Source organism: Oncorhynchus tshawytscha, linkage group LG20, assembly GCF_018296145.1.
Source record: "Oncorhynchus tshawytscha isolate Ot180627B linkage group LG20, Otsh_v2.0, whole genome shotgun sequence".
NCBI classification, from domain to species: domain Eukaryota; kingdom Metazoa; phylum Chordata; class Actinopteri; order Salmoniformes; family Salmonidae; genus Oncorhynchus; species Oncorhynchus tshawytscha.
Window position 1 is genome coordinate 8,779,000 of NC_056448.1, and position 141,842 is coordinate 8,920,841.

Consider the following 141,842-nt stretch of genomic DNA (forward strand, 5'->3'; position numbering starts at 1 on the left):
GAAACGAAACACAGCCCTTATTTTAAGTGTTTCTAAAATCCCCTATGGGAAAAATGAATGGTGGAAAACTATTGGAACCAATACCCTGTTTGACTGCTAGGTTTTATGGGTATTATGACTCAAACTGTGGTACTCTATAAAGCCAGGCTAGCTGGTGGCTTGCTTTGCATTTAAGCCTGTGAGACAAAAGGGTGGCTGCAATGATTTACATTTTTATCGTACATGTTTTTAGCTCCTAATGGTTTTAATTGCTCATATTATTTGTATTGTCATGTGTACATATGAGACACAGCAATTATATGTGTTTTAACAAGTTATATTATATGACGTTTGTATTTGACTGTTGAATACTAACCGCTAACTAGCTCAGCACTAGCCTGCCCAATTCGCCCTAACTATTTGTAGCTCCTGTGGTAGCTAGTCTATGTGTTTTTGTTACATGAATATGTATACCTCTTCTATAATTTGTTTTACTAGTAGCCTGTATGAAGAGAGAATTGGTTATATCTGGAGTACTTCTCCTATCTTATCCGGTGTCCTGTGTGAATTTAAGTATGCTCTCTCTAATTCTCTCTTTCTCTCTTTCTTTCTCTCTCTAGGAGGACCTGAGCCCTAGGACCATGCCTCAGGACTACCTGGCATGATTACTCCTTGCTGTCACCAGTCCACCTGGCCGTGCTGCTGCTCCAGGTTCAACTGTTCTGCCTGCGGCTATGGAACCCTGACCTGTTCACCGGACGTGCTTCCTGTCCCAGACCTGCTGTTTTCAACTCTCTAGAGACAGCAGGAGCGGTAGAGATACTCTTAATGATCGGCTATGAAAAGCCAACTGACATTTACTCCTGAGGTGCTGACTTGCTGCACCCTCGACAACTACTGTGATTATTTTTATTTGACCATGCTGGTCATTTAGGAACATTTGGCCATGTTCTGTTATATTCTCCACCCGGCACAGCAAGAAGAGGACTGGCCACCCCTCATAGCCTGATTCCTCTCTAGGTTTCTTCCTAGGTTTTGGCCTTTCTAGGGAGTTTTTCCTAGCCACCGTGCTTCTACACCTGCCTTGCTTGCTGTTTGGGGTTTTAGGCTGGGTTTTTGGACAGCACTTTGAGATATCAGCTGATGTAAGAAGGGCTATATAAATCAATTTGATTTGATTTGAATGCATTGTTGTAGCCTATGTACTACAAGGGTGTTATTTTGGTGGTTTGTTACACCACCACCACTGGCATGGAAATGGTTATATTTGTCTTGCAAACTTGCTCCCACCATTATGAAATGTAATGTTGTTCATTATTCTCCTTTACTTATCAACCCAGAAATGGATCAGGGGGGAAGCTGTTGTCTTCTAACCTGCACAGTTTAAACACAAGATTTAAATAATATTACATACAAAATATTTCATTCAATTGATAAATTGATAAATCTCTATTAGGCTCAATGTTATTAAACTGAAGCGGAAAGACTTACATTCATTAAACTGGTGCTTATTTTGTCTCCCGCAGGTTACGCGGGGACTGGGATAACGGGCACCTAAAGGGATTCTACTCGGACAACCCCCATCCAGGAATCTGCAGCCCATTTTTGCATGACTGTGGACGGGTTCTTTGATTTACAATCTCTCTATCTCACCCACACTATCATAATACCAATGGATATGTAGTACAGGATATGAATGGGTGTAATAGCTGAAAACCAATGTAGGGATGTGGACTACTACTTGACAACTATCGACCCATATCAAAATTGTCTGTACTATCTTAGGTACTGGAGTCCTTAGTTAGTAGGAAGCTGAAGGCCTACCTCCAAGAAAACAACATCTTAAATGGAATGCAATCAGGTTTTAGGTCTGGCCACAGCATTGTTTCAGCATCATTGAAGGTTTTAAATGACATCAACTGTGCTCTTGACAAGAAGTTACTGTGTATGTCTGTCTTTATTGATTTGTCGAAGGCATTTGACACCGTGAAACATGCTGTGTTAGTGCATAGGTTAAAATATTGTCGAATTTTCTGGTCATGGTCTAGATTGGTTTATAAATTACCTATCAAATTGTACACAATGTGTAATAGCGGATTGTTGTAAATCTGAGTACAAAGAGTTGTGCTCAGGTGTTCCACAAGGTTCTATTTTGGGCCCACTGTTGTTCATTTTGTATATCAACAACATTGGGGATCATATTGAAACAGCGGATGTTCCTTTTTATGCAGATGATACTATTCTTTATTCAATTGGTAGTAGTTTATCTTTAGCTTTTGAAAATACCCAAAGAGCACTTAACATCATACAATAGAATCTGTATAATTTAAATCTGGTTCTGAATTCGGGTAAAACAAAATGCATGATCTTTTCAAATGCCAGGCATGTTACTAATCATGTCATTGCTACATTGGCTGGACATACTATAGAGCAAGTTAAAGTGTACAAATATTTGGGTTTCACTGTGCAAGTGGAAAACTTGATAAGGAAGCTCAAGCTGAGAATAGGTTTTTATTACCGGCATAAGGCTTGTTTTTCTTTGGAGGCCAGGAAGGAGCTGGTATGATGTACATTACTGGCGGTTTTAGATTTTAGTTATGTTATATATATGCAGGCCTCAACCACTACCCTGAGAGCACTTGATTCAGTATATAATGTGGCCCTCAGATTCAGTCAGAGCAGGAAACTCATTGCTTTTTCTGCTCTTCCAAGACCACGCCTGACTGCAGCAGGTTCAGGATATGCAGGCTGAGCTGATACTCATCTTGCAGGATCTCAACGACTATAATCGGTGGTTCTCAGGCCAGCCCAGATCTCTCCTGGATCGACTGCGGTACGTCCCCACGCTGCTGTGCCACGCCTTCGGGGAGATGTTCTCCATGGGGGGCCAACTACTGGATGTCCTGTACCCATATTTGTGTCTGGTCTACCTGGCCTCTTCGCTGGACTTCTTGCTTAAGGCCCTGTTCGGCCTGCAAAGCGTCTTTGACGACTGCTTTGTCATCTTGCTTCTCTTCATCATGTACCACAAAGTGGTGACTCAGAGACTGGCAGGTTGACAGCCTCTGGACAGGAGTATGAAATAAATCCCATACCTCTTTATATCATGTCAGGTCAAAGACACTGTGATGATCAGTTCTCTTTATCTATTACTTTGGACTTCCATGGGGCCCTGATAAAAGTCCCTTGGTGTACAATGGAGTGACAGGTAGCCCAGTGGTTAGAGCATTGGACTAGTTAAATAAAGGTTTAAAAAAATAAAAATAGTGGAGACTATGGCTGGACCTGGAAAAGGTACACATAAGCAGATTAAAATTGTTAAGGGGGGGAAAGAATATATATTTTAAAAAATATAGCTATTTTTTTAAGGGCACTGGAAAAATATACAAATAAATGTACATTTCATTTCCCCGACACGAGCAAAGTGGTCTTTAGCCATAGTTTGGATTATACAGAAGTTGGATTCTAAATTGAAATTGCATATTGTGGCAGACCAAGGGGTTTGGTCAAGACGTTTACACAGATCAGACACGGACAGAGTTGGATTAGCTCGGATTCAAGGATGTTTATTTAAATAACAAACAAAATGAAAATAATAGGTCTCCTGGAGGAGACCCTCTCCGGGATAACGTCTTCTGGGCTCCGGGTTTTGCTGTATCCTGTGGGGAACAAAACTGAGCTCCCTTCGTTATCCCTGGGACTGAGCACAACTTAACAGGAGTAACCTCTCTTCCCCCAGTCCCTTCACCCGGTGTGCTGCCCTTCTGGCAACTTTATGGGACTCGTCCAGCTGGTGAGAAATCAGCCCCTTGATTACTCAACAACCACAATCAGCCCCAATTAGTCCTGGCCCGAGAGCCGTCGAGACCTGGCAAGTCCAGCAGAGGGAGCCATCTCCTCGTGATGTAGACTCCGTCTGTCACCAGGCCTCGACGAGTCTCCTCCTGGTGGCTGACCTGCTTGCTGTTACGCCACAATATTTATCGGATTACATAAACAAGCACACGCACACCGGTTTATTTTTATTTTTTAAACAGTAATAATAATGGTGAAGGTGCATTACTGTAAGATAGAAGAATTCTGATATCATGTCATTGTTTTTAGCACTACCCACAGAGTTCTTTAAACTACGGCACGCAACGTGGTTTAATGTGCCAGTAAATCAGCACAATCTACTTTTTAGTTTTTCCAAATTTCCGACATCTTGGAGCTAGATTTGGGATCATGTATACTGTGCTAATACCGATACAAAAACAGAGTAATGGAGAGTATTATGTATTGAACGTGGTAGTAAAAAATACCCAGAAAAACAAATTATGTTTTGGATGAACAAATTCATACTAATTACCAAAAACAAGAACACTAACCAAATCCACACTACTACCTTGAATTTCAAATAAAAGTAACAAACTGTACTATTCAGATCTCTCCACAGGTTTTGATTTTTTATTAGTTTGACTAATGCAATTTACGACTTGCGCTATAAACGCAACAAAGTCCACCTTCTTCACTATTAATGGGTCAGGATCCTTCTCCTGCATGGCATCCACTACCATCTCCTCTCTACTCACTCCTTCTGCTATTTTCACTGCCTCCACATACAGCGCATTTGGAAAGTATTCAGACCCCTAGACTTTTTCCACATTTTGTTACGTTACAGCCATTTTCTAAAATGGATTAAACACATTTTTCCTGATCAATCTAAACACAATACCCCATACTGACAAAGTGAGACATTTTTTGAAAATGTATTAAAAATAAAAACAGAAATACCTTATTTACATAAGTATTCAGACCCTTTGATATGAGACTTGAAATTGAGCTCAGGTGTCTCCTGTTTCCATTGATCATCCTTGAGATGTTTCTTCAACTTGATTGGAGCCCACCTGTGGTAAATTCTATTGATTGGACATGATTAGGAAAGGCGCACACCAGTCTATATAAGGTCCCACAGTTGACGGTGCATGTCAGAGCAAATAATAAGCCATGAGGTCTAAGGAATTGTCCGTAAAGCTCTGAGACAGGATTTTGTTGAGGCACAGATCTGGGGAAGGGTACCAAAACATTTCTACATAATTGAAGGTCCCCAAGAACACAGTGGCCCCCATCATTCTTAAATAGAAGAAGTTTGGAACCACCAAGACTCTTCCTATAGCTTGCCACCTGGCCAAACAGGGCAATCGGGGGAGAAGGGCCTTGCTCAGGGAGGTGACCAAGAACCTGATTGTCACTCTGACAGCGCTCCAGAGTTCCTCTGTGGAGATGGGAGAACCTTCCAGAAGGACAACCATCTCTGCAGCACTCCACCAATCAGGCCTTTGTGGTAGAGTGGCCAGACGGAAGACACTCCTCAGTAAAAGGCACATGACAGCCCACTTGGAGTTTGCCAAAAGGAACCTAAAGGACTCTCTGGTCTGATGAAACCAGGATTGACCTCTTTAGTATGAATACCAATTGTCACATTTAGAGGAAACCTGGCACCCTTCCTACGGTGAAGCATGGTGGTGTCAGCATCATGCTGTGGGGATGTTTTTCAGCAGCAGGGACTGGGAGACTGGTCAGGATCGAGACAAAGATGAATGGAGCAAAGTCCCGAGAGATCCTTGATGAAAACGTGCTCCAGAGCGCTCAGGACCCTAAACTGTGGTGAAGGTTCACCTTCCAACAGGACAACAACCTTAAGCATGCAGCCAAGACAACGCAGGAGTGGCTTCAGGACATTCAGTCTCTGAATGTCTTTGAGTGGCCCAGCCAGAGCCTGGACTTGAACCCGATCGAGCATCTCTGGAGAGACCAGAAAATAGGAAGTACACGTGCTAAGGCCTGTTCAACGCTGGTCTGCCCAATCGGAATCCATGCTTCAAGATTGTATTGATCACGCGAACTGGGATATGTTCTGGGTAGCCTCTGAGAATAACCACTGCATTTAACCATGGCAATGTGACTGGGAATATGACCGAAAACAAACAGTGTAGTTATTCCCTCCGTAAGGCAATCAAACAGGCAAAACGTCAGTACAGAGACAAAGTGGAGTCGCAATTCAACAGCTCAGACACAAGACGTATGTGACAGGGTCTACAGACAATCACGGACTACGAAAGGGAAAAGCAGTCACATCGTGGATCCCGGACAAGCTAAACACCTTCTTCGTCCACTTTGAGGATAACACAGTGCCTACCTTCTACCTTACATGCCACCCTAGACCCCCTTCAACTTGCTTACCGCCCAAATAGATCCACAGATGATGCAATCGCCATCGCACTGCACACTGCCCTATCCCATCTGGACAAGAAGAATACCTATGTAAGAAAGCTGTTCATTGACTATAGCTCAGCATTCAACACCATAGTGCCCTCAAGCTCATCATTAAGTTTGGGGCCCTGGGTTGAGACCCAGGGCCCCCTGTGCAACTGGGTCCTGGACTTCCTGACGGGTCCCCTCCAGGTGGTGAAGGTAGGAAACAACACCTCCACTTTGCTGATGGCCATCATAGCGCTTGATGATTTTTGCGACTGCACTTGAAGAAACATTCAAAGTTCTTGAAATTTTCCGGATTGATTGCCCTTCATGTCTTAAAGAAATGATGGACTGTCATTTCTCTTTGCTTATTTGAGCTGTTCTTTCCATAATATGGACTTGGTCTTTTATCAAATAGGGCTATCTTCTGTATACCACCCCTACCTATCACAACACAACTGATTGGCTCAAACGCATTAAGAAGGAAATAAATTCCACAAATTAACTTTTAACAAGGCACACCTGTTCATTTAAATGCATTCCAGATGACTACCTCATGAAGCTGGTTGAGAGATTGCCAAGAGTGTTCACAGCTGTCACTAAGGCAAAGGGTGGCTACATTATAGCTGTGCCACGAGAGACTCTGGGTTCGCGCCCAGGCTCTGTCGCAGCCGGCCGTTTTTTTGACTCTATGTGTTTCTGAAGAAAGTTGACATGAAACATTCTGGGGATGACAATGTTTATTGACAGGGCATATTTGAATAAAAGGCAACAAGCTGTATCAAAACAACGAGACATTCATCATATCTGAAATTCTTCCAATAGAAATCTACCAACAGGTGTGAAGGGGGTCCATGAAGTTTGTATACGATGACACATCTGCCCATGTTCAGATAACAATACTGTATTATTATTTCCCTTTATGTGTAAATTATGTTGTAGATGTTGCCACCAGCAGACAAGATATACTTTCTCTGGACTATTAATCCTTTTTGTCACAATAATCGTTGCTCTATTTTTGCACCTTAATTTTGTCTCTTGCATTCTAAAATAAATTATTTAACAGTTCTTCGGTCATAAGAATAGTGTCAATGTTCTCATAGTCAGGCTGAAGCATCATGTCTGATTGACAGAGTCAGAACTACTCCTCAGGATCCAAAAGCTCCCTCGTCCACACTGACCATTTTGCTTCTCACAAACCTTCTTACAGCCATAGCACAGAGTTTGGCAAACTATTCTCCATGTTTGAACCCAATATTCCACGACAACATTGTAATTTGCATCTAAATTTGAGTGTTGTTCGTCTTGTCTTGTCACACTTGGTTCCAACATGGCGCCCATTCAAATGTTATATATCAAACACAGTTTACTTTTGCTTCATATGTACACCACTTGGCTAGTCCTGAAGGCACCATAAAATGCCGAAAAACAAAAAAGCAGCAGCAAGCAGCATCTGGTTAAATTAATTCAAAACAAAAATACTCCACAATACATCCATTTCCATAAGAAATTGTAAAACTATAACTTTATGTGCTTAATTCACCATTTGAAAAATATAAAACCTCTAACTTGGGCATTTTATTCTAAAAAGGCTGCCCAAACTTCTAACAACAGTATGTATTTGGCAGAGCATGTTGTTGGGGAAGCAAAATAGTTGTATTGAGAATAGAGTTACCAACCATCTAGTTTGATCATGCAGTCAAGGAATAGGCAGGATGTTCCAGGTGTGCAATTCAAAAATCCAAACTCAACACCCAGTAACACGTATTGTTTTACGTACAATGCCAATCTGTTATAAATAAAAACGCCACCATACTGCATGTTCACACACCTTTTAGCCAGTGCTGGTGAGAGGGGCCTAGCCACAGCGCCCCCTAGCTGCCTCTGAGGACATGACTGGTCTAGCTCAAGGTCAAGGGGGTATGAAGATTTATCAGCGTCTGCTACATCTGGGTCCGTATTCCGTTTCTTTACTGGACATAACTCTCCTCCTCCCTCTCTAAAACATGTGACTCGTGATTCTCTTTCTGTTGTTTCTCACGTGGTTCCTCCATCTCGCTCTCCTCTCAACCATACTTTATGTACTTTCCACAAGCCTTACCAAGCCTGACTCTGTCTCTCTCTTACACCTACTGTCTCTGTCAGTTCTAACATAAAGGGAACCGCTCTGTGCATCTGTCAATTCTCCTGGGTTTCACTTTTGGATAAATAAAGGCTTTAGGGAGGTTTTTTCTTCTTCCAGGAGTCAAACGGAATCTGTTCCCCTTCACCTTCAACTCTCTCTGTCTTGTCACTTAGAAGCAGCAATGTCATAAAATCACTATACTGCAGCAGGCACAGTAATGTTGCTGGAATAGTGGAGGCAGCTCCTGTTTTCTTTGCGAATTGCGGCAACTCTCCGTGGTTCTAAATCAATAGTTGTTTAGTGGTTCGAAACTGTCAGAAAACATGAACTTACTTGACCATGCTATAGGTCATATAACGGTTTGTTATGTGTAATATGCTTTGTGGACTTCACTGGACAGAGGTTGCTCTCCGGTTTTGTGATGAAACGAAGGTGTGGTTGAATTTATTCTGCCACTGTGTCTTCTTATTGTCTCGGCCTTTAGGCCTATATATCACGGTCGCAAGGCACATGAAAAAAGGGTATAGAGCAAACAACGCAATTATCACAATGCATAGGTTGTAGTATGGGGGAAAATCTGTCTTGGCTTCTGCAGTGACTTTACCCATGCAGCGTTACTGCACACTAACCACTGAATTACTCTATCACTTGGAGCTGATGTGCTGTGAAGTAAGCTGATCATTACGATGCTTTTAGGGACTGTTCAAAATGTATTTGCACCCCCCCCCCCCAGAAAATGTACTCAAAAAGAATGATTACCACCATAAATAACAATAACTGTAGCAACCCTGTGTTTATAGACATGGATATCGACTTGACCACTTCAGCATGTTTTGTGGCACAGTCGATGCCACGCAGGGCTATGGCCAGAAGGTTGAGGGTTCACAAGCTCACTCTTCTCCCTGCCTGACTCATTACACTACGATCAGAGGCGGCTGCAGACAATGATCAGCTAGGGGGAAATCCGATTTTCAACATTTTGATGTTATATTCCTAATTATATATGCAACAAATGTTAGACTAACACGTTTCTTTGCCAATGTACCACACACAACCAATAAGCAACAAATAACTGCATACCGATTGCCGAATTTGAGTGTTTCATCATGGATTGCGTTTTCAACACCAAAATCAAATAGAGTATGTAAACCTTGACAAACTGAAAATACACCCCTTCCTACTCAGTGTCGATCGCTTGGCTTGACAATCTCCGAATGTCATGAAACTTGTTGTGGTTTTGTAACAGATCGAATGTCCGTTGCAGTTTGGATGCTGGAATTATATTAGAGCGGAGTGGATGAACATGCGCAGGTAGCCTACAGGAGACTTTTGAAGTAAACTAATCCAATTAAAACATTGTTGACTGGTTGTGGTTATGCCACATATAAAAGGTAATACGTTTTAAAAGTTGAAATGACAAATATTTAGCCTATAATGAAGCGTTAGGTTCGAGGAATAGCCGATCAGATCGGAAAGGAGGCAGAACGCGCTTTAAGCTTTCCCGAATAAGTGGGCCTGCTGGGAGAATGATGATCCGCAACAGACAGCGCATCAGTATCAGAAGTAAAAACACAGCCAGACTGTCCTTGTACTGTGCCTTTGTAGACCTTAAAATCATTGCATTGTGGTGTTTTGGTAGGATCATGTATTGTCCCCAAGGCCATACACATGTAATTAACTGAATAATGGATTAATTTGATGCGAGACAGCGAATAAAAATATATTCATAATAAAAATTACAAATAAAGTTGTATTCATTAATACAATTTTTTTTTGTACAAGACCTAGCGGCCTCACCAAGAGATTTTAGCCTCTTTGTATTCCCAATTTTGACACGAATGTAGTAGCAAACAACAGGACAAGGAAGTGAAATCCGGTCACTGGCGTCAAAGGCAAACACCCTATGCATATCGTGCCAATAGGGTTAACCCACCTGGTATTAATTGTATCATGGCTCATACAGCGAGGATTGTGACAGTATAATGGGTTTGGAATGACAGTCACAGGGACCAGGGTTTGAGTCCCAGTCAGGGTACCCCCCTAATCCACTATATTGGTTTCAGGTGTTGGAGAACACCATTGAAAGCATGTCCCAGCTAAATGGCAGAGTATGCAAAACAAATGTGCACCCGATTGATACCAATCTTCATGATATCATTCTGCCCAGGTAGGCCTACTTTTGCAGTCAACATTTAATTGGAAGGTTTGCGGGGGAAACGTTGTAAATGACTGTTTCAGCATGCACCGCGGATTTTCTAGTCTTCCCATTAGAAGTGTGTAATTCAGGCTGACTACTAGCATCTATTGAGTTGCAACGTCCCATAAATTGAATGTCCAAATCAACTTAAAGTATCAACAAAGAGTTTTGCATCGACACAATTCGAAAGGATGGTTACAGCTAAATTGTTTCCTTTTACTATTTGCGATTCTCAAATTATTATTTTGATTCCCATGATTCGATTCACCACAATTTAACCCCAACTACTATTGTACAATTTTTTATTTAACCTTTATTTAACCAGGTAGGCCAGTTGAGAACAAGTTCTCATTTCCAACTGCGACCTGGCGAAGCACATCGTTCAGTTCGTAAAAAATAATCATTTAAAAGAATCGATTCATTTGAATGAAATCCATCACTATTTTATTAAACGTTTGACTATTTTTAGAACTGTGAAGAGGGGAATCAGTTATATAGTAGATCAAATGTGTTTGGCCTAAACAAGATGAATAGGAGAGCTTTTTTGAGCTGCATATATCATGTCTTGATTGTTCTTTCCTGCGCAATGATGACCCTGGCCTCTCTACTGCCTATCAGCTATTCGTTTTTGTTCTTGTGGATTTATATTGAAAATCGGTGCAGATTTGAATGATATTATGTGGTATGATTGCTAGTTAACTTATTGCAGATCCACTATTGTCACTATGTATAGAGGGATAGAGTTGACTGTATAGTAATCATGCAGAAAAGTGTAGTGCATAAGGGAAGTACCAAAACACCTTGATAGGGGAGGTGCAAGCAAACAGATGAGGAAATGTGACTATATGTAAGACATTATATAGTAAAACCTGCTAAATGGGGAATGTAAACCAGGGAAAAAATACACCACCCTCCCCTGTGCCCAATAAAAAAAATCAGACAACCCTCCCCAAAGCAAAAAAATATGTTTGACAACCCTCCCCTATTTTGGACCAACTCCCCACCCCAGTAAATTTCGAACTGTCCCTTAAGTGCTGCTGCAGCTCACATGGTGGGCATGGACGGGGCATTACAGTGAGATGGTTCTGAGTGACCTCATCATAAAGCGCTGTCCAATTACGACGTCACATTCTACTGGTAAGACGTTGCACGCATCAACCAATGGTTGCGTGCCACGTCATTGACTATTTCATCGCCTGACAGATTGCTAGAACATGTGATGTGGTTAGCTGATACTTAAAATACCTATCCATGCGTTGTAAGATCTGGCAGGCGTCAACAATGCCCGGTCAGAGGAACGTGCCCTATATGTGCTGCAAAGCCTCCTGGGCCTGTTCGGTGTACACCTCATCCTTTCCCGCCCACGAGCTGAAGCTGTCTTCAAACTGTGCATTCCGCTGGGAGTTCCGCCTCTTGTCGCGAGAGAAGAAGCTAAACCTGAGAGAGAAGAGGAAGCGAGGATGGAAAAGTACAGAGAAAAGAGAGACAAAAAAGTGGACTTCACTACCCAGCGTCATTGTTGCCGTATGTCCTCCAGACATATTCTTTAGTCTCTCATGACTTTAGAGTTATGTGGGTATAACTGTTAAAATACAGAGACCTGAGATGCATTTCTACACAGTGAGTTCTGAGATGAGACAAAGTGCATCATGGTTAGAGTTATATACACAAAGCAACAGAAGCAGAGGAAAAGCAAAAAAATCTGTTAACGGGACAGGAAGTGAATACACACCCTATTCTGACTGGCTGATTTGATCATTCAAATCATCTTTCCATTGGACAGTGATTTAGATAGCCCCACAGTCAGCCAATCAGAATATAAACATCTACAACGGATGAGAGGGTCCATGCAGGTGCGATAACCAGGGCCCAGAGTTTTTATTGGTCAGATCACAAAGTCAGGAATAACTCCTGGCCCCACCAATACGACATACAGGGGAAGAAGGTGTTAGCTAAGACAGTGAGTGACACAGAGGCCAACCAATAACGGGGGGTCGTACAAGGGATATGAGATGTCTGATTGGCTGTAAAGTGGGGTCATCTGAAATCAACCCAGCTGCCACCATCGGCATTATGGCTGTGAAGATCCTGTCACACAGAGGTACGCGCACGCACGCACGCACACACGCACGCACGCACGCACGCACGCACACACACACACACACACACACACACACACACACACACACACACACACACACACACACACACACACACACACACACACACACACACAGAAAGACAAGCAGAGATAGAGAGAGAGGGAGAGGGAAGAGAGGGACCACATCAAACACAGCTCATTTGATGTATTTCCTTCCGCTGTGAGTTACGTTGCTACACACAGTTTCGTGTAGATCAGAATCCAGCGTATCTGCGGGTGTGTGGTACGTACAGGCGTTTGATTCCTGACTCGGGCTGTGCGTTGGATCGGGGCCGCGCCCTCAGTTGTTCGGGAGAAGGGGAAGGAGTAGGGGGGCCGGTCTCGTCCTCCGCCTCTTCACTGGAGAGAGAGAGGAAGAACAGTCATCACTCCACCATCATCATTGTCAATATTGTTGACTCCAATACTGTTAACTTTTAACTTCTTAAATTTAACCTGACAACTTGTGTTAATCTCATCTGATTAAAAAAAAACATGTTCTGTTTGTATGGTGAAAATAAATAGGGCTGCCTTTTGTAGTAGGCGATCTCCTCCTGCAGCATGAACACTTTGGCCTTGAGCTCGTTTCTCTCGTGCAGAACGTCTCTCAGCTCCTGCAGTGTGAACCGGGGCCTGTTGGGATCCTTCTGGTCCAGGCCTCCCCCCTCCTCATCACATAGCGCCTCCTAGTGAGGTACAGCCACATTACACCGTGGGACGAAGGAAGAAAGGAAAGGAAGGAATAGAGGACAGGCAGGAAGGAGGGATACCTTGGTAAAGTGTTGGAACAGAGCAGGTGTGTCCTCATCACACATCGCCTCCTAGTGGCACAGGAAGAGAACTGTAGGTCAGACACTGGGCCCTGTTCCAATACTTAAGAAATGCACCCTTCTCTCCTCCCTTCCTTAATTCCCTACAGCCAGAAGTGCACCTCAGGTTGAGATACTTCAGACTAATTCACTGCATGCAACCAACAGAGGTCAGTCATGCAGAAATCAGTCTTAAGCCACTCTGTAGCAAATGGCGAGTGAAAAAAGAGGCATTAAGGACAGTCATGCTATAATCGTTACAGGCTGAGCTTGTGTTCCGAGGTCCCGTTGCTACAAACTACATACTCTGCTATTGCGTGTGTTGCAGGGACTAGTCCATGTGCTGTTACAGGGGCGTCAGAGCAGTCTATGTTTAGAGGTGACAGCTGCTGTGGTACGGTCTGCCCCAGTGGGTGTAGGGACAGTGGGTTCTCACATGCACACACAGTCTGACATAGTTGGCACAGGGATACAAGACTCACACATGCTTTGTGCCGTCAAAATCAACAGTTAGGGTGCACACACTGGGGTAGTAGAACTGCAGGCAGGAGCACACACACACACTCCCACATACACACTGTGCACGTTTATAACACACCCCGACACACACGCCGACTGTGCGCATACTCCAACACATACCGTATGCGTACACAAAACCTCACTCTTCCTCTCAAACACACACCCATGTGGTAAAGTTAGGGAAAAGGGTTCACTGACTCAAGGTTGGCTGAATCAAAAACACAGTCCTTGAAATGCAATCAAACTTCACAATCCCACACGCGTACAGGTGAATGAGGCAGCATCTCAACTCTGTGCTCTAGCGATAGCAGCGTCAATACGACACTGTTTAAGGGGACAGTGTGTGGTGCAAAGGTTAGAGGTCACGGCAAACACACCATTCTGGGGGCGGCTAGCTAGCTAGCTCAACGGTGTTACCCATAGCAACACTGCCTCTTCCTCTACATCCTCATCATCGTCATCCAGGGACGGGAGGCGCGGGGCCGGATCGTACCCCCCCAACATCAGCTCAGGGTGGTAGTGTCTGTCTGGTTCTGGCCAGCCCACACCCTGAGCCCCCACCTCTGAGGAGCAGGGGCTACCAGGCTGTGAGGGGGAGATATTTGTTGTATTGTACCTTTATCGAGGGTTAGTCATTGTAAAAGAAAAGTGACAACATAAATGGTACTGCAGAGTACTGTGGGTGATATGTGTTCCACTTTCTGTATGAGGTCTGTGAAAAATCTGTTTTTCATTCGGCTACCAGTAAACCAGTTTGGTGTGCATGTGACTACAAAGGTCATTGCCAGGTCACTTTTAGCTGTCCTGAATTGTCTGGCTGCCTTTCTGTCTCTGTCTACATGTCTCTGGCTTGCATGCTGGTTGGCTGGCTAGCTGGCTGTGGAGGGGTAGATAGGGGGGGCTATTTCTGTCCTGCCCCCCTTCCCTCCACCTCCACCTCCCACCCCTCATATGATAGCCAGGTCATGTTTTCCAAGGAGGCAGAGACTACGGCTCTACAGGCGATAATACAGAAAAGATAATACTCATCCACCGGCTGCCAGGGTGATAATGAAGCACATAGGGCTGCTGGGGGCAAGTCTCCCTGTAATAACTGTGTAGTTACCTGTGCTGGTGAGCCTTAACTGTGTAGCTGCCAGTGTGGCTGGCTGGTTCTACCAACCTGAGCAGGTGTTGTTATTACCTGTGCAGGGGAGGGGGCTGGGGAGGTGTTGTTATTAACTGTGCGGGGGAGGGGGCTGGGGAGATGTTATTACCTGTGCGGGGGAGGGGGCTGGGGAGGTGTTGTTACCTGTGCGGGGGAGGGAGGCTGGGGAGATGTTATTACCTGTGCGGGGGAGGGGGCTGGGGAGGTGTTGTTATTACCTGTGCGGCGGAGGGGGCTGGGGAGGTGTTGTTATTACCTGTGCGGCAGAGGGGGCTGGGGAGGTGTTGTTATTACCTGTGCGGCGGAGGGGGCTGGGGAGGTGTTGTTATTACCTGTGTGGTGGAGGGGGCTGGGGAGGTGTTGTTATTACCTGTGCGGGGGAGGGGGCTGGGGAGGTGTTGTTATTACCTGTGCGGGGGAGGGGGCTGGGGAGATGTTATTACCTGTGCGGCGGAGGGGGCTGGGGAGGTGTTGTTATTACCTGTGCGGGGGAGGGGGCCGGGGAGATGTTATTACCTGTGCGGGGGAGGGGGCTAGGGAGGTGTAGTTACCTGTGCGGGGGAGGGAGGCTGGGGAGATGTTATTACCTGTGCGGCGGAGGGGGCTGGGGAGATGCTATTACCTGTGCGGGGGAGGGGGCTGGGGAGATGTTATTACCTGTGCGGGGGAGGGGGCTGGGGAGGTGTTGTTACCTGTGCAGGGGAGGGAGGCTGGGGAGATGTTATTACCTGTGCGGCGGAGGGGGGCTGGGGAGATGTTATTACCTGTGCGGGGGAGGGGGGCTGGGGAGGAGGCTCCTCTAAACCCTGAGGCGTGTCTCCTTGCAGGCGCTCCCTTAAACGTGTCACTTCCTGCCGAAGTGCTCCCATTTCCTGTACCCGTGCCTGAGCTCCCGCCTCCAGTTCCACCTTAAGATACAAATATAATAATATACTGAACAAAAATATAAAGGCAACATGTAAAGTGTTGGTTCCATGTTAAATGAGCTGAAATAAAAGATACCAGAAATTTTCCAGATGCACAAAAAGCTTATTTCTCTCTCAAATTTTGTGCACAAAATCCACCTGACTGGTGTGACTAGGGTGGGCGTTCTATGTTCTTTTTTCTATGTTTTTGTATTTCTTTGTTTTTGGCCGGTTATGCTGTCTGTCGTTGTCTCTAATTGAGAACCATACTTAGGTAGCTCTTGCCCACATGGGTTTTGTGGGTAGTTATTTTCTGTTTAGTGTGTGTTGCACCTGACGGAGCAGTTTCGGTTGTGCCTGTTGTTACTTTGTTATTTAGTGTTCAGTTATATTTATAAAATGCCGAACACGTACCACGCTTCACCTTGGTCCTCACCTTCTTCCACCAACGGCCGTTACACCTATGCTCTCCCAGACCCACCCATGGCTGCGCCCCTTCCCAGTTATGTGAAATCCATAGATTAGGGCCTAACTTGCTGACTAGACCGGACAAGCGCGCGCGTCCGCCATCGCTCACATGTTGATTTTCTCCATCCACATCAGGACACAAAGATTGAAATATCAAAACAAACTCTGAACCAACTATATACATTTGGGGAAAGGTCGAAGCACATGAAACATTCAAGGCAATTTAGCTAGATAGCTTGCTGTTGCTAGGTTATTTGTCCTAGGATATAAACATTGGGTTGTTATTTTACCTGAATTGCACAAGGTCCTCTACTCTGACAATTAATCCACAGATAAAAGGGTAAAAGTTAGTTTCTAGTAATCTCTCCTCCTTCAGTCTTCTTCTTCGGACTTTATATGGCGGTTGGCAACCAACTTTAAGGTGCATTACCACCACCAACTGGACTGGAGTGTGCACCTCAGTTCATCTTTCAATCACCCACGTGGGTATATGCTCCTAAAAACCAATAAGGAAATGGGAGAGGAGGGACTTGCAGCTCGTCAAGCATCAAAAATATAACCAAGTTCTATTTTAGCGCCTGGCTACGCAGACGCTCATTGACGCGGGCGAGCACGTTATTTCAGTTGACTGATTTCCTTATTTGAACTTGTTGAAATTGTTGAACTTATATTCTTGTTCAGTATACATTGTTGAAGTACTTCTGAACTATTTTGTTTTTCAAATACTGTGGGTAATAAAATATGTATTACACATCCTAAGGCGCCGAACCTTCTGCTCGATGAGGGCTTTCCCCTGAGCTTCCACCACGGAGATCTTGTGGCGCAGGTCATGGTTGATCTTCATCAGACGAGACTGCTGCTGCTGGAGCTAGAGATATTGAGGGATGGAGGGGAAGGGAGGTGCGGGGAGGGAGATGGACGGATGGGTGGAAGTAAAGAGGGGGGTAGAAACAAGAAGTGATGGTGGTAGAGTGAGTCGGAGAGAGAGTAGGGGACAGGCGGAATAGAGAGGAACGTGGGGCCCAGAGAGGGAAGAAGTACAGGGGGATGTGACAGAGGGAAACAGAGGGTCAGGTCATTGATCCATCAAATCAATAAACTTTAATAAATAAACAAATCCCCCCATAGCCTACAAGCAGTCCCTGACCCCTAACCAAGTCTCCCCTTGACACTGATCTAAGGTCAGTTTTGTGTTCTACCTCCTAATGGTTAAGGTTGGGATTGGGGAAGGGTCAGCTGATCTTAGGTCTGTGCAAAGGGACATGTTCTACCCCAAGCAAGCACCCATCCTGCTGCCCTTACTGCCTCAACATCCTCGTTCTTGAGCGTGAGCTCGCGGTCTTTGGCTCGGATCTCGTCTCTCTGCTTGTCCACCACCTCCTTCAGCTTCTTCATCACCTGGCGCTCCCGCTCCGACATACCTGGCAACGCAGCAGAGAAAACATGGCAGAGCAGAGAGGGTTAACTCAGTATGGATGAACAATATAAATACCTGGCAGCCAAGACACAGGAGAAAGGATCCAGCTTAGAACAACATGAATACTCTGTGTGAGTATGTGTATTATTTGTACACCTTTTGTACTGCACTAGAGAATAAATCAAGTGATTATGAGCACAGCAACCGAGTTCCTGTCTGTAAGCCCGACTAGCTAGGTTTAAAATAGCAAACAGTCACACATACGTACTTGATATCTCTGACACAGAAACGGCGTACCCGTGGCTGACGCACAGCCCTGAATATCAGCAATGGAGGAAGCCAGACTTTAAAACCTCAGGCAGGACTGAGCTGGTGGAGAGGGGACTTAGTGGGGACTTATGTGTGCGTGATGTGTGATTATGTAGTGTGTGTCTGTGTGTGTGTGTCTAGCATAGGGATGGGCATGAGTAATCGACTCAAGTACTCGAACGAACGTCAAAACTTAATCTTTAACCAAAGATCTACTTTTTTCAAATACTGTAAAGGTATTTGGTGGAATGTGCTTTGTGGCTGCCCGAATGGGCAAGTGAAATGTATCCTCCCAAAAATGTTGTCTTGAAGACAACGTTAATTTGCTTTGACAAAGCAAATAAGTTTTTGTCCTGAACAGAAAGTGTTATGTCTGGGGCAAATCCAATAAAAAAATCCAATAATTTCAGGATAATAAAAGAAACGGAATGGAGCTAAGCACAGGCAAAATCCTATAGGAAAGCCTGGTTCAGTCTGCTTTCCACCAGACACCGGGAGATGAATTCACCTTTCAGCAATACAACAACCTAAAACACAACGCCAAATCTACACTGGAGTTGCTTACTAAGAAAACAGTGAATGTTCCTAAGTGGCCGGGTTACAGTCTTGACTTAAATCTGCTTGAAAATCTGTGGCTAGACCTAAAAATGGTTGTCTAGCAATGATCAACAACCAATTTGACAGAGCTTGAAGAATTTTGAAAAGAATTAAGGGTAAATGTTGCACAATCCAGGTGTGGAAAGCTCTTCCAGGCTTACCCAGAAAGACTCACAGCTGTAATCGCTGCCAAAGGTGATTCTAACATGCATTTACTCAGGGGGTTGAATACTTATCTAATCAAGATACAGTACATTAGTGTTTTATTTTTCATGATTTATTTTTCCTTCCACTTTGACAATACAGAGTTGTAACACAGCAAAATTTGGAAAAAGCCAAGGAATGCGCATCACTATGGCTGACCCTGAAAAACACATTTCACTGCACCTATCCGGTGTATGTGTCAATAAAACATCACAATCATCAGCACTTTGCACTGGCAACTTTTTTTCATTCGGAAAAAGATTTTGTTATATTTAATTATGTTATATTACATCATGTTTTGTTTTAATACTATAAAATAGGTGTGTCTTGACTGTGATAAGGGCTTGGGAAATAAGTGGCTTGTCTGCTAAATTAACAAAACAAGGTTTTGCCATTGCACAGTCATCGGCTTCTACAAGCAAGTGCCACTGCTGAGTTTCCTACCTTTATAAAGACTGTTTATTTATTTTTAACCTTTATTTAACTAGGCAAGTCAGTTAAGAACTTAAGAACCAATTCTTATTTTCAATTACGGCTTAGGAACAGTGGGCTAACTGCCTTGTTCAGGGGCAGAACGACAGATTTTTACCTTGTCAGCTCTGGGATTCGATCTTGCAACCTTTCGGTTACTAGTACACCACTTTCACCACTGGGCTACGCTGCCACTGTGTTCCACAATATAGGCTAATATAACCAGTTGATATTATGGGTTCAATAAATTAATCTTAAATGGTTTGCTTTGCCAACATTATCAAAAATGAAATACCCAAATATGTCATTTACATAAGTATTCACACCCGAGTCAATACTTTGTAGATGCACCTTTGTGAGCAATTACAACTGTGAGGTTTTCTGGGTAAGACTCTAAGAGCTTTCCACACCTGAATTGTGTAACATTTACCCATTATTCTTCTCAAATGTCTTCAAGCTCTGTTAAACTGGTTGTTGATCATTGCTAGACATCTATTTTCAGATCTTGCCATATATTTTCAAGTATATTTAAGTGAAAACTGTAATCCGGCCATTCAGGAACATTCACTGTCTTCTTGGTAAGCAACTTGAGTGTAGATTTGGCCTTGTGTTTTAGGTTATTGTTCTGTTGAAAGGTGAATACATCTCCCAGTGTCTTGTGAGAATCAGACTGAACCAGGTTTTCCTCCAGGATTTTGCCTGTGCATTTTTGCCTCCATTCCATTTATTTTTTTATCCTGAAAAACTCCTCAATCCTTAACGATTACAAGCATACCCATAACATGATGCAGCCACCACTGTGCTTGAACATATGGAGAGTGGTACTCAGTAATGTGTTGTGTTTGCCCCAAACATAACACTTTGTATGCAGGGCAACATTTTTGCAGTATTACTTTAGTGCCTTGTTGCAAACAGGCTGCATGTTTTGGGATATGTTTATTCTGTACAGGCTTCCTTCTGTTCACTCTGTCAATTAGCTAAGTATTGTGGAGTAACTACAATGTTGTTGATCCATCCTCAGTTTTCTCTTATCACAGCCATTAAACTCTGTAACTGTTTTAAAGTCACCATTGGCCTCATGGTGAAATCCCCGAGCGGTTTCCTTCCTCTCTGGCAAATGATTTAGGAAGGATGCCTGTATCTTTGTAGTGACTGAGTGTATTGATGCTAGAGGTCGACCGATTCTGATTTTTCAACGCAGATACCGATTATTGGAGGACCAAAATTAATTTTTTTTTTTACATTTGATTTGTAATAATGACAATTACAACAATACTGAATGAACACTTATTTAACTTAATATAATACATAAATAAAATCAATTTAGCCTCAAATAAATAATGAAACATGTTCAATTTGGTTTAAAAAATGCAAAAACAAAGTGTTGGAGAAGAAAGTAAAAGTGCAATATTTGCCACGTAAGAAAGTTAACGTTTAAGTTCCTTGCTCAGAACATGAGAACATATGAAAGCTGGTGGTTCCTTTTAACATGAGTCTTCAATATTCCCAGGTAAGAAGTTGTAGGTTGTAGTTATTATATGAATTACAGTACTATTTCTTTCTATACCATTTGTATTTCATGAACCTTTGACTATTGGATGTTCTTATAGGCACTTTAGTATTGCCAGTGTAACAGTATAGATTCCGTCCCTCTCCTCGCTCCTCCCTGGGCTCGAACCAGGAACACAACGACAACAGCCACCCTCGAAGCAGCGTTACCCATGCAGAGCAAGGGAAACAACCACCCCAAGGCTCAGAGCGAGTGAAGTTTGAAACGCTATTAGCGCGCGCTAACTAGCCAGCCATTTATCTTCGGTTACACCAGCCTCATCTCGTTGAGTTGATATGCTTGAAGTCATAAACAGCGCAATGCTTGACGCACAACGAAGAGCTGCTGGCAAAACACACAAAAGTGCTGTTTGAATGAATGTTTACGCGCCTGCTTCTGCCTACCTCCGGTCAATCAGATACTTAGATACGTGTATGCTCAGTCAGATTATACGCAACGCATGACACGCTAGATAATATCTAGTAATATCATCAACCATGTGTAGATAAATAGTGATTATGATATGATTGATTGATTGTTTTTTATAAGATAAGCTTAATACTAGCTAGCAATTTACCTTGGCTTACTGCATTCGCGTAACAGGCAGTCTCCTTTTGGAGTGCAACGAGAGAGAGGCAGGTCGTTATTGCGTTGGATTAGTTAACTGTAAATTTGCGAGATTGGTTCCCCAGAGCTGACAAGGTGAAAATCTGTCGTTCTGCCCCTGGTCGAGGCAGTTAACCCACCGTTCCTAGGCCGTCATTGAAAATAAGAATATGTTCTTAACTGACTTGCCTAGTTAAATAAAGATTAAATAAAGGTGTAAAAAAAAACATTTTAAAAAGGCTAAATCGGTGTCCAAAAATACCGATTTCCGATTGTTATGAAAACTTGAAATTGGCCCTAATTAATCGGCCATTCCGATTAATCAGTTGACCTCTAATTGATACACCATCCAAAGTGTAGTTAATATACCATGCTCAAAGGGATGTCTGTTTTTTGGGGGGACCCATCTACCAATAGGCCCTTCTTTGCGAATCATTGGAAAACCACACTGGTCTTTGTGGTTGAATCTGTGTCTGATATTCACTGCTCGACTGAGGGACCTTACAGATAATTGTATGTGTGGGGTACAGCGATGAGGTAGTTACTCAAAAATCATGTTAAACACTATTCTTGCACACAGAGTGAGCCCATACAACTTAATACGTAACATGTTAGGCACATTTTTGCTCCTGAATTGATTTAGGCTTGCCATAACAAACGGTTTGAATACTTATTGACTCAAGACATTTCAGCTTTTCACTTGTAATAAACATTTTATGAATTTGTTTAAAAAAAAATGAAAAACATAATTCCACTTTGACATTATGGGGTATTGTATGTAGGCCAGTGACATAAAAAAAATCTCAATTTAATTAATTTTAAATTCAGGTTGTTACACAACAAAATATTGAAAATGTCAAGGGGTGTGAATACTTTCTGAAGGCAATGTAAGTATATGGGGCAATTTAGCATTTAGGATTGGTTATCGGTAATGGCTATGATAAATGAGACATTGTTTCGCACTGTTGGCATACAGATAAATGCGCAAATATTTTATTTTCTGGTGCAGGCCTTTTTTTTTTAAACATGACAGTCCTAAACAGTCAAAAATTTCAAATGTCTATCCCTAGTCTAGCAGGTGTACGAAACACTGAGGGTGGTCTGTCTCTGTGCTCATTCTCATGTGTGTCTGTGTGCAGGGGGACTGTAGCCCCTCTGTGACATCACGACAGAGCCACTCATGCAGTGATGAGCCTGGCTCAGCCTCAAACACAGAGAAGGCCTCCTTTGTGTGTGTGTGTGTGTGTGTGTGTGTGTGTGTGTGTGTGTGTGTGTGTGTGTGTGTGTGTGTGTGTGAGAGAGTGTGAGCAAGCAACAGAGAGAGAGAGAGAGAGAGAGTGTATACAGTGTATATGTATGTGTAACCAACATTCTTCAAAAGAGATAATTAAGTAATATTGTCATTGTGTGCATGTATGGGTTTAGACTGTAGGGTGTAGAGTAAAGGGTTTAGGATTCAGGGTTTAGTACCTTCGTGCCTCTGCAGGTCCTCTTCACTCATGGGGTCTTTGATGGACATGTTTGTAAGGAGTGTTTTGTTCTCTTCCTGAAGCTGAGCGATCTGAGACAACAGGTCCTGGGCCTCCCCTCTCCATACATCCTCTACCAGCTCCAGCTCCTACGCACACACACGCACGCACACACACACACACACACACACACACACACACACACACACACACACACACACACACACACACACACACACACACACACACACACACACACACACACACACACACACACACACACACACACACACACACACAGAGTTAACGAACACACACTCCATACATCTTGTCTGCACGCACACACTCCAAACACAGACTCCTCTCCTCTCCATTCATGCCTGCTCACAGCCCCACCACAAACACATCCTTAAAATATGGTGTTTCCACCATATTACTTTAACCAATTCAGCCCTCTCTGATCAATGGTTTGAAAGCACACAAAGGAAAAGAAGCCATTTGGGCTAATATTAGGACGTGGCCACAGACATACCACTGAGCCATGATTTGTTTGAGTAATCACACTCAGAAAAAAGGGTTCCAAAAGGGTTCTTCGGCTGTCCCCATAGGAGAACCCTTTTTGGTTCCAGGTAGAACCCTTTGGGTTCCATGTAGACACCTTTCCACAGAACCAAAAAGGGTTCTTCAAAGGGTTATCCTATATAGGGACAGCCGAATAACCCTTTTAGGTTCTAGATAGCACCTTTTTCCCTACAACATGTGCATTGGTAGGCTATACAAAAGGCATCCGTTTTGTTGTCAACCTGAACTTTTACAGTGGCTTTCTCCTGTCTGTCAATGAATGTCTTCATTCTCGTGACGTTTAAAGATAGTTGGTCTCATAGACTATACTCTGGCTTTACTGTCAGCTTTACTGTTGTTTGCATAGCCTACACACTAAAATCAAATGGTTCTATATAGTTCCAAATAAGGGTTAATTGGCTTATAACCATAGCAGAACCCTTTTTGCTGCTATATGGAACCTTTGAAGGTTCTATAAAGAACTATGCTCATAAGGTTCTAAATGGAATCTGTATGGTGCTGTAAAGAACCCCCAGCCGTTCCAGAGCTAGCACACCTGATTCAACTTGTTAATTAACACAATAATAGCATCAAAGGCATTTTTACAATTTAACATGGCTATTAACCAAGAATGAAAAACCCTGGATGGTTCTATAAGGATCCTTTGAGATTTAGAGGTCCTAAGGTCCTATAAAGAACCATTACAAAAACCTCTATATAGCACCAATATAGGGTTCCGCTATGCTTACAACCCTTTTTGGGGCTATATTGAACCCTTATAAATGGTTCTTTAAAGAACCTTTATGGAGAATGGTTCTATAAAGAATCTTTCTAAATCTCAAAGGATCCTTGTAGAACCATCCAGGGTTTTTCATTCTTGGTTAATAGCCATGTTAAATTGTAAAAATGCCTTTGATGCTATTATTGTGTTAATTAACAAGTTGAATCAGGTGTGCTAGCTCTGGAACGGCTGGGGGTCCCTGAGGAATGAATTGAGAACTACTGACTTATTTGTCAACCGTTCTTAATTGACACAAGGCCATATGTGAGTCTTTCACAAGATACTGTCACTGGCCATGGTCACATATACACCCTATATACAGCAGTATGTGGACACCCCTTCAAATGAGTGGATTCGGCTATTCCAATCACACGCGTTGCTGACAGGTGTATAAAATCGAACGCACAGCAGTGCAATCTCCATAGGAAAACATTGGCAGTAGAATGGCCTTACTGAAGAGCTCAGTAACTTTCAAAGTTATAGGATGCCACCTTTCCAACAAGTCAGTTCATGAAATGTATGCCCTGCTAGAGCTGCCCCGGTCAACTGTAAGTGCTGTTATTGTGAAGTGGAAACGTCTAGGAGTAACAACGCCTCAGCCGCAAAGTCGTAGGCCACATGAGCTCACAGATGGGAACCCCCCGAGTGCTGAAGCGCTTAGTTAGTTTCACACATCCCCATGTGCTACAATCGCGTAACACAACAGATTAGATCAAGTGGAATGACACTCTCGTGCACAAAATGATTAATTATCAATTTTAATTATCAATAAAAGAGGAAATAACCCTTTTTTTGAACTGCTAAGAACCATTGAAGGGCTCAACAGGTTATTTGGGTTAGTATGGTTCCACATAGAACTATCACCCTTCCCAAAGAACGCTTAAGGAACCCACATTTTTCTCTGGCCTACTTAACCTTCTACTGAACATTTCCAAAGCATTTATTTGAAGTTTAAGTTTAAACATATCATCCTAAGCATTTCCAGGGGCCATAACTCTACCTACATGTACATGTTACCTCAACTAACAGGTGCCCCCGCACATCGACTCTGTACTGGTACCCCCCTGTATATAGTCTCGCTATTGTTATTTTACTGCTGCTCTTTAATTATTTGTTACTTTTATTTCTTATTGTTATCTGTATTTTTGTAAACTGCATTGTTGGTTAGGGGCTCGTAAGTAAGCATTGTGCTAATACAATTTGATTTGATGTAATAAACATGGCTCTCTTGCCTAAGTAACATTCATGTCCTGACACACTTTATTTGAGTCAGGAGACACATCTCAGTCAACCAATGACAGGCCAGTTTAACTCCCACCATGTCACTGTCATGAGACCAGCAACGACATTTTTATTTTTAGTGCACCTACTCTGACTGTCGCAGAGGGACATGATTAGGGTAGAGAGATATGCTTTCGTGTAAACGCGTTATAGACCTGCTATGCACAGTAATGCACTAGTCAAGTGAACACTTGTGTTGTGGCCCTATATATTTTGTAAGAGCATATTTCTATCCCCAAAACATCCTAAGTGATTTTCTGCGACATAGCAGCGATACAAAGAGGTAGGCCTAATTGAAACAATATCCTCAGTCAATGAAGTGTCATTCACGTCAGAGACCAATTTTATTTGGGCATATCAGTTAGATTTTCTAAATGCTTAGTACACTTTCCAAAGTTATTGTTAAAATAATCTCATTGCATTCTTTTCATGATGGCATGACAAATGAGTTGTCTTCTCTTAAACTTTTCTGTTTGTTACCATTATTGTCATATCTTCACCAAACATTATTTGGCCTACTGTTATCAATTATGTTTGGTTACAACTTGGCATATTATTAATCTTATCATGTATAAACTAATTATGACCTTCTTATGTTTCTTCTCTTTCTCCAGCCGGTCCATCCGGTCCAGCCGTAGTTTGTCCAGTTCCAGCCTCAACTCCTCTGTCTCCGGGCTGATGCTGTTCCTACTGACCATCACCTCCAGGATCTCCAGCACCCGCACCACTTTTGGCATGAGCCTGGACAGAGCCTCGCATCCATACTGATCAATGATCCGCTCAAACTCCTGGCCCACCACCGCGGCTATGTCATACACGTCCATAACCGTTAAATCGGCCACATTCTTCTCCAACGCTGACCCAAACTCTTCCATGGCTGACTGGGTGGGTGGGTTTGTATTCTGACTGTCCCCCAGCTCTGGCAGTTTTCCGCAGTCTCTCCCTGCTTTACCGGGCTATTATATTTCCTTCGACACAACAAACTTCCTCCCCTTGGAAAAAGTATTTACTTTTGGTTGTTCTGCAGGTTCTGTGTGTATCGTGTCCACGTCAATAAGTACATATGCGTATCGATTGGGGTTTTCTACTCGCGTCGGACATCTTGTCAGCGATTTTTGATCAATTTGATAAAATCACCCGCCTTCCCATTGCGGTTCTGCTGCGCTGTCGTTCTCTCCCGATTATGTGGTCAGATTGCAGTTTGTAATGCGCATGTCAGGAATATCAATCGGTTGAGGTCGCCGCTAGGGTGAATTTGAAAAATAAATAAAAACATGACATCTCAGTCTCAGTGGTGTGAGAAGAAGATATTCAGTTGTGATATTAATTGTTCTGACAGATTTAGTGCACGTCTATGGTAATTGAAGAGCCTACAGTTAAACAGTCTATGATCCGAAGTAATGAGGGGAAAAGGACTAGACATCACATAGGCATCCTAATTAAGACCACAATAATAGAAATCAGATCAGTGTAATGCCTGGATTGTGTTAATTATACAAAGGATAACATTGACTGTGTGAAGCCACACTGAACTGCAGTATACTGTCAAATAAAAAGGCACAATATAATATAAACATGATCTTTAAACCAAAGCCATACAGATGTAGGATTTTAATTTGATCACCCTGTGCAGGACACATTTCCTGCAATACACGACATGTAAAACATTTATTATATTTGAGGTTTAAAAAGGCTTCTGACGTTTGTAATTTCCACTTAAAAATGTCAGACTTGATTTTCCCATACAAAAAATGTACCAACCCCTACAAAAATGTCCATTAATTAAAATCCACATAACAATTTATATTTCCTGTTGCTGCAACATTATTTTCCTGCTGTAGCAAACTGGATCAAATTAAGATCCTACATCTGTAATAGTCAATCAAATCCATACATTGGTTTTATATGTAAACATACAATTCAATTAGGCTATAAGGCCTAACTCACAGATAAAACTATAAAATACAGACAGACAAACATACAGAAAATTAGATTAACAACGCTTGTTTTCTTTAATTGAGTGAGTTAGTTCGGAGAAGGAGGAGAAAGAGGAGGGGGAGGAATTAGAGAGGAGGGGAATGAGAAAAAAAGAGGAGAGAGGGAAACAAACACCAAGGTGCAATGGGAGGGGTTATGACATGGCTGCACGCTGGAACAAAGTGTTACTTTCCTCATGAAGCTCAAAGCAGTCAGCTCAGTTGCACAAAGTCTCTGGTCTAGTTGAGTTTCCTTACACCTAAAAACAACATACTCAGGTAAGTGGAAAGACAGAATGACCTGGGTTGGTGAAACTCTTTTAAAATAAATAGAATAAATGCAATGAGCTTTTCCAGTTTTAATGTTTCCATTGAGGGATAGTTTAGTTGATTTGGTCATGAATCAGTTTGTGAAGATATATCAAATGTAGTGGTGAGCTATTAGTGCATACTTGAACACTGCATGATAATGTGTGACTTGAGGCAATATCATTTGTTGAAGTACAGTACTTCATGTACTTAGTGTGTAGATATTATTTGCTCTGTAAACTGGAATACCAAGTGTCCACATACTGTAGGTTTTTACTGTAAAAATTCAGATTAGATATAATTTCTAGAACTCATCATAGTCTATAAGATATGCACATGGGCGCTGTTACTGTTGCATTGGAGGAGAAGTTTGAGGCCCTAAAGTACTGGTGGCATGCCCCTCTCTTCCTGCAGCCCATATGAAAAAAGACTATAGTATACTATACAAAGTGTAGTATTTACTATAGCAATTACTGTAGTAAATTTTTGCAGATAATACTGTATTATTTACTATAGTGTTTTTGTTTAATTATATTTGACAATCTACTGGACAAATACTAAAAGAGCAAATTTCCCATAACCTGTATATACTATAGCAATTACTGTAGTTGATTTTTGCAGATATTACTGTATTATTTACTATAGTGTTTTTGTTGAATTATATTTGACAATCTACTGGACAAATAGTAAAAGAGCAAATTTCCCATAACCTGTAGGCAGGTAGGACAGGAGTGTGAATGAGTAGTTCAGTTCTTCTGCTTTTTCTATGACCTGTGGGGAGCACAATATGGTCTATACTTGGTATGTAGGTTTCTCACTCCTGGGTGGGACAAATAAAGATATGGGGATGAGAATGGATGTAGTATATGCAAATTAAATACTTCAGCATTACTATAGTTAAAAAACTGTAGTTTTTTTGCATACATTACTGTAGTATTTACTACAGTGTTTATTTGCGCATAATACTGTAGTATTTACTATAGCATTCTACAGTATACTACAACATTCTAAAGTAAGCACTACATAATCAAAGGATATTACCCTGTCGTACCCAATTGATGCCCCTGCTCGCCTTGTGATGATAACAACACTGAAGCTTTTTCTAAAATGTTTTATGGACATTGGAGAACAGTGGGAGGGATCTAAGACCATTCCTCCATACATAATCTTTCCAGATCATTGATATCCTTCATCTGCACTTATGGACTGGCCTCTTAAATTCAAACCACAGTTTTTCAATGGGGTTCAAGTCCGGAGACTGAGATGGCCATTGAAAATATTGATTTTGTGCTCAATTCACCATTTCTTTGTGGATTTGATGTGTGCTTGGGGCTATTAGAAAAGCTTGTGGTCATCCGCGCATCCTTAAAAAAAATAGGTGCTGAGCTAATAAATAATACTAGTGAAGAACAAGAAGGCCTGCACACTCTTTAAGCTCCCAATTCACTGCTTTATTGAATGACTACGTTTTGATCCGAAACGGATCTTCGTCAGGTCCAACAAACAAACGGAGTGCCCACGGAGTGGGCACATGTAGTAGTTACAGAATCTAATATATATGTTTATGTGGATCGAAACGTAGTCAATAAAGCGGTGAATTGGGTGTTTAAGGAGTGTGCGGGCCTTCTTGTTCTTTGCTTGTGTAACTGTCTGTTGAAGGAGAGTCGGACCAAAATGCAGCGTGGTGGTTACTCATGTTCTTTAATGAAAAAATAGCGATACATGAAATAACTAAATAAATACAAAAACAACAAACGCAACCTGAAACCTAATTACAGCCTATCTGGTGAACACTACACAGAGACAGGAACAACGACAAATAGGACACAGTGAAACCCAGGCTACCTAAATATGGTTCCCAATCAGAGACAACGAGAATCACCTGACTCTGATTGAGAAGCGCCTCAGGCAGCCAAGCCTATGCTAGACATAGGCTTGGCTAATCAGCCACAATCCCAATGCCTACAAAAACCCCAATAAGACAACACAATAAACCCATGTCACACCCTGGCCTGAACAAATAATTAAAGAAAACACAAAATACTAAGACCAAGGCGTGACAGCTTGGGGTTATTGTCTTGCTGGAAGATTCACTTTCGGCCAAGGTTCAGCCTCCTGGCAAACATGTTTTTGGCCAATTTAGTCCTGGTACTTACTTGGTAAAGTTCATGATACTGTTGACCTTAACAAGGGCCCCAGGACCAGTGGAAGCAAAATAGCCCCATAACCTCAAAGATCCTTCACCATATTTTACAGTTGCGATTAGGTATTTTCTGCATTGTTCTTTCAAGGTCAAAGACCGCTGGTGTGCGTGACCAAATACCTTTATTTTCGTGCCATATGACCATTAGCACTGGTTCCAATCCAAGTGCCAATGACGTTTAACAAACTCCAGGCAGTGCTATGATCAGATTACATGAAAATAGAGCTCTTTGGCCACACACTAATGGTGGGTTTGGCCTTCAAAAGAACAATGCATATGCAGGAAATACCTACTTCCTACTGTAAATTATGGTGATGGATCTTTGATGTTATGGGGCTATTTTGCTTCCACTGGTCCTGGGGCCCTTGTTAAGGTCAACGGCATCATGAAGTTTACTGGATATTTTAGCTAAAAACCTGGTGACCTCAGCCAGGAAGCTGAACTTGGCCACAAATGGATCTTCCAGCCCGAGCCCGGCCTTAGCCTTTTGGGGACCCTAAGCGAGATTTGGTTGGGGGGGGATGCCCTTTTACAGCTAAATTCCTGCAATTCTACACATTTTGCCATGACCTATGCCATGTTAATATGATATACGAGTGAGAATTACGAATAAAATCAATGAGTGCGTCTGGAAGGTCATGGTCCCTGGGCACGTGCCCAGGGACAATAAAAGGCCACTTTAAAATGTGTATTTTTGTCACACAACACAATGCCACAGATGCCACAAGTTTTGAGGGAGTGTGCAATTGGCATGCTGACTGCAGGAATGTCCACCAGAGTTGTTGCCAGAGAATTTAATGTTAATTTCTCTACCATATGCCGCCTCCAATATCGTTTTAGAGAATTTCACAGTACGTCCAACCGGCATCACAACCACAGACCACAGCCCAGGACCTCCACATCCGGCTTCTTCACCAGCGGGATCATCAGAGACCAGCCATCCGGACAGCTGATGAGACTGTGGGTTTGTACAACCAAAGATTTTTTGCACAAACTGTCAGAAACATCTCAGGAAAGCTCGTCGTCCTCACCGGGGTCTTGACCTGACTGCAGTTCAGCGTCGCCACCAACTTCAATGGGGAAATCAAATCAAATCCAATTCTATTGGTCACATACACGTGATTAGCAGCTGTTATTGTGGGTGTAGCGTAATGCTTGTTTTTCTAGCTCCGACAGTGCAGTAAATCTAACAAATTACACAACATACAACCAAATACACACAAACCTAAATAGGAATGAATTAAGACTATACAGTGGGGCAAAAAAGTATTTAGTCAGCCACCAATTGTGCAAGTTCTCCCACTTAAAAAGATGAGAGAGGCCTGTAATTTTCATCATAGGTACACTTCAACTATGACAGACAAAATGAAGAAAAAAAAATCCAGAAAATCACACTGTAGGATTTTTAATGAATTTATTTGCAAATTATGGTGGAAAATAAGTATTTGGTCACCTACAAACAAGCAAGATTTCTGGCTCTCACAGACCTGTAACTACTTCTTTAAGAGGCTCCTCTGTCCTCCACTCGTTACCTGTATTAATGGCACATGTTTGAACTTGTTATCAGTATAAAAGACACCTGTCCACAACCTCAAACAGTCACACTCCAAACTCCACTATGGCCAAGACCAAAGAGCTGTCAAAGGACACCAGAAACAAAATTGTAGACCTGCACCAGGCTGGGAAGACTGAATCTGCAATAGGTAAGCAGCTTGGTTTGAAGAAATCAACTGTGGGAGCAATTATTAGGAAATGGAAGACATACAAGACCACTGATAATCTCCCACGATCTGGGGCTCCACGCAAGATCTCACCCCGTGGGGTCAAAATTATCACAAGAACGGTGAGCAAAAATCCCAGAACCACACGGGGGGACCTAGTGAATGACCTGCAGAGAGCTGGGACCAAAGTAACAAAGCCTACCATCAGTAACACACTACGCCGCCAGGGACTCAAATCCTGCAGTGCCAGACGTGTCCCCCTGCTTAAACCAGTACATGTCCAGGCCCGTCTGAAGTTTGCTAGAGAGCATTTGGATGATCCAGAAGAAGATTGGGAGAATGTCATATGGGCAGATGAAACCAAAATGTAACTTTTTGGTAAAAACTCAACTTGTTGTGTTTGGAGGACAAATAATGCTGAGTTGCATCCAAAGAACACCATACCTATTGTGAAGCATGGGGATGGAAACATCATGCTTTGGGGCTGTTTTTCTGCAAAGGGACCAGGACGACTGGTCCGTGTAAAGGAAAGAATGAATGGGGCCATGTATCGTGAGATTTTGAGTGAAAACCTCCTTCCATCAGCAAGGGCATTGAAGACGAAACGTGGCTGGGTCTTTCAGCATGACAATGATCCCAAACACACCGCCCGGGCAACGAAGGAGTGGCTTCGTAAGAAGCATTTCAAGGTCCTGGAGTGGCCTAACCAGTCTCCAGATCTCAACCCCATAGAAAATCTTTGGAGGGAGTTGAAAGTCTGGGTTGCCCAGCAACAGCCCCAAAACATCACTGCTCTAGAGGAGATCTGCATGGAGGAATGGGCCAAAATACCAGCAACAGTGTGTGAAAACCTTGTGAAGACTTACAGAAAACGTTTGACCTCTGTCATTGCCAACAACGGGTATATAACAAAGTATTGAGATAAACTTTTGTTATTGACCAAATACTTATTTTCCACCATATGTTGCTAATAAATTCATTAAAAATCCTACAATGTGATTTTCTGGATTTTTTTTTCTCATTTTGTCTGTCATAGTTGAAGTGTACCTATGATGAAAATTACAGGCCTCTCTCATCTTTTTACACACACACACACACACACACACACAAACATGTATATTGTATATTGCTTCCAGCAAGACAATAACCCCAGGCCCACATCAAAATCCACAAAGACATGGTTAATTGAGCACAAAATCAACATTTTGCAATGGCCATCTCAGTCTCCAGACTTGAACCCCATTGAAAACTTGTGGTTTGATTTGAAGAGGCCAGTCCATAAGTGCAGATGAAAGACATCAAGGATCTGGAAAGATTCTGTACGGGTAATGGTCTGCGATCTCTCCCAATGTGTTCGCCATTGTCCATGAAACAGTTTTAGAAAAAAGGCTCAGTGTCATTGTCCTCGCAAGGGAAGGGTGCCAGAGTATTGAAAACGGGATCCAATAAGTATGACCCCCATCTTTATTTGATTTCTGTTTTTAATATGTGTTATTTATCTGAGCAACTGTATTCATATAACATAATATCATTTTCTATTTCTTTGAGCATACAATATACAGTACAGTAGCTCAGTATTTTTTGCTCATCTGTATCACGAGACGCAATAATTCAAATCATTCCGGACCCCACTGTATGTTGTTGTATTTTCCCACCGTGCATACTGTACCTATCCATTCTATACCTAACATACTGTAATGAATAACCAGTATGTTACATTCATCACCTCACTGTACGTAACACTACGTAAACACTGTATTCAGTACAAGTACACACTGCTCAGAGGGTAACTCACTCACTGTACGTAACACTACGTAAACACTGTATTCAGTACAAGTACACACTGCTCAGAGGGTAACTCGGGCGGGAAACAAGTGACACGGAGAAACACGAGAAGAGGAGGAGCACAAAGATAGAATCTTCCAGACTACTCAGGAAGATCTGACCTGTCCATCAGTGTTTCTGGAAAAAGCAGGGATTCTCCTCAGGGAGGTGATGGTGAAGACTGACTGGACATTAGGAGTGGCCACAGAGTCCATCAACAGGAAGGGCAGTGTGCTACTAAATCCTGAGAATGGATACTGGGAAACATGGCTGAGAGACTGGAGGAAATACGAAGCTCTTGGTGACTTTCCTGTTCCTCTCTCTTGACCCACAGACCCTCGAAGGTCAGGGTATACATAGACTACGAACAAGGCTGGGTGTGGTTTTGTGACCTGGTAGCTCGACGCCATATCTACTGTTACATGGGCTGCAACTTTGCTGACACACTCTATCCATACTTCAGCTCAGGGGTCAATCCCAGTCGCAATAAAGCCCAATTGGTCATCTCTCCTGTCAATCACAAAGACTAAATCTACACTGCAGGACAAATGGAAAGGTATATATTCATTTAAAACGTCTGTTTATCTCAATACATGTTACAGATATCCAAATCTATGTAAAGTAATTATACTCACATAAGAGATATTATGTAAAGACTAATAGGCGGCTGTACATTGATTGGTGGTTAACCATGTTGTATTTTTAAGGCATTTGGACAAGGCATTGGGATGTTGGTTTAGACACAATTCTTCCTACAAGCACTGCAATGGTCAGTAAGAAATGACTACTTTTTCAAATAGAAAGATAATACACATTCTTTAAAGAAGTAATAATGTTAGTAATAATAATAATATTATTAACCGTTATTTTACCCAGATTTTTTTTTTGTAATCAAATAGTGTATCAAGACATTAAGAAATATTAAATACTACAATAAAGTTGCTATCTTGAAAAGGGTTGTTCTTCAATCACTGCACCGGAGTAAACTGAGTAAACTGCATATACAGTAGTTCACATGACAAGGTATGCAGACAGGTAGAATCTTCTCATTCTGGATTTGGGATTCTAACATTCCGGATTCTGGATTCCTCTGTTCCAGCCTCACCTCTTCGGAACTGCAACAGAGGAAAAACAGACCACCAATGACATCACAATTCCATCCTTATGGGAAGTCAACCTGGCTCCAATACAATCCCTTCTATCCTTAGGCCCTAGGCCCTTGTTCTGTTCGTATTCCTATAACCTTAATTCCTGTGACGAGGATGATCAATACGACAGCCGGTAATAATGATTCTTACCTTACTAAACAGGGTTCCTGTTTTCTGGAAGATGGAAGGTTTCTTTGAAGTGTGGGTTGGCTTGGCGAGTTCTACTGAGTTATTTGGAAGGGGAAGGGACTCGGGCTGGGACAGAGGTGGAGACAGAGGCTGGGACAGAGGCGGGGGTTGGGAGAAGGGATTGGTGTTTACATACGGCTGGCTTTGAGAGTATGTTTGGGGAGGTGAGTAGGATTGGGTTTGAGAATACGATTGAGGTGGTAAGTAAGATTGGGTTTGGGATGATGAGTAGGATTGGGGTGGTGAGTAGGATTGCGTTGCAGGCTGTGAGTAGGATTCAGGTTCAGAGTAAGGCTTTGTTTGTGAATAGGGTTGAGTGTGTGAGTAGGACTTGGGTGGTGAGTAGGACTGAGCTGATAGTTGTGAGTCGGGTTGTGTCTGTGAGAAGGGCTGTGTGTTTAGGTAGGGCTGGGGCAGCAGGGTGGAGGCTGGTAAGAGGGTTGGAGGGGGAGGGGGTGGGAAGCTGTCTCCCCCGTCGTCCCCGTCTCCCCCCTCCACCTCCACCTCCCCCCCGTGGGTTGTACCAGTCCCAGACAGCTGGTAGTGTTTCTTCCTCAGCTCTCCCAGACGAACTCTCTCCTGTTCCAGCTGATTCTCTAGCTCCAACACCTTCACCTACAGCACCGAGAATGGAGAAGAGGACGTTCACCTACACACACATCCAGTTGGTCACATGGAATAATATGTCCCTGGCCCCCCACACACACACACAAAACATACACAAACAGCTATAAGTGGCTGTAGGCAGAGTAGGCAGAGCAGTACAAGCTGCTGCAATGACATACCTGAGACTCAATCTCTTGAGTCTTCACTTTGATCAGGGAGATGCCTGAGAAGTCCATGGGTTCTGGAGAGAAGCGAGGACAAGGACTCAGAACTCAGGGGTACAATACACCCAAACCATTATACAACATTTATTTTATACAATCCTCCACCCCATAGCTGCAGGAAGTAGTTTGGCAGTGGGGGTGCTGAAGAAAAAACGATGCCCTCACTGAAGATGTCTGTCCACTAATACAGAACTAGTAGACATTCTTATCCACAGCTACAGTTGAAGTCGGAAGTTTACATACACTTAGGTTGGAGTCATTAAAACTCGTTTTTCAACCACTCCACAAATTTCTTGTTAACAAACTATAGTTTTGTCTAGTCGGTTAGGACATCTACTTTGTGCATGACACAAGTAATTTTTCCAACAATTGTTTACAGACAGATTATTTCACTTATAATTCACTGTATCACAATTCCAGTGGGTCAGAAGTTTACATACACTAAGTTGACTGTGCCTTTAAACAGCTTGGAAAATTCCAGAAATTGATGTCACGGCTTTAGAAGCTTCTGATAGGCTAATTGACATCATTTGAGTCAATTGGAGGTGTACCTGTGGAGGTATTTCAAGGGCTACCTTCAAACTCAGTGCCTCTTTGCTTAACATCATGGGAAAATCAAAAGAAATCAGCAAAGACCTCTACAAGTCTGGTTCATCCTTGGGAGCAATTTCCAAACACCTGAAGGTACCACATTCATCTGTACAAACAATAGTACACAAGTATAAACACCATGGCATCACGTACCGTCATACCGCTCAGGAAGGAGACACGTTCTGTCTCCTAGAGATGAACGTATTTTGGTGCGAAAAGTGCAAATCAATCTCAGAACAACAGCAAAGGACCTTGTGAAGATGCTGGAGGAAACAGGTACAAAAGTATCTATATCCACAGTAAAACAAGTCCTATATCGACATAACCTGAAAGTCCGCTCAGCAAGGAAGAAGCCACTGCTCCAAAACCGCCATAAAAAAGCCAGACTACGGTTTGCAACTGCACATGGGGACAAAGATCGTACTTTTTTGAGAAATGTCCCCTGGTCTGAAGAAACAAATATAGAACTGTTTGGCCATAATGACCATCGTTATGTTTGGAAGAAAAAGTGGACGCTAGCAAGCCGAAGGTCACCATCCCAACCGTGAAGCACGGGGGTGGCAGCATCATGTTATGAGGGTGCTTTTCTGCAGGAGGGACTGGTGCACTTCACAAAATTAGATGGCTTCATGAGGAAGGAAAATTATGTGGATATGTTGAAGCAACATCTCCAGACATCAGTCAGGAAGTTAAAGCTTGGTTGCAAATAGGTCTTCCAAATGGACAATGACCCCACGCAAACTTCCAAAGTTGTGGCAAAATTGCTTAAGGACAACAAAGTCAAGGTATTGGAGTGGCCATCACAAAGCCCTGACCTCAATCCTATAGAACATTTGTGGGCAGAACTGAAAAAGCGTGTGCGAGCAAGGAGGCCTACAAACCTGACTCAGTTACACCAGCTCTGTCAGGAGGAATGGGTCAAAATTCACCCAACTTATTGTGGGAAGCTTGTGGAAAGCTACCCAAAATGTTTGACTCAAGTCAAACAATTTAAAGGCAATGTTACCAAATACTAATTGAGTGTATGTAAACTTCTGACCCACTGGGAATGTGATGAAAGAAATAAAAGCTGAAAAAAATAATTCTCTCTACTATTATTCTGACATTTCACATTCTTAAAATAAAGTGGTGATCCTAACTGACCTAAGACAGGGCATTTTTACTAGGATTAAAGGTTAGGAATTGTGAAAAACTGATTTTAAATGTATTTTGCTAAGGTGTATGTAAACTTCAGATTTTTTCTGTACTTACAGTAGAGAGTGCATATATTTTCATACGGGTCCCCTGTGGGAATCGAACCCACAATCCAGGCATTGCAAGCACCATGCTCTACCAACTGAGCCACATCATATCATCACAAACAACTTGATGTCTCAATGTATTCAATGACTTTATTGGTCATTGTTTTTCTTCATGGTGATGGAAAGTCTACAGGTACAACCATAGATGACCAGCCTATGTACAGTGCAGTAATGTACATTTACATTAAGTGGTTTGTAAGGGTGGTAAATTACTTCTGCACAAAAAAGTGGTTGTTTTCCATGTTATTTGATCAAGAAAGTGGGTGTTTTGTGTCTTTGCCCATAACTTTGCACTTTAGGATATAAATGTTTGAGGACAGGCTTTTGTACTGTGTATTCCATTAGAATGACATCACAGAGAAATGATCAGGGCAACAACTCTTAATATTCCAACTATTGAATCCTGCAAGATACTCTTCTTAAATTATACAATTACCTTTTTTTTGCCAAAGTGGAGATGCTGAAAATGTTTTGCCAGTGCTGCAGACGTCTATATTGGTCTGCTAATACTAGTAAAGGCCCAGTGTACTACTTGTGTGAATTTCTTATTAATATAGTCTCAGAAACTCAATCCTAGGCAACAGTGACTATGGTCTGGTTTCAATGACTCTTTTGGCAACTTCGATAAGAGAAAATAATTGTTCCCGTGTGGGTACTCTTCAGACAGACAACAGAATGTCACAATTCGAAACCAAAGTTTGCAAGGAAAACCTTTGCAGTAGCTTTAGGGAAGGTAGTTGATACAAACTAGACACGTGTGAAATGCCCTCAATAAAACTAACCGGCGTGATCTCCAGCTTGCTAGCTACTAGTTTGTATTTTAAGTGGCTAAGGTAGCAACGTAGGCATTGGACGCAGTTCCTCTTTGCCAAGAGAGTCCGTCGTTGAAACCAGACCCTAGTCACGGTTGCCTATGGTCGGGTTTTCGAGACTACCTTCCTCCTCTCCCTCTTTTCACCTCTCTCAGTGATCTGCCTCTGTCCGTGATTGGTGGAGGTCACCACTATGGCAGCCATGTCGTTGACGTGTCTCGAGGCCTGCTGCAGCGTCGACAGCTTCTTGCTGTTGCGGTCCGCCTTCACCTGTAGCCACGGCAACACAGGGGGAGACGAGGGGTCCATTGTCAAGTCAGCGAATATGAAGACGGAATCAGCTGTGTGTGTGTGTATGTGTTGTACCTTGGAGGCAGCGACCAGCTGGGCGGTACTAGCAGCGATCTCATGAGAACAGACGATGAGCTCCTCGTATTTACCCCCGCTAGTTACCACCTTGTCAGCCGAGTCTCTGCCAGCCGGGAGAGAGAGGAAACAAGATATATCAATTTGTGTGGACAAAAAGTGGGTTTTACACACAAATATCTCAATTTTAGGATTCAGCCCTACGACATCGTGACTAGTATCACTGCTGTAACAACAGTCCGCTGTATATAGTATACATGTGTAATGTGTATATCAAGTCAGTACTTACAGCATCTGAGTGGCGCCCCAGCCCACTGACTTGGAGGCAGAGATGAGGCCTTCAGTCCAACAGGAGTTCTTAGCATAGAACTCCTTCACTGATGCTGCCCCCTGTGGAGAAAACACGTCACTGAGCCCAGAGCCTAATACAGATGTGCTCAACCTTTTGGAGGTCCACTATTTGACTATGTCGATAAGTATGGAAGTACAGCCTATTCTAAACACAAATGTAATATTTAGAACTCACTCTGCCGCTTTCCACAATATCTTTCTGCAGGTCAGTGGCGGCGGTCACCAGCATGTGGATGGCCTTCATTAGGTCTGAACAGGAGCCAAGGATGCTGAGAGGGAGAGAGAGAAGAGGAGAGAAATTGAGAGGGAGACAGAGAAAAAGCATATTGACTCTGTAAGCTACAGTGATAGCTCCTCCAGCACATAACGTTAGTTAGTAAATACAGAGTTATTGTTGAGTTAATCCACTGTGTACTGTTGTGTTCTATTGTGTACTATTGTGTTCTGTGTTCTACTGTATACTATTTTCTTCTGTGTTCTGTGACATATTGTGTAGTATTGTGTTCTGTGTTCTATGTTCTACTGTGTTTCGCTGACCTCTGGTTGACCTCCAGTTTGACCCCAGATGTGTCTCTCCTGGCCTGGTTCAGGATCTCCTGTCCACAACGTGGGTAGAAAAGACATGAGGAATGTCCTCAACAATGACATGCTCTGTGTGTGTGTGTGTGTGTGTGTGTGTGTGTGTGTGTGTGTGTGTGTGTGTGTGTGTGTGTGTGTGTGTGTGTGAGAGTGTGTGAGTGTGTGTGTGTTCTTACGTCCATGCGGAGTACAGCCTCCTCTATTGCAGTAGAGGTAGCAGTCATCTCTTTATCAACCATTTCCCCCAGCTCCTCTTTTAGAACATCCTGCCCTTGAAGACACAGATCCTACAGGAAATACACTTCCATTACATCCTGTCCTATCCTGCATTGAGACAGAATGGCTGCCAGTGCACTGACCACAGAACGTTGCTCTCAGCAGGAATGCTTATTCCACTAGCTGCAGTTCTCCGTGTGTGATGACCCCATCCGTACCTGTCCCATAGTGAGTATACGTCGCATTACATAGCGTATCGTAGTAGGGTCGGCTCTCTGTAACGTGGCTCTGGACTTCAGCTCGTGTAGGAACTGCAGACAGTGAGTGGAAGCTTCTCTACAACTGTCAGTCAGACCTAGAGGGAGAAAGAGAAAGGGATGAGTGTGTGTGTTTGTGAGCATGCTTGCGTGCGTGCAGTGTGCGTCTCTTACGGTCGGCCTGGTCAGTAGGAGCACTGTGTGCTGTAGCTCCTCCGTTGACGATGGTGTCAGAAGCTAGATGGGAGAACTGCGTCACAGCCCTCAGAAGACCACTGGCATCTGAGACAGACAGGACAGAGACATGAGATTATACACACACACACACACAAACACGTATGCCGTGCACACACACAAGGTGGTTACACACCGTCCATATTTCCAAGGTAGACCATGTGACTCTGCTGCATCTTGTCCAAAGAACCCAGGGTGATCTCAGCTCGGTTCACCAGGTAATCTGGAGAGCAGGTGCAGCGTACGTGTATGGGGTCGTCCAATTTGGACACAGCGTCCAGTATGATGCCTTCAGCCTCCACCACGACACACTGGAGCAGACAGAACTGTTCCTCTTGCAGCTTCCTGGTCAGCTCACCCTCACGAGATGCCTGGAGTAACACACACCGGAAAGATTACAGGTTAACACACCTATACGCGCATCCTCGTATGTGTGCACAGAGACACGTATGCACGCACAACTGCTTCACACACACACAGCCCATACCCGTTGCTGTAGTTGTTGCCTCAGACTGGCCATCTCTCTGGATGTCCTGTCATTGTCCTGCTCCAGAGAGCTGCATTGGAGCTGCGCCTGCTGCCTTAAAGAGGACAGCTCAGCATCTTTCTCCCTCACAGAGCGCAGCAGCCCCTCTCTCTCAGTCTGGAGACCCATCAGGGCACTGTTCATCTGAGAACCAGTCTGAAAGGGGAGACAGATACATAAACATGTCTCTCAACCTTATTTGTATCAAGGACTGACAAGTATAGTTCCTCCATTTGCTAGGGACCAGCAGACAGGTTCCTACCATCTCCTTGTTCTGCAGGGCATTGTTAGCACGTGACACCTCTGCTCGACTCTGCTCCAGCTCTCGCTTCAGTCTGTCAATCTCCACTCTCTGCTCCGCGTTTATAGCCAGCTGTAATCTCACACACACACACACGCACACGCACACACACACACACACGTCAATTCATCAGAATGTCCTCCAATGTCTTACTACGCAGCACAAGTTCGACTTCAAGTTCAAGTCTAGTGTGTCGACAGCTCATACCTGTTGCTGTAGCTGTTGCCTCAGGCTGGCCATCTCTCTGGCTGATCTGTCCCTGTCCTGCTCTATGGAGCCGTGATGGAGCTGAGCCTGCTGCTGTAGGGAGGACACTTCACCCTCTTTCTCCCTCAAACAGCGCAGCAGTTCCTCCCTCTCTCGCTGGAGACCCTGCAGAGCACCAGTCATTTGGGAACCAGCCTGGGGAAGCGGGAAGAGTTCTGATTGGTTCAAGAAGGACACAGAAAATAACAAAAGGGTAGAGTCGAGTTTGCGAGACGGAAAAACACTGTCCCGTGCTTCTACCTAAATAAGCCTACCATGTCGTTGTTGCCTACCATCTCTTTGTTGTCCAGGACACTGTGGACTTCACCCAACGCTGCTCTCTGGTCCAACAGCTCTCTTTTCAGCCGATCCATCTCCTGCTTCTGCTGCTCCAGCTACAAAGACAGGACAGAGAAAACACGCGGAGAAGTCAGGAAACACAAGGACAAACATCAACAATTGTTAAACCTTACAAGAGTAAGAATCATCCTGGAGAAATAAAACCTGAACCTGCTCCATATTTGCTACAAACTCTAGGGGTTAGAGGTCAGGGGTTAATGGTTATAGTACCTTGAGTCTATTCTCCTGTCGAAGGTGGTCCACCTCGCTGGCCAGCTGCTGTTTGGCCGTGGCCAATTCCTCCTGGTTCTGCTGGGTGCTGGACAAGAACCGGACTGTCTCTGCATTCTGAACACACGCACACAATATTGTGTCAGCTCCCAAAAGGCATAGAAATTCCCAGTGTGCAGTGTCTGTACCTTCTTCAGTAGATCAGCGTGGCTGGTGACCAGTTCAGCGTGTCGCTCTTTGAGCTGAGAAAAACGCAGCTCAGCTGCCTGGGCTCGACCTGTAGGGGGAGGACGGGGTTAATAGGTGTGTGTGTGTGTGTGTGTGTGTGTGTGTGTGTGTGTGTGTGTGTGTTTGTGTCCGTCCGTGTGTATACTCACCATCAGCCTCCTGGTATCCAGCCTGTACCCCTGGTAGGGCGGCGGTGGCCTGTCGTAAGGCCCCTACCTCCATGCGCAGGTGTTCATTGTCCACCAGAGCCATCTGCTTATGGGTCCTCTGGTCCTCCAGCTCTGCTTCCAGCCTATTCACCTGAGACTTCAGCTGGGTCACACACCTCTGAGCCTAGGGAGAGAGGGGTGGGAGGAGGGGTCAAACACACACATGCATGCATTCTGAGTCACGCCTACACCTGCACACAGACAGACAGACAGAGACACGCAGGCAAGCAAACACACACACCTCCGTTTTGAGGAGCTGCAGCTCTGGTTTGATGACCTCCAGCTCCTTCCTCAGAGCCTCTGCCTCCGTCAGAGCTGGAGACGGAGATCTTCTGAGGGATACCAGAGGCAAACCAGAAACGGTTATTATTTCACAATCATTTCTCCTCAAAAATGTGGTTAGACAAGTGTTACGTTAACTCAGTGAAAAGAGAAGATCTTTCATTTACCTTTGATCAAATCCAGCATCAGGAGCTCCCAGCTGGCTTAACATGTTGTACGGTTGCTGTCGAACAAATGGATGCAGACAGTTATGAGGCAATTGGTAATTATCATGTAAATTACAACACTAGGTTCAATAGCAAAGTGTAAAATAAAGTAATGGGAGAGTGTCCAGTCGTACCTGTGGTGCTTGGCTGTAGACTGGCTGTGGCGCCGCATCGACTTCTTCATAAGGCTCCTCATTGGGCATCACCACCACCGGCCGCACGTACTCCGCCAGCGCAGAGGCACGCAGGAAGTTCGGAGGAGACTACAGGTGTTGCACACACACACACACACACACACACAAGTGAACATACGGAACACAGAGATAGAAAAGGAAAACAGGTATTGGTGGGAATGACCAATTCCCCACAAACACAAACTACGTGGCTTACATCTGGCAGGTCAGGGATCTGAATAACCTTTTTGAAGAACTCCGTCTCTCTGGCTCGATCAAATAACTTAGTGAGGCTGGAAGACAACAGGGCAGAGATCATTCAAACCATACGCCGTGCATACCGGTGCACACACACAAGACAGTCGATAGTTGTGTAGGCAAACCTGTTGAACAGATCACGGAATCTCTCCCGGTGTCCGAGAAGAGAGTCAGCTGAAACACCTGGAACACAGAGCAGGACCACACATGTCTAATAGATGAGTACAGGTCAGATTTAGAAATCCAGAGGGCTACAGGCCTGGGGTTTTGTGTATGTGCGTGTGACTGACAGCTGTGCAGTTTGAACAGTAGTTTGACAGAGAAGTGGTAGAGCCAGCTGCAGTCCAGTATAACAGGAATTAGAGGTCCCAGGCGACACTGTCCGGCCGGGGTGGTGGACTTGCCAGCGTTGGCATCCAGCTGCCGCCAAACTGTTAGGAGACACGGATGGTTATGGCTTCATTCAACTGAGAATCAATGCATAAAGGAGAATGAAAGCCTTAGCTGAAAGACCCACCTGTCTCTGACATTTTCAGAGCAGCGTCCAGGTAATCTAACAGCTCATGAGTCATATCAAATCTGTAGAGAAGAGAACCCCTTACAGTGAACAGCTTAACAGAGATCACTGTTACCACCTGCAAATGTAGCTCACCTCAGAAACAGCTCAGCAAACCCTGATTTGGTGTTGAGAAAGACATTTGCACCCATAGCATCATAGGAGTTTTTGGGGTACAGTATGGTGCTATTGACTCACATTTTGTTGACGTCAGTTCCTGCCTCTCTCTCCACCGTCTCGTCTGTGGCCTCCAGGTTACCTGGAATAACCTTGTGCTGGGGAAGAAAGAATCCATGTACATACCAGAAAGGTTTGTCTGCAGGAGAAAGTGTTGGCCCCACGACAACTTTTGATGTTACATCTACTATTAGTTAACATAATAGCACCTCCCCCAGTACAGAGAAAGCAATGTCATCACAAGGATACAGTAGGTTCTAGGTGGTATATGTATGCAATGCACAGGGTCTCACCTTCACATGGAACTCCATTTTGAGGGACAGGAACTTGGCCGAAAGGGACACAATATGGCCGTACCTATCATGCAAGTTCCCCTGGAAATACATATGGTCAAAATCCACTGTCATCATTGTTATTATTATTTTTTTACCTTTATTTAACTAGGCAAGACAGTTAAGAACAAATTCCTATTTGCAATGGCGGCCTTGGAACAGTGGGTTAACTGTCTTGTTCAGGGTCAGAACGACAGATTTTTACCTTGTCAGCTCGGGGATTCGATCGAGCAACCTTTCGGTTACTGGCCCAACGCTCTAACCACCGCCCCAAAATACGTCCTAAGTTTCAATGTCATCAACTCCTATAAAGGTAGCGTCAACCGAGTACTCACCCAGAGTACGCCCATGTCTTTGACGTTCCTGCTGTATCTATGAGAGTCTCTCACAGCCTGAGGAGCACACAGGGGAGAGGAGTCACTCACAGGACCTTACAGCAAGGAGACTCCAAAGATGTGACACTGGACGTACAGGGAAGTTTGGCAGGAAGAAGAGAAGGAAGAGATAGAAGAGGAGAAGAGATCTCATGAAGGAAGAGATACAAGAAACGCTGTATGGGGGACATGAATGGGATGACTAACGTTATGGTGCCCGTCCCGGAGGACTTTGTGCAGCATGTAGCAGAACTTCCAGCTGATGATGGCATTGGAGGAGAGCGGCAGGTTGATGATGAACGACCAGAACGTTGTGGCTCCGCCCTCCTTATGGGTCCCCATGATGATGTCGGCACCGTCGTCAAGGAGGAACCAATGATGTATATAAAACACACCAGACAGACAGACACCCCCGCAAGACCAAGAAACGAACAAATATTTATTACATCTCAAATCATGGGTGTGAATATGAATAGGCCTGGGATGAATGGTAAATGATACATGTTATCAAAACATGGTGGATATACTTAGAGGTAGCCTCACACACACATTTCTCCAGATGGTTGGAGTGTGTTTAAAGGGCGTGTCTAGGACATGTTTGGAAAGGATACTGCGTGCATATTTCTCCTTCAGCGGTGTCTCACTGGAGGTGATGCTTTTACTGATGCTGTGGAGCTGAGTGGAAGAAAGGAGAGAGGAGGAAAGGGGACAGTGGGAGAGGTGACAGGGAGAGAATCAGTCACCGCCTGCCTACAGTACCCGTCAAAGGTTTGGACACACCTACTCATTCAAGGGTTTGTCTTGATTTGACTATTTTCTACATTGTAGAATAATAGTGAAGACATCAAAACTATGAATGAATACATATGGAATCGTGTACTGTAGTAACCAAAAATGTTTTAAACAAATAAAAATATATTTTATATGGGAGATTCTTCAAAGTAGCAACCCTTTGCCTTGATGACTGGTCATGGGTGCACCTCAGCCACGCTCAAGGTACTAAACGATATCATAACCGCCATCGACAAAAGACAGTACTGTGCAGCCGTCTTCATCGACCTGGCCAAGGCTTTCAACTCTGTCAATCACCGTATTCTTATCGGCAGACTGAACAGCCTTGGTTTCTCAAATGACTGCCTCGCCTGGTTCACTTCTCAGATAGAGTTCAGTGTGTCAAATCAGAGGGCCTGTTGTCCGGACCACTGGCAGTCTCTATGGGGGTACCACAGGGTTCAATTCTCGGGCTGACCCTTTTCTCTGTATATATCAATGATGTTGCTCTTGCTGCGGGTGATTCCTTGATCCACTTCTACGCAGACAACCCCTTTCTGTATACATCTGGCCCTTCTTTGGACACTGTGTTAACAAACCTCCAAACGAGCTTCAATGCCATAGAACACTCCTTCCGTGGCCTCCAACTGATCTTAAACGGAAGTAAAACTAAATGCATGCTCTTCAACCGATCGCTGCCCGCACCCGCTCGCCCGACTAGCATCACTACTCGGGACGGTTCTGACTTAGAATATGTGGACAACTACAAATACCTAGGTGTCTAGCTAGACTGTAAACTCTCATTTCAGACTCACGTTAAGCATCTCAAATCCAAAATTAAATCTAGATTCGGCTTCCTATTTCACAAACAAAGCCTCCTTCACTCACACTGCCAAACATACCCTCATAAAACTGACTATCCTACCAATCCTCGACGATATAATTTACCAAATAGCCTCCAACACTCTACTCAGCAAACTGGATGCAGTCTATCACAGTGCCATCTGTTTTGTCACCAAAGCCTCATATAACACCCACCACTGCGACCTGTATGCTCTCGTCGCCAGACCCACTGACTCCAGGTCATCTATAAGTCTTTGCTAGGTAAAGCTCCGCCTTATCTCAGCTCTCTGGTCACCATAACAACACCCACCTGTAGCACACGCTCCAGCTGGTATATCTCACTGGTCATCCCCAAAGCCAACACCTCCTCTGGCTGCCTTTTCCTTCCAGTTCTCTGTTGCCAATGACTGGAACGATTTGCAAAAATCGATCATATCTCCCTCACTAACTTTAAGCATCAGCTATCAGAGCAGCTCAACGATCACTGCAGCTGTACGCAGCCCATCTGTAAATAGCCCATCCAACTACCTACCTCATCCCCATATTGTTTTTAATTTACTTTTTTTGCACACTAGTATTTCTACTTGCACATCTATCACTCCAGTATTCATTTGTTAAATTGTAATTACTTTGCTACTATGGCCTATTTATTGCCTTACCTCCTTACTCCATTTGCACACACTGTATATCGATGTTTCTATTGTTTTTGACTGTACTTTTGTTTATCCCATGTGTAACTCTGTGTTGTTGTTTTTTATCGCACTGCTTTGCTTTATCTTGGCCAGGTCACAGTTGTAAATGAGAACTTGGCCGACCTGGTGAAATAAAAATGTACAAATAAAATGACAGCTTTGCACACTCTTGGAATTCCCTCAACCAGCTTCATGAGGTAGTCAGATGGAATGTACTTCAATTAACAGGTGTGCCTTGTTAAAAGTTAAATTAGTGGAATTTCTTTCCTTCTTAATGCATTTGAGCCAATCAGTTGTGACAAGGTAGGAGGGGTACACAGAAGATAGCCCTATTTGGTAAAAGACCAAGTCCATAATATGGCAAGAACAGCTCAAATAAGCTAAGAGAAACGACAGTCCACCATTTCTTTAAGACATGAAGGTCAGTCAATACGGAACTTTGAACGTTTCTTCAAGTGCAGTCGCAAAAACCATCAAGCACTATGATGAAACTGCCTCTCATGAGGACCACCACATCAAAGTTAACCCAGAGTTACCTCTGCTGCAGAGGATAAGTTCATTAGAGTTAACTGCACCTCAGATTGCAGCCCAAATAAATGTTCAGAGTTCAAGTAACAGACACATCTCAACATCAACTGTTCAGAGGATAGCCTTCAAGGTCAAATTGCTGCAAAGAAACCACTACTAAAGCACACCAATAAGAAGAAGAGAATTGCTTGGGAAAGAAAACCAGCCCCGTCACGGACCAGGATGTCTTGCTCCCAGACAGACTAAACAACTTCTTTGCTCGCTTTGAGGACAATACAGTGCCACTGACACGGTCCGCTACCAAAACCGGCGGACTCTCCTTCACTGCAGCCGACGTGAGTAAAACATCTAAACGTGTTAACGTGTTAACCCTCGCAGGGCTGCAGGCCCAGACGGCATCCCCAGCCGCGTCCTCAGAGCATGCGCAGACCAGCTGGCTGGTGTGTTTTACAGACATATTCAATCAATCCTTATCCCAGTCTGCTGTTCCCACATGCTTCAAGAGGGCCACAATTGGTCCTGAGCTAAATGACTACCGCCCTGTAGCACTCACTTCCGTCATCATGAAGTGCTTTGAGACGCTAGTCAAGGACCATATTACCTCCACCCTACCTGACACCCAAGACCCACACCAATTTACTTACCGCCCCAGTAGGTCCACAGATGATTCAATCGCAACCACACTGCACACTGCCCTAACCTATCTGGACAAGAAGAATACCTATGTGAAAATGCTGTTCATCGACTACAGCTCAGCATTTTATTTTATTTTTTTACCTTTATTTAACCAGGCAAGTCAATTAAGAACAAATTCTTATTTTCAATGACGGCCTAGGAACAGTGGGTTAACTGCCTGTTCAGGGGCAGAACGACAGATTTGTACCTTGTCAGCTCGGGGATTTGAACTTGCAACCTTTCGGGTTACTAGTCCAACGCTCTAACCACTAGGCTACACCATAGTACCTTCCAAATTTGTCATCAAGCTCGAGACCCTGGGTCTCAACCCCGCCCTGTGCAACTGGGTACTGGACTTCCTGGCGGGCTGCCCCCAGGTGGTGAGGGTAGGTAACAACATCTCCACCCCGCTGATCCTCAACACTGGGGCCCTACAAGGGTGCGTTCTGAGCCCTCTCCTGTACTCCCTGTTCACCCACGACTGCATGGCCATGCACGCCTCCAACTCAATCATCAAGTTTGCAGATGACACTACAGTGGTAGGCTTGATTACCAACAACGACGAGATGGCCTACCGGGAGGAGGTGAGGGCCCTCGGAGTGTGGTGTCAGGGAAATAACCTCACAATCAACGTCAACAAAACAAAGGAGATGATCGTGGACTTCAGGAAACAGCAGAGGGAGCAGCCCCCTGTCCACATCGACGGGACAGTAGTGGAGAGGGTAGTAAGTTAAGTTCCTCAACGTACACATCATGGACAAACTGAATTGGTCCACCCACACAGACAGAGTGGTGAAGGCGGAGCAGCAGAAATTCGGCTTGTCACCAAAAGCTATCAAACTTTTACAGATGCACATAAGGCTCTCCAGAGGGCAGTGACGTCTGCACAACGCATCATCGGGGGCAAACTACCTGCCCTCCAGGACACCTACACCACCCGATGTCACAGGAAGGCCATAAAGATCATCAAGTACAACAACCACCTGAGCCACTGCCTATCATCCAGAAGGCGAGGTCAGTACAGGTGCATCAAAGCAGGGACCGAGAGACTGAAAAACAGCTTCTATCTCAAGGCCATCAGACTGTTAAATAGCCACCAGTAACATTGAGTGGCTGCTGCCAACATACTGACTCAACTCCAGCCACTTTAATAATGGAAAAATGGATGTAAAAAACGTATCACTAGCCACTTTAAACAATGCCACTTAATATAATGTTTACATACCCTACATTACTCATCTCATATGTATATACTGTACTCGATACCATCTACTGCATCTTGCCTGTGCCGTTCTGTACCATCACTCATTCATATATCTTTATGTACATATTCATCCCTTTACACTTTTATGTATAATATAGTTATTGTGAAATTGTTAGGTTAGATTACTCGTTGGTTATTACTGCATTGTCAGAACTAGAAGCACAAGCATTTCGCTACACTCGCATTAACATCTGCTAACCATGTGTATGTGACAAATAAAATTTGATTTGAAGACTGTTGGAACTGCATTCCAGGTGAAGCTGGTTGAGAGAATGCCAAAAGTGTCATCAAGACAAAGGGTGGCTACTTTGAAACACTTTTTTGGTTACTACCCAATTCCATGTGTTATTTCATAGTTTTGATGTCTTCATTATTATTCTATAATGTAGTAAATAGTAAAAATAAAGAAAAACCCTGGAATGAGTAAGTGTGTCCAAACTTTTGACCGGTAGACACAGCACAGCACATACTATTGATAGGCAGAACTCGAAGAATAGTTGTGTTCAAAGTGAGGCATGGCATGAGGAAATTGTCACCATTTTTTTTTTTTACATAAATGTGGTCAAAAATAAGTGTACTACATTGTTATAACTCCAAAGTTTTTCCCAGTTCCTTTTGAAGAAGTTGGACTGTAAAAAATATATCTGTTGTTGAAATGATATTCATGATACAGATGTTTCTGGAGTAAATTATATATCTTTATCTGACTAAAATGTACTCATTATAACACAATTAATACTGAAATAAAAACAGAGATATGTGTATGTTGTCACAGAAATACATTATCCAAAGATATGTTCACACACTAATCACCATACAACCTTGACACAAACACAATCCTAAATAATCGTTGATTTAAAATAAATCTGTAAATGAGGGAACTTTTTTTTTCTAAAACAAAAAAGGTTGGATTTAAGTTTATACCTGTAGTTTTCCAAACTGTTCTTTCTCCGCAGCCAATTGCTTCTCTGTTTTATTCTCGCTTTTGTTTTTCGGTTTACTCGAGCTCATTTTGCCGGTGTAATCCACTGGGATGAAATGACCCGACTAGTTGCTGTCCCAGCCACCCACACTTGCAGTTTGCCTATACCTGTCTGCTCTGGGTTGTCAATCTACAATGGGGATGGCACGTCAGAATCACGCGACGCGCAAACCGGTGTATCAATACCTTCTCCGATCAGTGACAGAGTGAATGATAGTAGTAGCAAATTACAGGTAGAAATACTGTATTAATGAATGGACATTATTTATTCTCTAAATTATATGCTGAGGTCGTTTATTTTTGCGCAACGCACTGTGCATTCCTGCGCGTAATCTTTTGCGCAATCTTCATTCCATTACACGTTTTTCTCCGATATTTTACGTAACAAAATTGTATATGTAAAAAAACAAGAAGCAAGTATTAATCGTATTTTTTTATTCATCATGTTATCAAAATCACATAAGACCTGGCATTTGAAGTGGTTATTAAAATGTTTACTGCAGTGGTACATTTTTCTTAGTATTTGCATATGAATGAATATAAATTATTTTACATAAAAAGTAATGAGTACAAAAACATTAATTACAAAATGTTGACATCAAAAATACAAAAACAATATGCTAATGAAGAAAGTGAGGTTCAGGTTTCTTTTCAATGCAGCAGTCTCTCTTACCTCATCAGTCATCCTATTGGAGCCATCCAGCAGGTTTGCAGGCAGTGAAACCGGAATGACAATAACCCAGAAGCACCATTCAACAGGTCTGAATGACTGGTTTCACATCTCACAATCATATTACTAAATGGTTCCTAAATAGCTTATGACCAGGACTGCGAAGGGCAGGACATTGGACATTTAACACTAAACACGTTTTAAATGTTGTTAAAACAATAGTTTAAAAAGTCTCATGTATCGTATAACATAACATAACTTTTCACATAAAGAAATGTAAGTCCTTCTTTGGTTTCCTAAAAAAGCAGTTTAATTCATTAATTGGCTTGCTATTGCTGTGTCCCTTGTTCTGATTGGAGGAGATTTCACCTTTGACCCGAAGTGTCACTTCCTGGATTGTGACTGATATAGGTTTGGGACTGGGGGCAAAGTAGAAAACAGAGTAGTCTGCAGCCTCCATCATCACCCCTCCTAGACTTTCCAGGCCAGGTGTGTGAAGGTGTGTTTAGGTAGATGTCCCTCCCCTCTATAGCCCCCCAGGTTCCTCGTTCCTCTGGAAGGGCTGAGTGTTCCTGGGTGGAGTATCACCATCCAGCTGGGTGAAAACATGAGAGATGGGAGGAGCACTGTAAATCACTACCAGTTCACACCCTTACGTTGCACCCCACACTTCCATAGTATTATGTGATGTCTTAATGGTAATCGGCCCAACAGTATGAAATGATCTGTGGTATTTTGGTCAGAATAATTATTGTATCTATAGTATAAAACACATGAAAGCACGTACCCGGCTGGTTTGACTGGGTCTTGTGGTGTAGGTGGAGCTCTGGTTGGGGTGGTGATCGGGATTGCTGTGATTGTGTCTGTCACAGTTACGACTGTGGTTCCCATGGCTACTGTTGCCACTGTTTTGGCCGATGCTGAGGCTGATGATAGCGTCACAGTTAGAGGATGGGCTGTGGGAGGGGCATAAAGGTTGTAGGGTTGTGCGTTCCAGGCTAGCCACCATCTGACGAGACTCATCTAGCAGCCTTTGTAGATTATTGGTGGAGGAACGCTGGTCCTCCTGGGGGAATGGACAAAATATAAAATGTTTAAACTTTAAGACTGAATCCTGGCCAATTACTTTTCTTTATCTCTACATTAGGAATTAATTATGAAGATCAGGAGTTTTTCCTCTCAGGCTATGTGGTCCACTCACATCATCTAAAGCTGCAAAAAGGCCTCCCAGGTTGCCGTTGACAACACCTCGTTCATTGGCGGTTGGAGAGGCGGAGTCATTCGCAAGACCGAGGCTCCTCCTACTCCGTGAGGAAGGGGAGGGGCTATCCAGGTACACACAGGTGAGATCACCTTGGCTGGGAAAGCAGTCAATCAATCAATCAATCCTACTATTCCTGAGACAAATTTGGGGTCAATATAAAAGAGTGTACCATTCTTTCTCTGTATATTCTGTCCCTACCAGGTGTTACGAGGGCTGATGTCTACCAGCAATATGGAGGAGTCCTCTGCCTCTGGTCCTCCATTAAACACAGCTAGGAGCTCAATCCCTGCACCTGGTCTTGCATCTGTCCCTGTCTCAGAGCTGCCTGCTTCAGACAGGCTAGGTTCACTCTGTTCCTGGCCTTCAGCTATACATCTACACCCACAGCTGGGTCCTGTCTGTCCGTCAACCATACTACCAAAGCCATAGCTCTGCCCTGCCTGTACTTCAGGCAAACTACCACAGCCACAACTAGCTGTCTTATAGGAGCTAGGTCCTGTCTGTCCCTCAACCATACTGCTACACCCACATTCAGGGGACTCAGTCCTCTCCACCAGGGAGCCGGCATTCGTACCGATTCCATCCTCACACAATGACTCCCTGCATTCTTTTCCTGATGTTCCCTGGTGGCTGTAGTTTGAGACTCCGTCGCTAGCTTTACCAGAAGTGTGACCCACATTCCCGCTGTTATTCTCGCTGAAATTCCCACTTACTCCACTCTGACTCCTGGTCCCCCTGCCTTCTTTTCTTGAAGATCCTTGGCGGCTGTAGCTGGGGACTCTGTCGCTAATGCTAACTTGATCGACAGTGTGGTTTAACGAACCCTCATTCCCACTAACTCCACTCTGACTCTGTATCCCTCTGCCTTCTCTCCTTGCTGATTTATTTTGGCTGCGGTAGCTAGCGATGCGGTCGCTCAGCGACAGTGTGGTGGTTCCCGGGGCTAGGCTACTACGGGTTGCCATGGTTTCCTTGCTAGCTCTCCTTCGTGTTTCCTGGCTACTGTAGTTTGATTCATGTTTGCGGAGTTCGGCGAGTTGTTGTTGCTCTTGTTGCCTAAGATACGTGCCTTGGTTTCCTGAAACAGTGGACAGGTAGTCGCTGAAGTTGACGCTAGCTTGGCCTGGCGATCGAGTTCGACTAAGCGTTCCTGTGGCGGCGACTATGCTTGGTGTCTCCATGGTTTCTCTACTCTCTCTACCTGTCATTGTTTCCTGGTGACTTGACTCTCGGTTGGTGTAGGAACTGGGAGTACGGGGGTTTGATATGTTCTGGTTCTCTCTCTTTGTCGATGAAAAACAGTCACTAACGCTGCTAGCTTGGACCATTGCGTGACTCAGCAACTCTCTGGGGACAGCAGCAATGAGGTCCCGGGTTGCTACTGCACCGTCAGTGAGGTCAGAGGTCAAATCTGAAACACTACTTTCATCCTCCTGTTGGGGTGCCTGTCTCTCTCCTGTGACAAGGAGGGGGAAGGGGGGTTCTGGACAGTTTGGGTGGTGATCTATACTTCTGCTTAAAGTCTGTCTGTAGACTGACCCTGTTGCTCGTCTCTCTGTCCCTCCTACTCTCTCCGTTCCCTGACTGGTAAGAGACACAATTTCAGCACCTCCTCTAAAGCCAAATAAAAATCAGCATAATATCTGAGACTGTGCACAACATCAACTGAGTAGAATAAATATACACATGCACAAACACCCAGCTCACCTCCCATGTGGACCCTGTCCCTCAGCCTGTTTCAGGGCCTCCCGGGTGCTCTCCAGGTTCAACTGAAGCAGCTGCAGGTCATTCTGCTGGTTCTCACACACCTGGAACACACACAATTAGGATTGTGGACACTTCATGCATATCAGGTCAGGGTAAATGATACTTTCATCGATTGACCCAGTGTAAATTACTATTCATTTACACCAATATCTTATATTTACATCAATATTTAATCTTAGTCTGGGTAACTTTGGGCCAAATACAGCTCCTTAGCCTCTTCAGGTTAACTGTGTCAGGGTTGAGTCAGGGCCCAGGTATGTGACACACCACCAATACAGACAGCGCCTAACAGCCGAGGTGGAGAACATTCCTGAAGTTCCACAGGTATGCTGTAGAACCTGACCGACAGCCCAGCCCAATGCGCTGTGGGTAAAAAGTGTGGAGGTAGAGATAAGGTAAGAGGTGACACACCTGGCGTAGACAGTGCAGCTCCGACTCTGTGCGCTCCTGCTTGGAACGAGCCAATCCCAGCAGCTCATCCTTCCAGCTCTCCCCCTCACCTAGGAGACAGGAACCATGTCAAAAGCAGTCACAACAGCTTCTTATCAATAGTTCGGGAGAAATGTGTGATATATTTTCTTGGTAAGCGATCTAAAATAATGCGCGATGAGACGAGAGAAGCTGGGGTGGTTCAATCAGCCAGTCTATCTATCTTAATACAGTCAATAAGAATAACAATGATTAGGAAGAGGAACTAGATGTTCCTGTTTAGGGAAACAATGACCTGGAACTATAGCACTACATGCATCCTCCCTACTGTTCCAGAGGAGGCCCTGTCATTACACTGGGAAACATTGCCTCTAGAGGTTGGTACCAGAAAAGAAGGGTTTGGGCAGCTGGGGTTTAAGTTGCTGTAAATCACACCGTGACAAACATATTTGTGAAAATGTTTCGCTCAAAAGTCCTATATAAATAAACTTGGTTGAATGTAAGGTACCCGAGAGAGCCAGCTCCCTGCGCAGCAGCTGTCCTTCCTGCTTCAGACGGATGATGTCCTCTCTCTGGGCACTGCCCTCTGTTACCTGCTGCTGTAACTCCTCTACAACCACAACACAGGGAGAGGGAAAAAGAGAGGGGGCAGTGTAGTGAGAGGGGGCAGTGTAGTGTACTGTATCTCTGAGCCATGTACTCTGGAACCTGTACCTTTGAGCCGTGTGTTCTCGTGCCGGACCTCTCTGTATCGCCGTTTGTGCTCCTCGACCTCCCTGAGCACCCTGGCGTCCCGTGAGTGACTCTCCTTCAGCGACCCCTCCATCTCCCGCAGGCGCCCAGACAGATCTACGATGTGATTGGTTGCCTCCGTCACATCCTTGTCCTGGTGGGGGAAGAAGAGGTTATATACAGTGGGTATCATAAGTATTCACCCCTCTTGGATTTTTTCACATTTTGTTGTGTTACAAAGTGGGACTGAAATTGATTTAATTTTCATTTTTTGTCAACAATCTACACAACATACTCTGTAATGTCAAAGTAGAAGAGAATTTCTTTACAAATGTTAGAATTTATGAAAAATAAACACTAATATATCTTGATTACATAAGTCAATACATGTTAGAATCATCTTTGGTAGTGATTACAGCTGTGAACCTTTCTGTTTAAGTGAAACATTTGCCCATTATTCTTTTCAAAATTCTTCATTCTCTGTCAAATTGGTTGTTGATCATCACTAGACAACCATTTTCAGGTCTTGCCATAGATTTGTAAGTTATGCTTGTAATCGTTAAGAACTGGGGAGTTTTCAGGATAAAAAAAAAACGGAATGGCGCTAAGCACAGGTAAAATCCTAGAGGAAAACCTGGTTCAGTTTGCTTTCCACCAGACATTGGGAAATTAATTCATCTTTCAAAAGGACAATAACCTAAAACACAAGGTGAAATCTACACTGGAGTTATTACCAAGAAGACAGTGAGTGTTCCTGAGTGGTCCAGATACAGTTTTGACTTAAATCTGCTTGAAAATATACGGCAAGAACTGAAAATGGTTGTCAAGCAATGATCAACATCCAATTTGACAGAGCTTGAAGAATTTTGAAGAGAATAATGAGCAAATGTTGCACAATCCAGATGTGAAAAGCTCTTCGAGGCTTACCCAGAAAGACACACAGCTGTAATCGCTGCCAAAGGTGATTCTAACATGTGTTGACTAAGGGGGTTGAATATTAAGATTGAATATTTATGTTAATTAAAAAAAATATATATATATTTTTTTTTTTACAAATGTTAGAATTTTTCTTATACTTTGCCAGAGTTTTTGTGTAGATCATTGATACAAAAATGACAATTAAATCCATTTTAATCCCACTTTGTAACACAACAAAATGTGGAAAAAGTCAAGGGGTGTGAATACCTTCTGAAGGCACTGTATATTTGTAATTTTCTTTTCACTCTGTCATTTGGGTCATTATTGTGGAGTAACTACAATGTTGTTGATCCATCATCAATTTTCTCCCTTCACAGCCATTGAACTCTGTAGCTGTTTTAAAGTCACCAATTCCTCCCTGAGCAGTTTCCTTTCTGTCCGTTGTGTCTGGGTGGTTTAGTACATCATCCACAGCATAATTATTAACTTGTTACCTAACTACCAATCACTGCCCTTCTTCATGAGGCTTTTGAAAAGCTTTCTGGTCTTTGTAGTTGAATCAGTGCTTGAAATTCAATACTTGACTAAGGGACCTTACAGATGTGTGTATGCGGGACAGACGAATGGGTAGTCATTCATAAATCATATCATCCCCTATTATTTCACACAATGTGAGTCTATGTAACTTATTATGCAATTTGTTAAGCCAAATTTTCCTCCTGAACTAATTTAGTCTTGCCTAAACAAAACGAGTAAATCATTTGGCAAACATGATATTTTAGTTATTCAATTTGCATTAATTTGTTAACCTTTCTAGAGTTTTCTTTTCACTTTGACATTATGGAGTATTTTGTGTAGATCGATGACAAAAAATCATACCCTAAATCCACTTCAATCTCACTTTGTCACGCATCAAAATGTGAAAAAAAATCCAAGGGGGTGAACACTTATGATAACCACTGTACAATTTACAGTCTGCATGTCTGTAATCTCGGCAGCGTCACTTTCACCAAAAGTTCATTCTGAAATTGCATTTTTGTGCCCCCCAGTTTTATCATTGGAATGTGATACCAAACGAGGGAACGGTGTGCTTTAGGACCAATGTGGACACCTCCAAGCGGTCAGGTAGGCTGTTTGGAGTGTTTATTTTACTGGATTAAAAAAATAATAATGTAGGTCCCTCCCTTCTAAAACCAAAGTTACGCCCCTGAATCTCGGTACCCAGAACCAAATCAGATAGGCTGTCGTGAGAGACTAGCATGTCTGTAACTGCATGGCCTTACTACTCTATTACAGGGTAATCAGAGTTAGAGACAAAGGTTTAAGAAAGCAAGCCTACCTTGAGTCTGAGCATGGTGCTGAGCTCCTCCCCTCTGACTTGCAGAGAGCCCAGCTGGGCTGACAAAGACATCACTGTGGAGTTCAGACTTTGGTTCTTCTCCTGGTGGCGGGGGGAGACAAAACAACACAACACCAGAAACCCTTTATTTTACAGTCCTGTTTAAGAACACAACACCGGAAACATGGACTGTAGTAAATAACCACATCAGTACAACACCAAATTGGCTGTGTGTGTGTGTGCTTGTACCTTCAGGTCGTGACAGTGTTGGCTGGTGTACTGCTGTTTCTTCCCTAGCTCGAGCAGCTGTTGCTGGGTAGAGTTGAGCTCCCTGTGGCCTTCCTTCTCCCGGGCCTCCACGACATGAACCCTCTTAGTTACAGCTCTGATCACCTCATTACGCTTCTGAAGCTCATCTAAGACAAGCAAACACACATTATGACACACAGATTGATACACATACAAGCAAAAACACACACACAGCATGCATGCATGCGCATAAACACCAGAGACCTTATCAATGCTATTCCCAGACCTGTCGTATTCAAAGCAAACATCATAAAATATTACAGAGGATGCAATTCACCATTTAAGTATGAATGTAACTACCCATCATTGAGGTTATTTTGGGAATGTACACACACAGATGATGAATGGAATATTTTGTGTTCATTTGAGGCCTGTGTCCCCTCTCTCACCCTCCAGGCGAGCACACCTCTGCTCCAGGGTCAGGACTCTCTGGCGGTCTTGTTCCCAGGCAGTGAGCTGCTTGTGGTGGGCAGCAGCCATGGTGTTGAGCTCCTGGTCCCGGTCTTTCAGTTCACAAATCAGCAGCTGCAGCTCCCGCCTCTGCCTTTGGATGGTGGCACTCTCCATCTCACCAAGAGGCTATTATAACACACACACACACACAGACAGACAGACAGACAGATAGAGACAGATACCCAAATGTAAATACAGGAGTGAGTAGGTATGCACACACACACCTCCACAAACATGTAGAGTACCAGTACTGACCTGCTACCTATAATGGTAGCCTTGCTAGCTCATAGTAATAGTTTCACATTTTATCAACCAGTCGTTAGCTACCATGGGCAATTACACCTTAATATCATTAACATTCTATTCTGCATTCTGTGATTCTATCGAGGATACAATGATGTAACAAAGGAGAACATAAGCAGCGTGTTCCATAATGTTTGAAAAATGAGCCATTTGGCTTTATGTGTTATGTAAAAAGCAGCACCTCCCACCATTCTGTCCTGTAGGAGGGGTAGAGACAGGGAGGGGGGTTGGGTGTAGAGGCTTCCTGTGGGACTGAGGCTTGGGGGACTTCTGGATGACTGGCTGGCCATCTTCTGTCCCTCACTCTGAGCTGAGGTAGACACTAGGGAAGGCTCCTCGATAGAAGCTCCCACATTCTTCTGCAAAAATGGAGCCATTGCCATTCATGTTAGAATTTCTCATTTGACTAGACTAGTAGCCTAACCAAGGCAACAAGACAAAATAAAAACGTATAAAATTAGTTTTCCAAACTTTTTAGGGATGAAATATAGCAGGTCCAATAACAGTGATTTGCTCACTATTACCTTTTTCACCGGTGTGCTGTGCCAGGGATCACATGGAGTGACTGAAATCACAAATACACGTTTTTGTTTAAAATACAGTTACTGCCAGCTTTCTCAGACATAGCCGACTCAATTCAACTCCACGATTTTACAATGGAGTTGAGCGGCGACTAGTGTGGGCAGACGGGAGACATTGTCCTATGTAACTGCATGCTATTCTGTGGGTGCTGAAATCAGTAGTTCTTAATAAAAACGTAATTGTATGTGATGTCGTAACTCCAATCCGCCCACACTAGTCGCCGGTCAACTCCATCGTAAATCGTGGAGTTGAATCGGCTATCTCAACACCAGAATAACTGTGTGATGAGACACACACACACACCAAAATAGCTGTGTGATGAAGAGTGTCCAGATCCTCCATTTGGATTGAATGTTCTTCTACTGCCTTGGTCCATCTCCACTCAGTCATGGCGGTTTTTGTAACTTGTACTGTTACAGTTCTGATTAACTTTAACGCTAGCTAGCTACGCTAACGTTCAACAGATTTAGATGGGCATCTCATGATCATTGTCTGCTATTAAATCATGGAACCATTTACATAAATACTTTGACAACAAAACACAGAGCATAATCAAATAAAATGGATTACTCCACAATTATCTCACATTATGTTAATTTGGAAATGGAAATATCCAGCTAGCCTAGCATTAAATTCCTGTTGAACGTTTGCACATTTTCAAATCACTTGTTGTGATGGCCGCGGAGGAGTGGATGTCAAGGCACACACGTGAATGCCTATCGTATAACGTCAAAATAAAATCATATTAGGAGTTTTATATAAGATATATTTGACTTTATTTTCCAATAGATCGGAATGTTGTTATAAAATGCAATTTATCGATATATCGTTGACAAATGGTTAATTTTTATACAAATAATAATACAGGCAACTAGGTGAACACCTGTTATTTCTTTGCCGAGCGTGCGTTCCAATAGGCATTGACAGGACCCCTAGCTAAATCAGGCAGTAGGTGTGCTCAAGCTGTTATAACTGAGCATTAATCTGTTTCAACTTTACTTAATAATGCTTGTTTTGTTGATCAGTCAACAATATTAAGGTTGTTTTCGAGGGGTATGTATCATGTTGTTGTCTTTCCATTGATTGATTGATTTGGAGGTGATGCTAATGTGCCATCTAACGTTAGTTGCGCCGTTAGTTAGCATATATAGCTAACTAGCTGTGAATGAAGTCTCAGCCAAGGAACCAGTTGTCAAAAATATTATCTAGCTAGCTGGCTGGCCAGCTGTTGAATTTAGCTAGCTCGTCCATTGCCATATTATCACGACTTTTGCTTATCTAACTTGGATATATCCTAATTGTATCTGGTAAAAGCACCAACATAGGCAGCATGCAAGTTAGCAAGCTAATGGTAGCTGGCTAATTATGTCTGACAGCCTGATTTTGAGTTTTAACAGCAGCTGTAAGGAAAGCTGTCATACAATTCTACCTATTTGTGAATGAATAACAATCATCTTCTTTGTTGTCAAGCTATATATTGCTCCCCCGCATGTTAACTAGGTAAGGCCAAGGTATGACGTGCCAAATATCCCTGTTTAGGACCTCACGTTGCCCAATAATTTACTAAAGGAAACTAACGTTGCTCCTTATAGTCCAAGGACCTTACATGTTCTGTTTAGAGGTGAATTGGCTCTGGCAGCCAAAACAGACAAATACTCTATTAAAACGTGACTCGATTCTCAATTGCGGTATTATTGTAGAAACATATAGCCCTCTTGCTTTGGAACACAACATCGGGAGTCTGTGTATTGGTTGGACTCGCTGAGTGGTGCATCTTTTTGGAGGCTGGCGTCGGAGAAAAAAAAACCTTACCACAATAAAGCTAGCATCACCATAACGTTTCCAGTCAACAAGGACATATGTATAATCTCTATTTACCATATGTGAAATGTGTTCCTCGCTATCAAATAAACGTCTGAATCCAACCTTTGTCCGAACAGCATCAAATCAAATGTTATTGGTCGCATACACATATTTAGCAGATATTATTGCTGGTGTAGCGAAATGCTTGTGTTCCTAGCTCTAGCAGTAATATCTAACAATGCACACAGATCTAAAGTAAACTAATGGAATTAAGAACTATTTAAATATTAGGACAAGCAGTGTGTGTGTGTGTGTGTGATGGGATGTGTAAACATAGTCATGGACAGTATGTGGATAGACTATTTATTGTCTGTAGAATGCGTAGGACAGAATGGTGTGTGTAGATGGCTAGGATGGCATTGAATAGAATACACTATATACATATGAAATTAATAAAACAGTATGCAGACATCATTAAATTCACCAGTGTCTATGTACATAGGCCAGTAGCCTCCAAGGTGTAGGGTTGAGTAACCGGGTGGTAGTCGGCTAGTGACAGTGATTTAAGGGCAGGGTACTGGGTGGAGGCTGGCTAGTGATGGCTGTCTGATGGCCTTGGTCCCAGATTTGATGCACCTGTACTGACATTAGACACCGCATTTCAGTCGATACTTCCTACCAAAAATCTACCACTGTCTACACAGCAGGTGGTGCGGTTCTGACAGAAGTTGGATTCAGATGTTTATTTGATATTGAGGGTCACATTTCACTTTACGTCTAACATCTGTTTTCTGTAAATAAGCGCTCTAAAATGGAAATCTGGCCGTGTGGGAACTCTGAAATGTTGTGTAGAAATGTAATCTTTTTTTTTTTGCGAGAACAGTTCTTGCAGATATCTTCCATATGTTTCTAAAACCAGCTAAGAAGATTTTAGTTTTGACGCTAATTTCCAGAAATGTTGCCATTGGGCTGAGGGAGAATTTGCTGTTTTAAAGCCAATTTCCTGCAATTCTACACATTTTGCCATGGCTTCTTGCCATGTTCTTATGCTGAGTGACTCAAACATGACAAAATCAATGGGGGCTGCCATGACATTTATGGAATTTTACATTGACTGTCTAGTTTATGGTGATTGTTAGTTCTCAAAGATGATCTTATGAAAAAATATATCTCCATGATCTTTTCTACTTACTTTATATCTGGTTTTAGTTATTTAAGTTCACACTGAATGTTTTACCATCCCGAAAATACAATTTCCCCCAAAATATTGGGAAAATTGTCATCCTATTGTTTGGCGTAGCAGCTGATAAATTAATATAGGGGAAACACTGCGCTGCAGGTAGTTAGCGTCTATGAATGGGTTAGACCTCACGTATCTTAGCTGAAGATGGGGTTGTTGACTCATTTGGGGTGCAAGGGTAGCTTAGTGGTTAGAGTGTTGGGCCATTAACCGAAAGGTTGCAAGATCGAATCCCTGAGCTGACAAGGTAAAAAGCTGTCGTTCTGCCCCTGAACAAGGCCGTTAACCCACTGTTCCTAGGCTGTCATTGAAAATAAGAATTTGTTCTTAACTGACTTGCCTAGTTAAATAAAGGTAATATAAATAAAAATGTATTGAGTGCAAAGTAACTACAATAGCAGCAGGAGTAGCATCATCAGTCAAATATATTGCAGCAGTTTTCATGGTGAGTTAGGTGTTATGCATTGATTAAAGTGGCAGTCCATGTTCACTGTGACATGGCAGGCCATGACAAGAATCTGTTTTTAGTGTTTTGACAATGTAAGTTTGCTGTCCTCAGACCAATCCATTGTCGAGGGTCCAGGATCCAAGTTGTCTGGTGAAAGGCTGATTCTCACTTTTTGTTTGATTTGAAGGTATACTTTATCCAATTAACCTTTTTCCCCCTCTGTGTTCAGATAATCTGTAATGGCTACTACTGAGAATGCAGAGACGTGTTCACCAGAAAACAAAGGAGGCCATCATGGGAGTGCTGACCCAGACACAAAGTGCCCAAAGAAAGTCCAGTATTGTGGCGGTAAGAACTACTGGGCATTTTCCGAAATGGCACCCTATTCTAGTGATCTATACATGCTCATGGCCAATTCCTCAAACATTGATTTGCGGTATCACATGATTGTCAAGGTCTAACACCTCTGTTGTTGGTTTTCCAGTGTGCTCCTTGCCAACAGAGTACTGTGAGTACATGCCTGAGCCATCCAAATGCAGGCAGTGGCTGGAGAAGAACTTCCCAGATGTGTTTGCCAGGATGAGTGTAGGTGAGTTTCATCAGACAGTCTCTCGGTCTTTCTTTGTCTCTCTGTTTCCTATCAGGAAGATGGGCAATAATACTCTGGAGGTGGGCAATAATGAATGATGTCTTATTAAAAACACTTTTTCTTATGCCTTACTGGTCCGGTAGGAAATGCTTCCAAGCAGGACACTGGCGGTGTAGAGGTGCCCCTTGTTGGAGAGGAGGATGAAAAGAAGAAGCAGAAGAGAGGTCTGAGTTCCTCTTCATTTTGATTTCTTGAATGCATCCTTCCTCAAATCCTAAACCAGTGTATCCCAGCACAACCTTCAGGGACCCCCCCAGCCTTTGTGCTAATTTGGGTGTTTGTCGCATTGTTTAACTTATTTTGTACATGATGTTGCGGCTACTGTATCTTGTGACAAAAAGAGCTTCTGGATATCAGAATCCCGATTACTCAATTTGAACTGGACAAATAATTTTTCTTTAATGAGTGACTACTACTACTACTTTGAGACCAGGCACAAATCCCTGTCATTCGCGTGAAGAATATACGGAAATACAGGGAGCTGAGATTGGGGTGCCTTGTGAGAATTTGTCGTCGAGTGGGTAACCCACCTCTACCATTCGTTCTATTATCCAACGTGAAATTACTGGAGAATAAACAGGATGATCTTCGTTCGAGACTATCCGAGCAACGGGACATGAAACTGTAATATCTTATGTTTCACCGAGTCGTGGCTGAACGACAACACGGATAATATACAATTGGCTGGGTTTTCTGTGCATCGGCAGGACAGAACAGCTACATCTGGTAAGACAAGGGGCGGGGTGTGTCTTTTGTCAATAACAGCTGGTGCGCGATGTCTATTGCTCGCTTGAGGTAGAATACCTCATGATAAGCTGTAGACCACTCTATCTACCGAGAGTTTTCATATTTTTTTGTAGCCATCTATTTACTACCACAAACTGATGCTGGCACTAAGACCGCACTCAACGAGCTGTATAAGGCCATAAGCAAACAAGAAAATGCTCATCCAGTGATCCTAGTGGCCAGGAACTTTAATGCAGGGAAACTTAAATCCATTTTACCTCATTTCTACCAGCATGTTACATGTGGAACCAGAGGGGGGAAAAACTAGGTACCTTTACTGCAGACACAGAGACTCGTACAAAGCTCTCCCTCCATTTGGCAAATCTGATCATAATTATATTCTCCTGATTCCTGCTTACAAGCAAAAACTAAATCAGGAAGTATCAGTGACACTCACAATATGGAAGTGGTCAGATGATGCGGATGCTACGCGACAGAACTGTTTTGCTAACACAGACTGGAATATGTTCCTGGGATTCGTCCAGTGGCATTGAGGGGTATACCACCTCAGTCACCGGCTTTATCAATAAGTGCAGTGACTATGTTGTCTACACAGTGACCGTACGTACGTATCCCTATTAAGAAATCCCATTATGCCCTCAGGTGAAACATCAAACAGGCAAAGTGTCAATTCAGGACTAAGATTGAATCTTACTACACTGGCTCTGATGCTTGTCAGATGTGGCAGGGTTTGTAAACTATTACGGTCTACAAAGGGAAACCCAGCTATGAGCTTCCCAGCAACGTGAGTTTACCAGATGAGCTAAATGCCTTTTTATTCTCGTTTTCCGGCAAGTAACACTGAATCATGCATGAAAGTACCAGCTGTTCCGGACAACTGTGTGATTACGCTTTCCATAGCCGATGTGAGCAAGACCTTTTAAACAGGTCAACATTCACAAGGCCGCGGGGTAATCCAGACAGATTACCAGGACATGTACTCAGAGCATGCGCGGACCAACTGGCAAGTGTCTTCACTGACATTTTCAAGCTCTCCCTGACCGAATCTGTAATTCCTACATGTTTCAAGCAGACCACCATAGTCCTTGTGCCCAAGAATGCGAAGGTCACCTCACTAAATGACTAAGGCCGTACCACTCATGTCGGTAGTGCTTTGAAATGCTGGTCATGGCTCACATCAACACCATCCCAGAAACCCTAGACCCAATTCGTATACCGCCCTAACAGATCCACAGATGACGCAATCGCACTCCACACTGCCCTTTCCCAACTGGACAAAATGAACACCCAGGTGATAATGCTTTTCATTGACTACAGCTCAATGTTCAACACCACAGTGCCCACAAAGCTCATCACTAAGAAAGGACCATGGGACTAAAATCCTCCCTCTGCAACTGGATCCTGGACTTCCTGACGGGCCGCCCCAGGTGGTAAGGGTAGACAACAACACATGTCACGCTGATCCTCAACACGGGGAGCCATCAGGGGTGCGTGCTTAGTCCCATCCTGTACTCCCAGTTCAAGCACGACTCCAACACCATCATTAAGTTTGCTGACGACACAACAGTGGTAGGCCTGATAACCGCCAACGATGATACAGCCTATAGGAAGGAGGTCAGATACCTGGCAGTGGTGTGCTAGGACAACAACCTCTACCTCAACATGAGCAAGACAAAGGAGCTGATCATGGACTACAGGAAAAGGAGGGCCGAACACGCCACATTCACATCAACAGTAGAGGAGCAGGTTGAGAGCTTCAAATTCTTTGGTGTCCACATCACCAACAAACTCATGGTCCAAACACACCAAGACAATCATGAAGAGGGCACGACAACACCTTTTCCCCCTCAGGAGCCTGAAAAGATTTGGCATGAGTCCCCAGATCCTCAAAGTTCTACAGCTGCACCATTGAAAGCATCCTGACTGGTTGCGTCACTGCCTGGTATGGCAACTGCTAGGCATCTGACTGTAAGATGCTACAGAGGGTAGTGTGTACGGTCCAATACATCACTGGGGCCATGCCTCCTGCCATCCAGGACCTATATACTAGGCAGTCAGAGGAAGACCCAGTCACCCAGGTCATAGACTGTTCTCTCTGCTACCGCACGGCATGCGGTACCGGAGCGCCAAGTCTAGGTCCAAAAGGCTTCTCAACAGCTTCTACCCCAGGCCGTAAGACTGCTGAACAATTAATCAAATGGCCACCCGGGCTATTTACATAGTGTGTTTTTTTTTACCCAGTGTTTTTACACTACTGCTACTCGCATTTATTATCTATGCATAGTCACTACCCCTACCTACATATACAAATGACCTCAACTAACCTGTACCCCCGCACATTGATTTGATACCGGTACCCCCTTTATATAGCCTCGTTATTTTATTGTTACTCTTTGTGTTTTTTACTTCAGTTTATTTACCAAATATTTTCATAACTCCATTTCTTGAACTGCATTGTTTAGTATTTCACGTTAAGGTCTACACCTCTTGTATTCGGCACCTGTGACAAATAACATTTTTATATGATTTGCTCTATTCCAGACTAAATCACTGGGGTTCATTGGTTGAATCAGGTCTTAGTGCTGAAGTAGAACAAGCACTTGCAACTGCTAGGGGGTGTCTGAAGACTGGCATTGGAGAACCCTGTTCTAACCCATCTGTGCTGACTCTCTCTAGGTGGCAGAGGACAGATCAAACAGAAAAAGAAGACTGTCCCTCAGAAAATAACGATAGCTAAAATCCCCCGCGCCAAGAAGAAATATGTCACCCGAGTCTGTGGAATGAACACCTTTGGTAAGACTGACTGTCACATCCTGTTACTGTAAAGACCTTGTTAAAGACATGGACAGACCCTAACCTTGTTGTTTTTCTTGCTTGTGACTGTGGACTTCCTCCCTGCAGACATTGACCTTAAAGAGGCTCAGAGATTCTTTGCCCAGAAGTTCTCCTGCGGCGCCTCGGTGACGGCGGAGGATGAAATCATCATTCAGGGAGATTTTACAGATGACATCATCGATGTCATTCAGGAAAAGTGGCCTGAGGTAAGACGGCTGTGTTTACTCTCCAACGCCACATAGATGGCTGAAAAAAGTTAGTTACAGGAAATAGACGAGTAGTGTGTGTGTACCTGAATGAGATATATATTACACACACTAACCATCTGTCTTTCCATTGTAGGTGGATGACGACAGCATTGAAGATCTTGGAGAAGTCAAGAAGTGAAGACCCGACGTGCACTTTTACTGAAAATGGATGCAACATGTAACAACAACCTGGCCAAATGTACACATTAACATTAAAAAGGAGTCGTTTTATATCTATTTTATTTACTGTATAGAAACTGTGGACTTGGCCACTCCCTTTTGGCATTTTTCAGTTCTTGATAGCTGCTGCCTGTCTCTCTCAGTCGCCAAAGGTCTGGTCTGATGTGATTCCTTCCCAAACGCTTTTCACTCAGCAAAATTTTAGTGTAATAAATGTCGCTCATTCACTTGCTCATTTTTTAGTCCTTCTTTCAGACCTCTCTCTTCATCATCCCACCCTGTAAGTACATCTCACTGTACTGTCTGCAATGTATGTTTATACTGCCATTGTATTTCAATTAATGAGACCCATTTAATGAGACCCATTTAAGGTATTTATATTCTGTAGGAAAGGGACGAGGCCAATGGAACTCAGTGACATGCTTGGAAATATGCATTATGGTGATATTATTATAGGAAATTGGGCTGCACATAATCGGGTAGTTAATATTTTCTGAAAGGATTTTAAATCACATCTAACAGGATCTATTTGTCTAACTTTTGGATAAGGCTCACTGGCATCTCAGGATGCAAAAGATGGATGGTGTTTCCCTCAAACCAGCGACTCTCCTAGCAAAATGATAAAGAATAGATAAGAGTCTGAGATGACCTCCCTTTAAAACTGCTTCGTTAGGCACATTTTCTTCCAATTTGTGCCTACTGAACCAGACCAGGTGTCATGACCTTTAAGTTAAACTGTATTCTGGGAACCCTTGCGCTCCCTTATATACCTACGAGTATGATCTTTCCACCAGCATAATAGTTTTATAATGACCCCTGTCGGGGGAGGTTCCTTGTTCCTTGTCAATCATTGGCTTATTGGTGAAATCAGCAGTCAGACTCTTCTTTAAATAAATCAAACCTTCAATAATGCAATTGCAGAGAGACTTTAACAATGGAAGCACAGCATGCATGTTTCACAGTAAGTTCTGCAACCAAAAAGGGCGCAGCTGATTATATACTTTGATCACTTCCCTGATGGTGTGATCATCTACTTCAGGGTATATGTGCTGCAATAAGCTGAGGTAACCTAGTACAGTACATTTTCTTAATTCATTAGCATTGACCACTTTACACAAGATCAAAATGAGACACTTGTTACTTCTATCTAGTTTCGGTCTGACTCACACCCAGCCTGCAGGTTAAGGGCTTAACCGCAAAGATGAAAATAGATAGCTTGTGCAAGGTATAGTGTCAGACACATAGCAACAGTACAATAGTGAGACAAGCATATGAATCTTAAGGTCCCCTTAATCAATAATGGGGAGGGTCTTTGGGACCCTACACCCCATAATCCCTGGGCTGTTGGTGTCCTCACTCAGTGCCATCTGCCTACAGAGCTCCATAAGAGAACACACTGCACACCCACACACTCTCTCCACATTGTTGGCACCGGAAGATGGTTTGCATGACTGCAAACAATAAAATCCCCGGTCAAATGTAGGAGATGCCTAGACAACACTATCAATATTGACTATTTTCAGAGAGGAGCAAAGCAGCACACAGACAGTCTCTCCTGTTAAAAGCGTATCGTTTGACCCATGGCAAACTTCACTACTACAGAAGATGACTGCTGCGCCTTTGAGTCTCCCATCCTGGTGCTGGAGTTCATGTTTGGGCTGATGGGGAATGTTATGGCTCTGTGGATGTTTATTTTCCACATGGACACCTGGAAGCCCAACTCTGTCTACCTCACACAGCTGGCCGTTGCCGACTCCATCGTCCTGTTCTGGCTTCCATTCAGAGCCGACTACTACCGACGCGGGGAGCACTGGATCCATGGTGATGCCATGTGCCGGATTATGCTGTTCATGTTGACGGCCAACCGCGGCGCTGGCATCTTCTTCCTCACTGCAGTGGCTGTCGACCGTTACCTCAAGATCGTTCACCCCATGAACAAGATCAACCGGATGGGCCTGAATTATGCTCTGTGGGTGTCTCTGGGCCTGTGGGGGATGATCATCGCTGCAACCGGGTACCTGCTGACCAACGAACACTTATTCTACCGCAACAACCAGACACAGTGCGAGAGCTTCAACATCTGCATGGGCTTCAGCCCGCTGTCTACGTGGCACAACACCTTATACGTGACCCAGTTCTTCTTGCCCACTGCCATTGTCACCTTCTGCACGGTCTGCATCACCTGGCAGCTGAAGAACAAGACGATCGACACCGGGGGGAAGATCAAACGTGCGGTGCAGTTTGTCATGGCCGTGGCACTCATCTTCATAATTTGCTTCTTCCCCAGTACAGTGTCTCGGATCGCTGTGTGGATCCTCAAGGCCTGGTACAACGAGTGCCATTATTTCAAAGAGGCCAGTTTGGCGTTCTACACTTCTGTGTGTTTCACCTACTTCAACAGCGTGCTGAACCCCATCGTGTACTACTTCTCCAGCTCTGCCTTCAGTGGGAACTTCCAGAAGCTGTTCAATAGACTGCTGGGGAGGAAAGAGGAGGAGGTACGGCCAACCTCGCCTGAGACTGGGACCGAGATCAGCAGTGCAAATACAGTGTCAGGGAGGAGTAGTAACTTCCAATCACTGGTCCAGGGTGAGGGCCTATACTCGCAAAGCGTCTCAGACTTATTCATTGTGATGTAAAATACAAAACTGATCCTAGATCAGCAGTCCTAGGCTTACTCTGAGACGCTTTTATGAAAAGGTACCCAGGAGAACAAAATATCTGACTTTGTGTGATTTTTCTTCTTCTACTCTAGTGGAATATGGTGTGTTCTAAAGAATATTAACCAGATGTGAAGGAAGTCAAGGAAGGTGGAGATAGTTGTCTGTTAGATGCAAATCTTAACATTTTTATGTTATGTTGATGTTCTGTAGCTAAAAGTAGAAATTCATTAATTGGTTCGCTCAATTAAGATTTTGTTTGCAGTATAACAGTGGAATCTTTCATGTAATATTTCATATTTACAATACTTTGTCTTTGAGTTTTGTGTATTTGCTGGTGATTCAAGTAAATTCCTTGTGAACTAGAAAAGTACATTTCCTAAAGAAAATATGTGTGCTTGCTAGCTTGTCTTAAAGTATTTTTGGTTGTGAAATAAGTTATAGTAGTTATAGTGACTGCAGTAGCAATGATAGTGACTGCTTATAGTTGAAAAAGTAGGTAGATTTGATTTGATTATTTGATAGAATAGGATAGCCTGAACATGTCAAGTTGGTTCAGTGTCTCTAGCTTGAACAGTTCAAGAGTTACTATTAGTGTTGGTGTTTTTTTTATACTAATGTTACCACTGTATTACTATGTTTCTCATTCAAAACCATGTTAATTTATGCATATTTTTTATTGTTATAGTTCAAAAAGTATAGATAGGTGGAAAGATTGTTTTGATTGATAACATGAGAAAGTTAATTTAGTGTCTCTAGCTTTAACAGAAAGTTAATTTTGTGTCTCTAGCTTTAACAGTTCAAGAGTAAATATTACTGTTAGTGGGTTATTTTATGATAATGATAAATGATTTACATAGTTATAATGTATAAAGTAAAAAAATGTTAGTTGTTTCAATGTTTGTAGCTGAAATGGTGAAAGAGCAGTAGCATTTAAAATGTCTACCACTGTGTTGTTGTTTGACTTTAAAAACATGACAGTTTATGCAAATGTATGCTAATTAAAATAAATTATATTTGATAAAAGTTTTAGAGAGCAGTGTCGGGAGAAATGGTAATGCATATTAAGATGGTTTCTGTGGAGGTTGAATTGCTAAAAGGCTCATGGTTTTTGACATTTTTTGTGCTCTTTGAAACCAGCAACTGACGGTAAAAACAGACTTCTCAAAAGAAGTGGAAACATTCATAGCCAATTGGCACTACATCAATAAACACATAGTTTTGCGGGAGAAAATAGAATGTCTACGTTGCACAGTAATATTGCTCTCTCACATATCTCATGGTTTATTTTAAGGATGAGGAGACTACGATTCCTTAGTATAAGGGAGTCATGAAATCTGAAGACACGTTACATTAGCCAAGACACATTACAGCAATCATATTCACTGTTTAAAACATTAAATTCATCACTGAACAGGTGTGTGAATCGTCTTTATTGGCTTTTTTCGTTATTTCACTGCTATGCCTGAATTCGACCCAAATCCAACTAGGAAGCCTTGGGTGTTGAGGAGCGGTTGGATGAAACCAATCCCATGTCAAGAATAACTCTCAACCTTGCCAGCCCGCTCTTAATTTTTATTCATTTTGACTTGCCATAAGTTCTGTGTCTGAACTGTGCATAATACATCTAGAGTGGTCTTTCCTTCAGCAAGCACACTAATTCATTGTGATTTCCACAAACCAATGATTCAAGTAGATTATTTCCAGAGAGATTATTTTCATTGAAAGATGTCAAATACACTGACTTTCCAAGTGAGACAAATGTGTTTTGTGAGGTTGTCTATGGTTTAGTAAGTACACTGGCAATGTGTTTGCATAAAAGCAAATGTGAATACATGTTGTTCTATACCATGTACAATATGATTTTAATTATCACTGTATATATATATACAGTGCCTTGCGAAAGTATTCGGCCCCCTTGAACTTTGCGACCTTTTGCCACATTTCAGGCTTCAAACATAAAGATATAAAACTGTATTTTTTTGTGAAGAATCAACAACAAGTGGGACACAATCATGAAGTGGAACGACATTTATTGGATATTTCAAACTTTTTTAACAAATCCAAAACTGAAAAATTGGGCGTGCAAAATTATTCAGCCCCTTTACTTTCAGTGCAGCAAACTCTCTCCAGAAGTTCAGTGAGGATCTCTGAATGATCCAATGTTGACCTAAATGACTAATGATGATAAATACAATCCACCTGTGTGTAATCAATTCTCCGTATAAATGCACCTGCACTGTGATAGTCTCAGAGGTCCGTTAAAAGCGCAGAGAGCATCATGAAGAACAAGGAACACACCAGGCAGGTCCGAGATACTGTTGTGAAGAAGTTTAAAGCCGGATTTGGATACAAAAAGATTTCCCAAGCTTTAAACATCCCAAGGAGCACTGTGCAAGCGATAATATCGAAATGGAAAGAGTATCAGACCACTGCAAATCTACCAAGACCTGGCCGTCCCTCTAAACTTTCAGCTCATACAAGGAGAAGACTGATCAGAGATGCAGCCAAGAGGCCCATGATCACTCTGGATGAACTGCAGAGATCTACAGCTGAGGTGGGAGACTCTGTCCATAGGACAACAATCAGTCGTATATTGCACAAATCTGGCCTTTATGGAAGAGTGGCAAGAAGAAAGCCATTTCTTAAAGATATCCATAAAAAGTGTCGTTTAAAGTTTGCCACAAGCCACCTGGGAGACACACCAAACATGTGGAAGAAGGTGCTCTGATCAGATGAAACCAAAATTGAACTTTTTGGGAACAATGCAAAACGTTATGTTTGGCGTAAAAGCAACACAGCTCATCACCCTGAACACACCATCCCCACTGTCAAACATGGTGGTGGCAGCATCATGGTTTGGGGCTGCTTTTCTTCAGCAGGGACAGGGAAGATGGTTAAAATTGATGGGATGATGGATGGAGCCAAATACAGGACCATTCTGGAAGAAAACCTGATGGAGTCTGCAAAAGACCTGAGACTGGGACGGAGATTTGTCTTCCAACAAGACAATGATCCAAAACATAAAGCAAAATCTACAATGGAATGGTTCAAAAATAAACATATCCAGGTGTTAGAATGGCCAAGTCAAAGTCCAGACCTGAATCCAATCGAGAATCTGTGGAAAGAACTGAAAACTGATGTTCACAAATGCTCTCCATCCAACCTCACTGAGCTCGAGCTGTTTTGCAAGGAGGAATGGGAAAAAATGTCAGTCTCTCGATGTGCAAAACTGATAGAGACATACCCCAAGCGACTTACAGCTGTAATCGCAGCAAAAGGTGGCGCTACAAAGTATTAACTTAAGGGGGCTGAATAATTTTGCACGCCCAATTTTTCAGTTTTTGATTTGTTAAAAAAGTTTGAAATATCCAATAAATGTCGATCCACTTCATGATTGTGTCCCACTTGTTGATTCTTCACAAAAAAATACCGTTTTATATCTTTATGTTTGAAGCCTGAAATGTGGCAAAAGGTCGCAAAGTTCAAGGGGGCCGAATACTTTCGCAAGGCACTGTATATATATAAACGTTTGATTATATTTGGCCAGTGTTTAGTTAAGCCAATAGCGCAGTTGGTGGGTGGATGGAGAACGTTCAGACAGACGAGAGAAAGAGAGGATGCTTTGCAGGTGACGTCACAGTCTGGCGCTGGGAAGGGCCGGCTGCTCGAGAAAACTAGCTGGGCAGGGTAGCTCTCTGAAATCAGCGTCTTTTAGCGACATTAAGCGGCATTAACAGGTAGATGGGCAAATACTCTGGAGGTGGGCAATAATGAATGATGTCTTATTAAAAACACTTTTTTTCTTATGCCTTACTGGTCCGGTAGGAAATGCTTCCAAGCAGGACACTGGCGGTGTAGAGGTGCCCCTTGTTGGAGAGGAGGATGAAAAGAAGAAGCAGAAGAGAGGTCTGAGTTCCTCTTCATTTTGATTTCTTCTCTCTTCCTCAAATCCTAAACCAGTGTATCCCAGCACAACCTTCAGGGACCCCCCAGCCTGTACACATTTGCTTCAATGGCACCGGAGGGGATGGCTGCCGTTTTACGGGCTCCTAACCAACTGTGCTAATTTGGGTGTTTGTCGCATTGTTTAACTTATTTTGTATGTGATGTTGCTGCTACTGTGTCTTGTGACCAAAAAGAGCTTCTGGATATCAGAATCCCGATTACTCAATTCGAACTGGACAAAGATTTTTTCTTTAATGAGTCCGACTACTACTACTACTTTGAGACCAGGCACAAATCCCCGTCATTCGTGTGAAGAAAATATGGAAATACAGGGAGCTGAGATTGGGGTGCCTTGTGAGAATTTGTCGGCGAGTGGGTAACCCACCTCTACCATTCATTCTATTATTCAACGTGAAATTATTGGAGAATAAACAGGATGATCTTCGTTCGAGACTATCCGAGCAACGGGACATGAAACTGTAATATCTTATGTTTCACCGGCTGGGTTTTCTGTGCATCGGCAGGACAGAACAGCTACATCTGGTAAGACAAGGGGTGGGGGTGTGTCTATTTGTCAATAACAGCTGGTGCGCGATGTCTATTGCTCGCTTGAGGTAGAATACCTCATGATAAGCTGTAGACCACTCTATCTACCGAGAGTTTTCATATTTTTCGTAGCCATCTATTTACCACCACAAACTGATGCTGGCACTAAGACCGCACTCAACGAGCTGTATAAACAAACAAGAAAATGCTCATCCAGAAGCAGTGCTCCTAGTGGCCAGGAACTTTAATGCAGGGAAACTTAAATCCATTTTACCTAATTTCTACCAGCATGTTACATGTGGAACCAGAGGGGGGAAAAACTAGGTACCTTTACTGCAGACACAGAGACTCGTACAAAGCTCTCCCTCCATTTGGCAAATCTGATCATAATTATATTCTCCTGATTCCTGCTTACAAGCAAAAACTAAATCAGGAAGTATCAGTGACACTCACAATATGGAAGTGGTCAGATGACGCCGATGCTACGCGACAGAACTGTTTTGCTAACACAGACTGGAATATGTTCCTGGGATTCGTCCAGTGGCATTGAGGGGTATACCACCTCAGTCACCGGCGTTATCAATAAGTGCAGTGACTATGTTGTCTACACAGTGACCGTACGTACGTATCCCAACCAGAATCCATGGATTACAGGCAACATCCGCACCGAGCTAAAGGCTAGAGCTGGTTGCATCACTGCCTGGTATGGCAACTGCTCGGCATCTGACTGTATGGTGCTACAGAGGGTAGTGTGTACGGTCCAATACATCACTGGGGCCATGCCTCCTGCCATCCAGGACCTATATACTAGGCGGTGTCAGAGGAAGACCCAGTCATCCAGGTCATAGACTGTTCTCTCTGCTACCGCACGGCATGCGGTATCGGAGCGTCAAGTCTAGGTCCAAAAGGCTTCTCAACAACTTCTACTCCCAGGCCGTATGACTGCTGAACAATTAATCAAATGGCCACCCGGACTATTTACATTGACCCCCCCCCCAGTGTTTTTACACTGCTGCTACTCGCACTTATTATCTATGCATAGTCACTACCCCTACCTACATATACAAATGACCTCAACTAACCTGTACCCCCGCACATTGACTTGATACCGGTACACCCTTTATATAGCCTCGTTATTTTATTGTTACTCTTCGTGTTTTTTACTTCAGTTTATTTACCAAATATTTTTATAACTCCATTTGTTGTCTACACAGTGACCGTACGTACGTATCCCAACCAGAAGCCATGGATTACAGGCAACATCCGCACCGAGCTAAAGGCTAGAGCTGCCACTTTCAAGGAGTGGGACACTAATCTGGATGCTTATAAGAAATCCCACTATGCCCTCAGGTGAAACATCAAACAGGCAAAGTGTCAATTCAGGACTAAGATTGAATCTTACTACACTGGCTCTGATGCTTGTCAGATGTGGCAGGGTTTGTAAACTATTACGGACTACAAAGGGAAACCCAGCTATGAGCTAAGTTCTACAGCTGCACCATTGAAAGCATCCTGACTGGTTGCATCACTGCCTGGTATGGCAACTGCTCGGCATCTGACTGTATGGTGCTACAGAGGGTAGTGTGTACGGTCCAATACATCACTGGGGCCATGCCTCCTGCCATCCAGGACCTATATACTAGGCGGTGTCAGAGGAAGACCCAGTCATCCAGGTCATAGACTGTTCTCTCTGCTACCGCACGGCATGCGGTATCGGAGCGTCAAGTCTAGGTCCAAAAGGCTTCTCAACAACTTCTACTCCCAGGCCGTATGACTGCTGAACAATTAATCAAATGGCCACCCGGACTATTTACATTGACCCCCCCCCCAGTGTTTTTACACTGCTGCTACTCGCACTTATTATCTATGCATAGTCACTACCCCTACCTACATATACAAATGACCTCAACTAACCTGTACCCCCGCACATTGACTTGATACCGGTACACCCTTTATATAGCCTCGTTATTTTATTGTTACTCTTCGTGTTTTTTACTTCAGTTTATTTACCAAATATTTTTATAACTCCATTTCTTGAACTGCATTTGTTGGTTAGTATTTCACGTTAAGGTCTACACCTCTTGTATTCGGCACCTGTGACAAATAACATTTGTTATATGATTTGCTCTATTCCAGACTAAATCACTGGGGTTCATTGGTTAAATCAGGTCTTAGTGCTGAAATAGAACAAGCACTTGCAACTGCTAGGGGGTGTCTGAGGACTGGCATTGGAGAACCCTGTTCTAACCCATCTGTGCTGACTCTCTCTAGGTGGCAGAGGACAGATCAAACAGAAAAAGAAGACTGTCCCTCAGAAAATACTGATAGCTAAAATCCCCCGTGAGAAGAAGAAATATGTCACCCGAGTCTGTGGAATGAACACCTTTGGTAAGACTGACGGTCACATCCTGTTACTGTAAACACCTTGTTAAAGACATGGACAGACCCCCAGACCCCTTCCTCCCTGCAGACATTGACCTTAAAGAGGCTCAGAGATTCTTTGCCCAGAAGTTCTCCTGCGGCGCCTCGGTGACGGCGGAGGATGAAATCATCATTCAGGGAGATTTTACAGATGACATCATCAATGTCATTCAGGAAAAGTGGCCTGAGGTAAGACGGCTGTGTTTACTCTCCAACGCCACATAGATGGCTGAAAAAAGTTAGTTACAGGAAATAGACGAGTAGTCTGTGTGTACCTGAATGAGATATATATTACACACACTAACCATCTGTCTTTCCATTGTAGGTGGATGACGACAGCATTGAAGATCTTGGAGAAGTCAAGAAGTGAAGACCCGACGTGCACTTTTACTGAAAATGGATGCAACATGTAACAACAACCTGGCCAAATGTACACATTAACATAAAAAAGGAGTCGTTTTATATCTATTTTATTTACTGTATATAAACTGTGGACTTGGCCACTCCCTTTTGGCATTTTTCAGTTATTTTCAGTTCTCAGTTCTTATATTCTCTGGGAAAGGGACGGGGCCAATGGAACCCAGTGACATGCTTGGAAATATGCATTATGGTGATTGGGCTGCACATAATCAGGTAGTTAACATTTTCTGAAAGGATTTTAAATCACATCTACCAGGATCTATTTGTCTAACTATTGGATAAGGCTCACTGGCATCTCAGGATGCAAAATATGGATGGTGTTTCCCTCAAACAAGCAAATTTCCTAGCACAATGATAAAGAATAGATAAGAGTCCGAGATGACCTCCCTTTAAAACTGCTTCGTTAGGCACATTTTCTTCCAATTTGTGCCTACTGAACCAGACCAGGTGTTGTGACCTTTAAGTTAACTGTATTCTGGGAACCCTTGGGCTCCCTTATATACCCACGAGTATGATCTTTCCACCAGCATAATAGTTTTATAATGACCCCTGTCGGGGTAGGTTCCTTGTTCCTTGTCAATCATTGGCTTATTGGTGAAATCTGCAGTCAGACTATCTTCTTTAAATAAACCAAACCTTTATTAATGCAATTGCAGAGAGAAGTTAACAATGGAAGCACAGCATGCATGTTTCACAGTAAGTTCTGCAACCAACCAAAGGGCGCAGCTGATTATATACTTTGATCACTTCCCTGATGGTGTGATCATCTACTTCAGTGTATATGTGCAGCAATAAGCTGAGGTAACCTAGGACAGTAGCTTCTCTGAATTCATTAGCATTGACCACTTTTCACAAGATCAAAATGTCAAAACCAGACACTTGTTACTTCTCTTTATCTAGTTTCGGTCTGACTCACACCCAGCATGCAGGCACACTTGCTAGGCCTTAAGCGCAAAGATGAAAGTAGATAGCTTGTGCAAAGTATATTGTCAGAGATCAGACACATAGCAACAGCACAGTAGTGAGACAAGCATATGAATCTTAAGGGGGAGGGTCTTTGGGACCCAACACCCCATAATCCCTGGGCTGTTGGTGTACTCACTCAGAGCCATCTGCCTACAGAGCTCCATAAGAGATAACACACTGCACACCCACACACTCTCTCCACATTGTTGGCACCGGAAGATCGTTTGCATGACCACCCACAATAAAATCCCTGGTTAAATGCAGGAGGTGCCTAGACAACACTATCAATATTGACTATTTTCAGAGAGGAGCAAAGCAGCACACAGACAGTCTCTCCTGTTAAAAGCGTATCGTTTGACCCATGGCAAACTTCACTACTACAGAAGATCACTGCTGTGCCTTTGAGTCTCCCATCCTGGACCATGTCCTGCCTCCCATCCTGGTGCTAGAGTTCATGTTTGGGCTGATGGGGAATGTTGTGGCTCTGTGGATGTTTATTTTAAACATGGACACCTGGAAGCCCAACTCTGTCTACCTCACACAGCTGGCCGTTGCCGACTCCATCGTCCTGTTCTGTCTTCCATTCAGAGCCGACTACTACCGACGCGGCAAGCACTGGATCCATGGTGATGCCATGTGCCGGATTATGCTGTTCATGTTGACGGTCAACCGCGGCGCTGGCATCTTCTTCCTCACTGCAGTGGCTGTCGACCGTTACCTCAAGATCGTTCACCCCATGAACAAGATCAACCGGATGGGCCTGAATTATGCTCTGTGGGTGTCTCTGGGCCTGTGGGGGATGATCATCGCTGCAACCGGGTACCTGCTGACCAACAAACACTTCTTCTACCGCAACAACCAGACACAGTGCGAGAGCTTCAACATCTGCATGGGCTTCAGCCCGCTGTCTACGTGGCACAACACCTTATACGTGACCCAGTTCTTCTTGCCCACTGCCATTGTCACCTTCTGCACGGTCTGCATCACCTGGCAGCTGAAGAACAAGACAATCGACACCGGGGGGAAGATCAAACGTGCGGTGCAGTTTGTCATGGCCGTGGCACTCATCTTCATAATTTGCTTCTTCCCCAGTACAGTGTCTCGGATCGCTGTGTGGATCCTCAAGGCCTGGTACAACGAGTGCCATTATTTCAAAGAGGCCAGTTTGGCGTTCTACACCTCTGTGTGTTTCACCTACTTCAACAGCGTGCTGAACCCCATCGTGTACTACTTCTCCAGCTCTGCCTTCAGTGGGAACTTCCAGAAGCTGTTCAATAGACTGCTGGGGAGGAAAGAGGAGGAGGTACGGCCAGCCTCGCCTGAGACTGGGACCGAGATCAGCAGTGCAAATACAGTGTCAGGGAGGAGTAGTAACTTCCAATCACTGGTCCAGGGTGAGGGCCTATACTCGCAAAGCGTCTCAGACTTATTCATTGTGATGTAAAATACAAAACTGATCCTAGATCAGCACTCCTAGGCTTACTCTGAGACGCTTTTATGAAAAGGTACACAAGGAGAACAAAATATCTGACTTTGTATGATTTTTCTTCTTCTACTCTAGTGGAATATGGTGTGTTCTAAAGAATATTAACCAGATGTGAAGGAAGTCAAGGAAGGTGGAGATAGTTGTCTGTTAGATACGAATTTTAACATTTTTATGTTATGTTGATGTTCCATAGCTAAAAGTAGAAATTCATTAATTGGTTCGTTCAATTAAGATTTTGTTTGCAGTATAACAGTGGAATCTTTCATGTAATATTTCATATTTACAATACTTTGTCTTTGAGTTTTGTGTATTTGCTGGTGATTCAAGTAAATTCATTGTGAACTAGAAAAGTACATTTCCTAAAGAAAATATGTGTGCTTGCTAGCTTGTCTTAAAGTATTTATGGTTGGGAAATGAGTTATCGTAGTTATAGTGACTGCAGTAGCAATGATAGTGACTGCTTATAGTTGAAAATAGATAGATAGAATAGAATAGATAGAATAGGATAGCCTGAACATGGGAAGTTGGTTCGGTGTCTCTAGCTTGAACAGTTCAAGAGTTACTATTAGTGTTGTTGGTTATTTTATACTAATGTTAATTGTTTTAATGTTTGTAGCTGAAATTGTTAAAAAGCAGTAGCTTTTAAATTGTCTACCACTGTGTTCTTATGGTTGGCATTGAATCCATGAAGTGTTATGCTAATTTATGCAAATCAAAATAGTTCATAAAGGGTTATAGGAAATTTGACTTTAGGATAGCCTGCCTGTTTTATAGCCTGAATGTTTTAAAGCTGTTGTAGCGTCATTGGTTTAGAAGCAGGACCGTTTTGAATAGCTACCACTGTATTACTATGTTTCTCATTCAAAACCATGTTAATTTTTGTATATTTTTTATTGTTATAGTTCAAAAAGTATAGATAGGTGGAAAGATTGATTTGATTGATAGGATAGCCTGAACATGAGAAAGTTAATTTAGTGTCTCTAGCTTTACCAGTTCAAGAGTAAATATTACTGTTAGTGGGTTATTTTATGATAATGAAAAATGATTTAAATAGGTATAATGTATAAAGTAAAAAAATGTTAGTTGTTTCAATGTTTGTAGCTGAAATGGTGAAAGAGCAGTAGCATTTAAAATGTCTACCACTGTGTTGTTGTTTGACTTTGAAATCATTGCAGTTCATGCAAATTTATGCAAATTAAAAATAAATTATATTTGATAAAAGTTTTAGAGAGCAGTTCTTCCACTATCGGTAGAAATGGTAATGCATATTAAGATGGTTTCTGTGGAGGTTAAATTGCTAAAAGGTTAATGGTTTTTGACATTTTTTGTACTCTTTGAAACCAGCAACTGACAGTAAAAACAGACTTCTCAACAGAAGTGGAAACAACAATGTTTAGTTATGCCTATACTGCAGTTGGTGGGTGGATGGAGAACGTTCAGACAGACGAGAGAAAGAGAGGATGCTTCGCAGGTGACGTCACAGTCTGGCGCTGGGAAGGGCCGGCTGCTCGAGAAAACTAGCTGGGCAGGGTAGCGCTGTGAAATCAGCGTCTTAGCGGCATTAAGCGGCATTAACAGGTCTAAAAACGTTTCAAAATAAAAGTATTCCGTTTACTTGGAACACAATGAGCAGCTAGCAAATCAAATTGTATTTGTTACATGCTTTGTAAACAACAGGTGTGGACTAACCGTGAAATGCTTACTAATGGGCCCTTCCCAACAATGCAGAGAGAAAGAAAATAGAGCAATATTAGAAAAGTAAAACACGCAATAATAAAAAACACAATGAGTAATGAATGATAACTTGGCTATACAAAAGGGGTACCAGTGCCGAGTGGATGTGCGGGGGTATGAGGTAATTGAGGTAGATATGTACATATAGCTAGGAATAAAGTGACAGATAGTAGACAGTAGCAGCAGCGTGTGTGATGAGTAAAACAAGTTTGTGTTAACCAACTATTTATGGCTTGGGGGTAGAAGCTGTCTTGGGGCCTTTCTCTGACACCGCCTAGTATTGAGGTCATAGTCTCGGTAAGTAAAAATAGAATAATGAAAAAATATATATGTATAAAATCCATTTCATATTTAAGTTAAAATCCTCTTAGGTGTGTACAATTTTTCTAGTTGAATCTCAATCACCCACTAAGCTATGGCTAATTTAGGCTCCACATTTTCACCCTGTTTGGTTCCAACCTGTTAGTATTATCTAATAACTGTATGGGATTATGCACCTAAAATGGATTTAAGTGCCTGACTTTGACCAATATGTTTTTCTGAAAGTCAAATGTCCTTTCTCTGAAGTTATGAGGTCCAAAAGGCACTGCAAAGTAGGAATGATTGTGTTCTACCTGCAGCTGTGAACCCCTGACCTGACTCACAGATGTGCCAACTTGTCCCGGACATGCTGTTTTGACCCCCGCTCTCTCTCTCTGTGTGTCTCTCTCTCTGCGTGTCTCTTTTTCCCAGACCTCGTGTTTCAACCTCTGAATGCATGGCTATGAAATGCATGGCTATTGACTCCTGAGGTTTTGAACTGTTGCACCCTCGAAATCGATTTATTATTATAACTCTACACATATAATTTCTACTGTATTATTTAAACCAAAAAAGTTGTCACCATAAAAGGGGGCATTTCAGAAACCTCTGACCCTTTACTAATAAGTTCCAGTGTCATACCATAGAGAGTGGCCGCATGAGATACTTTTTTCGGCAGAAATCTACTGTCACCGCTGATGAAAATTGACATATTCAATATAGGCCTACATTACAGCCCTATACAGCGGTTTCCTACTCTACTCTTTAATCCACAGTTAAAGTCAGAAGTTTACATACACCTTAGCCAAATACATTTAAACTCAGTTTTTCACAATTACTGACATTTAATCCTAGTTAAAAGTCCTTGTCTTTAGCCAGTTAGGATCACCACTTTATTTTAAGAATGTGAAATGTCAGAATAATAGTAGAGAGAATGATTTATTTCAGCTTTTATTTCTTTCATCACATTCCCAGTGGGTCAGAAGTTTACATACACTCAATTAGTATTTGGTAACATTGCCTTTAAATTGTTTAACTTGGGTCAAACGTTTTGGGTAGCCTTCCACAAGCTCCCACAAAAAGTTGGGTGAATTTTGGCCCATTCCTCCTGACAGAGCTGGTGTCACTGAGTCAGGTTTGTAGGCCTCCTTGCTTGCACATACCTTGACTTTGTTGTCCTTAGGCAATTTTGCCAGAACTTTGGAAGTATAATTGGTGTCATGGTCCATTTGGAAGACCCATTTGTGACCAAGTTTTAACTTCCTGACTGATGTCTGGAGATGTTGCTTCAATATATCCACATAAGTTTCCTCCCTCATGATGCCATCTATGTTGTGGAGTGCACCAGTCCCTCCTGCAGCAAAGCACCCCATCAACATGATGCTGCCACCCACGTGCTTCACGGTTGGGATGGTGTTCTTCAGCTTGCAGGCCTCCCCCTTTTTCTTCCAAACATAACAATGGACATTATGGCCAAACAGTTCTATTTTTGTTTCATCAGACCACAGGACATATCTCCAAAAAGTACGATCTTTGTCCCCATGTGCAGTTGCAAACCGTAGTTTGCTTTTTATGGCGGTTTTGGAGCAGTGGCTTCTTCCTTGCTGTGCGGCCTTTTAGTTTAAGTCTATATAGGACTAATTCTACTGTGGATATAGATACTTTTGTACCTGTTTCCTCCAGAATCTTCACAAGGTCCTGTTGTCCTGGGATTGATTTGCACTTTTCGCAACAAAGTACGTTCATCCCTAGGAGACAGAACGTGTCTCCTTCCTACCAGTATGACGGCTGCGTGGTCCCATGGTGTTTATACTTGCGTACTATTGTTTGTACAGATGAATGTGGTACCTTCAGGCATTTGGAAATTGCTCCCATGGATGAACCAGACTTGTGGAGGTCTACAATTTGTGTTCTGAGGTATTGGCTGATTTCTTTTGTTTTTCCAATTATGTCAATCAAAGAGGCACTGAGTTTGAAGGTATGCCTTGAAATACATCCACAGGTACACCTCCAATTCACTCAAATTATGTTAATTAGCTGATCAGAAGCTTCTAAAGCCATGACATAATTTTCTGGAATTTTCCAAGCTGTTTAAAGGCACAGTCAATTTAGTGTATGTAAACTTCTGACCCACTAGAATTGTGATACGTGACTCATAAGTGAAATAATTTGTCTGTAAACAATTAGACAAAACTAGACAAAACTATAATTTGTTAACAATTAATTTGTGGAGTGGTTGAAAAACGAGTTTTAATGACTCCAACCTAAGTGTATGGTAACTTCCGACTTCAACTTTATAAGTTTCTTGAATTTTCTGTCACAGGTGCCTTTTCTTGTGGTTTCTAGCTAACAATATACCAATCAAAGCAATGGAGCTTATAGTGAAGAAAAACCTTGTGGTAAAAAAAACATTCATATTGGGGCAACAAGTTTGCAAAAGGCTATCATATCATGCAATTATACCATTTCTAAAGTGGTCATATATATACAATACCAGTCAAAAGTTTGGACACACCTACTCATCCAAGCGATTTTCTTTATTTTTACTATTTTCTACATTGTAGGTATAATAGTGAAGACATCAACACTTTGAAATAACACATGGAATCATGTAGTAATCAAAAAAGTGGTAAACAAATCAAAATAAATGTCATATTTTACATTCTTCAAAGTAGCCACCCTTTGCCTTGATGACAGCTTCGCAGACTCTTGGCATTCTCTCAACCAGCTTCAGGAGGTAGTCACCTAGAATCCATTTCAAATAACAGGTGTTCCTTGTTAAAAATGTATTTGTGGAATTTCTTTCCTTCTTAATGCATTTGAGCCAATCAGTTGTGACAAGGTAGGAGGGGTACACAGAAGATAGCCCTATCTGGTAAAAAAACAAGTCCATATTAGGGCAAGAACAGCTCAAATAAGCTAAGAGAAACGACAGTCCACCATTACTTTAAGACATGAAGGTCAGTCAATACGGAAAATCTAAAAAACTTTGAACGTTTCTTCAAGTGAAGTCGCAAAAACCATCAAGAGCCATGATGAAACTAGCTCTCATGAGGACCGCTACAGGAAAGGAAGAACCTTGCAGACAATAAGTTCATTAGTGTTACCAGCCTCAGAAATCGACAATTAACTGCACCTCAGACTGCAGCCCAAATAAATGCTTCACGGTGTTCAAGTAACAGACACATCTCAACATCAATTGTTGAGAGGAGACTGCGTGAATCAGGCCTTCGAATTGCTAGTTAGAAACCACCTCTAAAGGACACCAATGAGAAGAAGAGACTTGCTTGGCCAAGAAATATGAGCAATGGACATTAGACCTGTGGAAATCTGTCGTTTGGTTTGATGAATCCAAATTTGAGACTTATGGTTCCAACCGGCGTGTCTTTGTGAGACGCAGAGTAGGTGAACGGATGATCACCGCATGTGTGGTTCCCACAGTAAAGCATGGAGGAGGAGGTGTGATGGCGTGAAGGTGCTTTGCTGGTGACACTGTCTATGATTTATTTAGAATTCAAGGCACACTTAACCTGCATGGCTACCACAGCATTCTACAGCGATACGCCATCCCATCTGTGTCACGTCCTGACCGTAGTTCCTTTTTTATGTCTCTATTTTGGTTTGGTCAGGGCGTGAGTTGGGGTGGGCATTCTATGTGTTTTTTCTATGTTTTCTATTTCTAGGTGTTTGGCCTGGCATGGTTCCCAATCAGAAGCAGCTGTCAATCGTTGTATCTGATTGAGAACCATACTTAGGTAGCCTTTTCCCACCTGTGTTTTGTGGGTAATTATTTTTTCCTTTTGTGTTTGTGTGCACCTCGGTTGCGTCACGGTCTTTGCTGTTTACCTGTTTGTTTTTTGGGTTATTTCGGTTTCACTTTCATTAAAAGATGTGGAACTACATGCCCGCTACGCCTTGGTTGATTTATGACAGGGAGTTTGAGGATAGCGAGCGTGACAATCTGGTTGTGCTTAGTGGGACTATCATTTGTTTTTCAACAGGACAATGACCCAAAGCAAACTAACCAGCCAACATGTGCTCAGCATATGTGGGAACTTCTTCAAGACGGTTGGAAAAGCATTCCTCATGAAGCTGGTTGAGAGATTGCCAAGAAGTGTGCAAAGCTGTCATCAAGGCAAAGGGTGGCTACTTCGAAGAATCTAAAATATATTTAGATTTGTTTACCACTTTTTTGATTACTACATAATTCCATATGTGTTATTTCAAAGTTGTGATGTCTTCACTATTATTCTACAATGTAGAGTAGCAAAAAGAAAGAAAATCCCTTGAATGAGTAGGTGTGCCCAAACTTTTGACTGGTAATGTATATACTGAACAAGAATATAAACGCAATATGCAACAATTTCAAGGATTTTACTGAGTGAAAGTTCATATAAGAAAATCAATCAGTTCATATAAATTCCTTTGGCCCTAATCTATGGACATGACTGGGCAATGGCGCAGCCACCCACTGGGGAGCCAGGCCCAGCAAATCAGAATGGCTTTTTCCCCACAAAAGGGCTTTATTACAGACAGAAATTAACCTCCTCAGATAATCCCGCAGGTGAAGAAGCCGGAGGTGGAGGTTCTGGGCCGGCGTGGTTACCCAGGGTCACGGTCTGCGGTTGTGAGGCCGGTTGGACGTACTCGGCTTATGGTAGAGAAATTAACATTAAATTCTCTGGCAACAGCTCTGGTGGATGTTCCTGCAATCAGCATGCCAATTGCACGCTCCCTCAAAATTTGAGACATCTGTGGTATTGTGTTGTGTGACAAAAACGGCACATTTTATGTCTGGAGGAAATGTCTGGAGGAAACCTGGCACCATCCCTACGGTGAAGCATGGTGGTGGCAACATCATGCTGTGGGGATGTTTTTCAGCAGCAGGGACTAGGAGACTAGTCAGGATCAAGGAAAAGATTAACGGAGAAAAGTACAGAGAGTTCCTCGATGAAAACCTGCTCCAGAGTGCTCAGGACCTCAGACTGGGGTGAAGGTTCACCTTCCAACAGGACAATGACCCTAAGCACACAGCCAAGACAAAGCAGGAGTGGATTCGGGACAAGTTTCTAAATGTCCTTGAGTGTTCCAGCCTTGAACCCGATCAAACATATCTGGAGAGACCTGAAAATAGCTGTGCAGCAATGCTCCCCATCCAACCTGACAGAGCTTGAGCGGATCTGCAGAGAAGAATGGGAGAATCTCCCCAAATACAGGTGTACCAAGCTTGTAGCGTCATACCCAAGAAGACTTGAAGCTGTAATTTCTGTAAAACCTGTTTTTGATTTGTCATTATTTGATATTGCATGTAGATTGATGAAATAAACAATTTAATCAATTTTAGAATAAGGCTGTAACATAACAAAATGTGGAAAAAGTGAATGCACTGTATATATACATTTTAATACAGACTAGCTCAAAAATAAGTGAAAATTGACAAATTATCCTATGTATTATGATAATTTTCTGGTAAAGAAAAGTGGAGGTGTAAAACTTTGCACCCCCCCCATTTTTATTTGCTCCATGGCTCAGGCAGACAAGTGGACACAAGTGTCACGCCCTGACCTTAGAGAGCCTTTTTTATTCTCTATTTGGTTAGGTCAGGGTGTGATTTGGGTGGGCAAATCTATGTGTCCTATTTCTTTGTTGGCCGGGTATGGTTCCCAATCAGAGGCAGCTGTCTATCATTGTCTCTGAATGGGGATCATACTTAGGGAGCCTGTTTTCCACCTGAGTTTGTGGGATCTTGATTTTGTACAGTTACTATTTAGCCTGCAGAACATTACGTTAATTTGTCTTTTTTTTGTGTGTGTGTGTTTTTTTTGTTGGTGTTCATATAAATAAATAAAGAAAGAAAGAAAGAAAGAAAGAAAGATGTACCAAGCTGCGCCTTGGTCTCATTCCAACAACGGACGTAACAACAAGGCTGTTTGGATCAGAAATATGAATAACTTTGCAGCTATTTCTGATTAATAAATAATTCCATCCTTGTGGGTGGTAACATTAAAATAAAACCCAGCCCTAAAACAAAAGGTAAACTGAAAAGAATGTGTATTTCATATCATAGGAAAAGACACTGCATTCACACGGATTTGCAGGAAGTAGGCAGTTTGGATATATCACTAAAAGCCCAAATATATCATAGGTTTACTTTGACTAAAACAATGACTTATTTACTTAAATCATTGGGCAACATGAGTAAACCTGGCCATCGTCTTTCTACTCGAAAAAGTGCATTTCTACTGGAGTGGGCGTTCCAACAATATTGTTTGTGATTTTAAATGCAGTTAATAAGTAAAACCATTTTCAGGGGAACTTTTATTTTGGAAATTAGCCCTGTGATCACCTGGCCTTAATGCCGCTATGTTCACAATGCTAGGCCGTTCTTATTATACATCAGTGTGCTGGGCAGGGTTTGGGAATTAACGGGCGTACTGTTGCAGTTATTTTAATCGCTTCGATCAAAACAGTGATTTATCGACTACACTTCAGGTAAGCAATATTTGTTTTATATATACCACTCATATCCCCATTTGTTTTTCTTTTTATGCAAGGGAAAGCTACCTAGATAGCTAGTCACTATCTGAAATTCCGACAGGGAGGGACAGCAGGGAAGGAAGGCATCGGGAATTACACCCACTGGTCCAAAGCAGAAATGCGTAGCGGGTTAGGTAGCTAGCTGGTTATTATCTCAAATTACGTTCTTATTCTCTAATACAATACATACGTGGATGAGAACATATCACGTCCTTTCAATAAAGCTAAACTGTTCAAGTTGCTGCGAGTCAGTTTAATTGATTTTGCCAGAGCTCAGCTAGACAAGCAAGCTTCACATTCAGACCAGGATCTGTCATTACTCCCCTGTTCTAACCAGCTGGTTAGCCAGCAGCAACTAACCAGCTAATAGAAAACTATTAGAAGTATCCCTTCTGCTATATCAGTCAAGAGCCATATAGCTTGATAGCTTCCAGCCATGAAGACTGGTTTACTAATCGTATTATGGAAGCCAGGGATGTGGAGAGAAATTCACCTACTTGGAGAGACTGACTCGTGTAAAGGTGAGCTCAGCAAAGGCAAGCTGCATTTATCCTCAGTAAAGCTGTCCTGTAAAGGATGCTTTAGTCAGCTAGCTAGATATTTGACGAGCAATAATAGCAACCATTCCTTAATCCTCAGTCATTACTTGAACCGGTCTATCTATTTGATTTAGACACCTATACTATTTATGGTCATCAGCAAGATTCGCTTAAAAGCAACAGTTAACTTGGCATCGTTTCTATATTAATGTGTTATAATACGTTTATTACGATCTGGAAAGAGTCGTTTTTACAGAGAGTTAATAGCAGCCAGAGACAGCATCATGCTCACATTGTTGTGGTCTGACACCCCGAGGGGGAGGAGCGTCCCTGGGTACGTCACCACGCATCTGGCAAAGGCCTTCTTTTTTACCTGGCTGGCTCCAGACCAGACTGGCCTTGTTGTTCGACCTGCATTTTGATATTAGCACTTGAATTTAGAAATTAATTGAATTGATTGGGCCAGTTCAAAAGACCCGGTAGACCTAGACTTTGTGATAATATTCAAAAAGTATCCATGGCAATTCTGTCCCTAGAGTCTCCCGCTGTTCCCTTATTCTACCATCCATGGCCATGTAATACTGGCTGGGTAATAATTAATGAATAATGTGGCCCCATTAAGTGCACCGTCACTCCTTTCACACCCTCTTCACACACAGTCACACACCCGCCACAGTCATAGCTGATGTGTGATGAGTGTTCTGGCACCAAATGAGTGCTGTTCATTAGAAGATGGATGGATAACTTGAAAATAAAAGTTGATGCACCTTTTTTAAAAACTTTGGCAAGGGTTTATCCACCTTTTGCGGAAAAGGGCCTAGAAAGTACAAGGTTTACTTTGTTAATCGCGAACAACGATCAGTTTACCCTCCATTTTTCTAAAACCTCTACACCACTGGATGTGACGATGGTCGAACTCGTGTTGAACTGCGTCCAAAAATTCACACCATTCCTATCGTGTGTCCCCGCCCATAGGGAAGACAACGAACAAGTAGCCAATGTTTCCCAGCTACACCCTGACTGGATGAGGGATGGGGCGGGAGTGTCTCTACATAGAGGATGGCTGTTCTTCTCTGCTCTTTTTATGACCATTTAGGCATGTCATTCTGGAGCTCTTAGTCACTAGTCAGGCCTGTCCAGAAACAAGCACCAGTCTTGAATTATAATGGAGTTATAAGGATGCTGTGTCCTGTGTGTGTGTACACTGTACGTGTGAAGTGCTGCTGGGTGGGTTTGGAATGTCTTGACTTCCTGTCAACTTTGTATTTGGCCCTAAACTGACTTGCTGCTTCCTGGCTAGAGGCAAGGGGTCTCTCATTTTCTTCCTCTCACTCTCTCTCTCTCTTTCTCTCTCTCTCTCACCCCCTCTCCCCCTCTCTTGCTCTCACCCTCTTTCTTTCTGTCTCTTGTTCTCTCTCTCTCTTTCTCTCTCACCTCTCACCCTCTGTCTGTCTGTCTGTCTGTCTGTCTGTCTGTCTGTCTGTCTGTCTGTCTGTCTGTCTGTCTGTCTGTCTGTCTGTCTGTCTGTCTGTCTGTCTGTCTGTCTGTCTGTCTGTCTGTCTGTCTGTCTGTCTGTCTGTCTGTCTGTCTGTCTGTCTGTCTTTCTTTCTTTCTTTCTTTCTTTCTTTCTTTCTTTCTTTCTTTCTTTCTTTCTTTCTTTCTTTCTTTCTGTCTTTCTTTCTCTCTTTCTTTCTTTCTCTCTTTCTCTTTCTCTCTTTCTCTTCTCTCCCTAACCCTATACTACTTCATAATGAATTACATGTCATTTTTGTGAACTTAATGAAATACAAATGAAATCTATTAAGAACTATTCCGTGTCTTGTGTCTCTCAGGCCTCGGCCTCAAGGTGGGGCAGAACAAAGTAGGTGGTGGGGCAGGAAGGCCTAGCCCCCCCATCCTGACAAGAGGCCAGCCCCAGCTTCTGCTCCAGTAGCCCATAGCCTCTTGAGGAGCAAGCAGGGACCATGAGCACAGGCAAACCCAGTGGAATCAAGCCTCCCAGCAAGATAAGCAGGCAAACTGGATTACCGACACGCACCTCCCCTTCCTCTAGTAAGAATCAGCCGCAGGGCTCATTGTGTGTGTGTGTGTGTGTGTGTGTGTTGTTGCTGCTACTGCTGATGATGATTGTTTTTCCAGCTGCTCCAAAGCCTGTTCCTCCAGAGAAGTCTCCCACCCAGGATGGAGAAATGGACTACCAGGTGGGGGAGAAGGTGTGGGTCAACGGCAACAAGCCAGGATATGTCCACTTCCTGGGGGGAACGCAGTTTGCCCCAGGCCAGTGGGCTGGCATCGTCCTGGATGAGGCCATTGGAAAGAATGACGGGTCGGTGGCAGGGGTCCAGTACTTCCAGTGCGAGGATGGCAGAGGAATATTCACACGCCCCTCCAAGCTGACCAAGACGGCTATGCCAGAGATGGAGGCCAACTGTGGGCAGTCTAACCCTGGCGAGACAGGGGCAAACTCCCCTACCACTGCTGCTGCTGGGGCTGCTAATACCACTGGTAACAGCACCAAGACACCGCTGAGCAGAACCATGACGGGCAGTGGGTCAGTGTCCAACCTCTCTGAGACAGACTCAGCCAAGAAGACCAGAAGAGAATTGAGACTGGGAGACCGCGTGCTGGTGAGTTTGTGTGTGTGTGTGTGTGTGTTTGTGTGCGCGTGTGTGTGTCAGCTCACAGCTCTTGTTCCTTCTCTTCTACCTCCCTCTCTATCTGTCTCTCCGTCATTCTCTCTCTCTCTCTCCAGGTGGGGGGTAATAAGTCGGGGGCGGTGAGGTTCATGGGGGAGACAGAGTTTGCCAAGGGGGAGTGGTGTGGAGTGGAGCTGGACGAACCACTTGGGAAGAATGATGGAGCCGTGGCTGGATCCAGGTTAGATATGTGACACACAGGTTTATTATCAGTGGTTAAAGCTGTACCTGTAGAAAAAGTATTTTAAAAACAACGATAACGATTAAAAAGATGTCCTTCTCTACATAGTCAAGTGTCATGAAATTCAGTGGTTTTAAAGTTTGACCCATATTGAGAAAGTCTTAAAAATGATACGTATTAAGAATATGTCCTTCTCATATGTTTCAGGTGTGTTCTGGATTTTTGACATCCTCTGATATCCCTTTCAAATGTCTCCAGGTATTTCCAGTGTCTGCCGCGGTACGGCCTGTTTGCGCCGGTCCACAAGGTGAGTCGTATCGGCTTCCCCAGCACCCTGGCTAAAGCCAAGGACTCCTCACGGAGACGCTCCACCATGAAGAGGAGTCCCAGCGCCTCCTCCTTGAGCTCCCTGAGCTCTGTCACCTCCTCTGTCAGTGGGAAACCCAGCCGCACTGGCCTGGTAAGACACACACAAACACGCTACTGAAAATACACACGCACACACAGCGTTCTTTATCTTCTCCCTGCTCTCTCTTCTCTCCACTTGTGTCCATCTTATCTGAATGTGTCCTTTCTATCTCTTCCCCCCCTAGCTGACCGAGACCTCGTCGCGGTATGCTCGTAAGATCTCTGGCACTACAGCGCTACAGGAAGCCCTGAAGGAGAAGCAGCAGCACATCGAGCAGCTATTGGCCGAGAGGGACATGGAACGCGGGGAGGTCGCCAAGGCAACCAGCCATGCTGGGGAGGTGCAGCAGGAACTGTCACTGCTCACGAAGGTACAGGGGCAGGTGAGGGGAGAAAGCACAGACAACACACACACAGAAAAATACAATACACGTGGAATATCCATCTCCCACACATGCTTTATGTTGTTGACCTATAGCAAACCATGTCAATGCATTGATATGGCACGTGTGTGTGTTAGTATGCTATGGAGATGGAGGCTAAGCTAGATCAACTGCGTGAACTGGTGGAAACAGCAGACAGAGACAAGGTGGAGCTGCTGAACCAACTGGAGGAAGAGAAGAGGTGGGTGGGTGGTGGGGTGTGTGTGTATGCGTGCATGCATGTGTGAGGGAGGGAGGGTAAATGAGAATTGTAGTAGATGGAGGGGTTTTATGGGTTGGTTATGTCAATATTGTTCTCTATGTTAGTTAGTATTTTTAAGTGCATTGTTTTGAAAGCATTGCTGTTTTTCGATGCCTGGTATGGGATAGAGCCTGGGATGTTGGAGGAGAGGAGAAGAGGATGACTCTTTCTATCTGTCTGACAGGAAAGTGGAAGACCTGCAGTTCACTGTGGAGGAAGCTTGCATCACTAAAGGTGACCTAGAGGTAAACAAATGACTCAGTACTCTGATTCTCTCTCTCACACACACACACACACACACACACACACACACACACACACACACACACACACACACACACACACACACACACACACACACACACACACACACACACACACACACACACACACACACACACACACACACACACAAACACACACACACACCCCTGCTAACAGAATACAGACAGTGTTATTTGAGATGGTGAAATACCACGTAGAGCTGATGTGATGGTGTTACACTGTTGTTCCACCACATATTTCAACCCCGAATGAAACACTGATGCAGAATTCCTTCATATCAGCTACTTCATTTGGTCCGTCATATACATCATTCCCTCATCTGTACTGTCATGACTCAACGTTTTGTTCTATGCCACACCCTTTATACACTCAGAGTACAATGCTGGGTGTGTATTGTTAGGTTATAAATTAACCTATTAACAGCAAGGACGATTAGTAAAGCTTAAAACAAGTTTATTCACCCATTGGGTCAATACAGCTGCATAAGACAAAGACATATTTCCACCAGTGGTAGTATATATAGCCCAATTTGGGTGGAGTCTCCTCCTTCTCTCTAAACGTTACATCTTTATTGCTAGGCAGGAAGTTAAGTGATACGGGCAATAAATGGTTCCTTCTCCCTTGATGTGACCTGACCTCAACCCCCTTCCTTACTAATCCACAGCTCTCCACCCTTATCTGTGCCTGCCAACGTCTTTCCTTCACTCAGTACATTCCAAGCTTAGTTGCTGCCACCATATACATTCCTCCTACAGATAACCATTCACTTCTGGTGTAGACCCTCTCAAGACCATAAGCACTCAATATTTCAATAGGAAACCTGATAATTAACACTACTCTAAGATTAGGAGTCAGAACCCAGAATCCATCAGTATAAAATATAGTTTCACCAGTTGACCAGGGCTCTCTCGTCATCTCTCATTGGTTAGCTCAAGTTCTCATCCGGTTGGTTAGCTGAAAATCTTTTTCATAGTCTCTCCTCAATATAGCTACTTGGTAAATTTCCTCTACTCTGTCGAAGTTCTGGTTCAGTAGCTCCAGTAGTTTGGGGATGTGCTTTTTTTTTTACCCTTATTCTCTACCCACTACAGTGTATATGTTGGCATGGTGGTGAGTTCTTTGTCCTCACAAAACTCTGCTTTTGATTGGCTTTTGCTGCTGCATTAATAAAAGTATTAATGTGGGCCTGATGATATTCTTTTAGTTATCCACACATTCTATCTTTCTTTCGTTTCATTCATTCATTCATTCATTCATTCATTCATTCATTAAATTCAATTATTCATCTGATCATATATTTCTTTAATGTCTTTCATTTTAATGTCTTTAATGTCTCATTTCTCAGCTCTCATTAATTCACTCATTCATGAGTTCATTCATTTTTTTTCTTTTGCTATTTCATTTGCTCAATTATCATTTCTTCAGCCACTTTCCTCCGCCCAGTACAATACCCTGAACTTCAGCCACTGTTACTAGACACCTGGTACTCAACCCTGCACCTGCTGCTGCCCTGTGTACATAGTTATTCAACACTCGTCACTGTTTACATACTGTTTTACCCACTTTGTATGCCACTTCGTATGCCTACCCACTTATTATGCCAATGTTGTTGTTGCAAAGTGGGATTTGAAGGGATTTAATTGTAATTCTTCTGTCAACGATCTACACAAAATACTCTGTACTGTCGAAGTGGAAGACACATTCTAAAATTTGGAACAGAAATCATGAAAAACAAAACACTAATATATCTTAATTAGATAAGTATTCAACCCCCTGGGTCAATACGTTAGAATGACCTTTGGCAGCGATTACAGCTGTGAGTCTTTCTAGGTAAGTCTCTTAAGAGATTTCCACACCTGGATCGTGCAACATTTGCCCATTATGCTTTTCAAAATTCTTCAAGCTTTGTCAAATTAGATGTTGATCATTGCTAGACAACCATTTTCAGGTCTTGCCATAGATTATCAAGCAGATTTAATTCAAAGCTGTAACTTTGCCACTCAGGAACATTCACTGTCTTCTCAGTAAGCAACTCCAGTGTAGATTTGGCCTTGTGTTTTAGGTTATTGTCCTACTGAAAGGTGAATTCATCTCCCAGTGTCTGGTGGAAAGTAGACAACCAGGTTTTCCTCTCGGATTTTGCCTGTGCTTGCTCTATTCCACTTCCTTTTTATCTGGAAAAACTCCCCAAGAATGCGGATAACATGAGGCAGCCACCACAATGCTTGACAATATGGAGAGTGGTACTCAGTAATGTGTTGTTTTGTGATGTATTGGATTTTCCCCAAACATAACACGTTGTATTCAAGACAAAAAGTGAATTGCCTTGCCACATTTGGTGCAGTATTTATTATTTTAGTGCCTTGTTGCAAAAAGGATGCATATATGCTTGCTTCTTTTCACTCTGTCAATTAGGTTAGTATTGAGGAGTAACTACAATGTTGTTGGTCCGGCTACTGAGTCTTTATCTTTGTAGTGACTGGTTGTATTGATACACCATCCAAAGTGTAATTAATAACTTCACCATGCTCAAAGGGATATTCAATCTCAGATTTTTTTTTTTACTCATCTACCAACAGGTGCCCTTCTATGCGAAGCATTGGAAAACCTCCCAGGTCTTTGTGGTTGAATCTGTATTTGAAATTCACTGCTCGACTGAGAGACCTTACAATTATCTGTATGTGTGGGGTACAGAGATGAGGTAGTCATTCAAAAAACATGTTAAACATTATTATTGCACACAGAGTGAGTCTATGCAACTTATTATGTGACTTGTTAAGCAAATGTGTATTCCTGAAATGATTTAGGCTTGCCATAACAAAGGTGTTGAATACTTATTGACTCGAGATATTTCATCTTTTAATTTGTATTCATTTGTAAAAAAAAAAAGAAGAAAAAACATCATTCCACTTTGACATTATGGGGTATTGTGTGTAGGCCAGTGAAACAAAATCTCAATTCAATCAATTTTAAATTCAGGCTGTAACACAACAAAATGTGGAAAAAGTCGAGGGGTGTGAATACTTTCTGAAAGCACTGTATATTCTGTATTCTAGTCAAGGCTCATCCTATATAACTACTGCTGTACACACCTTTTCTATTCATATACTGTCCATAATGTCTATACACACCATCATATACATCTATATTTATATTCTGGACTCTGACATTCATGGCCGCTGAGAGAATCTTTTCTCCCCGTGCTGCTGACGACTATTTCTGTCCGCTCATACAGGAGTAATAAAGGCCCAGTTCACTAATTTTGTAAAATAAAAGATGTGTGTGTGTGTGTATATATATATATATATATATATATATATAGTATATATACGCTATTTAGAAAAGTATGTGGACACCCCTTCAAATTAGTGAATTCGGCTATTTCAGCTACACCCGTTGCTGACAGGTGTAGAAAATCGAGCACACAGCCATGTAATCTTCATAGACAAACATTGGCAGTAGAATGGCCTTACTGAAGAGCTCAGTGACTTTCAACCTGGATGCCACCTTTCCAACAAGTCAGTTTGTCAAATTTCTGCCCTGCTAGAGCTGCAGGGGTCAACTGTAAGTGCTGTTATTGTGAAGTGGAAACGTCTAGGAGCAACAACGTCTCAGACGCGAAGTGGTAGGCCACACAAGCTCACAGAATGGCCGTAAGCGCTTAAAAATTGCCTGTCATCGGTTGCAAAACTTACTACCGAGTTTCAAACTGCCTCTGGAAGCAATGTCAGCATTTGGACTCTGGAGTGATGAATCACTCTACACCATCTGACAATCCGACGGACGAATCTGGGTTTGGCGGATGCCAGGAGAACGCTACCTGCCCCAATGCGTAGTGCCAACTGTAAAGCTTGGTGGAAGAGGAATAATGGTCTGGGGCTGTTTTTCATGGTTCGGGCTCCTTAGTTCCAGTGAAGGGAAATCTTAAAGCTACAGCATACAATGACATTCTAGACGATTCTGTGCTTCCAACTTTGTGGCAGCAGTTTGGGGAAGGCCCTTTCCTATTTCAGCATGAAAATGCCCCCGTGCACAAAGCGAGGTTCATACAGAAATAGTTTGTTGAGATCAGTGTGGAAGAACTTCACAGGCCTGCACAGAGCCCTGACCTCAACCCCATCGAACACCTTTGAGATGAATTGGAATGCCGAATTGGAATGTTCCACGAGCAGGCGTCCACATACTTTTGGTCATGTAGTGTGTGTGTATATGTTATATATATATATATATATATATATATATATATATATATAACCCTTACTTCCCGCGGCTATGCTGATATTGCTCATTGTAATATTTAATTCCTTTCTTTAAATTGTTTTGATTTTGGTTTATTGTTTGGTATCACTGCACTGTTGGAGCTAGGAACAAAAGCGTTTCGCTGCACCCGCGATAACATCTGCAAAAAATATGTCTACACAACCAATCAAATTTGATTCGATTTTTACATTCTTGTTTTTACTTCATTTTTTTCCCCCATCCATCACCTTCTTATTAAGAGCTCTCGCATCTCTTCTTGGCACGCCTTTTCACTTTTCACATCCTTTCATCTTGTCTCTCGCCTCCGCACCCTCTCTTCCCCTTGCTCATGAAGAGGGTGATGTCACAAAGCCTTCATCTGTCTCTCTCTCTCTCTCTCTCTCTCTCTCTCTCTCTCTCTCTCTCTCTCTACCTCCCTCTGGCGCTTACAGAAGAGAAAGAAGGATAAAGCGATGATGTCACTGATTGCAAAACCTTGTCAAGAAAGTGTTCGAGCACTGGGAACCAAAGGGAAGAGAACCGAATCCACCAGATGGAGCGGTCCTTAAAATAGATCCAGGCAGATCCATAAATACACTGGACAGAGTTTGGCAAACTCAATGGATCCATAGTTGCCAGACAAATGCTTAGAATGATTAGAACATTATCTTCATGTAACTCGTGGAGCCACCATGGAGGCTAGTTAGCAAAACTCTGTACTTCTGTGACTCAACCAACCAAAGATCCGAACAGAGGTAGTTAGGGTGGGGCTCAGTCTCATAGAGGTGAACTTTAGAGGGTTAGAGTCCTTTTACAAGATACAGGCGGTCTCAAATGGCACCGTATTCCCTGTATGTCTTGTTTTATATGGGTCTGGTCATTGAGGATTTGGCTTAATAGAATCATTGGAATAGAATAGAACCCACTGGAATAAAACATTTGGCTCTCATATGCACTTCCTACTTTCTGGTCTCTGCTATGACATCATCGTTTGCTATCCTTGTGTGTGGCATGGAGCTGGCATGTGATGCTGGTGTTGGTGTGTTCTCCTCTTCCTCTCTCTGACTAACAGACGCAGACCAAACTGGAGCATGCCCACATTAAGGAGCTTGAGCAGAGCCTTCTGTTTGAAAAGACCAAAGCTGACAAACTGCAGAGGGACTTAGAGGACACTAGGGTAATACCATCATAGGCATCATATATCCGACATCATCGGGTAATACTTCTGGATCTAACGGTATTTTACGTTCTGGACACTGTAGGGTTGGGCGATATGTAGTGTGGATTAGTCATTAATCGCGATATGGCTGTGCGCGATATATTGTCTAGTTATTTTGCGATATCGATGTCCACAATCGTCTGGCCACAGCATTCCACAACGTTTCTCCTGCAAGCCCCAAACCCTCTGGAACAAAAAGCTGTTCTCATGCTGCTGCACTAATGCCTGAGTCTAAACTGCACACTCTTACATTGCCTTGATACTGTTTTTCATATCGTAAATAAATTAGATTTGGATTCATTTTGATATGTATTTTTGTCTGTATTGCCCAGTCCTACATCAAAGAAGTTGGAGGGGCTAGGGCTGGCCCTCTCTCCACTCTCTCCCCCCTTCATTCCCCAATTTCATTCTCCCTCCTCTCTTCCCTCCCTCCCCAGGTGGCCACAGTGTCTGAGCGGTCTAGGATCATGGAGCTGGAGAGAGAGGTAGTGGAGCTGCAGTTGAGACTACAGTCCTCCCAGCAGACAGAGGGCGCTGTGTCGCTGTCACCAGAGGAGCTCAGCGACCTCAAGGCCAGGTCCCAGTCCCAGGAGAAGAAGGTAGGACGTCTTATATTACTGGTTAAAAAACATCCCCTTAACCCCTCTCCCAGGGATGGGCGACATCAGTCTTGGCCTGCTGTTTGTCCTGGCTTTAGATTGCAGCCCGGCTTTGGTTCCAGCCTGTCTGTGCAGGCATTTGTTCCAGCCCGGTCATACTCATAGTCTTTGCATTTACAGTCCTCTGTTTTTTCTGTTTTTTTAATCCCTTTTGACATTAGAATGTCTCCCATCTGTCTTCCCCATTCCAGATCTGCGAAATTAGTGTGGAGCTGGACAACAGGCAGGAACAGCTTCGCTCTGTGGAGGAGGACAAAATCTCCCTGGAACAGCAGCTAACCAGCCTGGTGAGACACGTGCACACACACACACACACACACACACACACACACACACACACACACACACACACACACACACACACACACACACACACACACACACACACACACACACACACACACACACACACACACAGTCATGATGATGAGAGTCATTATCCTTCCCTGTGTAGCTCATGGAGAAAGAATGTTATTGCTCTCTAGTGAAGTTTGTTGTGAAGTTGATTGTTTGTTTGACCATTCAGAGACAGAAACTGGACGCTGCAGAGAGAGACAACAAGACGATGGCACAAACCATGCATGGTAAACAGACATACAATAGAAACTTTCCACTTAAAGTTATGTTGAATGAAGGAGTAGGCTTAATCTGGGAGTAGGCTTAATCTGGGAGTAGGCTTAATCCTATGAGAGGTGCTGGTAAAGATTCATTACGAAAAGTGAAACTATCTCTACGGCTTTTGTTTCAGAGCTGGAGAAGAGAGTGGAGCAGGCGGGAAAAGAGAGGGAGGCACAGAGAGAAGAGAACCAACGCAAAGAGAAAGAGCTTCAGGATAGACTGACGCAGGTGTGTGTGTGTGTTTTCGAGTGTATAATGATGATGGTGTTTCTGTCCAATGTGTGTGTGCCTGTATGTGAACAGGTAAAGAAACGTGTGTATGCAATGTTTGTAGCGTGACGTATGCATGAAAACAGCAGCTGCGACACGCAAAGGCCACAGTATGTTCTTTCATCCAGGCTCGCTGAACCCGAGCTACATCTCTGAGGCTGAAGCTGTAGCTTAACGATGTCAACATGAATATATGACTAACACACACACGCACACGAACGTCACTAACTTTTACCCGTGTGGCTTTAAAATGCAGCAGGGCGTCTCTTTCATGTAATGTTTGTTTTGTTTTGTTGTAATGTTTTAATTAAATACGTTAACATACCAAAATGCTTAATTAATTAACACCGACACATTATTTAATTCCATTTTCGTAACATTTTTGAAAAGTCGTTCTTGTGGATTTAGTAATATTTTAGATGTGAAATGATAGTTTTAATCAAAAGTTAGTTATCGATCAAAATAAATTCTATAATTTTGATATGTTTACTAAACATGTCCCCTCCCCCAGACTGCTGAGTCGTCAGAGAGGACCACCCACTCCGTGGAGCAGCTGACCAATGAGAAGACATCGCTGGAGGCTCAGGTGAGGAAAAGGGGGCAGGGCTCAGGTGAAAAGTCAGCTTGTCATGTCGCCGATGCAAAGCAGGCTTTAATGTGGTCATACGTATGCTTATCTAAGCTGTGTGTGTGTGTGTGTGTGTGTGTGCGTGCATAGCCCAAGGGTCTTGTACTTCATATTCACTTGAGTATTACAGCATGGATGTATGAGTACTGGTCACCACATAGACCCAGTCATGCATAAAATACTCCTGGTCATCTCTTGTTCTCTCTCTCTCTCTCTCTTACATCTTTTTCTCAGTACCTTGGTCACTTTGTTGGACTCTTCCCTCTCTCCATCCATCTACCTCTGTCCCTCTGTTGCTCTCTCTCTTTCTCTGTTTACTCATTATTCATCTCTCTCTGTTTCACTCTCTTTCTCCAATTGATCCATCGCTCTCTTACTGCCCTCTTTCAGGACATCTCTGGTATTTACCGCTCTCTTCCTCATTGCTCTCTTCATCCATCCCCTCTTTCTCTCTCTGTCGATGTAGCTTTCTTTTTTTTGTCATCCTTTGGCTCCCCCCCCCCCTTCTCTCTGGACATAGTGACCCAGCCAGGCAAGCTGTGTCTGTATGCTCCAGATGGTCAGTCTGATGACTGTAGGGAAACAGATTAGAGGGGCACACACACTTAATCTGTGGAGTGAATTGCTTTGTGAGTGTGAGTGACTGTGGGTATAATTTCCAGTTAGATCTGAACTGAGCCATTCCTACTGTTCTACTGTCCTAATCTAGTAAAGAACCCTTAGTAACCCTCCCTAATTCCTATCGCTCACACTTAGTGTTTGCCCTACCAATACAACTACCCAGGCAGGGTGGGATGTCTAGCAAGGCGGGCAGAGGCTAAAAGGAGAAGTTAAACAGGTCCTTCTTGAAGAGGGCTCAGATGAGGTGCTTCCGTAGCTCAGTTGGTAGAGTTTGGGACTTGCAATGCCAGGGTTGTGGGTTTGATTCCCATGGTGTACCAGTATGAAAATATATGCATATAAGTCACTCTGGATAAGAGCATCTGCTACAATGTAATGAGATTATAAATATATTCTAAAAATCACTTTGAATAGAGATGCTGGTGGAGTGGTTTTAGTTTTGTGGAGGGTGCTTAGCCACGCACACACACACAAGCGCACGCGCACACACACTCTCTCTCAAACTCAAACTCACAGTCAATGTTATTCTAACACACGCTATTCTAAGTGCTGCGATGCACTTACTGCCTCTCCTCCCCTCCCTCTCCTCTGCATCCGCAGGCTGTGATGTAATCATGCACATGTTATTGTGAGTCACAGAGTCAGTTTGGGTGTGTGTTGACCATGCATGGCTGACCAGAACATTACATTACTTGTACACACTCATATGTAGGATTTGGGGCTGTGACGTCTTGGAATTATGGTTATGGTTATGGTTATGGTAATTGGCCAGGCCAATGTGCACGTCACTGATATAACTATTCAGAAAAGGGGAGGTCATCAATTCTGTTTGTACACTTGTTTACATGGATATGCTTATTAATAAAACCTATTTGAAACAAGTCATTACACTTCCTTATGATCATGGTATTACAGTATAATTATTCAAGGTAAATATTAATCATTCAATTAAGAAATGCCAGGTTGGAGAGGATCTGTCACATTTTCGTATTGACACATGAACGGAGTCAAAATAAAGTATAAGCCTACCTTGTTCTTGTCTGTTGGATTTTCTGCATATAAAGACAGTTAATACAGATCCTATTTCGATGCACAAAACCATTCAAACGAAGTCCTATGGGTTTCATACCACTTTACCCGACATTTTTGCTAAAACGTCACAAACCCTGCTGCTGCGGTCATTCGATAGCATTGGAATATATTCTTCAAAGAGAGGACGCTGCAATGAGAGAAATAATGTAGTCTACTGAAGACAGGCCTTTTACAATATTAAATCATGACAGCATTTGATACTTACTAAAGAGATGTAGTCCAGACATGCTACTTTAGGAAACTTTCTGGAAACTCACGTAAAAGCACTCGTCAATCAAAGCCACCAGCGTATGTTTCAGTATGATATGTTAGATAAAGGAATAAAGACAGACACCAATGTCAGGTTCAATAGCCTTGTTTTTGCATTGTACAAATCCCTACAACTGGAGTCCCGGGGAACAGTCCGGCTAGTCGATTACCTATCAACTAGACTCCGGAACATCATCCTTTTCAATAGAAAGTGCAAACATAAAGGCACAACATTAAGTTCTTAACAGTCAGGTCATAACAATAGAAAAAGCATTACATTTTCTTTTTTACTTCAGTTGTCATCTTCCTTTTTTAATTTAAATGTAATTATTTAAGAAAAAATATAGATTTTAATTAACCGAGGGCAAGTTAACAGTCCCTTGCTTACAGAGTAAGCCTGTCCGGTGGCTTGCACAGCCGACCCACCCGTGAGTAAGTATTGGCTCTGACAAGGGTAGGATTAGGGGCACGGGCTGGAGAGCTTGGTGAGGTAGAAGCCTCACCTTCAGTTGGCCCATGTCTCAATTCCTCGCCCCTTACCCTTAGGCCTGGACTGTGATCCAGCTCATCTAGGTGAGTGTATGGCGTGTTCTGGTTTGTCTGCTCTGCTACACGCAGATCCACCCGATTGCGACGATAGAGGGAGCCACCAACATCCACCAGGTAAGAACGTGGTGCAACTCTCTGCAGGCATGTGCCCAGCCTCCAAAGTCCTGTGTGGTCTCCCGGCAGCGGTTTCATCCTTATCGTTTCATCCAGCTCTGGTAGGTCCCGAGCAGTCCGGTCATAGAAGCACTTAGCGAGCTGCTTTCTGTGACGCAGTTTGTCCGTGACGCCAACCATGACGCAGGGCTCAAGTAGCTTGTTAGTTACGGGGATGGTAGTCTTCAGACGTCTGGACAGAAGGCATTGTGCTGGGCTGCTGTCCATGTTTTCGGTGGGTGTGTTCCTCCACTGTAAGATCGCTTTCCATGGGTCGTTGCTGTCGCGCAAGGCCCTGCTTAACAGGTTTTTTGCAATCTTGACAGCTGATTCTGCCTTGCCATTTGCTTTTGGGTGTCTTGGAGAGGAGGTCACGTGGTCAAACTCCCATTCTGAGGCGAAACGCTTGAACTGTGCAGTGAATTGTGGGCCATTGTCCGTGATTACCTTGTCAGGCTGACCTTGCCTTGCAAACTGCGCCTTGCAGCGCTTTATGACCGTCTCTGCAGACAAGTCAGGGAGCAGTTCAATTTCCCAAAAGTCAGAGTAGTGATCAACGATGAGAACATAGTCCTTTTGTCTGTGGCTGAATAAGTCCATGCTGACGATTTGCCAGGCCCTTGTGGGCAGTTCGTGTGACATCATGGTTTCCTTTTGCTGTTCATGAGCGTACTCGTTGCATGTGGTACAGTTGCTGATAAAGTCTTTATTTTCTGCTTGCATGTTTGGCCAGTATAATGTTTCACGAGCCTGGCGGTAGCATGCATCACCTCCAACGTGACTGGAGTGTATGCGGGTAAGCATCTCTGGACGTAGAGATTTGGGAATAATGACCTTCTGACCTCTGAACAAGACGCCATTTTGCACGCTGATCTCATCTCGAAAGGTCCAGTATTCTCTCACTGTGAAAGGTCTCTCCTCTTTCAGGTATGGCCAACCTGCGAGAGCCATGGACTTCAGTGACTGTAGGTGTTCGTCCTTGTCAGTGTGTTGCCTTATCTGGACTAGGCGGTGATCTGTGACGTTTAAGTAGTCTGCCTGATTGATCTGTTGAACATCTTGTTGTTCCTGCTGTAGCGAACAGATGGCCTGCCGCTGATAGACAGTGCCTCTGCCTGTACATTGTGTTGTTGCCCTGCTCAGTGTGTCGCTGATGTACATCTCTGGTCCTGGCTTGTAAATGACCTTCAGGCTGTAGTTTTGCAGGAGCATGCTTTGAAGCCTCTTGGGCGCGTTGAGGAGAGGTTTACTGAATATGGCAATGAGTGGTTTGTGGTCAGTTTCAGCGATGACCAGGTCTCGCCCATATAAGTAGTGATGGAATCGCTGGCAGGAGAAGACGATGCTGAGGCACTCTTTCTCAATTTGTCCATAGTTTTGTTCGGTGGGGGTGAGCGCTCTCGAGGCAAACGCAACGGGCTGGCCTTCCTGCATAAGGCAGCATCCAAGTCCCCTTTGGCTGGAGTCGCTCTGGATTGTGACAGGCTTCATGACGTCGTAGTAGCGCAACACTGGCATGGATGAAGCCATAGATTTCATCTCCTGCACTGCGGCCTCGTGCTTGGGTAGCCAGTGCCATGGTGTGTCTTTGTCCAGCAACCGGCACAGAGGCTCACAGACTGCTGATAGGTGTGGCATGAACTTTGCAAGATAGTTTGCAAAGCCGATGAGACGCTGTACTCCTTTTGCATCAGACGGGTTTGACATGTCGAGGATCGCTCTGACCTTGTCTGAGTCCGGCTTCAGGCCTTTTGCCGAGAGAATGTGGCCATGGAAGTGGACGTCTTTCACCTTGAACTGCAGCTTCTTCAGGCCAAGGCGAAGCTTAACGGATCGGCAGCGCTCCATCAGTGCCAGGAGCTTCACATCGTGGTTGCGTTCTGCTTCTTCGTCTGTGTCACCACAGCCTACGATCAGGACATCATCGGCGATGGGTTCAATGCCCTTGAGCCCAGCCAGTAACTCGTGCTGCTTACGTTGGTATATCTCAAGCGCCACTGAGACCCCAAACGGGAGCTTGAGCCAGCGTTTCCGACCCCAGGGGGTCCAGAATGTAGTCATGAGGCTGCTTTCTTCATCCAGCTTGCATTGAAGGAATGCATCTCGGGCATCCACCAAGGTGAAAATCCTGGCCTTGGGAAGCTTATAGAGGACATCCTCCAGTGTCGGCATGATGTAGTGGGATCGTTTTAGTGCTTGGTTCAGATGCTTTGGGTCGATGCAGACCCTCAGCTTCTCTGGTTTTTTCACTATGACCATATTGCTGATCCAGTCAGTTGGTTCAGTCACAGATGTCATGTGGCCATCGGCCTCATACTTGTCCAGCTGGGCCTTCACAGCCACTTTCATTGCAATGGGCACATTGCGAGGAGCACACTGGACTGGAGTGATGCTCTCATCCACTTCAAAGTGTACCTCCCCAGGCACAGATTCAACGGGCATCTTGAATACATCGTCATATCTGCTGAGTAGTTGTTCTTTGGACAAGGGTCCATGCTGGACATGATCCACAATGTGCAGGTCATTTGGTACAGTGAACTGCATCAGTCCCAGGCGTTCGCATGTAGAGCCTGAGAGGAGAGGATGTTGACTGGTTTTTACAATCTCAAACTCCAGCTTGTGTTTGCGTCCCCGAATAACACATTCGGTCTCAAAGGTGCCCATTGAGCTCATTAGCTCTCCTGAGTACAGCTTTAGTCTAGTATCGCTGGGCAATAGATGTGTGTTAGGTGCCAGATTGATTTTGTCTTTGTAGCTCATTACGTTGCATGTAGCACCAGAATCCAGTTGACATTGTTGTTGCTTGTTGTGTAATCGTAGTGTCACAAACCATTTCTTCCCTCTTGAGTGTACAGCCCCAATGGATTCATGCATGTAAGTGTCACTTTCACTTTTCAGCTCTGAACATTGAGTGACATCATCAACACAGTGAATCTTGCCCTCACTCACCCTTCTTTTGCTTTTGAGACACACTTTTGCAAAATGATTATTAGTTCCACAAGCTCTGCATGGTTTTCCGTAGGCAGGGCGGTGCTCTTTGCCACGTGTGTGTGTATTCCCACAGTATTTACATGCTACGGGGCTCTCTGTGTTCACCGTTCGTGGTGAATTGCTCTGCCTCGATTGGTTTAGTCTGAATGTCTGCCTCGCAACAGCGTGAACAGTATCAACGTCGGAGCGTGGGGTTTCGATTTCCATTGCTCTCATTCTCATGTCAGTGACTTCAGCAGTGCGGCACATATCAATGGCAGTTACTAATGTTAAGTCTCTCTCTCTCTCAGTAGACGCCGGCATGTATCCTCATTTGCAATTCCCAGCACTATTTTGCCACGAATCAATTCATCTTTCAATCCCCCGTATTCACAAGTGGCGGATTTCTCTCTCAAACGGGTTACAAAGTTGTGTACTGACTCACCCTCTTCCTGTTTACAGCTTCCGAAAACGAACTGCTCATAAATTACGTTTCTGGCGGGTTTGAAGTAATTCTCCAATGCATCCAATATAGCCTTTGCATCACACTGTTGTCGTGCTGTGAGGGTGAGATTGTGCCGGTAGATATGCCTGCATTCGCTGCCCATTAAACTCCTCAGAGTTGCAGCTTGTACCTCGTTGGCTTTCTCATGTAGACCGGTCGCCAGCGCATAGTCCTCGAATTCATCCCTGAAGTTGTCCCAATTAGTATTCCAGTCCCCTGTGAGAACCATGGGATTTGGTGGCGGAATGTTCGCTGCCATAGCAATTGAATATGAGATTTCTTTGCCTTCAGTCATCGACGTAGGTAGTGATGCTAGCTAGCCAGCTAACAACGAGGTGATCAGTGTTGTGAGTAGGAAACGGCGTGTGTTCGCATATGGAACGTAAATGCGCCTATACTGTACTTAGCTACAAAAATAACAAACGTGTGTTTTCTGAGCCACTTCTGATACCATGTTTCAGTATGATATGTTAGATAAAGGAATAAAGACAGACACCAATGTCAGGTTCAATAGCCTTGTTTTTGCATTGTACAAATCCCTATAACTGGAGTCCCGGGGAACAGTCCGGCTAGTCGATTACCTATCAACTAGACTCCGTAACAGCGTATGTCAGACCCCTCAAAACCCCTCGTGCTCTACAGTTCTGCATAGTTCAACTCCACTGCTTTCATTGGTTCAATGAGACCTTTCAGCAATCCATACTCAGTTGGACCCAAAACACTGAGAAATACGTCTGCTTTCTTTCCATCTTTGATTTCATTTGCAGCCAGCCAACGCTCAAAACGCTCCAAATAGGAATCAAAATTAATCACAGTTTCCTTAATTCCTTAATTTTCATCTATTATTCACTTCAGCAATTACTCAAATTTGTAATAATGTACACACCGTGTTACGTAAAACGTCGCCTATTTCAAAAATGAGACAGGCATTACTGAAAGTAGGCTATAATATAATGAATTGACAAGGAAAGTATGACAGGGACAGCTATGTTGATAGTATGAAGATTAAATGTACCAACGCTCAAAACGCTCCAAATAGGAATCAATTGTTTCCATTGTGGTCCTCTTGAAACAAGGTGGCTAGGTAAAGATGGTACATGGTTGAACACAGCGAGATAATGCAACAAAAAACAAAGAAGAACGGCGATCTCATCATTGCAGTTACGGGGTGCGTTCTATAGCTCTTAAGTTAACTCTCTAAGTGCCAAAGCCTATAGCGCTCCACCCCCCCACATGTAGCAGTTTAGCTGCTCGAGCATTAAAGGACAGTAGGAAAGAAGAGGAGATGTATAACATTTAATACACAGACTAAGTTAGCAAAACAATTGCCTATAAACATTAGTCAAGTTTATCTACATTAAAATAAAGAAAATAAAACACTTTTAAAAGAAATCCTAAAATGAATGTAGGCTTATTTAAACGGTTTTGATGGTTATTTTATTTTCATGATGGGCTTCAACCATAACTGTCAGTTACACAGTTATTCAATTACTGTCACAGCCCTAGTAGGATACTGCATGTACTTGTCAGTTATATGAAACAACAGTATTGGTCTGAACATACAGACCCAGTGATGGCTATTTTATCGCTTTGAAAAGAAACCTTTGTGATTGGCTGATATCTGAGAGTGAAACTTTATGAAGGGGGATACCTATTCAGTTGCAACACCGAATGCCTTCAATTGAAATGTGTCTTCTGCATTTAACCCAACCCCTCTGAATCAGAGAGGTGCGGGGGGCTGCCATAATCGACATCCACTTCTTTGGCACCCGGGGAACAGTGGGTTAACTCCTCCCATCAGAACATACCAAGCACTAATTAATTAAGCTTCTCTTGGGAGGGAATTTAACCTGCACACGGACCACAGAGCCCTGACCTGGATCCAGACCATGAAGGACTGGAATTCTCGCATGACCAGGTGGTATCTTGAGCTCCAGCCCTTCAAGTTCTGTTTCCGTCACGAGGCAGGAAAATAAAATTTTGCGTTGGACTACCTATCCCGAACCTGGTTGCTTCAGGAGAGGAGGAAGGTAATGTGCCTCCCTGCTCCGTTATCAGCTACGTTAACAATGTGGGTCGACACACAAGTTAACATAGCTGATAATGGAGCAGGGAGGCGTGATGAGTGTGTGTGTGTGTTAGTGTACCAAACGCTGCCCACGGCCAGTGACGGACTTCTCCGTCACACATACCAAAATACAGATTTCCACCGGTCTAATGTCCATTGCTCGTGTTTCTTGGCCCAAGCAAGTCTCTTCTTCTTATTGGTGTCCTTTAGAAGTGGTTTCTTTGCAATAATTCAACCATGAAGGCCTGATTCACGCAGTCTCCTCTGAACAGTTGATGTTGAAATGTGTCTGTTACTTGAACTCTGTGAAGCATTTATTTGGGCTGCAATTTCTGAGGCTGGTAACTCTAATGAACATATCCTCTGCAGCAGAGGTAACTCTGGGTCTTCCTTTCCTGTGGCGGTCCTCATGAGAGCCAGTTTCATCATAGCGCTTGATGGTTTTTGCGACTTCACTTGAAGAAACTTTCAAAGTTTTTGAAATGTTCCGGATTGACTGACCTTCATGTCTTAAAGTAATGATGGACTGTCATTTCTCTTTGCTTATTTGAGCTGTTCTTGCCATATTATGGACTTGGTCTTTTACTAAATAGGGCTATCTTCTATATACCACCCCTACCTTGTCACAACACAACTTATTGGCTCAAACGCATTAACAAGGAAAGAAGTTCCACAAATGAACTTTTAACAAGGCACACCTGTTGATTGAAATGCATTCCAGGTGACTACCTCATGAATCTGGTTGAGAGAATGCCAAGAGTGTGCACTTTTTTGGTTACTACATGACTCCATATGTGTTATTTCATAGTTTTGTTGTCTTCATTATTATTCTACAATTGTAGAAAATAGTCAAAAATGAAGAAAAACCCTGGAATGAGTAGGTGTGTCCAAACTTTTGACTGGTACTGTATAGTTTAAATAAATATTGCCCTGTTGTGCACTTCCGGTAATACCGTATACCCCGGTATGTTACAGAAACAGTATGACGGTATGAAAATCTGGATACCGCCCAACCCTAGTGTGTGTGTGACTGTGTGTGTGTGTGTGTGTGTGTCAGAGAGAGAGCGAGAGAGCAGCAGAGGGTGGGTGAGGGAGGAGGAACCTGTTGGGATTTACATAATGAAGGCGCTGCTCCTCGCTTTAGTACACGCGACCACGTGTGTGTGAGCTAGCTAGGGAGCGTGTGCCCAGGCAACACACACACACACACACACACACGCCCACGCTCTCTCCCCCTCGCTCTCTCTCTCTCTCTCTGGCGTGCACTGTAGGGGGTGGGAGCTGCTGGTTTATTGATGGGGAGTCTGCGTTAGTGTGTGTGCTACTGGGAGAGACAACTGGGGAAAGATAGGGTACAGTATTGACACTAGGAGAGATAGGGACTGCTCTGCCACTGGGACAGACAGACTAGAGACCAGTACTGGGAGAGAGCGAGAACTCTGACAGAGGGACCATGCTGTAGGGTAGAGCAGTGGATGTGGCTGCTCTGCACCGGGGCTATCCAGGCACAATCTACTCTCACTACCAGGTAAACACAGCTGTTCTGTTCCTCGCACAGCAGGTTTCTTACATGTTTGTTTCATCTTTCAAATGGACTGGGGATGTTTTAGCTGATTTTCTTTTTGAGCCTGTATTTCAAGCTGTATTCCAGCTGTTCGGGGAGGATTTGTTCTTGAGTGGTAATTGAGGGAGGATGAGTAAGGACGATTTGAATCTGAAAGTGCAGGAGGTTACTGATTTAGATGGTTGTATTTTTAGGAAGAGAGATGGTTTAAGTTTGCTGTCTGGTTGTTTGTATGCTGTTGGCTGTGTGTGTGCATGTATGCTAGTATGCTATGGATATGGAGTCTGTCTTCAGACGGATGTTATTAGATTATCCGGTCTAACATTGCTGTGTTCTTGTTCGACTAGTGTCCTCTGAGGATACTAGTCGAACATCTGTCACAAACACAAACAAACTGTGAAATGTCCCAGTGTCAGAGCAGCATCCTCAATCTGACTGCTTCAAATCAGGCTACAGAGTACGGAGGTCTACTTCTCTGCGTGTTGTGTGCGTTTGTTAGTATGTGACACCTCCGTGGACTAGTTCAGGGTTCTGTCATGTAAACCGACTCACTTTAAGGTAGAGGTCTTCACAGGTCCAAATAGCTTTTCTCTCCGGTCCGGGTCAGGTCCTGTTTGATTGACATGGAGTACAGCTCCCGACCACGGGTCTGCGTAGACTTTAGCATATTTATTTTATGCTAATAAGGTGAATTTATTGACTTCCAGAAGGCCTAGTCAACATATAAAAACCTATTTCTTAACCAGAAGAGCAACTTGGCTGATAAACATGATTTTTTTTGGCACTTGGGTCCAATCGGGTTGGGTCTAGGTCTGGTTGTCGTCGGGTCCGTTCGGGTCCGGGTCAACTTTCTGTACTGTTAAAGCATCCTGGATCAGTTACTCATATGTCAACCAGATACAGAGACTGTAGAGATGATAATAACTTTGGCAAAATGTTAACATGCAACACGACACACAGCCATGCAACACGACACACAGCACATGACTTACAGTAAGAGATTGCATTCAGGATTGCGCTGCATCTGCCATGGATCGGTTACTCACATGTAAAGCCAGATGATTGGAGATTAAATACAAAAAATGCACTAGAAATATATCTACTTTATGTTAGAACGCAATCGAACAGACAGCACGTGAGCACATGACTTACCATGGCAGTCCACCAGGGAACTTTTTTATTCCGTGCCGGCAGCAGTACTGTAGCAAAGAAAAACATTGATTCCGAAGCCGTGTTTATGTCCAGTAAATTAATTATTGACATGGGCACACACATACTGTACACTGCCACAATGGGACTCTAGTCCAGGGGAAGCATAGCAACAGAAGAGGGGTTGTTCATTGCTAGTCAACATGTCCTCCCTTCTCTGGTGGAAGTTTCCACTTGTTTACCTAACATCCCCTTCGGATGTCACGATGCCCAGATTTTTTTCTGTGATATGTTGGCTTTGACATGTACAAGAGTTAATTTGAATAAAAATCCTAGAAACAAAGATTTCGCATCCCATTAGCTATTTTTATGCCATATTGTTTAGAAATAGGAGTGGGAGTAAGAACAAACAGAATGCTTAAAAGGATTTAAAGTTTGACTCATGATTTGGATGCTCATCATTTGATCCCCCCCGCTGCGTCCCTTTAGAAATGAACATTATCTTTTCAGTCATTATCATCATCTCTGCATGGTCTCTAATGCCTCAGAGGATCCATCTCCTCCCAAATGGTGATTTAAGTGGCGATGCCAAGTCTCACATACAGTTTATCTACACATTATTTTTTTCTGAGGAGCTGGGAATAAAGAAACGAAATAATACTTAGTCATGGACATTGGTGCGAGAAGTAGGGAAACAGAGATATCTAGTTAGCTGCATGCATTCAACCGAAATGTGTCTTCCACATTTAACCCAACTCCTCTGAATCAGAGAGGTACGGGGGACTGCCTTAATCAACATCTGGAAGCAGTTGTTTTGGGGGTTAACTGCCTTGCTCAAGGGCAGAACGGACAATTTTTCCAGCTTGGGGATTCAAACCAGTGACCATTCGGTTACTGACCCAACCCTCTTAACTTCTAGGCTACCTGCCGCCCAGGCGAAGTGATTTAATCCCTCACACACTTATGTCTCTGTGCGTAGGTTTGGCAGACAGTTTATATGATGAGTAATGGTGTTGGTCTTTGTGCACCGAGGAAACGGCTGTTTCAGTGGAGCAGTGTAACACGGCAGTGTGTCTTCCTGTTAATGTTCGCGACTAAGACTGTTAGAGAGGCGTGAAGAAGAGACAGCTTTATCTGTTTACTGTTTACTGTGTGTCTAAGTCTCTCTCTTTTCTCTTTTCTCTCTCTCTCGCTCCTTTCATCCTTCTTTTCCACCCGTGTATCATTTCCCAGCTCGAGACGCTGAAACAGCAGAATTCCAAATTCCAGGAAGAACTCAGTCTCTCGCAGGAGCGGAGCAGCACGCAAAACCAGCGCATCGGAAATCTGTGCAAGGAAATGTGAGTGCGACTGAAGGTTATTATGCTTGCTCTTCGGGGGTGATCTAATCTGTGTGTGAATGGCTGAAACCAGCATATTGGAATGTTCAAGGGAATGTTCAAGGGAAAAGGGGAATTCCATGCATGGACGTGAGTATGGCTGATGGTTGGTTCCTCAGCTGATACCGTGGTATTCAGCGTTCAAATTATGTATTGACTACAAGCTGACCCGCGAAATAGACAGTCGACCAACATGTCAGCTTCTTTGGATCCAGAAGACACAGGAGGATTGTATGCTCTGTGGCTCTGTGGTGTTTCAGCGTGCGCGTAAAGACCAGCACATCAGAAGCCTGTGCAGGGAAACGTGATAGAGGCTCATATCAAAGTCTTACTCAAATAAGACATAGACTTATATATTTAACTCGCTCATGCCGCTTAGTCAGAGAGAGAGAGAGAGAGAGAGAGAGAGGGGGAGAGAGAGAGAGGGGGGGTACAGTTCACTCTTAAAGCCAGTTTGTGACACCTGTGTGGGATCATGATATGCAAAGTGTAGTCTTCTGGTATTAGAATGGTTGTTGATGTATCCCTAAAAGCCAGTAGCCAGTTATTAGACAGCAGTATGCTAGGTACAGCTGCAGTATGTCGGGAGAAAGACTGGGCTCCTCTCTTTGTTATGGTGAGCGTCATGCATGACCTAGGGTTCTATTTATAGGTCTGTGTGTGTGTGTGCATGAGTGGACATGTGTGTGTACATGTGCGTGTGCATGCCTTCATGTTTAACTTGTGTGTGTTGTGACCCCCCGTGTGAGTCATCAAAGCATCGGTCTCTGACGTCGGATTGACGTGACAGGCTGAATGACAGCAACTACTTTATTATTCACTTTGTCCTGATTTCACTATTCTCTCCTCTTCACTCATCTTCCTCCATCCTTTTAGACACAAGCGTTCCTCTTTCCTTCCGTCCATCGGTGACTAGGGAGTGTTACATAATCACAGCCTCTTCTCCTCGAACCGCTTGCCTCCAACATGGCCACTCCATGGGTCTCATAACCTCCATGACGTGTGCATTTGCGCGTGTCTGCAAGAGCGAGTATGCTGGCGTGTTTGTGTGTGTGTGTGTGTGTGAGAGTGGGAGCAGCTTTGTGCTGCCGGAGACATCTCGTCTGGGAGAACAGCTGCATCCGACCCAGTCAGTTCTCTGATCTCTTTGTGTGTGTTTTGGCTAGATTGGTCGGTATTATATAGTCTATGGTTATTGTATTGTATACTCTCTAAGGAGTAGAGTGCCTTTTCACTTCTCCCAGGTTACAACCTTTGGGAGTGTGTGTGTGCGCGTGTTAAATATCAGCCTCTCATATCACGCTTGATATTTGGCAGTCTGGGCCACGTACATAGGCTTACGGTACGTGGCCTTCAGATTGCAGGCCTGCAAGAGTATAGCAAAACAACTGGCTAGGTACTGCTCTGTTTCAGCTGATATGGACAGCCTAGCTGTGTGGAGGAGAAGGTACTGCTCTGTTTCAGCCGATATGGGCAGCCTAGCTGTGTGGAGGAGAAGGTACTGCTCTGTTTCAGCTGATATGGGCAGCCTAGCTGTGTGGAGGAGAAGGTACTGCCCTGTTTCAGCTGATATGGGCAGCCTAGCTGTGTGGAGGAGAAGGTACTGCTCTGTTTCAGCCGATATGGGCAGCCTAGCTGTGTGGAGGTGAAGGTACTGCTCTGTTTCAGCCATTATGGGCAGCCTAGCTGTGTGGAGGAGAAGGTACTGCTCTGTTTCAGCTGATATGGGCAGCCTAGCTGTGTGGAGGTGTAGCTACTGCTCTGTTTTAGCCGATATGGGCAGCCTAGCTGTGTGGAGGAGAAGGTACTGCTCTGTTTCAGCTGATATGGGCAGCCTAGCTGTGTGGAGGTGTAGGTACTGCTCTGTTTTAGCCGATATGGGCAGAATAGCTGTGTGGAGGTGAAGGTACTGCTCTGTTTCAGCTGATATGGGCAGCCTAGCTGTGTGGAGGAGAAGGTACTGCTCTGTTTCAGCTGATATGGGCAGCCTAGCTGTGTGGAGAAGGTACTGCTCTGTTTCAGCTGTTATGGGCAGCCTAGCTGTGTAGAGGAGAAGGTACTGCTCTGTTTCAGCTGATATGGGCAGCCTAGCTGTGTGGAGGTGAAGGTACTGCTCTGTTTCAGCTGATATGGGCAGCCTAGCTGTGTGGAGGTGAAGGTACTGCTCTGTTTCAGCTGATATGGGCAGCCTAGCTGTGTGGAGGTGTAGGTACTGCTCTGTTTCAGCTGATATTGGCAGCCTAGCTGTGTGGAGGTGAAGGTACTGCTCTGTTTCAGCCATTATGGGCAGCCTAGCTGTGTGGAGGAGAAGGTACTGCTCTGTTTCAGCTGATATGGGCAGCCTAACTGTGTGGAGGAAAAGGTACTGCTCTGTTTCAGCTGATATGGGCAGCCTAGCTGTGTGGAGGTGTAGGTACTGCTCTGTTTTAGCCGATATGGGCAGCCTAGCTGTGTGGAGGAGAAGGTACTGCTCTGTTTCAGCTGTTATGGGCAGCCTAGCTGTGTGGAGGTGAAGGTACTGCTCTGTTTCAGCTGATATGGGCAGCCTAGCTGTGTGGAGGAGAAGGTACTGCTCTGTTTCAGCTGATATGGGCAGCCTAGCTGTGTGGAGAAGGTACTGCTCTGTTTCAGCTGATATGGGCAGCCTAGCTGTGTGGAGGAGAAGGTACTGCTCTGTTTCAGCTGTTATGGGCAGCCTAGCTGTGTGGAGGTGAAGGTACTGCTCTGTTTCAGCTGATATGGGCAGCCTAGCTGTGTGGAGGAGAAGGTACTGCTCTGTTTCAGCTGATATGGGCAGCCTAGCTGTGTGGAGAAAGGTACTGCTCTGTTTCAGCTGATATGGGCAGCCTAGCTGTGTGGAGGTGAAGGTACTGCTCTGTTTCAGCTGATATGGGCAGCCTAGCTGTGTGGAGGAGAAGGTACTGCTCTGTTTCAGCTGATATGGGCAGCCTAGCTGTGTGGAGAAGGTACTTCTCTGTTTCAGCTGATATGGGCAGCCTAGCTGTGTGGAGGAGAAGGTACTGCTCTGTTTCAGCTGATATGGGCAGCCTAGCTGTGTGGAGGAGAAGGTACTGCTCTGTTTCAGCTGATATGGGCAGCCTAGCTGTGTGGAGGTGAAGGTACTGCTCTGTTTCAGCTGATATGGGTAGCCTAGCTGTGTGGAGGAGAAGGTACTGCTCTGTTTCAGCTGATATGGGCAGCCTAGCTGTGTGGAGAAGGTACTGCTCTGTTTCAGCTGATATGGGCAGCCTAGCTGTGTGGAGGAGAAGGTACTGCTCTGTTTCAGCTGATATGGGCAGCCTAGCTGTGTGGAGGTGTAGGTACTGCTCTGTTTTAGCCAATATGGGCAGCCTAGCTGTGTGGAGGTGAAGGTACTGCTCTGTTTCAGCTGATATGGGCAGCCTAGCTGTGTGGAGGAGAAGGTACTGCTCTGTTTCAGCTGATATGGGCAGCCTAGCTGTGTGGAGGTGTAGGTACTGCTCTGTTTTAGCCGATATGGGCAGCCTAGCTGTGTGGAGGTGAAGGTACTGCTCTGTTTCAGCTGATATGGACAGCCTAGCTGTGTAGAGGAGAAGGTACTGCTCTGTTTCAGCTGATATGGGCAGCCTAGCTGTGTGGAGGAGGTACTGCTCTGTTTCAGCCGATATGGGCAGCCTAGCTGTGTGGAGGAGAAGGTACTGCTCTGTTTCAGCTGATATGGGCAGCCTAGCTATGTGGAAGAAAAGGTACTACTCTGTTTCAGCTGATATGGGCAGCCTAGCTGTGTGGAGGAGGAGGTACTGCTCTGTTTCAGCTGATATGGGCAGCCTAGCTATGTGGAAGAAAAGGTACTACTCTGTTTCAGCTGATATGGGCAGCCTAGCTGTGTGGAGAAGGAGGTACTGCTCTGTTTCAGCTGATATGGGCAGCCTAGCTGTGTGGAGGAAAAGGTACTGCTCTGTTTCAGCTGATATGGGCAGCCTAGCTGTGTGGAGGAGAAGGTGCTTTTAGTTTCCATGCATCAACAACCTTTGAAATATTTAAAACCTTTATGATGTGATGTTATTTCTGGATTCAAATCAAGTATTTTTAAATGTGTGTGTGTGTCTGTGACTGATGCTTTAGAGTGTGGTCAATGTGATTATGCCTCAGTTGGACACACAGAAGGTGATTTAGACTGGCCCATTTGCCACACATACTGAGAGTTGGACATGACCTTTACACTCATCACTACTTAGCCATGACAACCTTTACTTTATACCCATACCAACATCACAGCCAAGCAGAGATACTGTGTGTTATAAATGTATTTTTTATTTATGTATACATTTGTTATCATTGATGTTGAACACACATTCTGATTGTTCTTTATTAGAAAGTGCCTCTAGACATGAATCATGTTGATTGTTATTGAGTCTCACAAATGTTGACTGACACTGAAAAGCAACTCACCCTCACCCTTCTCTCTTTCTCCCTCTCTCTCTCTCTCTCTCTCTCTCTCGCCCTTCTTCTCTCGCTCTCCCTTCTCGTTCTCTCTCTCTCTCTCCTTCCATCTCTCTCAGTGAGGAACTGAAGCTGAACAGTCATAAGTCTCAGTACCAGCAAGACATGAAAGACAGGTAAAACATTTATTACACATTCATTATAGTATTTATAACACATTTATTACACATTCATTATTGTATTTATAACACATTTATTACACATTCATTATTGTATTTATAACACATTTATTACACATTCATTATAGTATTTAACAATTTATTACACATTCATTATTGTATTTATAACACATTTATTACATTCATTATAGTATTTATAACACAATTTATTACACATTCATTATAGTATTTATAACACAATTTATTACACATTCATTATAGTATTTATAACACATTTATTACATTCATTATAGTATTTATAACACAATTTATTACACATTCATTATAGTATTTATAACACAATTTATTACACATTCATTATAGTATTTATAACACAATTTATTACACATTCATTATAGTATTTATAACACAATTTATTACACATTCATTATAGTATTTATAACACAATTTATTCGCTGCTGCCTTGGAAAGATAACTGAGTGTAAACATATTGCACCATACATCTGCTGCCTTGGGAAGATAGCTGAGTGTAAACATATTGCACCATGCATCTGCTGCCTTGGGAAGATAGCTGAGTGTAAACATATTGCACCATACATCTGCTGCCTTGGGAAGATAGCTGAGTGTAAACATACTGCACCATGCATCTGCTGCCTTGGGAAGATAACTGAGTGTAAACATATTGCACCATGCATCTGCTGCCTTGGGAAGATAACTGAGTGTAAACATATTGCACCATGCATCTGCTGCCTTGGGAAGATAACTGAGTGTAAACATATTGCACCTTGCATCTGCTGCCTTGGGAAGATAACTGAGTGTAAACATATTGCACCATGCATCTGCTGCCTTGGGAAGATAACTGAGTGTAAACATATTGCACCATGCATCTGCTGCCTTGGGAAGATAACTGAGTGTAAACATATTGCACCATGCATCTGCTGCCTTGGGAAGATAACTGAGTGTAAACATATTGCACCATGCATCTGCTGCCTTGGGAAGATAGCTGAGTGTAAACATATTGCACCATGCATCTGCTGCCTTGGGAAGATAGCTGAGTGTAATCATATTGCACCATGCATCTGCTGCCTTGGGAAGATAACTGAGTGTAAACATATTGCACCATGCATCTGCTGCCTTGGGAAGATAGCTGAGTGTAAACATATTGCACCATGCATCTGCTGCCTTGGGAAGATAGCTGAGTGTAAACATATTGCACCATGCATCTGCTGCCTTGGGAAGATAGCTGAGTGTAAACATATTGCACCATGCATCTGCTGCCTTGGGAAGATAACTGAGTGTAAACATATTGCACCATGCATCTGCTGCCTTGGGAAGATAGCTGAGTGTAAACATATTGCACCATGCATCTGCTGCCTTGGTACAATTTCTTTTCTATATCCATTAATGATTGACTTCAGTGTGTCTGATAGTGGAAGAAGTGTATGGATAGTGTATACAGTGCATTCGGAAAGTAATCAGACCCCTTGACTTTTTCCACGTTTTGTGACGTTACAGCCTTATTAAAAAATACCCCAAAATGATAAAGCAAAAACAGGGTTTTAGAAATGTTTGCAAATTTATTTAAAAAAAATGTAAAACTGAAATATCACATTTACATAAGTATTCAGACACTTTACTCAGTACTTTGTTAAAGCACCTTTGTCAGTGATTACAGCCTTGAGTCTTCTTGGGTATGACGCTACAAACTTGGCACACCTGTATTTGGGGAGTTACTTCCATTCTTCTCTGCAGATCCTCTTAAGCTCTGTCAGGTTGGATGGGGAGTGTCGCTGCACAGCTATTTTCAGCTCTCTCCAGAGATGTTCGATTGGGTTCAAGTCCGGGCTCTGGCTGGGCCACTCAAGGACATTCAGAGACTTGTCCCGAAACCACTCCTGTGTTGTCTTGGCTGTGTGTGTGCTTAGGGTCGTTGTCCTGTTGGTAGGTGACCCTTCGCCTCAGTCTGAGGTCCTAAGAGCTTTGGAGCAGGTTTTCATCAAGGATCTCAGTGTACTTTGCTCCATTCATCTTTCCCTCAATCCTGGTCACCACAACATGATGCTGCCACCACCATGCTTCGCTGTAGGGATGGTGCAAGGTTTCCTCCAGACCTGAAGCTTGACATTCAGGCCAAAGAGTTCAATCGTGGTTTCATCAGACCAGAGAATCTTGTTTCTCATGGTCTGAGAGTCCTTTAGGTACCTTTTGGCAAACTCCAAGCGGGCTATCATGTGCCTTTTACTGAGGAGTGGCTTCCGTCTGACCACTCTACCATAAAGGCCTGATTGGTGGAGTGCTGCAGAGATGGTTGTCCTTCTGGAAGGTTCTCCCATCTCCACAGAGGAACTCTTGAGCTCTGTCAGAGTGACCATTGGGTTCTTGGTCACCTCCCTGACCAAGGCCTTTCTCCCCCGATTGCTCAGTTTGGCCTGGCGGACACTTCTAGGAAGTGTATTGGTGTTTCCAAACTTCTTCCAATTAAGAATGATGGCGGCCACTGTGTTCTTGGGGACCTTCAATGCTGCAGACATTTTTTGGTACCTTTCCCCAGATCGGTGCCTCGACACAATCCTGTCTTCAAGCTCTACTAACAATTTGTTCAACCTCATGGGTTGGTTTTTGCTCTGACATGCACCGTCAACTGTGGGACCTTATATAGACAGGTGTGTGCCTTTCCAAATCATGTCCAATCAATTGAATTTACCACAGGTAGACTCCAATCAAGTTGTAGAAACATCTCAAGGATGATCAATGGAAACAGGATGCACCTGAGCTCAATTTCGAGTCTCATAGAAAAGGGTCTGAATACTTATTTAAATAAGGTATTTCTGTTATTTCAAAACATAAAAAAAAAAAATGTTTTCGCTTTGTCATTATGGGGTATTGTGTGTAGATTGATTAAGAAAAAAACGATTTAATCTATTTTAGAACAGAACCATTGTCCTGCTGAAGCTGAAGCGCAGCTGGGTCATGCAGCAAGACAATGATCCAAAACACACAATCAAGTCTACATGAAAATGGCTAAAAAGCAACAAATTATACGTTTTGTAATGGCCTTGTAAGGACCGACACCAGAGACGAGAAGCAGGTACAGGGAGAGCAAGTCAGAAACAGCGTCAGCACACACAATCAGCACACACAATACACAATGACAAACGACAATCACAGCAGCAGGGAACAGAGCTGGGGAACTGACAAATATAATAATATTATAGGTAATAAACAGGTGATTGAGTCCAATAATCGCTGATGTGTGTGACGGGGCAGGTGTGCGTAATGATGGTGGCAGGAGTGCGCAATGCTGGGGAGCCCGGCGCCCTCGAGCGCAGGCGTGACAGGCCTAGTCAAAATCCAGACCTAATCCCAATTGAGATGTTGTGGCATAACTTGAAATGAGCCAATCATGCTTGGAAACCAACAAATGTTGCTGAGTTAAAGCAGAAATTCCTCCACAGCAATGTGAGAGACTGATCATCAACTACAGGAAGTGTTTGGTTGCAGTCATTGCAGCTAAAGGTGGCACATCCAGTTATAGAGTGTAAGTGGGCAATTATTTTTTCACACAGGGGAATTGTGTGTTGCATAACTTTCTTAATTAAATAACTAAAATAAGTGTCCATTTGTTTTGTTATTTGTAAACTCAAGTTCCCTGTATCTAATATTAGGTTTTGGTTGAAGATGTGCTAACATTCAGTATCAAAAATTTGCAAAGAATAGGGAAAATCAGAAAGGGGGCAAATACTTTTTCACGGCACTGTACATCCCTTTACTAACACTAGTAATGATAGGAGAGAGATGGAGGGAAGGAAGGAAAGGAATGTTGAAGGGGAGAGGAGATAGAGGAGAAGAAGTTGGGGTGGAGAAGAGAGGAGAGGAAATGGGAGGAGACGAGAGGAGCAGAAGAGGTGGGAGGTTGGCATCAGAAAGTTTATTTAAACCAAGAGAGAGATGATGAAAGCCTGAGGAAGGTTATGTAGAGCAGGACTAATCAGTCAGGAGAGATCAGGGGATAACTACCTTTTCAGGTGAATGTTTCACAGTCAGGCAGTCAGAAAAGAGACGTTATTCAGCAGCACTAATCCCTAGAAAAGTAGGCTATATATCTAGACTAGCATCTGTAGTAAAGACTTTGTTTAGGGGAAGACATCTAAACTACATCTTTTGTGATTAACATGCTGACCAGAGAGCTCGCGCGCATGTCGATTTTGTCCACCCACACCAAACGCCATCAGGACACGCAGGTTGAAGTATCGAAACGAACTCTGAACCAACTATATTAATTTGGGGACAGGTCGAAAAGCATTTAACATTTATGTCAATTTAGCTAGCTAGCATGCTGTTGCTAGCTAATTTGTCCTGGGATATAAACATTGGGATGGTATTTTACCTGAAATGCACAAGGTCCTCTACTCCGTTAATTAATCCACAGATAAAAGGGTCAAAGTTAGTTTCTAGTAATCTCTCCACCTTCAGTGGTCTTCTTCTTCGGACTTTATATGGCGGTTGGCACCCAACTTTAAGGTGCATTACCACCACCAACTGGACTGGAGTGTGGACCTCAATTCATCGTTCAATCTCCCAAGTGGGTATATGCTCCTAAAAACCAATGAGGAGATAGGAGCGGCAGGACTTGCAGCGAGTGAAGCTTCACAAATATAACCAAGTTCTATTTTAGCGCCTGGTTACGCAGATGCTCGCTGATGTGCGCAAAATGATTGAATAACATGTATGTATACATTTATTTTGCAACGCATGCGACGCGAGCTGTGTGGTCAGCATGTGATTAAGGTTGTTGTTCCATGTGGATGTATTGGATCATGAGACCCAGGCAGGGTAATGCCATCAACCTTGGGGTTCCACAGACAGGTTACTCACTGTGTTCTGAATCCTGCTAATGCCTTTTCTTGTCAAGTTGGATTTCAACATCTGGATTTGTGATGTTCTTTCAAACTTTGGCCCTAAACTTCCCAATGTTGTTATTGAGAAAGAGCTAGCTTCACTAGTCTTTAGTGATCCTTGTTCCAACGCCTTGAGTATCACAACTATTGTGTGAAGTATTTGATTATTTATTGTAAATCAAAAGTTTAAAAAATTGCAGTCAGAGACCTTCATCAGGCAGAAGTTTCTCACTGTACCCAAAGAGAAATGTATGCGTGTGCACACAGTACTGCACTGCTCCTGCCAGTCCCAGTGTGGGTCTGTGAGTTCTGTATTTAGCAGTTCTCTTCCTCTGTCCCCCCCCAGGGAAACTCTATCCAACCAGGAGACAGGGGAGGAGAGAAACTTCCAGAAGACAGATAAGGACAAGGAGCTGGAGACTCTGAGGAATGAGGTAAACATTCACACACAACTCTAGCAGACTGTGGGCCTTTTGATGAAAAATTCAAGAAAACTTGCATTGGGTCCTATGCTTTTTCTCTGGGCTGCCATACAACGGCTGTATCTCTATATTTGTTGAAACCTGTCTCTCTGTCTCCCTCTAGATTGTGGTGCTGCGAGGTGAGAACGTCATGGCCAAGACGCTGCAGTCTGCCGTTGAGGCGCTGGAGAGAGACAAGGCCCAACTACAGGGATGTGTCACCAGCCTGGAGCAGAGGCTCATGGGACAGCAGGCCTCCGAGGGAGGGGACAGTGGAATACCTTCCTCAGGTGATGCAGTTCTGGACCAGCTGAGAGAAGAGAAGGAGTTTGCAGAGGGACAGGTATGATTCGCAATTAGTATTCAAATTGCATCATTTGCTTGTCACTTATACAGTATATAATTTGCATAGATAGATATCTGCACTTCCACCATTGTCTCACAGTCCACCTCACTCTTTCTCATATAAACTTGACTGTGGTCTCTTCTCTCCCTCCATATATTTTCCTCCTTCAGATTAACTTCCTGAACAGTGTGATTGTGGACCTGCAGAGGAAGAACGAGGAGTTGAAGGTGAAGCTGAAGAAGATGGTTCTGGCTGAGTTCAACGGCAATGACGGCATTGACGGGTCAGTCTTATAACATATAACCTCTGAACCCAAACCTCAAACTTAGCCCTCACTTACAGTTGTTGACAGACAGGTCAACATGCAATATTTTGCATTTCCCTAATCACTCTCTCTCTTCCTCTCTCTCGGTCTCTCCCTCTCTAGTTTGGAAGAGTGTGGATCTAAGAAGGACAAGAAGGCTCCTCCTCGTCTGTTCTGTGATATCTGTGACTGTTTCGACCTCCATGACACCGAAGACTGTCCGACCCAGGCCCAGAGCCCTGACTCAGTGCCCCACTCTTCCTTCAAGGGCAAGCCAGCCGACCAGCGGCCGTACTGTGACATCTGTGAGGCCTTTGGTCACTCCACAGAGTCCTGCCAAGATGATCAGACCTTCTAGACTCACTCTCATCCACAGTATCCCACCCCTGCCCTGCACAGACCGCCAAACACCGACCAGACTCCCTCTGGGTTTTTATATCGTATTTATGTATGTCACTCACTGTCATAGTCCCCTTAGGTAACTCAAAATCCCCCGCTACCTAAGACTCTCCTATTACTTATACTCTCCTTTCCTCGCTCTCCTCTCTAACTCTCCTCCCTCACCAACTCTCCTTTCCTCGCTCTCCTCTCTAACTCTCCTCCCTCACCAACTCTCCTTTCCTCGCTCTCCTCTCAAACTCTCCTCCCTCACCAACTCTCCTTTCCTCGCTCTCCTCTCTAACTCTCCTCCCTCACCAACTCTCCTTTCCTCGCTCTCCTCTCAAACTCTCCTCCCTCACCAACTCTCCTCTCCTCTCTAACTCTCCTCCCTCACCAACTCTCCTTTCCTCGCTCTCCTCCCTATAACCCCCTCTCCTCTCTAACTCTCCCCCTCCCTCTCTCTAACTCTCCCCCACTCCCTCTAACTCTCCCCCTCCCTCTCCCCCTCCCTCTCTCCTCTCCCTCTCTCTAACTCTCCCCCTCCCTCTCTAACTCTCCCCCTCCCTCTCTCTAACTCTCCCCCTCCCTCTCTCTCTCCCCCTCCCCTAACTCTCCCCCTCCCTCTCCTCTAACTCTCCCCCTTCCTCTCTCTAACTCTCCCCCTTCCTCTCTCTAACTCTCCCCCTTCCTCTCTCTAACTCTCCCTCTCCCTCTCTCTAACTCTCCCCCTCCCTCTCTCCAACTCTCCCCTCTCCCTCTCCTCTCTAACTCTCCTCCCTCTCCTCTCTCCTCCCTCTCTAACTCTCCCCCCTCCCTCTCTCTAACTCCCTCCCCGACATGTAATATCCATGTTAGGAACTAAAGGAATTAGTCTTCTGTTATTAGTTCATAAAGGAATCATCTCCTGTTATTAGTTAATTCTTTTTTTTTTTTTGCATACAGCATGGGTTGGATTTTGACTTCAGTTCTCACAGTAAATAAACGTCCTATATGTAACCGGGCAAGAGGGAAGGCATTTGACGATGCAGACGTACGTGAAGGTGAAGGGCCTGGATGCACCAGAGTGGTTCACTGCTAATAGCACAATTAATGATGAATGTTTCTCCAACACATTCCTGTTTTTCACATGTCACGTTCCCGAGTCAGTGTGCTGTGTCCAGACCCTGACCTGTGTATTTATTTATTTAACCCTTATTTTACCAGGTTAGTTGACTGAGAACACGTTCTCATTTACAGCAACAACCTGGAGAATATAGTTACAGGGGGGGGGGGTGACCCTATGGATGTTCCCTCCACAAAGGGAACAGGGTAATACCACAGGACACACAGTCTACCTGTACTACCAGGTTGTGTTCAGCAGGCACAAAATGATAGAGGACATTTTGGAACTGAGGAGGTATTTTGGGAAATTCTCCACAAAAAAACGCACATGTTGTTTTAATGCCTACTGAACATCAACCTGGTGCTTGTGGCGGGCGCTCATCCGAACTAAGGCAACCGAACGCCAGCCACTTAACTTGTTGTTGCACTACTCACTTTAAAACTCCCTCTTAGAATCCAGGACCCACTTAGAAACTGCCATGCTAAATGAAAAAACAAACTTGTTGATTTGATAAGAAATGTCGAGACAGAAAACTACTTAGTTACTGTCACCTTTTTATGTGCTGCCTGTGTATTTTATGTATTGTCTTTTTAAAAACGACCTGTCCTGTAATAGATATACGTGTACTAGAGCTATGTACTGAAGCACACAGTTTGGATCATATTGAATCGCCCGGTGTAACAAAGCTACGTATGATAGATCTATGTGACTAACCACAAACACCGGCCTTTGTAAATAACCATCAGAAATTTTCTGAAAAACTAAATGTGCACAATGTGCCATGGAAACAAAAAGGATCTTTTACGTGTATTTTATTTTTCTGCTCTGCACGTTGGACGATAACGATGTACCGACTCCAGGGAACAAACGTAACGCACTTGTAATGATGTTATTAACTCTATAAGCACATTGTGGACTCTTTACTAAGTGACGTGACTGTTTAGTGCACTGTTTTCTATGTTTCAAATAGCGTTAAGGCATCGTCTATAAAGGCTTTATAAAGGGTTTGTTCAATCGGTAGACTGTTATAAACCCTTTACAGATGAGGACCCTACTGTAAAGCGGTACTGGTTTTCTATGTTGTGTACAAAAAAAATACAATAAAAACAAATACTCTACCTGTAAAATGTTGATTTCCTCTTATCAGCTGATGATGTAAGTCATAGTCCAAAAATCAGTAGAGTTGTGGGCTGGAACAAACAACCATATTGCTTACGCCGATCCAATCCATCCTTTCAGATCTACACGGTGTGTCCAGTGGATAGTAGAGATGGTTTCTGGACAAGACTCCTCTCTGCTCAGCCCCACAAACAAATGCCCCCCTCCCTCCGTCTACGAACCACACCAGGCTGTTTCCATCTCACCGACCAATAAGTACAAGAACTGCTCATAATTAATTCATCCCCAGATACATTACCCCTGACAGGACGAGGGGAACTGAAATAACCCTCTCCATTTTTCATGAGTTCCCCTCAAATACAACAGAAGGAAAATAGGTTCACAGAAAAACAGGCCCCTAAAAGAGAAGGGGAAGTCTGTAGGGAAGTGTTTGAGTGCTAACTGAAAACCAGTTGCTACCTCAGATTGCCTTCCCTCTAAGTCTTATGTGCTTCTCATTGGAGTGCAACAAAGCATATGCATTAGAAAGATAAATGAGTAGGAAGAATTGGTTCTTTTGACATATAATTCAAACAGAAGAAAATGACCAATGTCGAAGAGTTCTTTAACCTAGTACTTGAGGTAATGCGTCTGAAATCAATGGGCAACAGGAAACACTCTGGGTAAAATAAATATTTTGGGGCTTTTTATTAATAAAACAAAACCATTGGACATGATCAAATCTGAGCACTAGCGATGGAATAAATAAGTCAAACCAAACCAACCTGTACAAGATCATTCTAAACTGAAACAATATGGTCCCAAGAAAACAAGCATCTGACATGTTCTCAGCTCTTTATATACACAGTTCATACGAGTTAAACTAGAAGCATTAACCGGTTCAATCAGAATCAAGTGAAAGCTAAAACATAAAAGATATCTAAAAAACGGAATGTTGTACATACTTCTCATGTCAATTACATAGCATCACTAGTACCAGCTCTGCTGGACTGTAAATGAGGTATATGCTAAAGCCGTCCTCTGTCTCCACTGAAATGTCATTTCATTTCTCTCTATTGAACTGATGTTTGGATGTGTGTATCCGCTGATAAACAGTCGGTCAGACAGGTTTGAGGCTGATTTTTTTCATTGTGTGTGTGTGTGTGTGTGTGTGTGTGTAAATGTTTGTGGCTGATTTTTTTTTGTGTGTGTGTGTGTGTGTGTGTGTGGAGTTGACAGATTTGTACGAATATGCGTTCCTTCCTCTATCCTGAAGTTAGGTTGCGACCCACAGAGAGCACCTTGAATGAGGATCTGAGCACCTTGAATGAGAATCTGAGCCACAGTTTGAACTACAAGCCGGACTGGACACTGAGGGGAGGTTATGAAAGGTGATACATGTAGTAGTACATTTAAACCACCGCGATGGCAATGAAGACTCATAGAAAAACGGTCATTGCTGTTGACCAAGTGGGAATTTAGCCCAGACACCCACATGTTTCTGTCTAACTCCTCAACTCTTTTGTAGTCGTCATGCCTTTTGACAGGAAAGAAGCTGGGAAGAGAAACTGACTGACACCCAGGCTCGTGGGAAGCTGCTGACTCCCTCAAAGTCAATTCTTCTTTCGAGATATTTGCAGAATGCGGTTTTGTACAGTACATGTTGTCTTTCTAACAGTAACCAATGCGAAACAGAAACTGTTTATAGTTGAATGTAAATGCTGAATAAAATCATTAGCGTCAGCTCAATGTTAAAACCGTAAGGAAAATAAAAACATGGTACAATAAAAAAGTAGTTAAAAACAGTTTGACCTACCAAGTACGTTATACCACAATAATCAAAGCACACCCTTCGATAAAACCTACATATGCTACAAGCATGTCCTTGCGAAAAAATAAACGTGACCAGAACCACTCTTGTTCTTCCTCTAGAAAAAAAAGCAAGTTAAATAAAGCTAAAATAACAAACTGACAGAAATCCACACCCAGCACAGCAGCAGTAAAACCATAGTGTGCCGTTTTTGTGACATTATACCTTAACAGCGCATTGACCCTCCTGGGCTAAACAACAACCCCTAAACTAAACAACCTGGAAACTGTCCTAAACAAACACCGGAACAACCGAAGGTGAGTTAGGGGGAGGTTTGACGTGGCTCCTGGGTTAGAAGTTGAGAGCTACAGATCTGGGATCAGTTTACCTTCCCTTGCATCCTAATTTTAACCATCAGGGGGGGGGGACATAGAAACTAAACCTTAGATCACTGTCTAGGGGAAACTCCATCCTGTTAGTCCATCCTCACTCCTGTTAGTTTGTGGTGCCAGCGTAGAATGTGAAGTCCCATACTGTCAGTGGGTTTGTGTCACAGGTGCAGGTCAGTGTTTCTCTTCTGGGAAGAGCTGGGCTCACAGCGCCACCCATGGCCATGGAGGGGATAACAGGCTGGTTCATAGAACTACTCGTGGCATTAATGAGGGAGTGAGTGTGGAAGAGGAGGAGGGAAGCCTTAGTGGAGGGAGACAAAGTCCTTTCTCCCTCTGCTCGGGGGAGTGTTAGGGGCTACGGGGGGAGGAAGAAAGGGAGGTGAGGAAGGAGATAGAGAAGAAAGGATGCAGCACGTCTATTTCTCCTCGTAGTCCTGAGATGGAGACTCCTGCATGCTCTTCTTACTGGGAGGAGCCTCTTCCTCCTGTTCCTTCCAGCCCAGAAACACACAGTCAGATAAGGGTGTTTTAGCTAAAACAAGGCTGTACCAGCTTGTCTCTGCTGACATACATTTTTTTACATTTTAGTCATTTAGCAGACGCTCTTTTCCAGAGCGACTTACAGGATCAATTAGGGTTAAGTGCCTTGCTTAAGGGCACATCGACAGTATTTTCACCTAGTCGGCTCAGGGACTCGAACCAGCGAGCTTTCGGTTGCTGGCCCAACACTCTTAACAGACAGGCTACCTGCCGCCCACAAACATACAAACAACTACAGCTGATGAAGTTATCGGTTCATCTATTTATTTAGAAATGTAGACGGGATAAAAATGTAATTAATAATCTGGAGGTCCTCAGGCCACTCGTCTTCTTCATGGAGGAAGAGTAGAATATACAGTATAGTAGAACCGAGTACCTGAGTGGCTTCGCGGCTGTCTGAGGTGTCCTTGTCTCCTGAGGTGTCCCTTTCTCCTGAGGACGTCGGTCTGCTGTCTCTCTTGTCCCCCTGTCCTCTCTCTGAGCCCTCAGTGGACGGGTTGCTCTTCGCTGCACCACAAACACATTAACACACGACATGAATCACCTGGTAAACCCGTCAGATCTGTACTGTTGAATGACTGCGTTTGACCATCAGTTACTACAAGACATTCTAATGTCTAATGGGATACTGGAAAGGAATTCTAAACCCATTGATAATATGCAGTAGTTACAAATGTTCAGCAACCAAGGTATAACTGGGGAGGAGCATTACATGTAGAGAGAAAGGGGTAGAGAGAAAGAGAGAGGGGTAGAGAGAAAGAGAGAGGGGTAGAGAGAAAGAGAGAGGGGTAGAGAGAAAGAGAGAGGGGTAGAGAGAAAGAGAGGGGTAGAGAGAAAGAGAGGGGTAGAGAGAGGGGTAGAGAGAAAGAGAGGGGGGTAGAGCGAGAGTTCTATTTTGCACCAGGCTGAGAGAGGTCCCTTGTTAGTAGGGGTGAAGATGGAGAGTTGGCAGTTGAAGCCCCGAGGGTCTGGTCACAGCTGAACTCTCTCTCTCTACATCCTTCTCTCTCCCCCTCTCAGCGTGAAGAGTCCCTGAGTACTGCCCTGTGACTTCAGGCCTAACCAGCTAACCAAACAGGAATTGAATATACACGGTTCTTCTAAACCCTGCCATCAGCTTCACCCATCCAGTTGTATTAGAAGTGTCTAAGGAAAGGGCCACAATAGGAGGGGATTTCAGGGTTGGCAATTGTCTGTGATACCCCCTGTTGGTAGTGGTGGGTGTGTGTGCGCAAGTCTCACTCCTCTTGCTGCCAGGGCTCTGGTCGCTCTTGGCCTCACTGCTATCGCCGTGGGATACGGCAGAGGGTTCAGGGGCGGGGCTAGTGCTGCAGCTGGTTTCCTGTTTGACGGGGGAGGAGTCGGCGATGGAACTCTGGTTACTGTTGTCGTCTGAGAGAGAGAAGGAGAGAGAGAGATGGGCTTTTAATTTGGTTTATCTTTCAATTCCATTCTGGGTCCACAGACATATACACCAACCCACACACCGGGTGTTAAGTGTCCCACAGAGTTCAAAGCTGCAGAGCCACATGGTTTATTGTGAGATACAGCCGTGACTAAATATCAGCCAATGAAATGAGCTTTGTAATTAAGTGATAATGCCCAAGAAGCCGGTGATTTGATTTAATTTGCTGAATATATTCACTCTATTTCATCCTTCCATGAGATATAGTCCTGACACAAATCTAAGGTTCCTACCCAAGCCGGCTGGTCGTTTGTTCTATTGGTTCGGTTGCCAGAGACGCGACCGAGACGCGACCCAGTCGTTAAGTCTTTTTGTTGTTCTGCATCTATGGACGTTCTAAATGTTCCATTGCCATACTGGCTGGCAACATTTTTATCCCTTGCTTGCTAGCTAGCCAGCCAACTACGGCTAACTCACGGTCACATCAAACAGTGCAGATTGAACAGCAAAGTAGCTGCATTTGCCTTTGTTTAAGCTTTCTAGTGACATTTATTTGGAAACATCCATAAGAATGAGCTAATGACACACGATTTCACCTGGCATAGAAAATGTGCTCTCTCATCAGGACACTGTTGTTCAGAGGAGCTAGCCAACAACACAGCTAACACAATCACTTCAGAAGACGGACTGTCTGTCTCATCCCGACATTCATTACTTTGGGACAGCTAGAGATCGAATTTTAAATGTCGGAGAGACAGACAGCAAGATTCATACAAATCTCCGTGGTGAAAACCAAATGCTAGTCTAAAAGAAATGTGAGATAATTTTCATAGTGGAGATCAAGTTTATAAATTGCTTGGCTGGGCTGAAGAGACAATGGATTGCGCAGTGAGATGGAACAGAGTAAATAGGCATTTTAACATCATAGATTTAGCTGGTGGTAACTTGTGGAATAGACACCAGCTGAAATGCCTTTGTAACCAATCGGCATCCAGGATTAGACCCACCCATTTTATAAATCTGTAATAATGGACCGTTCTTCAGAGTATGGCGGCTATGGACTCTGAATTGAGCATTACTCACCATGCATGTCCATCATCCCAGGAGAAGAGCTGTTCTCAGGTGTGGTCAATTCTGACCCATACTTCTCATCCTTCCCCTTCTTCTTCTTACTCTTCTGCAAGACAACAGACGGGGGGCAGAAATACTGGTTAAATACAACACAGTGACGTGATGTGAGTTTGTGAAGTTTGAAGAGGTGCTTAGAGAATTCCTGTAAAAGACATATCTACTGAACTTCAATGCGGCTGACGTGTGTGTGTGTGTGTGTGTGTGTGTGTGTGTGTGTGTGTGTGTGTGTTTGTGTGGGAGGGAGGGAGGGGTTACATACATCATCTGCTGATTTGGGCTCAGTCACTGGAACCCACTTGAAGATCCTCAGGGATGTGTCTCCTACGGTCACCCATTTCTTCTCCCTGATAGACACACACAGGTTTAGAATTAATTGAATGGTTCACTTCAATTCACATTCAATGTTTCTTTAGTGATATCAACTGGACCAGTGGTACACGCAAAACACCATAAAGAAAAAAGTCAGACAGAAACAAGAACACGGAGACAGTCACAGACGATAGTAATAAAAGTAAATACAATTTGATTGATTGATTAATAGAATAACGGTTCCCAGTGGTGATTTTAGCATGCAAATCTTGGTGGGTAAACAACACATTAATTGCACTATACCACTGTTACACCTGGCTATCAACGGAGCCTTGTCTGGCAGCAAAACAGTTGATTTTGCTTCATTTACTGCCTTTTAAAAAAACATAGCTGATATGGCTGACTTGCTTAAACAAATGTGATTTCTACTGACAATTGAGATGTACAAACAAGCGGATAAGAGGCAATCCGTAATTTTGATTAAGACATTAATGAGCGAGTTAGGATGAACGTAGTCAACATAACTATTTGTTCAGCACTTTTGAAATGTACAGCGACAGAATTCAGAACATGAGCCTTTTTTCAATTTTTTTTCAGTGTTCTCCCTGTACACCAAGTAAGAACCGTATGATAAATAAAGGGGGCGTATAAGCAGACAATGAAAGCTCTTACAATATTCGATGATTACATTTCTCAAAAACAGGTTATAGGCTACATGTGGACCACCAAGTCAGAACAGTGGATAAAATTAAGAGGTGAAAATAGAACAAATTATTAGGGTGAGGCACATGGGCTACTAAAGGCTAACTTAAGTGATAATTCCCGAGAAGCCAGTGTTTGCTGGATATATTGGCATGGGTGTTGTTAGGCCCGAGACAAAGTATTACTTAGTATTACTTTCTTAGCTACAGTGTACATATCTCCCTGGCATATTACATCATTTATGCAGCAGCATACAAGACATGTTTGGACTCACCTTGTTGTGCTGTGCTCACTTGTACAGGAAGGTGGCACGGCGGTCCTTCCTGGGCAAATTTGTCATCAAACTTTGTCATCAAAGTCTGGCATTCTCTGGATTTATGGTGCTTTCAAGAGAACTGGGAACTCGAAGAAAAAAAAAGGTTGAATCATGATGACATCAGTGATCTTCAGGTCGTAGCTCTAGAAAGAGGCCCGAGTTCCCGATTTACAATTCCGAGTTGGATGAAAGTTTAAAATGTATTTGACTAGTTTTAGCTATTTCTTTCAGAGTTCCCAGTTGTCTTGAACTCGCTAAAGTCAGATTTTGCAGTTCTGAGTTAACGGTTGTTTTGAGCGCAGCACAAATAATGCTTCATTGACAGCAATGTTGAATGTTTATAATTTTAAACTAGGAAAAGAGACCCTTCATCTTAGACTTGGGACCACAGAGCCAATCCACTGAATAGCAGGCTAATGATTGATTTGCAATGCTTGCAGTTAGCCACTGATTCCTTCCAAACCACTCATTGTTGAATTTGCGAATTCCAACTTGTTGTGTAATGTTTATGTCCAATGGCCGATGAGCACCGATACATTTTATCTACAATTTCTCTTCATATGACAAGGATTAAATAGGATTTGCCAGCAGATTGTCGACTTGATTCATGATGATGACTGCTAGTTAAGATTTTGAAAGTATGATGTTGACATGATCAGTCCAATCAAAGTTACTGTAGATATAACGTGATTTGACATCATTTTATCTGTGGCCAATGACATTGAGCCTTCTTGGCTGGGCACTTCTAATGTAACTCTATGGCTGCACCCAAGGGGCTAGAATTTTAGAGCTCTACCCTTAGACTTGGCGGTGACGTAGTGTCCCCATTAGTGACAGAACACTGAGCCAATCACGGCGTAATGCTCCATATTTTCTGCTGGCTTGCCCCACCATCAGAGAAAGCACTGAGCTAGGCTGAAACACTTGAATTTTGGAGCTGCCTTAATCAAGAAAACAAAAAAAGAGACCATGTTTGTATGCGGCTTTATTAACTCATATATATATATATATATATATTTGACATTGCTTGCAAAATTATATGTGACAAGTATTAATGCCAAAAAATATGACTTTTTATTTTTTGCTATAAAATGTAGGGCTCAAAACCTCACCTGTCTTGAATGACAGGTCGCAACTGATGGTTCTCATCCCTCCTAGTTAAAACAAATATGAGGCCTTTTTGCATAATAATAATAAAACAGTAATTGAATTTGTGCACTAGTATGTGGTTCGATACGAATGTGGGCCTATTACAATTGAAAGTTGAAATAATTTTGATTCAATAGGTACAGACACAATTGAAACAAATATGAAAACAAACTTTAGTAGGCTATTAGAATGTTTTAATTATTTCCATCTTGAAGGTTTCATGATTGTAATTTGCAAATAGCCTTCAATATGTCCCTATCGCTTTTTAACAGTGAGCTTTCAATTGTTTAGCAGATTTACTTAATAATGGTGACACTAGCGCAGAATCTCAATTTTTATTGAGAAAGTAAACGATTCAATCTAATCCACTGTTGAAAATAAATGGTGCCTTGATAGAAAGCAATTAATTAACATTATTTTTAAATAAATAAAATGGTAATCCAGTGGTATTGCTAAACTTTGAAAATGTTATATTTGTAAAACCCTGAGACTGACTCATTGCGTGTTCAGTCAAACATGAGTAGCCCCTCTCCCAGCCCTCACGCGCAATCTCTATTTGACCTAAAGGGCGACTCGAAGCGCTTAATTTAAAACTCCAGACGGTCTAAAAAGTACTCCGACTCTAGAGCGCACTGGTCGTAGCCTACAGTCCCGAAGTATATTTTTGAATGATTTGCGTCGAGTCGGCGTTCTGAAACAGTCGACTCTCTTCCCTCTCTGCTACTACAACGGCCAGGAAAAAGGAATGGCTTCATGTGACTGCAACGAAATGGCTTCTGGGTTCAACCCACATTAAACCTTGGTAGAAAATTCTCTAAAATCATTGGGATCTGGTTTGTAGACGATTAGAGATACGTAGTCGCGCACACCACGAGTGCGCCCTAGCGCACCTGAGTAGAGAATCTGTCCTAAATTCCCTTAAAATATCTGCCGTCTTTCAATTGCATTCTCGCTCGTTCTCTACCCCCACCCCCAACAAGCAATGCTTTTCCTCATGTTAGGCAACGAGTGTTTTTTCCCTCTTTCTTACCATTTCCGTACTTTCTCAATCGCGGCCATAACCCGCTTGATGTCATCTTTCGCCCTGCTCCGGGTCTCCGCTCGGACCGACCTGCCTGACATTGCCGCGGTTGGAAGGCTAGAATGTTTTTAAAGCTCACCGGCAGTTCAGACACAATGCAAACGCTCAGTACAGAGCCAGCGCGCCTGCGCCGAGTGGAGTGGAGAGGAGAGGCGCGAGTAGAGGCCGCAGCTGCAGAGAGTCGCTCTGTTTCCCCGCTGTGATCCACACAGGAGAACAAAGCGACACAAACTCAACTGCGGAAAACTATGCCTAAAACTTATTTGCCGGAAAAAAATACTCTTGGTATAACAACAAAGTAAATCTCATGTTGTGGCAATATAGGTATATGCGGAAATGTACGTGTTTCTATGCATAGGCTAGATAATAAACGAGGTTAAACTTGAACCACACACAATAGTCTTCCAGACTTAAAAATACCACAATTATTTGAGGCATCCTTTACAAAATTGCATAGATCACAAATGAGTGCCTTGGTTTATATGCAGACTTTCCATTAGACCGTTTTTGATACATAAGCAGCACAACATTTTCTTCTCAGTCTATTGGACCCAATGAGCACCCCTTTGAAACAAATTGCCTATGTTTTTCACAGAATCAAAGCAACGCTCCCTATTTACTGTTTTCTCACAGTAGTAAATCAAGTTAATAGTAAAAAAGTGAGAACAATGAAGGCAATTGAAGGTTATAAAAAAAATGGTTAGAGGTTGGGTTGGTGATCAAGATTGGGGGTTTAGTAATGTTTTATGTCTTGGACTTTAAAGAAAAAATGTGATTTCAGCCTTGTGACTTTACATATTTCTTAGTACACAGTTATAGGGACCATTATTCAGTAAGTTTATTTCATGTTGATTTTGTTTTCTATGTCATACGTCTCTTTATGGCTGGAATTGCCATAATTTTATGGAGGAATGAATAAAGTCAGAGATGAGATCAAGATCATGAAGTGAAAAACAATCATGTTTACTTCAAAGTATCATTAAGACCACACAGCTGAAGTTCCTGTTACTTCCCTTATAAGGTCATAATAACACAAATGACCCTCCTGTCAACTACAGGTCTACAGCACATACAAATGTGAAGGTCCTACGCTTCTTCATTTTCATAACCTCCATGACAACATACACCCCAAAGCTGAAGTGTTCCTTTTTCACCTCAGCATCATTAGCACACAAACAACCACAGCTGTCAACTTCAGCAGGTTCTCACTGTTTAAAGGGGCAATCTGCAGTTGCTACAAAAATGTTTGGACCTATAAACTAATGATATGTACCCATTTCATCTTGAAGAATACAACGTATACAGTGCCTTCAGAAAGTATTCACACTTATTCCATATTTTTTTGTGTTACAACGTGGGATTAAAATGGATTTAATTGCCATTTTTTTAGTCAACGATCTACAAAAAATACTTTACTGTTTATTTTATTTATGGAAAATAAAACGCATAAAAAGTGCATTAGGAAAGTATTCAGACCCCTTCCCTTTTTCCACATTTTTTTTAACGTTACAGCCTTGTTCAAAAATTTATTCAATTGTTTTTTCTTCTCATCAATCTACACACAATACCCCATAATGACAAAGCAAAAACAGAAATACCTTATTTACATAAGTATTCAGACCCTTTGTTATGAGACTAGAAATTGAGCTCAGGTGCATCCTGTTTCCATTGATCATCCTTGAGATGTTTCTACAACTTGATTGGTGTCCACCTGTGGTCAATTCAATTGATTGGACATGATTTGGAAAGGCACACACCTGTTGACAATGCATGTCAGAGCAAAAACCAAAGGAATTGTCTGTAGAGTGTGGAGACAGGATTGTGTCGTGGCACAGATCTGGGGAAGTGTACAAAAAAAATTCTGCAGCATTGAAGGCTCCCAACAACACAGTGGCCGCCATCATTCTTAAATGGTAGAACTTTGGAACCACCAATACTCTTCCTAGAGCTGGCTGCCAAGCCAAACTGAGCAATCGGGGGAGAAGGGCCTTGGTCAGGGAGGTGACCAAGAACCCAATGGTCACTCTGGCAGAGCTCCAGAGTCCCTCTGTGGAGATGGGAGAACCTTCCAGAAGGACAACCATCTCTGCAGCACTCCACCAATCAGACCTTTAAGGTAGAGTGGCCATGCGGAAGCCACTCCCCAGTAAAAGGCACATGACAGCCCGCTTGGAGTTTGCCAAAAGGCACCTAAAGGACTCTCAGACCATGGGAAACATGATTATCTTGTCTGATGAAACCAAGATTGAACTCTTTGGCTTGAATGCCAAATGTCACGTCTGGAGGAAACCTGGCAACATCCCTACGGTGAAGCATAGTGGTGACAGCATCATGCTGTGGGGATGTTTTTCAGTGGCATGGACAGGGAGATTAGTCAGGATCAAGGGAAATATGAACGGAGCAAATACAGAGAGATCCTTGATGAAAACCTGCTCTAGAGCACTCAGGACCTCAGACTGCGGCGAAGGTTCACCTTCCAACAGGACAACAACTCTAAGTACACAGCCAAGACAACGCAGGAGTGGCTTCAGGACAAGTCTCTGAATGTCCTTGAGTGGCCCAGCCAGAGCCCGGACTTAAACCCAATCAAACATCTCTGGAGAGACCTCAAAATAACTGTGCAGCGACGCACCCCGTCCAACCTGACAGAGCTTGAGAGGATCTGCAGAGAAGAATGGGAGAAACTCCCCAAGTACAGGTGTGCCAAGCTTGTAGTGTCATACCCAAGAAGACTCGAGGCTGTAATCACTGCCAAAGGTGTTTCAACAAATCACTGAGTAAAGGGTCTGAATACTTGTGTAAATTTGATATTTCAGTGATTTATACATTTGAGAAAATGGTTGATGAGTGGAACAAAAACAACTTAATCAATTTTAGAATAAAATGCGGAAAAAGTCAAGGTGTCTGAATACTTTCTGAATGCACTGTATACATATATATATAAAAAGCTCAACATGTTGGTACGAAAACAAATCAATGCAAATATGTGGTTTGCATCACTTATGAGCATTTTGTATGCATTGAAGTTCAGAAACTCACCTTTTTGACAGCATACAAATGCATTCGGAGGAGAAGATTCCTTAAAAAATATTTTCAGTGCCAATCTCCAATCTATTCTTGAAGAGTGGTTTCCTTTTATGTATTGATCATGTACAGACACTTTACCAGGTGTTTAAACACAATATTGCATACACAGTATGTAACATTAGGCTTTAAAGGGTTAACTATAACTGACATCATGGATGGTCAGTCCTTGCATCCAGTGCCAACCCAAACATATATATTTTTTCTCTCCAGGAAGTCAGTCAGGGTCTCAGCTTACTGTTTGGGGGGGATAGCAGCAGGTCAGTAGCCTTTATTCTCGAATTTGGGAGGGATTATTTAGGATATTTATTGATTAAATGTTATAAAGGAGTTTGGATTTGATCAATAATAGGTGCTTGAATATTCTGAACAAATACAATGGGTTTCTACCTTGGGTTTTAACCAAAATCGATAGGAAGGAAACAGGTCTGAAATTGACCTGTGGTAATGTGCACTACCATAAATAAACTAGAGCTTAATACATCCTGGTTTTGCAAGCCAGAAGGTTATTAAGGAGGGATATAGTATGCATTGGAGAATTAGGATGCTTGTTCCGTACAAATAGGATAGCCATTAATTTAAAAAACATACCTAAATAAAGTTTGAACCTGAGTAGTCTATCTGTATATGGGAAGTAGTCTGACTATCAAGAAGTAGTGGATAAGATATATATAAAACAGGTGAGGATAAATTAGGCTAGGTGAGAAGGCAGGGTAATTCTAGGCGAACAGAATAATTGAACCTGTACGATGCTGAAAGAAATTAATATCCAAAAGGAGAGGTTAACTTAGTCTAGAGTAGTGAGATATGAGATATTAAGACCGGGCTCTGTCCAATCCTATAAAATAAGGGTCTTACAAATTCTTATGAATTGACAGAGTGTTTAATTTTAATTGGAAATTAAAACAGAGGAATTAAATTTCTTCAACATAGGTAAGTTAGTCTAGCCGGTTATCTAAACCTTGTAGTAATCACGGCCGAGTTACTGACCGGGCACACAAGGCACGGGTCCTGACCTCTACGGGGCCCACATTGATCTTGTTAGTCACTCAGATATCATATGAACATGGCATAAGTCATGGCAAAATGAGAAGAATCGTATGAAATTAGTTTTAAAACTGCGACATGTTCTCTCTGCCCCATGAAAAAATATGTAGAATTGCAAAAGATGTGCTTTAAAACTGCAACATTTTCTCTACACCCCATGGCAAAATGTGTGGAATTGGCGGACATAAACTTTATTACGGCACAATTTACTCTCTGCCGCCAAGAGGGGGGCCACTAAAACGTTTTGCCTACGAGATGTGGGCAACCAAATCTTGCTTAGGGCCCCCAAAAAGCTAGATATGGCCTGTTTGCATCCATAGTTTTGTCTTTGAGTTTGAGTGATTACATTTATAATCAAGTCCTATCCCTTAACTTTTTAATTGAACAGTAGCAGGGAGAGAGCTTTCTTATTGTTTCAACTGCTGACAACTAATTTATTTGAACAGAGTGGGTTATTTTAAACAGCATTTTATTTGAGGCCTCATCACATCACATGTTCACGGTCACATGTCACCTGTGTTTTTTACACCACAAAGTTACACCACAGTGCTAAAGTGTCTTTCTGGACTTCTGTTTACTTCTGTTTACTTTCAGCACATTGTGTGTTCAAGAGGCCCTTTCACAGAAGTGAAATGCAGACTTGAATTTAGTATCTTTAGGAATAAAAAAAAGTGAGATATACAGGTTCTCCAATTGTTTAAAAATCATATTGATTACACCAGACTCTCATCACACTTTTTCCTCACTCTTTCTTTCATCACCAACACACGCCATGTTGGAATGTCTCAGTTGAGCAAAATGTATGATTTACAATACCTTTTACAACCTCTAATAAAACACTATCCTTTAAACTTATATATGGTGAGAGCAAGAGGGCATAAACAGCTGTAAAAAATACAGTAATCTCTCCTCTTCAAATATATGGGAAAAGTAAAACAAGGATGCTGGTCTTTGAAGTGTGAAAGTGAAACCACTGTGGCTATTGGCTGTGTCAGGTCAAGGTCAGCTTCTGAAAAAAGTACATAAAAAGCTGTGCAGTGTCTCGAAGTTCACTGTGTTAGAGGTGTTTTTAGTCCTTCTTATTTTCACCTTCTCAGAGCACTGACTGAACACAGAGAAGAGGGAAAGTAGAGGAAAAGGTTAGTTCAAATCTTGTTCACTGTGTAGGCTATTCTACATAGTACAACTCATTTTTTAGGCTTTCATTTATGTTGAAAACTAACTGGATGAAACAGGATTGTTTTCAATGGGCTATTTGTGTGTAGGGTGATACATGCATGAGTGGGACACTTTTTGGTAGATGATTATGTACACAATCAAAATCAGTCTACCCCTACTGAAGTGATGTTTATTTTATTAAGGTCTTATCTGAAATCAAATGTTAATAGTCACATGCGCCGAATACAACTGGTGTAGACCTTACAGGGAAATGCTTACTTCTGAGAAACTAACCAACAATGCAGTTTCAAAAAAGGGGCATTTGGGCATTTTTATGATGAACAAGTTGATAATGTATTATGTACAACCACTAAAATCAAATCAAATCAAATCAAATTTATTTATATAGCCCTTCGTACATCAGCTGATATCTCAAAGTGCTGTACAGAAACCCAGCCTAAAACCCCAAACAGCAAGCAATGCAGGTGTAGAAGCACGGTGGCTAGGAAAAACTCCCTAGAAAGGCCAAAACCTAGGAAGAAACCTAGAGAGGAACCAGGCTATGTGGGGTGGCCAGTCCTCTTCTGGCTGTGCCGGGTGGAGATTATAACAGAACATGACCAAGATGTTCAAATGTTCATAAATGACCAGCATGGTCGTATAATAATAAGGCAGAACAGTTGAAACTGGAGCAGCAGCACGGCCAGGTGGCCAGGTAAAACAACATCAGACCCATACTTTTGCTGAAGCGTGGCTTTAAGTTGTAGTGGGACACTTAAGTAGATGAAGTGGGACACTATTTTCTCATTAGAAATACATTAGTGTCCCACTTCACCTGGCACTTGTAACTTTGTCGACGCTTGTAGATAACACACTGTTTTTACCATTTTGTGTCAATGACCTTCTACTAGTCCATCTCCATGCTATTGGGAAATGTATTTGGGGACATTCCAAGGTCTGGGTGAAAATCTATCGAAAGGAGTCTGCACAGCTTTTA

General features: G+C 43.3%; 9 protein-coding genes across 20 annotated transcripts; 5 read left to right on the plus strand and 4 right to left on the minus strand.

The window, feature by feature from the left end:
- Positions 1-6,941: 6,941 nt before the first annotated feature.
- Positions 6,942-26,646, minus strand: LOC112219628 (RILP-like protein 1). Of its 5 annotated transcripts, XM_024381052.2 has the most exons (11): positions 26,359-26,646; positions 23,150-23,297; positions 17,829-17,947; positions 17,296-17,394; positions 15,918-16,061; positions 14,424-14,591; positions 13,449-13,499; positions 13,210-13,364; positions 12,931-13,038; positions 12,539-12,626; positions 11,879-11,975 (listed from the first exon to the last, which is right to left on the minus strand). In XM_024381052.2, the coding sequence occupies exons 1-11, from the start codon at positions 26,644-26,646 to the stop codon at positions 11,970-11,972; spliced, it is 1,374 nt and encodes a 457-aa protein (XP_024236820.2). In that variant the 3' UTR covers positions 11,879-11,969. The 5 variants fall into 5 exon arrangements, with proteins under 5 accessions (XP_024236819.2, XP_024236822.2, XP_024236821.2 ...); XM_024381051.2 differs by lacking the exon at positions 12,539-12,626 and having other exon boundaries at positions 6,942-11,975; XM_024381054.2 differs by lacking the exons at positions 12,539-12,626; positions 14,424-14,591 and having other exon boundaries at positions 6,942-11,975.
- Positions 26,647-34,367: 7,721 nt separating this feature from the next.
- LOC112219627 (huntingtin-interacting protein 1-related protein) lies at positions 34,368-50,989 on the minus strand. 3 transcript variants are annotated; one of them, XM_042302136.1, is made up of 32 exons: positions 50,814-50,987; positions 45,728-45,791; positions 45,324-45,466; positions 45,078-45,134; positions 44,704-44,784; positions 44,432-44,508; positions 44,195-44,256; positions 43,968-44,108; positions 43,803-43,860; positions 43,637-43,712; positions 43,381-43,509; positions 43,208-43,263; positions 43,000-43,087; positions 42,699-42,882; positions 42,510-42,598; positions 42,322-42,438; positions 42,045-42,146; positions 41,713-41,907; positions 41,467-41,577; positions 41,166-41,360; positions 40,815-41,049; positions 40,619-40,726; positions 40,406-40,542; positions 40,148-40,258; positions 39,930-39,988; positions 39,568-39,661; positions 39,331-39,431; positions 39,042-39,147; positions 38,822-38,945; positions 35,927-35,988; positions 35,103-35,756; positions 34,368-34,919 (listed from the first exon to the last, which is right to left on the minus strand). In XM_042302136.1, the coding sequence occupies exons 1-32, from the start codon at positions 50,898-50,900 to the stop codon at positions 34,851-34,853; spliced, it is 3,972 nt and encodes a 1,323-aa protein (XP_042158070.1). In that variant the 5' UTR covers positions 50,901-50,987; the 3' UTR covers positions 34,368-34,850. The 3 variants fall into 3 exon arrangements, with proteins under 3 accessions (XP_042158070.1, XP_042158069.1, XP_042158071.1); XM_042302135.1 differs by having other exon boundaries at positions 43,000-43,090; XM_042302137.1 differs by lacking the exon at positions 34,368-34,919 and having other exon boundaries at positions 35,616-35,756; positions 38,799-38,945; positions 43,000-43,090; positions 50,814-50,989.
- A 300-nt stretch (positions 50,990-51,289) lies between these two features.
- On the minus strand, positions 51,290-60,313 carry ccdc62 (coiled-coil domain containing 62). Of its 2 annotated transcripts, XM_024381048.2 has the most exons (13): positions 59,941-60,313; positions 59,580-59,620; positions 59,244-59,414; positions 58,689-58,878; positions 58,240-58,406; positions 57,991-58,092; positions 55,716-55,887; positions 55,510-55,611; positions 54,984-55,072; positions 54,513-54,613; positions 52,743-52,899; positions 52,329-52,607; positions 51,290-52,136 (listed from the first exon to the last, which is right to left on the minus strand). In XM_024381048.2, the coding sequence occupies exons 1-13, from the start codon at positions 60,011-60,013 to the stop codon at positions 52,068-52,070; spliced, it is 1,713 nt and encodes a 570-aa protein (XP_024236816.1). In that variant the 5' UTR covers positions 60,014-60,313; the 3' UTR covers positions 51,290-52,067. The 2 variants fall into 2 exon arrangements, with proteins under 2 accessions (XP_024236816.1, XP_024236817.1); XM_024381049.2 differs by lacking the exons at positions 59,580-59,620; positions 59,941-60,313 and having other exon boundaries at positions 59,237-59,312.
- A 236-nt stretch (positions 60,314-60,549) lies between these two features.
- Positions 60,550-68,022, plus strand: LOC112219625 (density-regulated protein). Of its 2 annotated transcripts, none has more exons than XM_042302138.1 (7): positions 60,550-60,690; positions 63,358-63,476; positions 63,613-63,717; positions 63,852-63,941; positions 67,201-67,317; positions 67,426-67,565; positions 67,702-68,022. In XM_042302138.1, exons 2-7 carry the CDS (start codon positions 63,368-63,370, stop codon positions 67,744-67,746), a joined length of 606 nt encoding a protein of 201 aa, XP_042158072.1. In that variant the 5' UTR covers positions 60,550-60,690; positions 63,358-63,367; the 3' UTR covers positions 67,747-68,022. The 2 variants fall into 2 exon arrangements, with proteins under 2 accessions (XP_042158072.1, XP_042158073.1); XM_042302139.1 differs by having other exon boundaries at positions 63,861-63,941.
- Positions 68,023-68,136: 114 nt separating this feature from the next.
- LOC112219624 (hydroxycarboxylic acid receptor 2-like) lies at positions 68,137-71,835 on the plus strand. Its single transcript, XM_024381043.2, has one exon. The coding sequence runs from the start codon at positions 69,368-69,370 to the stop codon at positions 70,424-70,426; it is 1,059 nt and encodes a 352-aa protein (XP_024236811.2). The 5' UTR covers positions 68,137-69,367; the 3' UTR covers positions 70,427-71,835.
- A 2,370-nt stretch (positions 71,836-74,205) lies between these two features.
- Positions 74,206-77,832, plus strand: LOC112219758 (density-regulated protein). The gene is made up of 4 exons (XM_042302023.1): positions 74,206-74,356; positions 77,213-77,329; positions 77,412-77,551; positions 77,688-77,832. The coding sequence occupies exons 1-4, from the start codon at positions 74,221-74,223 to the stop codon at positions 77,730-77,732; spliced, it is 438 nt and encodes a 145-aa protein (XP_042157957.1). The 5' UTR covers positions 74,206-74,220; the 3' UTR covers positions 77,733-77,832.
- Positions 77,833-78,929: 1,097 nt separating this feature from the next.
- On the plus strand, positions 78,930-81,431 carry LOC112219864 (hydroxycarboxylic acid receptor 2-like). The gene has a single exon (XM_024381366.2). It carries the CDS (start codon positions 79,110-79,112, stop codon positions 80,190-80,192), a length of 1,083 nt encoding a protein of 360 aa, XP_024237134.2. The 5' UTR covers positions 78,930-79,109; the 3' UTR covers positions 80,193-81,431.
- Positions 81,432-88,635: 7,204 nt separating this feature from the next.
- On the plus strand, positions 88,636-124,752 carry LOC112219757 (CAP-Gly domain-containing linker protein 1). 3 transcript variants are annotated; one of them, XM_042302141.1, is made up of 20 exons: positions 88,636-88,760; positions 91,177-91,396; positions 91,484-91,971; positions 92,097-92,221; positions 92,480-92,681; positions 92,815-93,000; positions 93,150-93,253; positions 93,498-93,558; positions 98,910-99,014; positions 99,494-99,655; positions 99,907-100,002; positions 100,242-100,299; positions 100,464-100,561; positions 101,115-101,189; positions 113,385-113,491; positions 118,072-118,128; positions 123,376-123,463; positions 123,615-123,833; positions 124,007-124,119; positions 124,264-124,752. In XM_042302141.1, the coding sequence occupies exons 2-20, from the start codon at positions 91,309-91,311 to the stop codon at positions 124,496-124,498; spliced, it is 2,667 nt and encodes an 888-aa protein (XP_042158075.1). In that variant the 5' UTR covers positions 88,636-88,760; positions 91,177-91,308; the 3' UTR covers positions 124,499-124,752. The 3 variants fall into 3 exon arrangements, with proteins under 3 accessions (XP_042158075.1, XP_042158074.1, XP_042158077.1); XM_042302140.1 differs by having other exon boundaries at positions 88,637-88,760; positions 92,815-93,012; positions 124,264-124,751; XM_042302143.1 differs by lacking the exon at positions 98,910-99,014 and having other exon boundaries at positions 88,637-88,760; positions 92,815-93,012; positions 124,264-124,750.
- A 3,170-nt stretch (positions 124,753-127,922) lies between these two features.
- On the minus strand, positions 127,923-135,737 carry LOC112219623 (B-cell CLL/lymphoma 7 protein family member A). 2 transcript variants are annotated; one of them, XM_024381041.2, is made up of 6 exons: positions 135,506-135,737; positions 132,259-132,343; positions 131,952-132,045; positions 130,706-130,855; positions 129,840-129,970; positions 127,923-129,414 (listed from the first exon to the last, which is right to left on the minus strand). In XM_024381041.2, the coding sequence occupies exons 1-6, from the start codon at positions 135,595-135,597 to the stop codon at positions 129,340-129,342; spliced, it is 627 nt and encodes a 208-aa protein (XP_024236809.1). In that variant the 5' UTR covers positions 135,598-135,737; the 3' UTR covers positions 127,923-129,339. The 2 variants fall into 2 exon arrangements, with proteins under 2 accessions (XP_024236809.1, XP_024236810.1); XM_024381042.2 differs by having other exon boundaries at positions 127,923-129,408; positions 135,506-135,736.
- Between the last annotated feature and the right edge of the window lie 6,105 nt (positions 135,738-141,842).

What these genes read in the sequence shown, in the direction of transcription:
- LOC112219758 (XM_042302023.1), top strand. Translation starts at nt 74,221, where the DNA reads ATGAATGATGTCTTATTAAAAACACTTTTTTTCTTATGCCTTACTGGT. An exon ending in AAAGAAGAAGCAGAAGAGAG is followed by an intron (nt 74,357 to 77,212) that starts GTCTGAGTTCCT and finishes GACTCTCTCTAG; the next exon opens with GTGGCAGAGGACAGATCAAA. An exon ending in TTCAGGAAAAGTGGCCTGAG is followed by an intron (nt 77,552 to 77,687) that starts GTAAGACGGCTG and finishes TTTCCATTGTAG; the next exon opens with GTGGATGACGACAGCATTGA.
- LOC112219623 (XM_024381041.2), bottom strand. Translation starts at nt 135,597, where the DNA reads ATGTCAGGCAGGTCGGTCCGAGCGGAGACCCGGAGCAGGGCGAAAGAT. An exon ending in AGCCCAAATCAGCAGATGAT is followed by an intron (nt 132,046 to 132,258) that starts GTATGTAACCCC and finishes GTTGTCTTGCAG; the next exon opens with AAGAGTAAGAAGAAGAAGGG. An exon ending in ACAGCCGCGAAGCCACTCAG is followed by an intron (nt 129,415 to 129,839) that starts GTACTCGGTTCT and finishes CTGGGCTGGAAG; the next exon opens with GAACAGGAGGAAGAGGCTCC.
- LOC112219864 (XM_024381366.2), top strand. Translation starts at nt 79,110, where the DNA reads ATGGCAAACTTCACTACTACAGAAGATCACTGCTGTGCCTTTGAGTCT.
- LOC112219624 (XM_024381043.2), top strand. Translation starts at nt 69,368, where the DNA reads ATGGCAAACTTCACTACTACAGAAGATGACTGCTGCGCCTTTGAGTCT.
- LOC112219627 (XM_042302135.1), bottom strand. Translation starts at nt 50,900, where the DNA reads ATGAGCTCGAGTAAACCGAAAAACAAAAGCGAGAATAAAACAGAGAAG. An exon ending in TGGATACCAGGAGGCTGATG is followed by an intron (nt 42,599 to 42,698) that starts GTGAGTATACAC and finishes CTCCCCCTACAG; the next exon opens with GTCGAGCCCAGGCAGCTGAG. An exon ending in CTCAAGAGATTGAGTCTCAG is followed by an intron (nt 35,757 to 35,926) that starts GTATGTCATTGC and finishes TCGGTGCTGTAG; the next exon opens with GTGAAGGTGTTGGAGCTAGA.
- LOC112219625 (XM_042302138.1), top strand. Translation starts at nt 63,368, where the DNA reads ATGGCTACTACTGAGAATGCAGAGACGTGTTCACCAGAAAACAAAGGA. An exon ending in GAAAGTCCAGTATTGTGGCG is followed by an intron (nt 63,477 to 63,612) that starts GTAAGAACTACT and finishes TTGGTTTTCCAG; the next exon opens with TGTGCTCCTTGCCAACAGAG. An exon ending in CTGTGGAATGAACACCTTTG is followed by an intron (nt 67,318 to 67,425) that starts GTAAGACTGACT and finishes TCCTCCCTGCAG; the next exon opens with ACATTGACCTTAAAGAGGCT.
- LOC112219628 (XM_024381051.2), bottom strand. Translation starts at nt 26,646, where the DNA reads ATGGAAGAGTTTGGGTCAGCGTTGGAGAAGAATGTGGCCGATTTAACG. An exon ending in AAGCCCTCATCGAGCAGAAG is followed by an intron (nt 16,062 to 17,295) that starts GTTCGGCGCCTT and finishes TTGTATCTTAAG; the next exon opens with GTGGAACTGGAGGCGGGAGC. An exon ending in AAGAGGCAGTGTTGCTATGG is followed by an intron (nt 13,500 to 14,423) that starts GTAACACCGTTG and finishes CTGTGCCACTAG; the next exon opens with GAGGCGATGTGTGATGAGGA.
- ccdc62 (XM_024381048.2), bottom strand. Translation starts at nt 60,013, where the DNA reads ATGGACCAAGGCAGTAGAAGAACATTCAATCCAAATGGAGGATCTGGA. An exon ending in AGCTGCACTGTCTACGCCAG is followed by an intron (nt 54,614 to 54,983) that starts GTGTGTCACCTC and finishes TGTGTGTTCCAG; the next exon opens with GTGTGTGAGAACCAGCAGAA. An exon ending in GACCCAGTCAAACCAGCCGG is followed by an intron (nt 52,137 to 52,328) that starts GTACGTGCTTTC and finishes GTTTTCACCCAG; the next exon opens with CTGGATGGTGATACTCCACC.
- LOC112219757 (XM_042302140.1), top strand. Translation starts at nt 91,309, where the DNA reads ATGAGCACAGGCAAACCCAGTGGAATCAAGCCTCCCAGCAAGATAAGC. An exon ending in TCACTAAAGGTGACCTAGAG is followed by an intron (nt 93,559 to 98,909) that starts GTAAACAAATGA and finishes TCTGACTAACAG; the next exon opens with ACGCAGACCAAACTGGAGCA. An exon ending in GATGGCACAAACCATGCATG is followed by an intron (nt 100,300 to 100,463) that starts GTAAACAGACAT and finishes CTTTTGTTTCAG; the next exon opens with AGCTGGAGAAGAGAGTGGAG.